This window comes from Panthera uncia, chromosome D1, assembly GCF_023721935.1.
Source record: "Panthera uncia isolate 11264 chromosome D1, Puncia_PCG_1.0, whole genome shotgun sequence".
Taxonomy (NCBI): Eukaryota; Metazoa; Chordata; class Mammalia; order Carnivora; family Felidae; genus Panthera; species Panthera uncia.
In genome coordinates this window covers 72,033,885-72,178,063 of record NC_064808.1, presented here as the reverse complement: position 1 = coordinate 72,178,063, position 144,179 = coordinate 72,033,885, and the positions used below count along the sequence as shown (strand labels likewise).

At 39.3% G+C, this 144,179-nt stretch overlaps 1 protein-coding gene across 1 annotated transcript; it reads left to right on the top strand.

Annotated features, from left to right (window-relative positions):
• Positions 1–72,570: 72,570 nt before the first annotated feature.
• Positions 72,571–122,946, top strand: SLC36A4 (solute carrier family 36 member 4). Its single transcript, XM_049653417.1, has 11 exons — positions 72,571–72,883; positions 84,153–84,276; positions 85,434–85,524; positions 86,721–86,809; positions 87,837–87,932; positions 90,287–90,371; positions 95,558–95,785; positions 97,746–97,844; positions 104,199–104,368; positions 113,238–113,407; positions 118,574–122,946. Exons 1-11 carry the CDS (start codon positions 72,832–72,834, stop codon positions 118,879–118,881), a joined length of 1,512 nt encoding a protein of 503 aa, XP_049509374.1. The 5' UTR covers positions 72,571–72,831; the 3' UTR covers positions 118,882–122,946.
• The last annotated feature ends 21,233 nt before the right edge of the window (positions 122,947–144,179 follow it).

Sequence of the window (144,179 nt, the reverse complement as noted above, 5' to 3'; positions counted from 1 at the left end):
TCTCTCAAAAATAACTAAATGTAAAAAAAAAAAAAAAAAAAGGCAATGCCCAGAGGAGAGGACAGATTTTTGAAATCAACCACTGTTGACGTCTGATTTCTTTAATTTTTTTTGTTTTTTGAGAGAGAGAGTGTGAGCAGGGGAAGGGCAGAGAGAAAGGGAGACAGGATCTGAAGCGGGCTCCATGCTGACAGCAACGAGCCTGATGCTGGGCTCGAACTGATGAACCAGGAGATCATGATCTGAGCCTAAGTCAGACGCTCAACAGACTGAGCCACCCACGTGCCCTGGGGTCTTCTTTTGTACGAGGCACTAAGTTTCTGTTCTGAAGGAACTCACAATGAGTTGGGGGCACAGACATGTAGCCACCACAGGGGCATGGGCCAAGAGTCAAGAAGACTAGAAGACTCTGCCAGTAGAGGAGTAAGAATTGCCAACACTTAAAGTGCTGCTAATAACTTATCAGTGAGTGCTTAGTGCCTAGATCAATGGCTTGTACATTTCATTAACTATTCCTGTCTTTCATAGTGTTGTTACGTTAGCCCATAGGGGACAACTAATTCTGCTTGGGGACAAAGTGATGGTTAATTTTATGTGTCAACTTGACTGAACCACGGGTGCCCAGATATTCGGTCAAACATGATTTGGGGTGTTTCTGTGAGGGTGTTTTTTGGATAAATTTACCATTTAAATTGATAGACTGAGCCAAGTGGATTGCTTTCCTTAATGTGGATGGGCCCCCTCTAATCAATTGTAGGTCTAACTAGAACAAAAAGGTTGACCTTCCCCAGAATAAGAGGGGATTCTTCCTGCTTGACTGCCTTTGAACTCAGATATTGATTTTTTTTTTCTTGTCTTCTGGCTCACATGGTAGAGGAGGTCACTTTTCAGAGGTTTTGAAATCATTTCTAAATATTCTACTTTATAATTATAAATTATAACTTCCTCTATCATTTATTCATTCATTTCAACCTATACTTAGGGTTCAGATGAATTTAGTGAATGATTATCGTGTGAATTTAGTGAATGATTATTGTGTGGCAGGCACTTTGCTAGGCATAGAAGTGGGATTTAAGAATAAGACATCAGGGGTGTCTGGGTGGCTCAGTCGGTTAAGCGGCCGACTTTGGCTCAGGTCATGATCTCACGGTCCATGAGTTCGAGCCCCGTGTCGGGCTCTGTGCTGACAGCTCAGAGCCTGGAGCCTGTTTCAGATTCTGTGTCTCCTTCTCTCTGACCCTCCCCCGTTCATGCTCTGTCTCTCTCTGTCTCAAAAATAAGTAAACATTAAAAAAAATTTTTAAAAAGAAAAAAAAGAATAAGACATCAGCCTTGACCCTCCAGTGAGAAAGTCAGGCTTGCAGGCAAAACGCTGCAGAGCAATGTCGTATGTACGGATGATCTTTTGAAAGTGGCAGTCCCATTCCTATTAAATAAAAATGTGCTGTCTGGTTAGGATTGCCAGATAAAATATTGCATGGAATATGCAATTAATTTCTGTTTATCTGAAATTCAAAGTCGCTTGGGCATCCTGTGTTTTTAATCACTAGATCTGGCAACTCTATGTCCCTGTACATCCAGAACAGTATAGACATAGGAAGACATGGACCCCCTTAGGCTCAGAAGGGAGGATGCCCTTCTCTTCTCTTCTCTTCTTCTCTTCTCTTCTCTTCTCTTCTCTTCTCTTCTCTTCTCTTCTCATTATTCCCCTCTCCACTGGCCAGCCCCTACCCTCAGGGACTTCCACTGCAGACACTGGCTAACAGAGCAAGTCCCCTGTAGAACATTCCAGAAATGGTGTAGGGAGTCCCTGCTGGGACAGAGGGGAGCCACTTTGACTCTGCCTCTGGGGAGTGGAGGGAACCTGCTTGGCCTGACTCTAATTCTGCTTTTCCCAAAGCCCCGCCTGCCTGGATTTGCCGCTTGAGGTACTTTTAGTTAGGTAAGGCCAGGGCCAGGGAAAGACGCAAGCACTCCTCAGTGCTCTTAGAGACAAGACTAAGTGGAGGTTGAAAGCGGGGAATTTGGAATTAGCCAGCCTGCATTTGAGTCGTTGCTGTGTCACTTACTTGCTCTATGAACCTGGACAGATGACTTCACCTTCCTAAGCCTCCGTTTCTTCATTGCTAACGAGGAAGATCGCTCTTCTGCGGGGATTAAATAAAAGGACACAAGGACAGCGCCTAGCATGTGAGGATATCTGCTCCGTAAACGGTGGCTGTTACTCGTGCCTCAGAGTCTCTTTTACATCTAGTGTATTACTGGTTTTTTGTCCCAAATATGCTGCTGCAAACATTTTGTGCATTTGGCTTTTTTTGTTGTTCAAGTTTTGAATGTGTTTCTTGGAATGAATGCCTAGGAGTAGTATGATTGGGCCAAAGACTACCAGGGGCACAGAGCATACTGAGCACAGGCTCTGGAGTCAGACCAGCCAGGATGAGATGCCAGCTGCTCCACTCCCCGGCTGTATGATTCTGAGCAGATTCCCGCACTTCTCTGTGCTGTGGTTTCTAGAATTTAAATCAGTGTTGGTCGTTATGGTGAATGTGTGATTGGTCTTCGTGCGTACTGGCAGGTTACCTTCTAAAACTATGATAATTTGATTATTATATTAACTATCCCATCAGACTGAGAGCAGATCTTATTCTTCCTTGTGTCTATCATTTTTTAAAAAGTGTTTTTATATTTTCCGCTTTCTTTTACCTTATTTTTGTTTTTCATATATTTATTGTTTTTTTTTATCATATCTGTCTTTTCCATTATAAAATTGTCTGTTGCTTCAAGACTCAAAAGTTACATTCCATTTGCCTCTAAATGACTCTAACTTGGCACTTGAGGAAGCACATGGGGAAGATATTTTGGGAACAGGAAGCCTTTTTAGTACCCTTTATTTAGCACAAGTGATGAGAAATTTGAGGGGAATAGCAGGAATCAGGGACTCTGAGAATCACAGTCAGATTGGCTTCGCATCTGAGGTGGAATTATTCATGGAGTAGAGGGATAGGCGAAAAGTGGAAAGAACATCAGATCCAAAATCAGCACATCTTTTTGTTAACAGTATGATCTCTGGCAGGTGGACAGAATGTCTTCTGGTTTAGTGCAAGTGATTTTCAGACAAGCTTTTAAAATTTTGCCTGCCGACTCATAGGCTGTCATCAGATCAGGGACCTGTAGAGAAGACACCTAAAAAAGATAAGGGGTGTTATTGTAATTTGGGCGATATGGACAAACAGGAATAAGCAGAAATGGGACCAGCTGCCTAATGGCACACAGTTTCACTCCTGGCTCTAGAATACACCGTCCTTGTATTCTTATGGGCAGACATTCTTATTTTTGAGGTGAATGGAAACAGATGGCATGATCTTTCCAGGACTGGTGTCTTATACCACGAGGCACTGCAAAAGTAAGAAGGTCTGTGTCTCAGGGTATGCCCTAAGCAGGATGGATGTGACAAGAAGACTGCTGACTTTTAATGGAGCCCTCCTCCTGTGCACCCCCCAGCTACAGTCCACCGGGTTGGGGGGCTGCCCATGGGTCCCTGCCTTGCACCTCTGCAACATCCTGATTACAGGCACAAGTACACTCATTTTTTCTCCTTGGTTTATTTTCTCCTCATACCCAACCGAAGAGCAAAGGTCTGATTTTTACTGGCTCACAGTTTCTGTCGGGAAGACAAGGTGAATGAAACACATCACTTTCCTGGGCCGACTATCTGCTTCTTAATAGAGTCTTAAGCCCAAACGTACTTGCTGTCTGAATTCTAAACACGACAGCACGCATACACCCCTCTTTCTAGGGGTAATGGACAAAATAATGGTAGGAACAGGAAAATTCCCAAACGTACACTGACCTCTGTTTTACCTTTCCTCATTCTCCAGGGTTAGATGATCACAAATAAAATTTAAAGAAATCGTCTATAGAGCAAGTTTGTTAGCTTCTTGCAATCTCAATTTCCCCGTCTGTAAAACGGGAATAATATCAATGCTTATCTCTATCCACCAGGGCTGTTGTAAGTGTTAAATTAAGTAAGATAATGCAGAGAACATTGTTTTGTAAGCCACTAAAGGGCTTACAATTATTAGTTACTGTTTTTATTAGCTTCAAAATGTAAACCATAATTCCCTCAGTACTAATGGAAACAATAAAAAGACAGACATTCGGGAACGTATTAAGGATGATAACAGCCAGAGCAATTTACTAATGTTCATCAAATACAAATAAAGTGTGTATTTAATGTAAATTCTATTAATTTTTTGTGTTCTAATTCATTGATTTCTTTTAAAATTTTTATTAATTCCATCCTTATGTTTCCTTTAAGCTTGTCCTGCTGTTCTCTTCCTCTAATTTCTTGGGTTGAATGCTTAATTTACCTGTTTCCATTTATCATTACTTAACAATAAAATAATTGAAAAGCACAAATCTGCCTGTGGTGTAACTTTGGCCGTATCTCAAGTGTTTGATATACAGCATTATATCTGCTATTTTCTAAGTGGTAAGTACGGTTTGAGTTCTCCTTTGATCAAAGTTTTTGGAGAAAGTTTTAAAATTTTCAGGATGTTAGATTTTTTTGGTCCACACTTGTGTCAATAATTTCTACCTCTACGGTATGCTGATCAAAGAATATGGATGACAAATTTTCTGTTTATTTTTATTCTGGGAATTTATTAAGATTTTCTTTGTGGTTTACTAGATGATCGATTTCTGTCAATACTCTAAACACATGAAAAGGAAAAGTGTGAAATTCTAATAAATTCTACATATATTTATTAAATACTTCATTAGTTCAATTATTTAGATTTTTCAAATGGGTGATCCCTGGACTAGCTTCAGGAGATCTGTGTGTGCCTTTTTCTTTTCTCATTTTCTTTCTTTCTTTCTTCCTTTCTTTCTTCCTTTCTTTCTTTCCTTCTTTCTTTCTTTCTTCTTTCTTTCTCTTTTTATAGAGGGAAGGCTCACCATTGTTTCAGGTTCTCAAAGACTCCCCAAATATTAAGAAACTCTGCTGTATACTCTAATTGACCTGTGAAGGACTAAGAAAAGGAAGTTAAACTACTGAATATAACTTAAAATCAACATTAAAAACTATACTGAAACAAAAATTATAATTATTTTATTACTATAAAGGATTCCTGACAAACAGTCATATTGATATTTACTATTTATTTACCCTGTGAATAGTGCTAAGTGGCCTCCGCTTATTTTATTCCAGGCCTTTCTGTCATCCTATGATGGCAGAAAACGGCCAAGTCACTTAGTCAAAATTTATCAAATCTGGAACTAGTTGGTCACATATATTCTGTTTTCCCTATGAATTTTGTCCTGGGTCTCTTGCAATTTCCTCTGATGAATTCTCTGTCTCTTCTCTGAATACTTCTCCTCAGTTGATACTCTAAGGAGACAGTCCCATTTTGGAAAGCTAATCATGTCTTTAAGGTGACTCAGTTCAAAGTCACATACTTCCTCAAGTGAGGCAGGAAAATAAATGCATGAGATGAGAAGGACAACCGCTTAAAAACTGACAGCCAAATTACAGACGCATTTGGAATGGGAAGTACCGTGCATTTTCAAAAGACGTATGTGAAGAATTTAAAGTCTACCTTAAAAGGAAAACTGAAGAGGTACTAAAAGGAATAGGGAGGATCGAAATTATAACCTCTGCTCTACAAAAGTCCCTATACCTAATCCTCAAAATTATTTGGAATTCACAGGGCTGACTTATCCATTAGGTACATAGTACGTTGTTACTAGGCACAAATGGCCCATGATGCTTTCAGGGCTCATAAAGATGTCTTAATTTTAATGTCTTTTAAAATCAGGGAAAAATGATGATGATGATGATAATAATAGATATATAATAATGAATCCAGCCCAGATTATATTTGCCTTTATACCAAGGCAGTCATGATACATATATATGCATATAAAATTATACATATATGTGTGTATATATATATAAAATTATATATATATGCATATAAAATTATATATATATAATACATATATATATACATATGTATAATATATATATAATATTTTATGGAAGAAGGGACCCATGAAGGCAAAAGTACCTACAGCCCATGAAAATCATAACGGGGTTGTGTTAATTATTATCTATTTAATGTGGTGACCGGTCAGTATCCAAGCAGATGCCTTGTGCAGGTTGCCTGATGATGTGTGTTTATGCATAGTTTTGAGGCATTGTTTAGAATAGATGATATTCTCTTAGTAGAATGCAGATTGATGCTATGTTTCCTCTTCATGTCTGGGCTGCTTCTGTTTGCTTCACTCTGGCTCTTTCTACCTGTGAACTTCTTGCACATGGCCCAATAGTCTCTAGCCCCAAATATGCATCAGATTTACCACCGATGTTGGGTTTTCGTGCATCTGAATTCAAACTCTGTTGGAGCTTCCTCTAGTTAAGTGTTCAACATAGATGAAATTAGCTGTAACTAATCTTTCCCCTCTTGTTCTTCCCCCCACATTTCTGCATGCCCCTCAATACCCATTGTAGGTATGGCTGGCCCTTCTGCAAACTCAGTTGTGGCAGCTAATGAAATGTCTTCTACGATATAGTTTTAATATGGCTCAATTACACTGAGCAGAAAACAATCACAGGAAGATGAACCCCGAAGTAAGTAGTGGTCTTACTCCAATTACATTATTATAATTTCTCATGCCCTTGATTGTCATTTTGCCACGTATTCAACACATGGGGAACTGAAGGGTCCTCCCCAGGAAATGTCATTTGCTGAGACTGTCCAATCTAGGAAGGTCTCAGAGAAGAGCCACATTGCATAATGAGGCAGGACTCCTGCCTTGAGATTAAGCCATTATTTGAAGATGAACAGATACCCTGCTGAGTCTCTTTTGTTGCTGGAGAAGTGACCTAAGTATCCACATCACATACACTTCCTGTCACTTGGAGATTGTAATAAGCCTTCTTCATTAATGATTATGTATTAAGAACATCTGAGTAGATGTGACTTTAATAGCAAGTTGAATTTTATGTAATTATCATGGTGTCACACACCTTTATCCATTTGTAGAATTTCAATACTCAAGAAGCACCATATTGTTTCACTATAAAGAAGCATGATCGGTGCATAGCAATCTGGTATTACTAAGACGTATATTGTCTAGCTCCGATGAGATGAACTCTGAAATACAAAAAACCTTTATCTGTCACATTTCCCATTTATATGTATGACTCCTATTTAAAGTGAAGAACAGGAAAGGTTAGGTCTTTTTTCGTAAGAAGAAAGCTTTGAGTAAAAAAACACTAATCAGTGACAGTTGTTTCTCTTTTTTTTTTTTTAAATTTTTTTTTTAACATTTATTTATTCTTGAGACAGAGAGAGACAGAGCATGAACAGGGGAGGAGCAGAGAGAGAGGGAAACACAGAATCTGAAGCAGGCTCCAGGCTCTGAGCTGTCAGCACAGAGCCCGACGCGGGGCTCGAACTCACTGGCCGTGAGATCATGACCTGAGCCGAAGTCGGACGCTCAACCGACCGAGCCACCCAGGCGCCCCAGTTGTTTCTCTTTTAATATTATCTTACTAATAGAGAAATAGGAAAATTTCTGTTATGGATATTGTATCAGCCAGGATTAAGTTTTCTACTCTGGAACTTTAAGAGACTGGGATTTGTTAAAGGATATTTTATGGTTTATTGCACCATAGGGAGGTGAAGGATTGCCCCCTGGGCTGAACTTCCAGGAACAATCTCCCAAAACGAACTGTGAATCTGGGTCCGGGGAGCAGTTGCCTCTGCAATGGTCAAGAGGCTTCAGATTTAGGAAGCTGGCATAGCAGCTGCCTGCGTCTCTGCTAATGACAGTCTCCACACGGACCCCCAACAGTGTGACGTCTTGTCTCTCTTCCCATGTGGCTTAGTTCTAAATCAAAGCCTCATTTGCCTATACTTGATTGGTGAAGCTCTAGTGCAAGGAAGTCCAAGGATTTTAGCTTTCTGGCCTCCTCATGCTGAAAAGGGTCCAGAATGGGGTGTGATGGACCAATTTAGAGCACGTACTCTGGGAATACAGTGGAGAATATAACATACTGAAAATTGGAGTAACATTGCAGGAAGAAATCAGATACGGTCATCATCTTTTGGGTTTATCGTTTTCCCCTTTCGGGATTGCAATTGTATTAATCATAATCTTTGGTTCATGATACACTCACATCAGCGATTTACTATGGATCCCAAACTACTTAATAATATAACAACCATCAGAGACCCACTCACCACCAGCATAATCGAGGTCCATGACAACAGCCTACATCTAACCAAACGTCTCCTGACACTTCCCTATCCCAGGAACTCTTCACCTGCATTTCGTGTTTCATTGTATCTATCTGTATTCCCACAAAATACCTTTTCAAACAATGTTTTAGTAGTTTCTATACTCTTACACAATCCTATAGTTCTTCCTTTTTTCATCGAATGTTCTGTTGCCAAATTCATCCGTATATTTGCATGTCACTATAGTTCATTTCAACTGTTGTGTTCTATTGCTGGAGTGACGATATTCCATCACGTAAATATTCATCCATTTTTCTCTTAAAGGGTATTTGGGCTGCTTCAGAGTTTTGATACAGTGAAGAACGCTGCTGTAAACATTCTTTCAAATGTATAAGAGTTTTTGGGGGGTGTCTACCAAAAATAGAATTACTGGATCATGAGAATTTTTAAGTTTGGTTTGGAGTTGTATATGGTGAAGGTCATCAAAAATGTACAATTTTGGCCAAGTCTGGTTTAAAAGTAATAAGCTAGCATGATCATCACAAGCATATAAAGTATAGGACACAGGGGTTTTTCTCAAAAAGCTTTTGTTCCATTTGAAGAAATAATTAAAATTTATCTTTGGCATTTTTTAAACCTGCTTCTCTTCTGGCATACCTCTTACCTTAGGAACCCACCTCACCTTTCCGGTTGGGATTGTCAGCTAATAGAAGTTCCTTGATATTCAAGAATCATCCTTCTTAGATCACAGCTCAGGACTATGATCCCTCTAACATTTGTCCAAAACCCCTTCCTATTCACATTACAGTCTCTTAGCGTTTGAAGCACACAGCTCTTCTGCCACACTGAAGAGAAATCTCAGGGTTCCAACCACATTAGCAGGAAGTTGATAAGGACATAGAGTGTCCATTAAACCCAGCTTGATTTAGTGTAACATAATTATCAGACTGTGATCAGACATTTGATTTACATCAAGCTGCCTAAGCTGTAGAGAGAACCCTTACATTTCACATCTGTCACAGGATTGGTTCCCCTGGAAAGAGACTCTAAGATTTATGTGCATGTGGTTTACAGGGAGGACTCTCAGTTACAGCAGCTGTCAGCGAATGAGGAAAGCCGGATCAAACAAAAGGAGAGGATAAACTGTAATGCAGTTGCAACAGAGGCTTAGCTGATTATCTGGGAAGTTCTAGCACTGAGATGGCCTCTTAGAGATATCCTGTTTGAGTAAGGGGCCTAACACCTTGATTCCCCATATAGACTAGGACAAAAGCTGTCCCCAGGAAGAGGGCATAACCTTGAGTGAGACAGCTCCCTTTGACCAGAGATGATTCCTGGGGAAGGCCTTCTGGCAGTGGGCGGTGGGGGTGGTGGTGCGGGGTGGGGAATGGCTGCTCAGTACTGAAGAGGGGATGTGGGTAGCATATCACAGCATCCACACAAGTCCATCTCTTGTGCTGTATGAATCCATTTGCTTCTTATAAATTCACTCCATCTTGGAACAACAACTTGAGGATTCTAGTTGGTTTCTTCTCTTGGGGAAACTGACAAGAGGAAAGCTAGGGGGCTAAACGATAAGCCCCTGAAGCTGCAAATGGTCATAAGGCTGCTAGTAATCCTCCTCTAATGCTCATTCTAAATTCCCCACACCCTAGCTAGCACCTCTGCTGGTCTAGGAGGATGGCCTGGTGGGGTGATTCAGATTCTCATTCCTTTGGGGTTTGAATCCCCTGATCAACATGCAATTCTTCAGCCATGGCTACTGTTACAATTAAACAAGAAAATAACAAAACACTATAGTGGTTCACCTGGGTGCTAAACATATTCTTTCTTGTTCCTATTGTATAATAACAGTCCTCTCTCCTCCTAATAATAAGGGTCAATTTCCCCTGGCAGGTTGGTGACTCCTTTCCTTGCCTACTGGCCTGGGAAAAACCCCAAAGAGATTAGATAACAGTCATAGCTTAAAGTTTAATGGGACCCTTACTTGTCCCTTGATAGAAACAGTCTACACTTGGGAATCAGAACTTCTAGCCTTGCTAAGCCTTATGGAGATAGAAGCACAAATTTCCCAAGTGGGCTAATGAGGGTGATGATATGCGAGACTACCTCTACTCCCACTCCTTAGTTCCTGGACCCACATAGCTTACATATTGGGAACACGGCACCTTATAATGATCATCGCTTTAGGATATATATTGGGCTGTAAAGGATGTGCCTCATATTCATCACACATCATCTCCATTCTGGTGCCCTAATTATGCCTCCCAAGAGAAGTTACACTGCTCTATCAGGCTAACATCTTCTGGGTGGTGCAATATAAAATAGGATTAATGGCTTCTGGTATGAACCCCTTGCTGTAAGTGGGTCCCTTGGTCAACTGCAATATTATGTGGGATCCCATGTCAACAGATCAGTTATTCCATGAGCCCGCAGATAGTGTTGGATGAAGTCATGCAGGCAGGAAGCAAAAACCCATAGCCAGAATATATGTCAATTCTAGTCAAAATGAAGTGTCAGGGTCAAAGAGGTCCCATGTAGTTATTTGGCCATCAAATGGAAGGTTAGTTTCTTCTGAGAACAGTATAATATTGAGAGCTCAGTCCTCATCTCTATTGTTGGCAGATTATACACTTCACAACAACAGTAGCTCTATTGGCATTGGAGAGTGGGAACCCATGTTATAGGGCCCATGCGTAGCCTTATTCCTTGAAAGCATAGCTTCTCTGGTCATGCACCCATTGAGTTAGTATTGGGCTGGCCAAGTCATTCTGTCTACTTGGTGGTTTAGTGCCTCTTCCATGGTGAATGCTCACTCTCCGGTGTGAATTAACACATCACACAAACATCTTCACACTTTGTGCCCACTCCCTAAGACATGTATATGCCTCTTTCCCACTTCTTCTGGGCTGTGATCTTCTAATTTCTCTCCTTCCTATGTCTCTTACCAACCAACCAAGACATTTACCTTAGCCCATGAGTATGTGCACGTGCACGCACATACACACACACACACACACACACACACACATTTAATTAAGGACAATTCTCTTTCTATACTAAGTGTATGACAATGTACATTTTCTGAAACTTTGCTCTTTGGGAGAATTTCCCTTCACTGGTGTCTTTTATGGCCATTCTTGATGGGGGCTGCAGGGCAATAAGAGTCTAATTTCAGCTTCACCCATATATTGGGTTTGCTTATCAATGAACCAAGCTAATCCTATTTGTCCTTTCATCCACAGGTCATAATAGACCCACCTTGATGTAAACTAAAGGAGGGGCACCAGTGCAATAGTGGTGGATGGCATGGGAGTCTGAATGACCTGATTATTCAGTTTACTTGTGCCCACTGGCTCTGCTCATGATGGTCCCAGATATACCACTTCCATCTCTCGGAGTATTGCTTCTGGAGCTGCCACACTTCATGACTTGATGACACTGGCAGAATTCTGCTCATGATAGACAGTTTTGGTCACATCAACACTTTCATCTTATGGCCAGGCTCTATCGTGGCTCATTTTCAAATAATGTATAGTTCTCTGGCATGCCTTGCTCCAGAACCCTGGTGCTCTTTGTTGTGATTTTCCTACGGAGGCTTGTCATAAACTTCACATGGCCTCTCTATGACCAGATACATCAAAACCCCTAAGATCTGCCATGTTGTATGGCCCAAGTTGTAGGGCTTCTTGTCTCACAAACTGAACAGCTGCAAAGCCATTTCCCACTCTAGTCTCCATTCAGAACTGGCAGCCTTCCATGTTAATTGACGAATAGGTTAGAGCAATATTGTCAAGTATGGAAGCTGTTGCCTTCAGAATCTGAGGAAGTCTTCTGGGTATTGCACTTCTTTCTCAACAGTGGGAGGCACAAGAAATAATTCGTGCTTCACTTTGGAGGGGTTGTGCCAGCATGGCCCACACCACTGGACTCCTAAAAACTTGACTGATATGAGTCCTTGAATCTTTGCAGAGTTTATCTTACTCCCTGGTGAAAATATGTCTTTCTAAGTCTTCCAAAGTTTCTGATGTACCATTACTGGCTTATCTGGTTCAATAAACATGATTATCATAGATGTGGTAAAGTAATATGATGTACCATGAAACATCTAGGTCATTTTAGTCCGTTCAGACTATATTATGACTGAAGGTGGTAGAGTTAACATAGCTCTGTGGCAAGACTGTAAATGTTTAGTTATCTATCCCACCAGAATTTCAGCTGATCTTATTTCATGTTGGAGGTGGAAAAGAAAGCGTTCACTAGATCAACATCCATTTACCATGTACCTGATACCGTGTTAATCTTTTCTAGCACAGATACTATAACTAACACAGCAGCTGAAACTGGGACTACTGTTTGGTTGTGTTTGTGATAGTCCATTTTCATCCTTCAGCATCTGGTTGTTTTTTATAGGGACCAGACTAGTGAATTAAATGAATAAGGAGGGGTGTCTGGATGGCTCAGTAGGTTAAATGTCTGACTCTTGATTTCAGCTCAGGTCATGATCTTGTGGTTGTAAGATTGAGTCTTGCATCAGGCTCTGCACTGGGCATGGAGCCAGCTTGGGATTCTCTCTTTCTTCCTCTCTCTCCTCCCCCTCCCCCACTCTTTCTCTCTCAAAATAAATAAACTTAAAAAAATTTTTTTTAAATAAATGAATAAGGATACGATAGGGACTACCAGCTCTATATTCTGAAAGTCTTTAAGGGTAGTGTTAATCTCTGCCATTCCCTCCATGAAGTGATATTGTTTTGATTTTATAGTTTTGTCTGGGAAGAATGGAAGTTCCGGAGGATACCATTTGACTTTCTCCACTACAAAAGATATTACCCTAAAGGCAAAAGAACAAATATGAAGATTTAGCCGTTTACCAAGATGTCCATGAAAACTGTAACAAGGGTACTGGAGAAATGATTACGGGATTACTGGGTGGGTCCACGGAGCCACTGAACACACAATGAACTAGGACATAGATCATTACTCCATTTATTACTTGACCTCCACATAACCCCACTTCTACAAAGGGGCCATTATGACATAGTTGCAAAAAGACTTCAGTTGATCATACAGAGATCAATGTCAACTTGGAATCAGTGTCCACCAGTCCTTCAACTGTCTGGATATTCTCCTTTCAGTATATGGTAGCTTGAATAAATGGCTGTAGATCCCTTTGGGGGAAGAATCAGGGGAATCACTGCTCCCATACACTTGCCATAATGTTGCAAGTTCCTTACTTATGGGGACTTGGCCTCTCCTTTCACTGATGGCTTTTTAGACTGAAAGTTGACTCAGATAAGACAAAGGGAGAAACCTAATGGAAATTCATCATACCAGAGACCTCAGTCAACCCCAGTGGGAGCTCTGAACTGCAATGACTCATCAGAGATAATCCGAATCAAAGCAAGGAGCTGAGCCTTTGTACCTTCATATCAACTATCATCGGATGCAGGCTACCCCTCGGGAAGGGTGGTATATTTGGGTAAGACAACTTCTACCCTCATCTGAGGGCCATTTCTGGACAGGGCCTCACTTGTAAGCTCTTCACTGGCAACACTCCTCAAAGCTGAAAAAGTGAGTTCCTTGACTTCGAAGGGGACATCTGGGTGTTGTCTCATGGCACCACTACAATACTGAAAGTACCTTCTCTGAAGTTACTTAAGCGCTATCTGAAAATTCTCTCCTCTGAATCCAGGCTGGCACTTCATTAGTAAGCCCTTAGTGTATTAGTTGTCTTCTCTTACCTCAAAATGTGTTCCACAGAACACTAATATTATGAGATGCCTACCAAAAAGAATTCCATAGTCAAAGGAATCTGATGAATGTGACCTAATTTATCGCACTCTGGCAGGTTCACAAAACACATTAACATGTTAAAATTTCTGAGATGACTTAAGTGCAACAAATTGATTCCTAAACTTAGTATTTTCAAAACTTTCCTTCTTTTAACAGTTTGTGGAACTAGAATTCTAGAAAAAAAACCTTTTGCTGAAGATCTTTCAGTGCTTGAAGAAATTTCTCTTGGCTTCATTTCTCAAGGATTTTTCTTTTTCTTTCCTTATTTTTTATGTTAATTGCAGTGTAGTTAACATACAGTGTTATACTAGTTTTAGGTGTACAATATAGTGTTTCAGCAATCCATACATCACCCGGTGCTCATCACAGGTGCACTCTTTAATCCCCATCACTTATTTCACCCATCCCCCTGCCCACCTCCCCTCTGGTAACCATCTCTGTGTGTTCTCTATAGTTGAGTCTGTTTCTTGGTTTGCCTCTCTATTTATCCCCCTCTCTTTGCTCATTTAGTTTGTTTCTTTAATTCCACATGTGTGAAGTCCTGTGGTATTTGTATTTTTCTGACTGACTTATTTTGCTTTGTGTAATACTCTCAAGGATTTTTCTAATTGATTGTCCTTTAAGCAGGTAATGAATGTATGCCTTTCTTTCCATTCCCACTGCCTTAAGCTTGGCCAAAATCACTATGATCCTGCAAACCTAGACTATTGCAATCGTCTCCTACCAGTGACCTTCCCTCAAGTTTCTCTCACTTTCGATCTTTTACACAGACCTGAGCAAAATCAATGGTCTAGAACTGTACTAAGTAACCACTAGCCACGTGAGGGAGATAAAACACGCACAGATGAAGCAACTTGAATTAACTAGAAAATAATACATCAACCAAATCATGTACTTAAAATAGTCTATCAGTAGTGTGATTCAAATTGAATATAAAATGCAGATGAAAAAGAGCTCTTTGTTCTTCAGCATTGTGTACACAATTTCAAAGCTAAAGGTCAGGAGACTGTTTTATGATGATTGGGCTGCTTCGCCCAATAATTCATCCAGATAGAGGCTTAAGAAATAGCTTCTCAACTCTAAAATAGTAACATTTACAAAGCTGAATCCCATTCTCCTGATTCATCAACGGCCAAGGAATAATCAGGGGGCCAAAGTCAGATTTCTTTTAACAGAATTACCCGGAATTATAATGATCTAAATAAAGATCACATGAAGTAAACATTAAAGCTAAAAAAATTACTCTCTCAGTTTCCTTTATTTTGGGAATGTACTGACCAGACTCACATAGCTCTCTTGGCCTATGCAAAGAATAATATAAATCCCTGAAATTCATGAGAAGATGATGGTGCTATTTCTAGAAGATGCAGGTCTCAGTATAAACCATAGTGTTTGGGCTTCCCAAGAGCCAAAATTGTCATGTCACTGAAATCTGGGTAAAAGAATTCGGAAATTTAGCTTTAAGAGCAGATATTGAAGGGGAAGAGAAGGCAAAAGGCCTAGATGCAGCCTGAAGAATGAGGGACTGAGGATTGCAAATGGCTGGCCACAGTCCATTTTACTAATTTATTAATTAAACATTTAGCCCAGGAGATGCAATGTAAGATGAATATAGAGCTGCTGAGTGAGGCAGTAGAGAGTGCTGGGGCTCAGGCTAACTGTAGGTGTGTGCCCCCTCTAAGGAAGGAACCAGTCAGTTGTTGCCAGATGGGATGATTCAGGCTCTGTGTTGGGAGAGCTTCTGATTTATAAGAAAAATATTTGAAATCTGGATTTTTTTTTTATTGGAAACATACCATTTAAAAAATGTTGCAGACACCTGGGTGGCTCAGTTTGTTAAGTGTCCGAATCTTGATCTCAGTCCAGGTCTTGATCTCAGGGTTATGAGTTCAAATCCCACATCGGGTTATACTCGGCATGAAGCTTACTTAAAAAATAATGTTCTGGGGAGCAGGACAGGTGGTGGAGGTGAGGGAGAAATATAGTACATTTAACTCTAGAACTATTTTCAGAGCTCAAGCTTTGGACCTTTTTGACTTGCCAACAAAATGCTCGACTGGCTTCCTTTATCAGAGCTACTTGAAGAAACTGATGTTGTGATCAATGAAGACTATTTAAATGAGTCACACAGAAAACAAGCCTCACTATATTATCAGGCTAGATTTAAATATATAATTTGTAGGTGTAAAATCCGCACCTTTGTTATTCAGAGATGGCATCTTGAGAACAGTTTCCTCCATCAGGAGTTGCCCAGTAGTTTTCTTCATAGACTCAAGGAAAATGAGGCTCGAAACTATCTTTTCCTTTTTTCCAATGCTAGCTCCCTCAAAAATACTCCTTAAGGACACCGACTTCCATCAGTGGACTGAAAAATAATGTTGAAATAGTGGATGCCAAAAGATTCCTGGGTATACATCAAGGGAAGAAATCTTTACAGGTATAGGTTTTGTCCACCTCATGTTAAAACAACTGTTTTTAGTTAATTCAGTACAGTTCTCTGACATCACATAGGCAACATCTGCTGTTCTAAAGATTATACTATGTATGCGTAGGTGTGTATTATATTTTGGTGTGTGTATACTTCGTTGTATACGGTCATCCTATAAACACCGTAACTGCCAGCCCATCCCCCACAACACATATACATAAAGACACATCTTCAGACAGATAAATCAAAACATCATCATTGTTATTTCTGTTAAGTGTTCTTAAATTTTTCTTCTTTTCCTATATCCAAATTTTCTTTAATGATCATGTATATCTATTAAACACTTTTTAAAAATTGTACTCAGGGACTTCTCTTTCAGGCACCAAAGGGTATATCAGTTAGCTTTTTCTCTATACCAAGTCATCCTAAAGCTAATATTTGCTGCCAGTTCTGTGTGTCAACAGTTTGGACTGGGCTCAGATGAGATAACTTTCTCATTTCCACATGGCAGAGGCTGGGCTCATTCATGCAGCTGGGATCACCTATACATCTGATGAGGGCTATTTGCTAGTAGGGGTGATGGAAGGAATTCAATATCCAGCAAATCAGCTTAGGCCCATTCATATGATGGTGATCATAGATTTCCCAAGAGTGCCAAGAGAGGGCAAGTCCTTAGGCACAAGTCTTTTTCAAATCTCTTTTTGCATTCCTTTTTTTTTTTTTTTTATGTTTCATTGGCCAAAGCAAGACACACAGCCATGCCTAGATTCAATGAGAGAAGAAACAGAGTCTATCTCCTGATGGGAAAATTGACAAAGACGCATTGCAAAGGGGCTTACATATGAATGAGAGAAATTTGTGGTGATTGTAGAAATCTCTTCTACTGGATAGGTTATTCACACCAACCTACATACTGAAAACAATAGAAATGCTGGATATGGTTTTTAAATCTTGTTTAAAATAATTAAAGATCTAACAAGGCTGTATGAAATGATTAGACCAAAATCTGTGAGAAAACAAGAACCCAGACAAGTTTACAAAACACGAAAGCCACTTTTATCTTTTATTTTTATTTTTTGGAGAGGGGGGATAGGAGGGGCAGAGAAAGAGGGGAAGAGAGAATCCCAAGCAGGCTCCAGCTGTCAGCACAGAGCCCGGTGCAGGGCTCCATCTCACAAATGGTGAGATCATGACCTGAGCTGAAATCAAGAGTTGAAGTCGGACATTTTACCGACTGAGCTGCACAGGTGTCCCATGCCACTTTTATCTTAAGGACATTTGGCAATCCATGAAAACTTGAACTTCGCTTTTAATGTATCACAAAGGGGAGGGGGGTGGCAACAAAAGCCCGGAGCCTGTCCCAAGTGTGGTATCTAAAGAGACTGCTCTAATATTAAGTTAGAATCCCAAAGGGTTATACCTTCAGAATAAGGGTAAACCAGAGTAAATCCATTCTCATCACTCTTCCTACAGGACTGACGGGCAGGTTGCCTTGGTGCTGATCAGAATGTGCATGTGGGACAGGAACAGGAGAAAACGGTCTCAGATTAATGGACCTTAACATGGTTTTGCAGCCCAAATTAATTATCTCTAGGTGGCACAAAATACCCCAAGACACGAATTTGGTTTAATTTAACTCCAGGCTTGGTGCACTTGGGTGGCTCAGTTGGTTAAGCATCTGACTCTTGACTTCTGCTCAGGTCATGATCTCACAGTCATGAGACTGAGTCCTGGATAGGGCTATGCACCTGCTTAAGATTCTCTCTGTCTCTCTCTCTCTCTCTCTCTCTCTCTCTCCCCCTCCCCTGTTCACACACTTTCTCTCTCTCTCTAAAAAAAATTAATGATAAAATAAAATAAATTAAAATAAAATAATTGCAGACTGGTGCATTCCTAGGCATTATGGAAGCAAGCTCATATCTTCTCTGGTGGAAGACACTATCATTCTAGGTCTCAAAAAACCCCTACAGATAATTTTTCAAGGACAATGACCAGCATAGTGTCACAAATAATCAAACATCTAAGGAAAGAAGGCTTCTTGAGTTAGATCCAGAAAAGGGAAACAGACCACAAGGACTTCAGATATTGAAATTACAGAGATAATAGAGATAATAAAACAACTATGCTATTTTAAAAGAAATAAAAGACATGTTTACAGGTGCCTGGGTGGCTCAGTTGGCTAAGCATCTGACTTCGGCTCAGGTCATGATCTCACGGTTCATGAGTTTGAGCCCCACATCAAGCTCTGTCTTGACAGCTCAGAGCCTAGAGCTTGCTTCAGATTCTGTCTCCCTCTCTCTCGGCTCCTCCCCTGCTTGCACTCTGTTTCTCTCTCAAATGTAAATAAACATAAAAAAGAAAAAGAAATAAAAGACATACTTGAAAATATCTCCAGGGAAATGTGATCTAACATTCTTATTTGAAAAAGAACTAAATGAAACTTCTAGAAATTAATATATTATATGTAATATATAACATAATATATATAACATATAACATAATATATATACATATATATTTATACATATTATATACATACTTATATTTACATATATATATATATTTAAAGCTGGAAATCTAGGAATACACCCAGTTAGAATTTTCTTTCAAAAGTGAGGGGGAAATAAACATTTTAGTCCACGAAAACCTTATAAGATTTAATACTAACAGAACATCACTAAAGGCAATTCTAAACAATGTACTTCAGGCAGAAGAAAAGTAATCCCAGATGGAGAAGCTAGAAGAAATGAAGAGCAAAGAAAGTGATAAATAAGTGAGTTTATCTAAACAATAATACATTCCTAGGTTAATAACAACAAAAAGAGAACTAAAACTCATGCTAATAATAACGCCTAAGTTAGGTGGGTAAGAAAATTGGGTTAAAATATCCTACAGTTCTAATAATGCCTAAGGGGGGGGGGCAAAGTGTTGATTAATTTTAGTTTTATAATTTAACTATAAATTTTATAATGTTTAGGGAACCACTGAAAGAACAGAATAGCAGGTATATATTCTAAACTAGTTGTAGAAAAAATTAGAAATGATAGAAAGTAATCAAGAATACATAAAGGAGAAAATAAAGAGATCGGTGAGATCAGCAGAAGAACAAAATTAAATGGTAAATCTAAACCTGCACATATCAGCAATTCCACGAATCACAAATTAACTAAATGCTTCTGTTAAAACTGTGATAGTGGAAACTAGAAACCACTTAGATGTCAATCTACAGGATAATGGATAAACTGCAATACAGACAAACTATGGAATATGAATTGTACTGCAAAAAATAAAAAAAGAATAGTAAAGAACAAACTACAGGTGTACAAAACAGTGTGGATGAATCATACAAACTCAATACTGAGCCACAAAGCAAGAGGCAAAAGAATGCATACAATATGTTCTATTTAGGGAGTTCAGAAGTAGGCAAAATTAAGCTACTTAATTTAGGGATGCCTATATAGATTTAAAAATAATGATATCCTTATTATTAAAGCTAGGATAATGGCTGACTTTTAGGGGTAAGAAAGGGTTTGTGATCAGGATATACCTGATCACATAGGGATCATAGGGACCATATAGGGGAAGGAGCTGGAATTTTGGCAATATTCTATTTCTTATCTCACAAGTAACTAAAGGGTGTTTGTTCACTTTATAAGTGTAAAGATGTACATATATGCCCTTGTATAGGTGTGGCCTCTATTTAACAATAAAATGACATTTTAAAGTATAAATTTTAAGTGATGAGAGAAGTATTCTCATGTAGTATGATTTACTATCCACCTTGTATTTTATTCATTATATAATTTTGAGTACATACTCCACTATAGTAGAGGCACTGGGGGACAGACTTCTAACTTCAAGAAACTTATCATCTGTGTTCATATATAATGATACATTTTTAACTTAAAATAAGAATTAGGTATTAGGTATTTTAGTAGCTGGTACTTGACGATATATTAATGGGGGGAAAGAGCTTTTATTAGATCAATAAAGCCTTTTAGCGAAAATTTTTTTATTATTTTATTAATCACTACATCATCTAAAGCATTAGAATATATCTGTATGAGCCAAATTTTTCATTTGCAATTTCACTAGTAATGCTTTATGTACATATTCGTTCATTCATTCAGAAACAAAGCTTTATAGAGACCTACTTCTAGCCAGACACTATACTTGTCAGTTCGTGCATCCCAGGCAATATTTTTCAGTACCCTCAGCACAGGTCTGTGGTATTAAGGTTGAGAATCATTGATTTATATCATCTGGTCATAGCAATGTCTCTATGCTGGTCTCCACACTGAGAACTTCACACCAATAAATTAAAGGGACATAAATCTCACCACACCAGATAAAAAGGCTCGAATGCAAAGTGATCCCTATCCACACAGATACCTAGGAGGGACCAAATTCATTAGCTTTCTTTCAGGATGTTATCCCTTTTGTTTCTCTAGCAGCCATTATTTGTCTACGATTTATCACATGCACTGGGCACTGCTCTGGTTCTCAAATATAGTCCATGTCTTCATTAATTTTAAACTTATATATTTTATCAAATCCATCTCTAACTCTGCCCCTTCCTGCAGTGCAGCATAGGAGGTAATTGCATGGGCTCTCCAACACGTGAGGTATCTCACTGTTAGTGAAGATCCTTTTTGGATGCAAGCAGTAGAAACCCTAGCTGGAACTGTATTACTCATGACACTGGGAAGTCAGGATGCATCTGGTTGAGGCACAGCTCTACCTGGGATGTCATACAATACCTCTGTGTGCTGCTCTTCCCATTTCTTACCTCTGCTTTCTTTTCCCTGCCCCCAAGGGAACTTGCATTCTGGTGGGAGAAATATGGTGTGTGCCTTAGCTGGGGTGCCCAGCATCCTGCCTGTGCTGGTTCCTGCCTGGAGTTTTGTCCATGGTTTGCTCTCGTTCTGCTGTTAGGTTTGTACTTTTATGTTCCACTCTAAGCACTGCTCTGTCCCAGCCCGTGTTAGTCTCTGTTTTGTTTTGCTCTGTTTTAGTTTTTATTTTAATTCCAGTTAACATACCGTGTTATTTTAGTTTCAAGTGTACAATATAGTGACTCAACAATTCCATACAACACCCTGTGGTCATCACAGCAAGTGCACTCCTTAATTCCCATCACCTATTTAACCCATCCCCACCTACCCCTCCCCTCTGTTAACCATCAGTTTGTTCTCTATAGTTAAGAATCTGTTTCTTGATTTGTCTCTCTCTCATCTTTTCCCTTTGCTTGTTTTCTTTCTTAAATTCCACATATGAGTGAAATCATGTTACTTGTCTTTCTCTATTTTGCTTGGCATTATACTCTTCTGTTCCATGCATGTCATTGCAAATGTCAAGATTTCATTCTTTTTAATGGCTGCATAATATTCCATTGTATGTATGTGTATGTGTATATAAAGAAGATGTGATATATACATATACATATACACATATATGTCACATCTTTTTTTTTTTTTTTTTTTTTTTTTTTTGGGGACAGAGAGAGACAGAGCATGAACGGGGGAGGGGCAGAGAGAGAGGGAGACACAGAATCGGAAACAGGCTCCAGGCTCCGAGCCATCAGCCCAGAGCCTGACGTGGGGCTCGAACTCACGGACCGCGAGATCGTGACCTGGCTGAAGTCGGACGCTCAACCGACTGCGCCACCCAGGCGCCCCTGTCACATCTTCTTTATCCATTCATCAATCAGTGGACACTTAGGCTGCTTCTATAACTTGGCTATTGTGTATAATGCTGCTATAAACATAGGGGTGCATATATCCCTTTGAATTAGTGTCCTTGTATTCTTGGACTAGGTACCCAGTAGTGCGATTGCTTGATCAGGTAGTTTTATTTCTAATTTTTTGAGGAAGCTCCATACTGTTTTCCACAGTGGCTGTACCAGTTTGCATTCCCACCAACCGTGAATGAAGGTTCCTTTCTCTCTACATCCTCACGAACGCCTGGAGTTTCTTGTGTTGTGATTTGAGCTATTCTGATAGCTGTGAAATGATATCTTTTTTGATTTGCATTTCCCTGATTAGTGATGATGATCCTCTTTTCATGTGTCTGTTGGCCATTTGTATGTATTCTTTGGAGAAATATATAATCATCTCTTCTGCCCATTTTTAATTGGATTATTTGGGGTTTTTTGAATGTTGAATTTTGTAAGTTCTTTATATATTTTCGATACCAACCCTGTATCAGATATGTCATATGCAAATATCTCCTCCCATTCAGTAGGTTGCCTTTTAATTTTGTTGTTTGTTTCCTCCAATGTGTAGAAGCTTTGTATTTTGATATAATCCCAATAGTTTATTTTTGATTTTGTTTCTCTTGCCTGAGGAGACATATCTACAAAGAAACTGCTATGGCTGATGTCCAAGAAATTACTGCCTGTGTTCTCTTCTAGGATTTTTATGGTTTCAAGTCTCACATTTAGATCTTTAATCCATTTGAAATTTGTGTATGGTGTAAAAAAGTGGTCCAATTAATTTTTGCATGTTTGTGACCAGTTTTCCTATTTGTTGAACAGACTGTCTCCCACAGGATAATATTCCCTGCTTTGTTGGAGATTAACTATTTATTTGTGGGATTACTTCTGGATTTTCTATTCTGTTCTATTGAACTATGTGTCTGTTTTTGTGCAAGTATCATACTGTCTTGATCACTACAGCTTTGTAATATAACTCAAAGTCCAGAATTGTGATGCCTCCAGCTTTGCTTTCCTTTTTCAAGATTGCTTTGGCTTTTGGGATCTTTTGTGATTCCATACAAATTTTAGGATTGCTTGTTTTGGTTCTGTAAAAAGTGTTGTTGGTATTTTGATAGGGATCACATTACATGTGTAGATTACTCTGGGTAGTATAGACACTTTAACAATGTTATTCCAATCCTTGAGCATAGAATGTCTTTGTGTCATCTTCAAATTCTTGCATCAGTGGTTTATAGTTTTCAGAGTGCAGATCTTTCACTTCGTTGGTTAGGTTTATTCCTAGATATCTTATTACTTGGGATGTAATAGTAAATGGGATGGTTTCCTTAATTTCTCTTTCTGTTGCTTCATTATTGGTGTACAGAAATGCATTGATCTTGTATCCTGCAACTTTACTGAATTCATGTAATAGGTTCTAGCAGTATTTTGGTGTAGTTGTTTTGGGTTTTCTATATATAATATCATGTCATCAGCAAATAGTGAAAGTTTTACTTCTTCCCTACTGATTTGGATGCCTTTTATTTTTTTTTGTTGTCTGATTGTTGTGGTTAGGACTTCCAGTACTATGTTGAATAAAAATGGTGAGAGTGGACGTCTATGTCCTGTTCCTGACCTTAGGAGAAAAGCTCTCAGTTTTTTCCCCATTGAATATGATGTGAGCGTGGATTTTTCATATATAGCCTTTATTATGCTGAGGTATGTTCCCTCTAAACCTACTCTGTTGGGTTTTTTTTTTTTTTTGGTCATGAATGGATGTTGTACTTTGTCAAATGCTTTCAGTGTCTATTGAAATGATCATATGGTTCTTATCTTTTCTGTTATTGATGTGATATATCACACTGATTGATTTACAAATATCGAACTATCCTTGCAACCCAGGAATAAATCCCACATGTTTGTGGTGAATGATATTTCTTAATGTTAAATTCAGGGGTTCCTGGGTGGCTCAATCGTTAAGCATCTGACTTTGGCTCAGGTCATGATCTCACGGTTCATGAGTTTAGTCCATCAGGTAAGCCAGCACCAGCCTCGCTTTGGGTGAGCTTGTGCCCCATATCAGGTGAACATGAGTCCCACTTTGGGTAAACATGAGTCCTGCTTCAGGTGAGCCCCTCTGCTCTCTTTCTCCCTGCCCCTCCTTGGATTCTCTCTCTCTCTCTGCCACTCGCTCACTTGAACACTCTATCTCTCAAAAAAAATACTGTTGTTGAATTCAGTTTGCTAGTATTTTGTTGGGAATTTTTGTATCTGTGTTCATCAGAGATTTTGGACTGTAGTTCTTTTTTTTGGTGATGTCTTTATATGGTTTTTGGTATCAGGGTAATACTGGCCTCATAGAATGAATTTGGAAGTTTTCCTTCCTTTTCTAGTTTTTGGAATATTTTAAGAATAGGTATAAACTCTTCTTTAAATATTTGGTAGAATTTGCCTGTAAAGCCATATGTCTTGGACTTTTGTTTGTTGGGAGGTTTTTGATTCAATTTCTTTGCTGGTTATTAGTCTGTTAGAATTTTCCATTTCTTCCTGTTTCAGTTTTGGTAGGTTATATGTTTCTAGGAATGTATCCATTTCTTCTCGGTTGTCCAATTTATTGGCATATAGTTTTTCATAATATTCTCTTATAATCCTTTGTATTTCTGTGTTGTTGATTGTTATTTATCCTCTCTCATTTGTGATTTTATTTATTTGAGTCCTTTCTCTTTTTTTCTTTGTAAGTCTTGCTAGAGGTTTATCAATTTTATTGATTTTTTTTCAAAGAACTAGCTCCTGTTGTCATTGATATGTTTTATTGGGTTTTTTTAAGATTCTTTATTATTTATTTCTGCTCTTTTCTTTGTTATTTCCCTCTTTATGCTGGTTTTAGGTTTTGTTTCTTGTTCCTTTTCCGGCTCCTTTAGGTGCAAGGTTAGGCTGTTTATTTGAGATTTTTCTTGCTTCTTGAGATAGGCCTGCATTGCTATAAACTTCATTCTCAGAGTCACTTTTACTGCATTCCAGAGGTTTTGAACCATTGTATTTTCATTTTCATTTGTTTTCATATATTTTTTTATTTCTTCTTTTATTTCCTGGTTGACCCATTCATTGTTTAGTTGCATGTTATTTAACCTCCATATATTTGTGGTCTTTCCAGATTTTTTCTTGTGGTTGACTTCTGGTTTTATAGCATTATATCAGAAAAGATGCATGACCCCGTTCATGCTCTGTCTCTGTCTCAAAAATAAATAAACGTAAAAAAAAAAAATTAAAAAAAAAAAAGAAAAGATGCATGATTTCAATCTTCTTGAATTTGTTGAGGTTTGTTTTGTTAGCTAATACATGATCTATTTTGGAGAATGTTGCATGTACACTTGAAAGACGGTGTATTCTGTTGCTTTAGGATGGAATGTTCTAAATACATCTGTTAAAGTCCATCTGGCCCAGTGTGTCATTCAAAGCCATTATTTCCTGGTTGATTTTCTGTTAGATGATCTGTCTATTGATGTAATGGGTCCCCTACTATTATTGTATTATTATCAATTAGTTGTTTTATGTTTGTTATTAACTGTTTTATCTATTTGGGTGTTTTCATATTGGGTTCATAAGTATTTACAATTGTTATATCTTCTTCTTTTGTCTCTTGTTACAGTTTGTCTCTTTTTAAAGTCTACTTTGTCCAATGCAAGTATTGCTACTCAATAGCAAAATTCGGGCTTTCTTTTGGCATCCATTAGTGTGATAAATGTTTCTTCATCCTCTCATTTTCAACCAGCAGGTGTCTTTAGGTCTAAAATGGGTTTCTTGTAGTCATAATATAGAAGTGTCTTGTTTTTTTATCCATTCCATCATCCTAGGGCTTTTGACTGGAGGATTTAGTCCATTTACATTCAAAGTAATTATTGATAGATAGCATCTATTGCCATTTTATTACTTGTTTTATGGCTGTTTCTGAAGATTTTCTCTGATCCTTTATTGTCTTTCTTTCATGTTTTGCTGATTTTCTTAAGTGATATATTTGGATTTCTTTCTCTTTATACCTTGCACGTTTATTAGTGGATTTTGCTTTGTGGTTACCATTAGGTTTGTGTATACCCTCTCCTGCATATAGCAATCTATATTAAGTTGAGTGTTGTTTAAGTTTGAACCCATTCTTTTCTCTTCTCCTCCCACATTTTAGGTATATGTTGTTATATTTGTATCCTTTTTTGTGAGTCCCTTGACTGATTTTTTTACAGAAATATTTATTTTTACTGTTTTAGTGTTTTCTACCTCTATACTTTCACTTTTGGTCTCTCCTTCCCACTAAAAGAGTCCCTTTTAATATTTCCTGCAGAGCTGGTTTAGTGGTCATGAACTCCTTTAGTTTTTGTTTGCCTGGGAAACTCTACCTCTCCTTCTGTTCTGAATGATAGATACAGTATTCTGGGCTGCAGATTTTTCCCACTCGGCACTTTGAATATTTCATGCCATTTCCTTCTGACTTGATAAGTTTCTACTGAAAAATCTCTTGCTAGTCTTATGGGTTTTTCCTTGTAAGTTACTGACTTCTGTATTGTTGCTTTAAATTTTTTCTTTATTATTATATTTTGCCAATTTAATTACAATATGTCTTGGTGTGTATCTGCTTTTGTTGACTTTGTTGGGGGTTCTCTATAGCCTCCTGGATCTGGATATTTGTTTCCTTCCCCAGATCAGGGAAGTTTTCAGTTATTATTTCTTCAAATAAACTTTCTTCCCCCTTTCTCTCCCTTCTTCTTCTGGGACTCCCATAGTATGAATGTTATTATGTTTGATGGAGTCCTTGAATTCCCTAAGTCTATTCTCATTTTGCATAATTCTTTTCAGTCTCTTTGGTTCAGGTTGATTACTTTGTATTTCTTGGTCTTCTAGTTTGCCAATTCATGCCTCTGCTTCTTCCATCCTGCTGTTCATTCTAGAAAGTGTATTTCTCATTTTGTTTACTGTGCCCTTTATCTCTGTTATATTATTCGTTATCTCTGTGTTAAGGGTTTATTTCCCTCATGTCTTTCAGTCTTTTCTCAAGTCTTGTGATTATCCTTATGATCACTGCTTTACATTCTCTATCAGGCATATTACTTATATCTTTTTTTTTTTCTTTTTTGCTTGGATCTCTGGCTGTGGCCTTGTCCTGTTCTTTCCTTTGAGATAAATTTCTCTATCTCCTCATTTTGTCTGCCTCTCTGTGTCTGTTTCCGTGTGTTAAGGAAGTCAGCTGTGCCTTCTGCTCTTGAGAGTAGTGACTTCATGAAGAAGAGGTCCTGGAGTATCTTGCAGTGCAGTGTCTCCTGTTCACTAGAACCTGGAACTTCAGAAGAGTATCCTATTTGTGTTGCTTTCACCCCGCTGTTGTGTCTGAGAGTCATTTTTCCCTTCCGTGCCGTTGTCTTCACTGACTCTCTGCCTGTTATGAGCTGTGCTTGCTCTCTGTGGTGTTAGTGAGACCCACACAGGCCAGCTCTGAGGGGGTATGCCCACTGGGGAACTTGGGAGCGGGGTGGTGGTATCAGCAAAATGTGTGCTGGGTCACGAGTCCTACGCCGGATCCCCTGAAGCACTGTGCCAGCCGGGGGCCGTGTGCTGGGGCTGCCAGAGGCATAAGGCAGGCGTGGCACAAGACAATGGCTGGGTGTGGTTGGGCCTGGTTTTCAACAGCGGCTGGGGCCACAGCTGGGTACAGTGCAGCAGTGTAAAGGAGGCCGGGGGAATGTGGGTAGGTATGGTGCATGATGGCGGCTGGAGGCGCACCTCTGGGCACAGTGCAGTACATGTGCCCGTGGCACATGGAGGCAGCTGTGCACCCGGCAGCTGGTCAGGGCACATGCTCGGCGGGATTTGTCCTGAGGCCAGGGCTGAGGAGCAGGCTCGGAGTGGGCTAGTTCTCTGGACAACTCGGAGGCATGGTGCACTGCTAGCAGGTTAGGAAGCAAGTATCTGTGCAGCCCTGCCTCTCACAGGAATCTGTGTTTATGCTAAGGGATGAGGGAGGAAAATGGCGCCTGCCAGCTCCCTCGTTTTTGGAGAAGCCCCCCCAACATGCTCCGAAATCAGTACGAGCAGATCTGTCTCCATTTGTCCCCAGCGTTGTATAAAACCCCTGTTTATATGTTGCCTTTCTGCACTGGCTGCTGTTTACGGGCAGGGATGGCTATTGCTGGCCTTCCTGGCTCTCCCAGTACTGAGTCAGTTGACTCTTAAAACTCCCAGTTCCAGGTCCCACTGGTTTTACAAAGTCACAGATTTCATCCCCTCTGGTTTTTAAAGCCAAACGTTCTGGAGATGAGTCTTCCCCATGTGGGCTTGCTGGTGCGAGGGCCCATTTCTTTGCCCCCTCTGCACGTGCAGCTCCCTCCTTCCTGCAGGCAGCCTCCCTCTACCTCTTTGGCCTCCCTTGCCTTTCAGATACAGCTTCCTCTCTATATTTGTTGTGAAGTTTGTTCTGCCAGTCTTTGGGTCACTTTGTGGTTTGTTGACTTGGATGTGGATGATATCTAGTTGAAAACATGGGGCAGGTGAGCTCAGGGTCCTCCTATGCCACCATCTTCCCAAGCTTCCACCCATGCAAGTCTCTTTGGATGAACTGCTTCCCTGCAGTCCAGCTGGTTTTCAGGCTTTGTGGCAGAAATGTCAAGCTTCTGAACTATAATTGTACACATCCCAACCCATGTGGCTCCATTTCTCTAGTTCTAGTCCTTTTTACTATGACAGAAACCACATAATGGCAGGCTAGGATCCCTCGAGTATAAATGTACTCTGAAAAAAATTCTCTCTGCCTATGAACATCTTCTACACAAGCTCTTGTTCTCCAGGAATCATCGTTTTATAAGCTTCCTGAATCTAAATGGAAAAAAAAAAAGAATATTTCTTAGTGGCTATGGCCTGAAAATGTCCTTATGAGTCCAAAATTGTTTTTCCTATGATCTCATTGTCAAATATGTCCCATTCACTGTCCCCTGCCTCCTGGATTAAAAATTCTGCTTTTACATGAGGTGTCTGGGTAACTCAGTTGGTTAAGCAAACAACTCTTGATTTCAGCTCAGGTCACGATCTCACAGTTTGTGAGTTTGAGCCCCGTATTGGGCTCTGCGCTGACAGTGCAGAGCCTGCTTGGGATTTTCTCTCTCTCTCTCTCTCTCTCTCTGCCTCCCCCACCCCAACTTATGTGCTTGCTCTCTCGCGCGCGCGCGCTCTCTCTCTCAAAACAAACAAACAAACAAACATTGGGGCATCCGGGTGACTCAGTTGACTAAGCATCTGACTCTTGATCTCAGCTCAGGTCATGATCTCACGGTTCGTAAGACTGAGCCCCACATAGGGCTCTGTGCTGACAGCATGGTGCCTGCTTGGGATTCCCTCTCTTCCTCTCTCTCTGCTTCTCTCTCTCTCTCTCAAAATAAATAAATTTTAAAAAGAATTTTAAAGAGTTCTCCTTTTACACTCCCAGGCATAAACCCAGTGCAAATTATGCACTTGTTCACCAAAGATGTGTGCTTAAATGTATATAATAGCAGTATTCATAATATCTTCAAACTAGAAACACCCCAATGTCCATCAACAACAGAATTTACAAATAATTGTGGTATATTCCTACAATTAAATGCTATAGATCCAGGAAAGTAGACACACCATAGGTATACGAAACAACACAAATGAATCTTACAAGCTACTAATGAGCAAAAGAAGCCAGATATAAAAGAATGTGTAAAATATGATTCCATTTCTATAAAAGTCAAAACTAGTCAAAGCTAATGTAGAGTTTGAAGTGCTTCACTTTGGGGTAGGAGGGAGGGATGGTATTTGGAAGAAGGCATGAGGGGGACTCCTGGGGTCTTGGTAACATTCTATTTCTTGACCTGGTTTCATAGCTATGTTCATTGGGTGATAATTCATTAAGCTACCCGTTTATGACTTGTGTTCTTTTTTTTTAACTAAAAAAAGGTTCTTCCTAATAAAGTTTCCCACTTGCTATAATACCAAGGTATTTATTAGGTCTTACTTCCTCGGAGAGCTGTTCCATACCAGGAAAGTCTTAGGGGCCACGCTGAGCTGGGAGAGTTGTTTCCTTGAGAAGCTGGCAATCGTGTGCATGTGGGTGAGGGGGGATGAAGTTGTTCTCCAAATGGGAAACAAAACAAGGCTGGAAGAAGGCAGATAGTTTCCAAACAAGTGGGGCCATAATTAGGTGGTGACAAAGGAGGACAGAAACAGATGGGTTCAACACCCAGAAAGCATGAGAGGTTTTATAGCACAGTGGTTACACGTGAACTCTACAGCCGGAATCCTTGGATTGACAGCCCAGATCTACTAACTTCTGTTTCACATCGGGCAGGTTACTGAACCTCTCTGTGGCTCAGGGCTCTCATCCATAAATGCACATGAGAGGTCAAAGTGTGATACTTGCTAAGCATGCCTAGCGGCGCCTGTTCTGTGGTGGGGACTCAGCACATGTTGTTATGGTTACTACTACATTTGCACTAATGTTTGCTTTCACAATCCATATGCTGAAGTGTGGCTGCCCACTGCTCCCGAGTTTACAGGAAGGCAGAGAGGCCATCGTGTCTTCCCCAGGGCTAGTTCCAAAGTTCACGCATCAGATACGTCCCCCGGATATAAAAGCTATGAGAACAGGGTTCACTGTAAAAATGACCACTCAAACCAAACTATAAAAATTGGGGGTTTATACGTTCAAGAAAAGGGGGAGCTAGTCAGTTTCCAGAGAAACAGAAGCAGGGAATGGCTTGGGAGATCATGTAAGAGGAGGACAGCACGAACAACACATTGGTGGCCCATCTTTATTCAAAATTCAACGCTCTCTACACACACGGTGTCAAAGTGAACATTAACCCTGAATATTTGCCCCAGATTTGACTCTGCACTTAGCCAGGTCAAGACGGATATTTCTTCAGTTAGAGAAAAAGAAAAAAACAGATCATACCCCAAGAAATCAACACTCTTATTTTATTTTATATCTCATTGGGGTTTTATTCTGTTGCTTTTATCTCTAAGCTGTTTCTCACTGTTTTATCTCAGAGTTTTTGAATGCTCTCCTCTAACAACCAATACAAACACAATAAACAGTGTAACAGTCAAGAACCTTGATATACAAGTGGAGGCACATTAGCAGCAAGGCATCCAAGGACACCGAGATAAAACGGAGAAAAGCGTGAAGTAGCTAGTGAGCGGGGCTCTGAATGAAAATGTATAGTGGACTGTGGAGTGGGGGTAGGACCAGAAGCTAAATCCAGTATGCTAAATTTCAGGTGTCATCAGACTAGTAAACAGGTATGTTTGCAGCCAATTGTAAATATAAGAAATGCTTAGGATGGTTTCTTAAACAAAGCGCTAACTACATACTATTCCAATGAATGAATGAATGAATGAATGAGAAATCAAGTATTGGTATCATTAACATATAGAAATCATGGAATCTTAGAAGTAAAAGGGACCCGTAAAGTCCCTTTGTCTATTTCTCTCCCAAGTGGTTTCAGCCTGAGCACCTCAGAGTTGCATGTTTGAAGTAGGACCCAATGAGAAAGAACGAAACAGAAGTCAACACTGATACGTGAACCTTTTTTTTAGGGAGTACAGTATGTTCGAAAGTAATGGATAGTGGAAAGACAGTTTTTAGCAAAATAATTCTCTCCCTCCTATCAAGGGAGAATTGGAAAGGACCCCAAAGAGGTCATTTATCATGTCATCTCTCTTCTGGCTGTAAAATACATAAGTCACTTGTTAATACCAACACTATTCTGTACTTGTATAGTACTCTTACCTCCCAAAGTGTATTCAAAGACATTATCTCCATTAATCCTCGCAAGAAAATAGGTATTCTTTTCTGGGGTCCAAAGAAGTTACTAGCCCAGACATAATGGGTGCCTGTTGACTTACAGAAATTCAGTGACCTCAAGACAGAGGTATGGAATGTCCTAATGAAAGACTGCTCCACAAATACATATGTTCGTTCACGGAACGAACATATACACAGGGAGAGTTGTTGAGAATCAATCGGTACCTTGCCTTTTTGAAGCTGTAATTCATGAGTATTAATTTGGAAAGTAGGTTTCTCTCCTCCTCCAACGTGAGAGCAGGGACGGACACAAAGGTGCTTCAGGTGGTTATCCACGTGGGGAGGAGAGGGAAAGTGGAGGGTGGTTCCTCCCTGGAGCTGACTCCTCAGGGGCTGGGAAGGGGGGGTGCCTATGTGTTCTGGGCCTCGCCTTGCACCCGTACACCACGTGTAGGTAATGTTCCAGAAGGGCAGGCCTTAGATGGGGTTGCAGCTGTGAGGGGCCAGAGTGACGGCTGTGACAGGTAGAGCCCCCCGCAGAGCAGCAAGCCTAACTGACAGCGAAAGACGAGAGCTCAAGAGCCACAGTGGACAGCATAAAGGCAGGGGTGAGGGCCAGAGGGCTTTTCACCTCTGTTTCCCTCAGCTACATAACCGTCATAACTCTGGGATGTGGGTATGACCCATAGGAGATGAAAGGATATTTTTAAAAAATAATTTTAAAATATTAGACGTGTGGCTAATTTTGAGAAGTTGAGATTTGATTTGATTTAGAAATATAAAGACGTGATGTTTCTTGCACTTGAGGTGTCATGGAACAACTGTACCTGGGTTAGTCTTTATTCGATGAGCATTTGTTGTGTACCTTCTATGATAGGGATTGGGGATGTAGTAAGAAAAAAGACAGAAATTGTCCCCCTGAATAGCTTGTTACATCTATCAAGAAAGACAGGCAATTAAACAAGGAGTAACCACACGAGTGTGCTGAGTGTTACAACAGAGAAGTACAGGGATCTGACGCACCGGGGAACAGGGGTACATACCTGGTCTACGGGTCCGGGAAGGCATCCCCACAGAAGCCACATGTAAGCTGCGATCCTAAGGCTTCTGTCCTGTATCACACAGTACTTCATTTCACCGCTACTAAGTTATGCACTTAGCGCGGCTGAGCGGTTTTCACTATTGTACATTTTCTCACTCAACACTGAGCTCCTGGAGGTCTTGGACCATTGTAAGTAATTATTATTATTTTTTAAAAAATCTCTGTATCCCCAACACCCTTCACAGAACTGCTTCTACAAATAGTAGGCTTTGAACGCACAGTTGCTAGGTGAAAAAAAAAAAAAGAAAAAGAAAAAAAAGAAAAGAAAAGAAATGGAATGAATGAATGAGTAAATGAATAACCGGAGGCACGTGTGGCAGAAATGCCAGGGCTCAGCGACAAAGGGCCCAGGCTAGCGTCTAGCTAAGCGGTGCCACTGCAATGCCCTTTTCCATGCAGCCGGGTGATAAGCACCTGCTTATTGAGGCTACACTGCCCCCGTGAGGGCAGTCCTGGTAGTGCCAGGGTTGGGCGGACACGAACCCCCTGCTTCGGTGCTGGGCTTCAGTCTGGTGAACTCCCACCCTCATGGTCCCTTTACTCAGACCACCGCCAGCCCTTCTGCAAAGCAAGGGCCTGAAGTTTTCTAAAAGTGGCAGGCCAGGTAAGAAAACTGAACTTCATTTTCATGGCCCAGCTCTGGGGACACAGAGAAGTTGTGTCACATTCCCTTCCTCGTGGATAGGCTGGAGAGGAGGGCTCCATCCCTCCCATTGCCCTGGAAGAGTGTCGTGTTGACTGCTCACTCAGTCAGTGAGGGCTACTGTAACTAAATGGCACGGAGGAGGTGGCTTAAACAGCAGAAATCTACGTCTCACAGTTCTGGAGGATGAAAGTCTGGGATCAGGGTGCCAGCACGGTTCAGGTTCTGGTGAGGGCCTTCTTCCTGGGTTGCAGATGGCCATCTTCTTGCTCTGTCCTCACACGGAGAGAGGGGGAGAGAGATGCTCTCTGTTATGTGTCTTATAAGAGCACTAGGCCCACTCATGAGGGCTCCACCTTCATGACCCGATCGACCTTCCCCAGGCCCCACCCCTAATATTATCACACCGGGGATTAGGGCTCCAACATATGAATTTCAGGGCATGGGCTGGAGGACACAGACATTCAGTCTCTAGCAACCACCTTGCATGAACAGATGCACCTGTCACAGGACGTGGAATGCCTTAACAGACATTGTCCTCATCAGTGTCGCTTCATCTCTCCCCTCTAGGGGGCTTTAAACTGGTCAGCTCTGAGAAGCACCCCTGGACGGGAATAACGTGCCAGCACTCAGGGCACCTTCCTCACTGAACATCCTGGCCAAACTCCTCCAAACTTCTGTTGCGATTATTGCAGTGTGGCTTGATACACTGAGAGGAGGAAGAACTGGGTTCTAGCCCCAGTTCCCCTGAATCAATGTATCCTATGCATTAGACCTCAGGTGATTTGGTTAATCTCTTGGAACCTCAGCCTGCCTACAGAATAAATATGAAAATACCTTAACCATCTTACAGGACTGTTGAAAGAATCAAATGGTATATTGAATGTCCTTTGTAAACTTAAATTTTTTTTAATGTTTTATTATTTATTTTTGAGAGAGACAGAATGTGAGTGGGGAAGGGGCAGGGAGAGAGGGAGATATAGAATCCAAAGTAGGCTCCGGGCTCTGAGCCATTAGCACAGACGCGGGGCTCGAATTCATGGACCATGAGATCGTGACCTGAGCCGACGTCGGACGCTTAACTGACTGAGCCACCTAGGTGCCCCATTCTTCGTAAACTTTAAAGTACTATACAGCCACAAAATATTATTTTTATTAAGTGCTACATGCCAAAACATGTGTGAAATAGTGATTCCATAGAGGTGTCCTTTTATGTTGTGGAATCCTCATTGTTTCTGCTTGCTAAACCACACAGCCGGGGGGATTGCTGGCTGGTGTCTTTTTCACCTCATTCCTTCATTTCCTTCCGATTAGATCATCCAAACCTCAGTTACAAGCAAAATTTAGTCAAAACATATTTATCTAGGGCTTACCATGTGCCAAGAGTGCTCTAGGCGCTGGAGATACCAGAGATGATGGGGGCAGACAAGTCCCTGCTCTCATGCACTGGGGCTAGAGCAAGGGGGTAAAACAGGCATTCCCTGCCCACGGGGGCTTACAGTCTCATCAGGGAGGTAGGAATTAAACAACCACACAGAATTTAATTTATGTTAACAGAAAAGAAGTAAAATGTTTCATATTGTCTATAGTTGCTATCCTCCTGCCCTTACAAATCCCCAACTACTAGCCAGAGGGAACATTAACTGAATGTCTTGTTTGTTTGTTTATGTTTCTATCTATCTTTCTATCTATCTATCTATCTATCTATCTATCATCTATCTATCTATTTATTGATTGATTTTGATAGAGAGCAAGCAGCATCAGGGAAGGGGCAGAGGGACACAGAGAGAATATCCCAGTAGGCTCTGTGCTCTCAGCACCGAGCCCAACTCAGGGCTCGAATCCATGAACCGTGAGATTAAGCCCTGATCCAATAGCAAGAGTTGGATGCTTAACCAACTGAGCCACCCAGGCGCCCCAAAATGTCCAATACCTTTAAACTCCTTCCAATCCAATACTTGAAACAATTCTCCATCAGGCAATGCTCAAAGGTGGTAGAAAAATGCTCAGCTTGTCCTCTCCTCCCTCCAAAACAGATGAGGAAGTGCAGGATGTGAGGCGGAGGGGAAGAGTTGAGGTCCTCACACTGCGTGCCCTCTCCCTCTTTCAGTCTCCAGACAAACGTCTCTTGACTTCCTGTGTGCTGCTGAAGACTGGGGCTGGTGTCACCCGGACGCAGGTCTTTCTCTTGGTTCCGTCAGACCCTGGGATTAATCCCTGGCTGGCTCGGCCTCCCCGATACCTCCGCGAGCTGCATACCTTGGGTCTTTGCCACATTCCCTCTCCAGCCTGTTGGCCTGAAAATCTGCTCCCGATCTCTGCTGTGAGGGTCACCTCACCCTGCCATGGCCGACCCACCAGAAGACCCACTCGCTTTATACTTAGTGTCCATTCAACGTGGGAACTGAAAGTTCTCAGGAAAGTTAAATGTCAGGGCCTCTGCTTGACCACACCACACCATGAGATTGAAACCTGCCCCAGAGAGCTAAGTGAGAAAGGGCAGTAATACTCTAACTGACCTAGTGAGTCAGCCCAGTCCAGCCCCAAATGAGGAGTATTAGGAAGCCCACATACCATTTTCCTCTCACCCTCTACCTTTGCCTCCCCCCACCAATGCTTGCAGCTGGAAAATGGGCGGTTTGCGTTTACTTTCCATACGTGATATACGCCCAATCAAGCCACTGGTGAGTCTCGTGGCTTCGCTAAATACCCTTCAGGAGAACTTGGATACTAAGTCCTTAACTCCCGTGAATTCTCTACCCCTGCTCACGCCCTGGACTCTGCAGCCACTGGCTTCTCCGCACTGCTTTCCGCATACCTGGACCCCACCCCTCTGCCTTCCAGCCTAAAGCACCACTAACGGTGGCTACGATGTGTAGCAGAGTCTTCCTGAACGATATGGGGTGGTGGCAAGGGGGTGCGGCAAAACACAAGATGGGGGGCAACGTGAAATCAAATGGTGAAAGGCACCAACTTTAAAGACGCTCTGCTGTCCCTGCCACAACGATTATTTCACTTGTGGACATTCTCAGCTTTTTCACGAAGCCCCGGTTGCCATCATTTCCTGGACTTGTTTCACCTCCTCCTGGCCAAGCATTTCCTCTCAACTCTCTCGGTACCAGACGCGTTCATTAACTGTCCTCCAGGCAGCCAGTCGATTAGTCTGTTATGGAGAAATTTAGTTCTTTTATCTGACACTGAGCTGAGAAGTAGCACAGAGGAATGACTAAGATCATGGGTTTCAAAGGCAGTCTGCCCAGGTTTCAAATCTGGTCTTCACGGCCGACTAGCTGTGTGAACTCATTCTCTCTATACCACGGCTGCCCCACCTATAAACCTGGACTGATCACAGCCCCACTGGCTGGGACTATGTGAGGGCTGCATGAGAAATAGACGCATGTAAGATGTTCACACCCGTTCTTGGCAAAAAGTTAGCAGCCAGTGAAAGGTACATGCTGTTCTCTCAACTTTCTCCTTTTCTCTAGACTAGCCTAGAACGGTGGTTCTCAAACTTTAGCACACATAAGAATTATCTGGAGGGCTTATGAAATGACAGAGTGTTGGGACCCAATTCTAGCACTACAACCTAAGTTTTTTATTTACAAAAGTATTATTAAATTGCTTTTCTTCACACAAGAACCAACAATCGTGGCTTCCCACCCTTAGGAACAAGGAGAGGTTTCAACTCGTACTCTGTACAAAGCCTTCCTTGATCAAATTCCACAGGCGGAGAAGAACGTATTTAGTATGCTGCCTGCTCTGTAAGGAAGAATAAACGTGAATACATACACATATCTCCATTTCTTGCAAAAAAGAAACTTAGGAAGGATAAACCAGAAATTAATAGAATTGTTTACCTCAAGTGATCATTGAGAGGACAGTAGACAGAATGACATTTTCTCTGAGTGTGCTATTTTTGTGTGTAGTTTTGACTTTTGGAAGCATGCTAGTGAGGGATTTCTACTAGCCAAACCACTCACAATTTGAGCAAAATAATAATAAAGAATAACGACAGAAATGAATTATGACACTGGAGGAAAACAAACCCACAAGAATCTATGAGTCCTTAATGAACTAAAAGCGGGGGGGGGGGGGCGGTGAGGCAGAAAGAAACAAATAATAAGGATGACAGGATAGCTTTTCTTTATAATAGAATATCAACTAACAAATGTTGAAAGAATAATCACCATTCTTAATTTTTGAAAATTAATTAATTAATTTATTTTGAGAGAGAGATAGAGAGTATGAGTGGGGGAGGGGCAGAGAGAGAGGGAGAGAGAGAACCCTAAGTAGGCTCCATGCCCAACACAGAGCCTGAAGTGGGGCTCGACCTCATGACCGTGAGATCATGACCTGAGCCAAAATCAAGAGCCTGAAACTCAATCGACTGAGCCAGCCAGGGGCTCCAGAAAGTCACCATTTTTAACCATCATAGCAATATTTGGTTAAGGTAAGAATTATCAAGGAATGCTAAAACCATTAGGTGAAAGTCTGTTGGGGATAAGCATGTTTACACATCTGAAAATTTCTCCTCCTAGATTCTTAACTACAAGAGGAAAGAAAGTACTTTTACAGCAGACAACACCGTAGCTAAGTGATCACTGACAAACTGATGCCATGTTTCCTGAGAAGAAACACTGAGAAGGATATAACATCACCTAGGTAACATTCTTGCCCAAAATGTGTAACCTGAATTTATATAGTTTACAGACTGGTCTGTGCTTTTCAAAAATATCAACGTCAGAAGAGATGAGGAAAGCCTGGGGGACCATTCCAGATTAAAGGACATTAAAGAGCTAATGCAACACATGATTCTCTATTGGATGCTGAATTAGGAAAGAAAATCTCAACATGGCTATAAAAGATATTGTGACAGTGGGGGAAAAAAATTGTAAATGAACTGAATATTACCTAATACTATTGCATCACCATTATAAACATTATAATAAAGTTTATTTATTTTGAAAGAGAGATGGGGGAGGGGCAAAGACAGGGGGCAGAGAGAGAAACCCAAGCAGGATTCACACTGTCAGTGCAAATTCCAACATGAGGGTTGAACCCACGAGCTGTGAGATCATGACCTGAGCTGAAACCAAGAGTCTGACATTCAACTGACTGAGCAACTCACGCGCCCCCTGAAACAATTTTTTTTAAGTCTTTAGGTGAATTCCTCTCCCTAACTAGCCAGCATATATATATATATATATATATATATATATATATATATAATTTTCTCTTTAAACCCAGTATTTTTTTTTTACTATTACTGTTTTCTGTTAATAATAACCTTTAGTTCCCTGGCTTGGGCAGCTGGTTGAGGGATGGAGATAGGCACAATTTGAAATCAGTGCATCTGAGTTGTCCCAGGGAGGTCCCATGAGACAGGAGTTTAGAGGAGAAGTCTAGGCTAAAGAAATGGATTTGTCAGGTGGTATTACTCCTTGAGAGTTCTGGGAGGAGCTTGGAAAAAAAGAGTGACACTTATGAGGAACCCTAATAGTGAATGGTGGGAGAACCCAGGGGAGCCATGTCCCAGGGGAAGCTGGGGAGGGAGGGGCGGGACGTGGAAGGACAGAATCTCAGTATGCAAGTCAAGAATATGAAATGCCCCTAGGAGTAAAACAGACATGTGCAAAGTCCACTGGATTTGGCAACTAGGCGGTCCTTGGTGACCTGTGCAATTAGCAATTTCCACTGGGGTCAGAGATGAAACCTTGCTGCACTGCACGAAAGGGTAATTAATGGGGGGTGAAATGTGCTGACTACACTCTTCTGATAAGCCTATTTTGGAGAGTAGGAGAAAATACGACAGCATCCATAGCAACAGTTGAGTGAAGGCAGAGTTTTGGTTTTTGTTTTTAAAGCTGGAAGTGATTTGGGTCTCTCAGTTAAATATCTGACTTTGGCTCAGGTTATGGTCTCATGGTTCGTGAGTTTGAGTCCTGCGTCAAGCTCTCTACTGTCAGCATGGAGTCCACTTCAGATCCTCTGTCTGTCTGTCTCTCTCTCTGCCTCTCCCCTGCTCTCTCTCTCTCTCAAAAATAAACACTAAATTGTTTTTTTTAAAAAAGGTGAAAGTTGGGGCGCCTGGGTGGCGCAGTCGGTTAAGCGTCCGACTTCAGCCAGGTCACGATCTTGCGGTCCGTGAGTTCGAGCCCCGCGTCAGGCTCTGGGCTGATGGCTCGGAGCCTGGAGCCTGTTTCCGATTCTGTGTCTCCCTCTCTCTCTGCCCCTCCCCCGTTCATGCTCTGTCTCTCTCTGTCCCAAAAAATAAATAAAAAATGTTGAAAAAAAAAATTAAAAAAAATAAAAAAAAATAAAAAAGGTGAAAGTTAGTGGCCTGAGGAGAGGGGGAGGTTGGAAAAGCAGAAAAGGGAGATGCTTGAATTAGCAAGAGCCCAGAGGAACTAATGAGCAGGGGATCTGGACACCTTGGTGGGCCCAGCTCTGCCCCAGCAGGGGGCAGAATCTCTCCTCCTGCCCAGTGGTCTGCAGGCCCCAGAACCTTGCTTGGTGGCCCTTCCTTCCCTACACAGCTCTCCTCTCCTCTCTCAAAAACAGACCAGAGTGTTCCCGTCTTTCCTAGTATCTCCTTTGATTAGCCACCACAGGACCCTGCAAAGCATTGTACTGATGTGGGTAGAGCTCAGAATTTGGAGTCTGATGACAGCTTTGATTGTGTGTGTGTGTGTGTGTGTGTGTGTGTGTTTCATTTTTTGCTTGACTTCCTGACAGCAATTTCCTCATGTTTAAAATGGGAAGATGTGACCTATTTCACAGGCTTTTCTGACAATAAATTAAGATAATACATGAAAACACTTTTAGCAACACTAAAGGGAAGTGTGATGAGGTAGCTTTTGTTTTTTGGTGTGTGTGTGTGTGTGTGTGTGTGTGTGTGTTTTGTCTTTGTTTTTTTACTGTGAGTGGTTTTGTTTGTTTGTTTGGGTCTGTTTGTAATTACTGCGGCAAAGATTCTTTCAGCAATTATTCATCAAGGGCTTAGCATGTGCCAGACCCTCTGCTCTCCTCATCTGGCGTTGTTCCAGTGACCAGGAGGCCTGGTGGTTGCCAAGAATGTTCTCTACAGCTGCCGGTTTCTGACTAGGCAGCTACACAGGATCACGTGTTCTTTGCTGTCTGGGGTGGGAAGGTGGGGAGGCGGGGGTGGAGGAGGGTAACCAACACAGACACCCCGGACTCTGGCTGTGGTTCGGAACTGATTGTGATGAATTGTGCAACGCGAGTCAGTGGAAGTCAGCTGGCAATTATCACGATGAGGTGGTCACGGAGAACAGTTTTATCATAATCTAATTTTCCACTAGGTGACAGCAGAGCCCATAGCATTATCTTAATCGTTGTTTCCCCTTGAACAAATCGTGTTTGAGCACCTTCTAAAAGAAGATCCTGCCACTCCAGAGAGAGGAATTATTGCTAAGACTATGATACATGGCCTTGAGATGTCATTGTTGCTCTCCCGAGATAACTAAATTCCAGATTTTTAAAATGGATTTTAGTTTTTGACATACTAAGTCAGGTGAATTTATAGAAATAGCTATAATAATAAAAAGAACTAACATTTATTAAGCATTTACTGTGTTCAGGCACTGTTATAAATGTGCTGGGCCCCGAGATAGCACTTCTTAGAAGTGTCCTTCAGTGAAGAGCTAAGCCTCCCCCGGCCCAGCTCCTGTAACCATAACACTAACTACATAAATATGTGCTCACGGCTTAACTGCCCTGTACAGGAGAAGAGGAAGTTGGTAAAACATGTTCATAATTTAGTCAAGGGCCTTTTACAGGGTTTCAAAAACAATTGTCGGTTCTAATTGGCGTTTTTCAGAGCGTTTACCTTCTTTTTTTTTTACAACCTTTTTTTCTTTAGACTCATGTCAATCTTAGTTTGGGTCCCCTGTCGGTGGTCCGCTTCTCTTGGGAATGTCTGGTGAGTTTCTGAGTGACCCAGCGGAGTCTTTTCTCAGGGCTTGAGGCTGAGAAGCCAGGCAGAATGAGTTTGATCACCACAGCACAAAGACTTAACCATCAGGGGACAGTGGGAATTAGAGCAAGTGGCTGGCATACAACTCTGTCCCCAGACCCCTGAAGGCTTGCCTTGGACCTGAGCAAACCCGAGAAGTAAAATGACTGGGCTGCCTGGAACATGCTGGCGCATAAGCAGCCTTGCCGTGTTTTTTTCTATCACACTGTTACATAGAAACCAGAGAGCCATTCTAGCAGGCTCCTACACAGCTGCCATACAGCTTTTTTTTATTTTTTATTTAAAAAAAATTTTTTTTAACGTTTATTTATTTTTGAGACAGAGAGAGACAGAGCGTGAATAGGGGAGGGGCAGAGAGAGAGGGAGACACAGAATCTGAAACAGGCTCCGAGAGATCATGACCTGAGCCGAAGTCAGACGCTTAACCGACTGAGCCACCCAGGCGCCCCTGCCTATACAGCTTTTTACATTTTAAAATTATTTCTCTCCCTGAAAGAAGGCTACAAGAACATAGACAAAACTCAAAAAGGCATACGGTTAAAAAGTAAGGTTTCCCTCCCACACCTGTTCCCTATAGGAATCCACTTATCCACAGTTATAGTTTCTAGTGCTGCCCAGCTTTGATACCCTGATTGTACTCTGCTGTGCTTGCTTGAGGCTCAGTAAAGGTACTGGCTCCTGACACAGCGGCTAGGGTAACTCGGATAGCAGAGCTTGTTAAGCACATGACATCTCTTGATGCTTCTCAGGGGCTAGGAAATCATACCACGTGGGAAAATGAGCCACAGAAAATTGGAAATCAATGGCAAGGTGGCTTATTTGTACCCATAGGCCAGTGTGGCTCAGGGAAATTCAGGGTGCTATTATTAGAGACATGGCCTATGTTCTCAGATGAAAGTTTAAAAACACAGGTAAGTATATCTCCATCAGTAAGTGCATATAAATCCACACACAAGTGCATGTACTTATCTATGCCCTTCCATATACAGTAAAACCTTGGATTGCAAGTAGCTTGTTCTGTGAGTGTTCCACAAGACGAGCAAATACTTCCAATAAATTTTAACTTGGTAAACGAGCGATGCCTTGCAACATGAGTGGTATGTGATGCCCGACATCACATGATCCCAGCTGAGCCAGTGGTTCTTCACTGTCTCTCTCTCTCTCTCCCTCCCTCTCTCTCTCTCCCTTGCTGCAGAGGAGGAGGATGAATAGGGAGAGGAACCTCTCACTTCAAATGAGATTAGGGAGACGTGTAAAATGTGGGGAATAGCGCAAAATTTTGGAGAAAAGCACCACCCGAATAAGGCTGTAGCAGTGCAAGCAATGCAGCTGTTTAGCGACAGTGCAATGTCACATTTCGGTGAAATCCTCAAAAGGAGGCGAAAGTGTCATACCCAAAGGTTAAAGTTGCACAAAAAGAAAAAGATTCCATTGAGCCAATAGGTAGCAATGATTCTGTTAGTGATAGTGAAAGTCATTCTACGCAATAACCCTCCTCTCTCTTGGCTCCCTCACACCAGCCATGAAGGTGTTCAATGGTAAGTGCAGGTTAATTTGCTTCTTTTTCTTCATATTTTGTATTTTCTTTATGATTTATATTATATTACAGTACTGTAATCCTTTTATATGAATTTTTTGGATTGTGGAATGAATCAGCTGAGTTTCCATTACTTCTTATGGGAAATTTGCTTTGATATGCAAGTGCTTTGGATGACAAGCATGTTTCTGGAACAAATTATGCTTGCAAACCAGGGTTTTACTGCATACGAATATATACGTGCTACAGTTCTTCCTTGCAGTATGGAGCCCAAGCTCTAGTCTCCAAGTCTTACAGCAACCCAAGCATTGGCAAACAATATCTCCATGAGAAAGGAGCTGAGACTCCTATGGTCACTCAGAATCTTACCCCACAATGTCAGCTGGAACCACCAGAAGGAGCCACCAGAGCAGCCTTGGCAAGCACACCCTAGCCCCTAGCACCGGCCCAAGGTACATTCACAAGAGTAAGCACGTGGGTTGGTTGACCCAGGAAGTCTGAGTTGACACCTGGCATAATTATTAAGAGTCCTGTTCCAGTCTCAAGAAATGTGCCAAGTTTGTCGATAAATGGTATGATCGCGGTCAATGCAGCCCCTTTGTGCTTGATGTTTTTCAGGGTGCTGCAACAATTACAGAGCTCTGAGCTAGGGTGGGCTTTCTCCTCCCGGGTCTCCTTCTGGATCTAGCAGCCCCCTGTTTCTGGGCCACTAATTCCACCTTCAGACCAGACAACAGAACTCCCTGGCCTCCCTTCTAGGACTGGCTGCTGCCCTCAATCCCTATATTCCTTTCCTTCAAACAAGATCTGCACTCGGTCAGTGGTACAAGGGCGAGTTACCGCTGAACAAGGTAACTTCTCAGGATGATTCTTTTGGCCCCTGTCTCATCCCTATCATGTCATGTGCGACACAAGAAAAATAAGAAAATAAAACTCCCTCATGATCCCCAGTTAGAAATTCCCAGTGGTTAATGTCGTGATCGTGTATCTTCTGGATATACATGTAAAGTCTCTTATTAGAGCCGACAGTTTTCCGTCTGCTATTCATAGCTTTTCCAGATAGACCACCAGGGTTTGCAAATAGTAATTATGTTGACACTCTGCTAATATTTATTTATTTAATCTTTTAAATATTCATATTTTTGGCTCTAACACTTCTAAGCTGAAATTAAATAACGACAGTGATAATAAACTTGTCTTCTTCCTGATTCAGTGGAATGCCCTGAGTAGTTTACCATCAAAAATGATGTGCTCTGTTGATTTACGACAGGAATCTGTGTGAGGGGAGTATCCTTCTCTTCTAAGTTTACCAAAGTAATTATTTGGTTGTATTTACAGAATAAATTGTCAGTTTCTTGAAAAATCAAGATAAATGTCCAGATAAATAGCACTGGGACTAGACTTTACTCAAATATTCAACCTTTTCATCTCTTTCTCCTTTTACCTAACATAAATTATTAACTTCATAAATAATAAAAAGAATGGGCGTTGGAATCAAACATACGAGAGTGAAAGCCTGGCTGTGGGACTTCTGGATTTCTTTATCTGAAAATGGGAATAATGACATTGATTGCACAGCATTGTTGCATTAGTTTATCACATTGCCCAGAATGTAGTAATCACTCAATAAATGTGCTATTATTATAGCTGTTGTTCATAATTGTTGTTGTTGTAGTATCCTTCAGTGGATCACAAAGTAGAAACTTTCTTTAGAAAAGACTTTTGAGGGGCGCTTGGGTGGCTCAGTCAGTTAAGCGTCTGACTTCGGCTCAGGTCATGATCTCACAGTTTGTGGGTTCCAGCCCCACATCGGGCTTTCCCCTGTCAGTGTGGAGCCTGCTTCGGATCTCCTGTCCCCTGCTCTCTCAGCCCCTCCCCCACTTGAGCTCTCTGCCTGTCTCTTTCAAAATAAATAAACTTAAAAAAAAAAAGACTTTTGAGTGATTAAGGTGTTAATTCTAAGACTATCTGATGATCTTTCTAAGCTCACTGCTTTTTTCTTTAGAGGTGATGGGCGGCCTGCTGTCCCCAGTTGACCAGGATTGAGGGGTCTCAAGATAAGGAATTTCCCATACTAAAAGTGGGAAGGTTCTTGGCAAATCAAAACAAGTCAGTCACCCTAGATCATGGTGTTATTTGGTTCCTTTCCTGTTTTTCTCTGATCACCCAGGCCTCTCCAGAGGACAAAAACAGCATTCAAAGAAAATCATTAGAGCCCTGCTGACTGAACAGGTATCATCGTCATTCTATCCTCATCTCAATCAGAGTAACAATAATAATAATAAACCATATTTATAAGGGAACTACATTTCTCTAAAGCACTTTCTAGCAAATAAAAAAAAACACCACTGGGATGATTTTAAAACAGAAAAATTAGAGCACTGAGGACTAGCATCAGGAAGCTGGCTATTCCAATGAAGAAGAAGGTAGGAGAGAGAAGCTGGGCTGCTTCATACATGTCAGGTAGTAAAAACCTGGTCCTCCTGATCCCCAGAGGAGAGCGCAGAGGTGGTCAGCCCCACGTGAGGTGTGAGAGGAACAGAGAGAGGTATGCCAGTGAGGTGTTTGATTCCCTTGTGGAGGGGTTGGGGTGAGCCTCGAGGGGGTGCTGCCTTCTGGGGCTGCAGCCAAGACAGTTGCTGTCCACCTGTGCCCAGCCTGGACCCAGACAACTCATCCCCAGATGAGTCTGACAGGTGGGAGTAACCACAGCTGAAGTGATTCAGAAGGATCAGGGTCAGACCTGGATCCCTGGGCTGGGAATGGAGGGTGAGGAGCCAAGATCAGGGGCACCATAGGAAATAGAGGTCACAGCTGGGTAACTCAAAGGGCTCAAGACATAGACTCTGCACATGGCCAAGGTACCAGGAGTTTATTCTTCCTGGGTGCTAGGCAGATTGCAGCAGGAGTCAAGCAGGTAATGCAAATAAATGCATAGCATTGTTCATTGTACACAGCTAAACATGGGAGCTATCTTTAGCTTTTTCGCACCTTGAAAATTAAATAATTGATTCCCCTGGTATAGAAGCAGGAGAATAGAAGTCAAAGATTTCTCTTTAAAAAAAATTTTTTTTAATCTTTATTTTTGAGAGAGAAAGAGTGCGAGTGGGGAAGGAACAGAGAGAGAGGGAGACACAGAATCCCAAGCAGGCTCCAGGCTCCCAGCAGTCAGCACAGAGCCTGCGCTCCGACGCAGGGCTGGAACTCACAGATCGTGAGATCATGACCTGAGCTGAAGTCGGCCGCTTAACCGACTGAGCCACCCAGGCGCCCCAAAGTCAAGGATTTCTTTACTTGTGCTTGTTCCAGAATTTTCATCCATCCAAACACGCAGTATGGAAAGATAAGCATTCACGTCCACATTGGTTATCACAGAGAACAAGCAATGATGTCAAGAGCATGTCTGCCAGGAAGAGGCCACTAATGACCCTTTACAGGCCTCCCAAGGTGGGATTATGACCTCAATTTACCCACACAGATCAAGAACCCTAATTCTGTCCATTCATGGGGAGAAAGCTTATCTCTCAGGATTAGTTTCATACATGAATCAAATTTACTAGGGAGATACATAAATCAGTGTATATCTTATTTGTAGTTTTTAATTTTTATTAATTTTATTTTTATTTGTCAATGGTGTAATAAAATTAGTAAATAAAAGAGATCCAAGCATGGACCAATGGTGACAATGTGTCACTAACCGAGGATATGGCATAAGCAATTAGCAGTATCTGCCCCAACAGGGTGTTAATTAATTTCCATAAGAAATTACTATCAGTATGCTGGAGTCCTTATGATCAGTACCAAACTCCATGAAGTGTCTAATCAAAATCAGAAGCCAACTAATTCCTTCACAAGATGAAGTTACTGCAGAGGAACAGAATGCAAAGTTCCATTTGACAAAACACAGTCTTCCTTACGAGAGAAGCTTTACGGGGCTCCTGGGTGGCTCAGTCGGTTAAGCATCTGACTTCAGCTCAGGTCACGATCTCACAGCTCGTGAGTTCGAGCCCTGTGTGGGGCTCTGTGCTGACAGCTCGGAGCCTGGAGCCTGCTTCGGATTCTGGGTCTCCCTGTCTCTCTGTGCTCCTCCCTTGCTTGCACTCTGTCTCTATGTCTCTCAAAAATAAATAAAATGTTTAAAAATTTTAAAAAATAAAAGAGAGAAGCTTAACCATAATCAAAAGGTTGTTCCAAATGCAGAGCATAAGAACTAAGAGTAAAGTTGACATCAGGTCGACCACATCAGGTGAAGAGTGCCTCATTCACAGAACCAGAAATACTGGCCAGGTCACTGCCTCTCTTGTACATGCTGAGATGGGTGTTTTTAATATTGGCCTTAGTGACTTCTGTTTTTTTCTTCTACACCTTGCTAGCTCACAAAATCTCTTTCTTAACACACACTCTCTGTTTAGCCAAGTTAATGTATTCATTCCTGTTACAGACAAGTTTTGCAAGCCCACAGGTCTATTTGCTCTTGGAACAGCTGTGTTACATGGGGTTGCTTCCCTATCCTGTATTGCACCCTCTCATTTTTTGCTTAATGTAACATCTATGTCTCATATTTGCTTAGCACACCTCTCCAGCTGTTTCTGAGCACTGTAAAGAGGAAACAGTTTGCTGAGTGACAACACCAGGTATTCAACTTTTCTTCTGAATATTTAGGACCAAGCTGTTGTGCAGGGCAGAATCCATGACCATGTGTTAGCAGTACCCTTTAAAAATATAATGTACTGTTAAAACTAAAAATATCTGGATAATTTGCCATTATTATCAGTCAAGTAGCTGTCTAAATGCTCATAGAAAGAGGAGGAGTTGCAAAGAGCAGTGGCCTGGGGCCCCTGTGTGGCTCAGCTGGTTAAGTGTCCAACCCTTGATTTCGGCTCAGATCACGATCTCACAGTTCGTGAGATCAAGCCCCATATTGGGCTCTATGCTCGCAGCATGGAGCCTCCTTGGGATTCTCTATATCCCTCTCTCTCTGTCCCTCCATCTCCCCTGCACTCACACACACAATCTCTCTCAAAATAAATAAATAAAAAGAGAGTGGCCTTACCAAATCCAAACTACTCCAGAAAGTGAGGTTTCTGGCTCATGGCATTATGTCTCCATGAATAGTACCCGAGATGTGATCTGCCTTGCTGGCATAAGGGACAAGTGTGGCTTTCTGGGCACAAGCTCCCATGTTGGAAGGAAACCAGTGCTTTGAGTAGGGTAGCCACATAACCTGGGACACTTGAAACAACAGAGTCAATTGGGACTATCTCTGGCAAACTAGGGTCTCAGCTATTAGAGCATGGGTTACCCCCACTGGGAATGGAGTCAGTCACAGCCACTTCTTTCAACTCCAGATAAGTGACAAAAGAGAAGGGGTGAGTCCTGAGAGCAAGTACAGAGATACTCTGATGTGCTGAATCAATTCTGAAGTGGTTGCTTGGGATGAATCCAATAGATCCCTGCATTATGACTTCACGTAAGAGCTGGCCTCTCGGTTGAAAGAGCAAATCGTGTTTGCATTGACTGAGGAGAGTCAGGCCTCTCCTGTAAATACGGCCCTGTGACGGTGGTTAGGCATAGTTCTGCCTGAATTGAGGCTGATTCTAAACTTGGAAGTCACACTGCTGCACAAGACATCTCCTTGACTTTCCAGTCAAGTCACTGTCCCAGGGCTTCTCCAAGTCCTGCTTTATCATCAAGGCTCCTTAAGAGGTGAACTCCTCTGTGAAGCATTCACACTGTCTTCCAAATCCCATTGTTTTATCCTTCTTCAGAACTACTGCTCAGCCTTCTCTACTATAGATTTTGAGATTTGAGCTGAAATTCCTCACTATCTCTACTTATTTTTAACCCCTGTAGCATTGAGAAATCGTTCAATGCAGTTGGCCCTTGGCATATATGACCTTATGTTGTTCTTTTACAGGGATTGTTCTGTCCACCCAAATTGATTGGGCATGCAAGTCATATACTGTCTTTCCTTCCATCCACATGATTCAATTATCAGTGAATACTTAGTGATTTTTGAAAGACTTATTTTATATGTAGAACTGTTCTGGTTTTGTTCCAAAGGGAAGAGCTATTTACTTTAGCAAAACTTACCTGGTCTTTCCCTTCATTTCTGAATATATTACCCTCCCCAGGTCTATGCTAATCTGGAATTCAGATCATACTTCTTAAAAAGATAGGGGCATGCAGTCAATAGTTTAGCCCACAGGGTGATACTAGAAGCCTTAAGTATGCAGTGGAAATGGTAGAATGAGTAGAAGGTTTGAAATCTATCAAATCAAAGTTGGGGACCTGGGTCTGGTTCTTACTGACTATGGAACTTCGAGATTCATTTTCTCTCTGAGCTACAGTTTATTTGTAAAATATTGATAACAACATCTATTTCACTGGGCTGGTATGAAGATAAAATGAGATAACATATAAGAAAGCACATACCACAGGGGCGCCTGGGTGGCTCAGTCGGTTAAGTGTCTGACTTCGGCTCAGGTCATGATCTCGCGGTCTGTGAGTTCGAGCCCCGCATCGGGCTCTGTGCTGACAGCTCAGAGCCTGGAGCCTGTTTCGGATTCTCTGTCTCCCTCTCTCTCTGCCCCTCCCCTGTTCACGCGCTGTCTCTCTCTGTCTCAAAAATAAATAAACGTTAAAAAAAAAAAATTAAAAAAAAAAAAAAGAAAGCACATAGCACATAGCACAATTCTGTTCTAACAGAATAAGTGCTGAGTAAATGTTCTAACAGAATAAGTGCTGAGTAAATGTTAGATAATTCTCAAACTGAATGGGCCATTGATGTGGTTTAGGGGATGCCAAACCCTATAATTCTAGGACAGAAGGATGGTAGTAGCTGTGAGAAAAAGAGGAAAACAGGATCTTAGTGGCTCTACTTGCCAGATGCCTGGAAAGGAATGCTGTACAGAAATGATGATTCAGAAGTTTGAATTGGCTTCTCTGGAAACTTTCATGTTAAATGTAAACTTATAAACTGTATCCTTAGCCTGAAATTATTTCAGTGATTTTTAGAAATTATAGAAGAATGTTCCCCAAAGTTTGGTCCATGGAACACCTGTCCTAAGAGTTAACTCATGAAAAATGGTTCTGATGCCAAGTGAGTTTATTAAATGCTGAATTCTAAGCGGAAAAAGAAATCAAGGAACTGATCCTATATACAACTGCACCAAAAACCATAAGATACCTAGGAATAAACCTAACCAAAGAGGTAAAAGATCTGTACTCTGAAAACAATAGAACACTTAGGAAAGAAATTGAAGAGGACACAAAGAAATGGAAAATATTCCATGCTGCTGGATTGGAAGAACAAACATTGTTAAAATGTCAATATTACCCAAAGCAATCTACATATTCAATGCAATCCCTATCAAAATACAACCAGTATTTTTCACAGAGCTAGAACAAACAATCCTAAAATTTGCATGGAACCACAAGAGACCCCAAATAGCCAAAGTAATTCTGAAAAAGAAAAGCAAAGCTGGAGGCATCACCATTCTGGACTTCAAGCTGTATTGCAAAGTTGTTATCATCAAGACAGTATGGTACCGGCACAAAAACAAACACACAAATCAATGGAACAGAATAGAAAACCCAGAAATGGACCCATAACTATATGGTCAATTAATCTTTGACAAAGCAGGAAAGAATATCTAATGAAAAAAAGACACTGTCTTCAACAAATGGTGTTGGGAAAACTAGACAGCAACATGCAGAAGAATGAAACTGGACCACTTTCTTACACCAAACACAAAAATAAATTTAAAATGAATGAGAGACTTAAATACAAGACAGGAAACCATCAAAATCTTAGAGGGGAACACAGGCAGCAATCTTTTTGACCTCAGCCATAGCAACTTCTTTTTTTTTTTTTAGCCATAGCAACTTCTTACTAGACATGTCACTGGAGGCAAGGGAAAACAAAAGCAAACATGAACTACTCGGACTTCATCAAGATAAAAAGCTTATGCACAGTAAAGGAAACAATCAACAAAATTAAAAGGCAGCCTACAGAATGGGAGAAGATATTTGCAAATTACATATCTGATAAAGGGTTAGTATCCAAAATCTATAAAGAACTTATGAAACTCAACACCCCCCCCCCCCCGCCAAATAATCCAGTTAAGAAATGGCCAGAAGACACGAATAGACATTTTCCCAGAGAAGACATCCAGATGGCTAACAGACACATAAAAAGATGCTCAACATCATTCATCATCAGGGAAATACAAATCACAACCACAATGAGATACTACCTCACACCTGTCAGAATGGCTAAAATTAACAACACAAGAAAAAACAGGTGTTGGTGAGGATTCAGAGAAAGGGGAACCCTCTTGCACTGCTGGTGGGAATACAAACTGGTGCAGTCACTCTGGAAAACAGTATGGAGATTCCCCAAAAAGTTAAAAATAAACTACCCTACAATCCAGCAATTGCACTGCTAGGTATTTACCCAAAGGATGCAAAGATACAGATTTGAAGGGGTAAATGCCCCCCAATGTTTATAGCAGTAGCATCAACAAGAGTCAAACTATAGAAAGAACCCAAATGTCCACCAACTGATGAATGGATAAAGAAGATGTGGTATTATTAATATATACACAGGTGGGTGGGGTGTGGGCTAGATGGATATTGGGCATTAAGGAGGACACTTGTTATGATGAGCACTGGGTATTGTATGTAAGTGATGAATCACTGAATTCTACTCCTGAAACCAATACACACACACACACACACACACACACACACACACACACTGAAATATTATGCAGCCATCAAAATGAGTGAAATCTTGTCCTTTGCAATGGTGTGGATGGAGCTAGAGTGTATCATGCTAAGCATAATAAGCATAAGTCAGAGAGAGACAGACACTATATGATTTTACACACATGTGGAATTTAAGAAACAAAACAGATGATCATATGCAAGAGGGAAAAAAAAAAGAAAAAAAGAGAGAGGGAAACAAACCATAAGAGATCCTTAAAGATAGAGAACAAACCAAAAGTAGATGGAGAAGGTGGGTGAGGGATGAGCTAGAGAGATGATGGGCATTAAGGCGGGCACTTGTTATAACAAGCACTGGGTGTTGTATATAAGTGATGAATCACTGAATTCTACTCCTGAAACCAATATTGCATTGTATGTTAACTATTTGAATAAATATCTGAAAAGAAAAAAAATAAATGCTGCATTCTATATCTCCCTTATTAAAAAATTTTTTAAATGTTTATTTTCAAGAGAGAGAGACAGAGTGTGAGCCAAGGGAGGGGAAGAGAGAGAGGGAGACACAGAACTCGAAGCAGGCCCCAGGCTCCAAGCTATCAGCACAGAGCCTGATGTGGTGCGAGAATTCACGAACCATGAGATCATGACCTGAGCTAAAGTCAGATGCTTAACCAACTGAGCCACCCAGGTGCCCCAATATATCACCCTCTTAGAGATAGCCATACACTTTAACATGTTATAGACTGTGAGGAATTCTGGACTTTAAACTATCTAGTTTTGTTTAACTCAGTGTTTCTCAAACTTATTTGACCATGGAACTCTTTCACATAACATCTGTCTCCAGAGAACTTACTATTCCAAAAAATAAATTTCAGGCAATATTGCCTTAAAACATCTGTGTGCATCAGAATCACCCAGGAGGGCTTGTTCATATACAAATTGCTGGGACATGCCCTCAGTGTTTCTGAGTCAGTAGGTCTGCAATGGGCCCCAATCTTTCTTTTTTTTAAATTATTATATTTTAGATTGAAGTATAGTTGGCATATATATTAGCTTCAGCTGTAAAAAACAGTGATTTGACAATTATATACATTATGAAATGCTCACCATGATAAGTGTAGTTATCTTCTGCCATCATACAAAGTTATTACAATGTTATTGACTATATTCCCAGTATATATATTGTATGTTGTACTTTTAATCCTTTTGACTTATTTATTTTATAATTGGAAGTTTGTCCTCTTACTCTTCTTTACTTATTTCACCCATGCCCTCAACCTGCTCCCGTGTGGCAACCACTAATTTATTCTCTATATTTATGAATCTGTTTCAATTTTGTTGTTTGCTGTTTGTTCATTTGTTTTGTTTTTTAGAATACACACATAAGTGAAATCATATGGTTTTTATCTTCCTGTCTCTGACGTCTTTCATTCGGTAAAATACCCTCTTGGTCTATTCATGTGGTCACACATGGCAAGATTTTATTTTATTTTTTATCTGAGTAATATTCCATTGTGTATATATATACCACATCTTCTTCATCCATTCATCTATCAATGGACACTTAGGTTGCTTCCATATCTTGATGATTGTAAATAATTCTGTGATAAACACTGAGGTGCATATATCTTTTCAAATGTGTTTTCATTTTCTTTGGATTAACACCCAGAAGTAGAACTACTGGATTACATGATACTTTTATGTTTATTTTTACTTCTTTTTTTAATGTTTATTTATTTTTGAGAGACAGAGAGACAGAATGTGAGTGGGTTAGGGACAGAGAGGGATGGAGATACAGAATCTGAAGCAGGCTCCAGGCTCTGAGCTGTCAGCACAGAGCCTGACATGGGGCTCAAACTCATAAGCCGTGAGATGATGACCTGAGCTGAAGTCAGATGCTCAACCGACTGAGTCAGCCACGTGCCCCAATACTTTGATTTTTATTTTTGTGAGCAACTTCCGTAATGCTTTCCAGAATGGTTCCACCAATTTACATCCCCACCAACAGTGCACGAGGGATCCCCTTTTTCTACATCCTTGCCAACACTTATTTTTTCTCATCTTTTTGATAGTAGCCATTCTGCCTGGTGTAAGGTGATATGTTATTGTGGTTTTGATTTGGATTTCCCTGATGATGAGTAATGCTGAGCATCTTTTAATATGTCTGTTGGCCATCTGTATGTCTTCTTTGGGAAAATATCTATTCAGGTCATCTGCCCTCTTTTTAATCAGACCATTTGGGGTTTGTGTGTGTGTGTGTGTGTGTGTGTGTTGAGTTAAATGAGTTCTTTATATATTTTGGATATTAACCCCTTGCAAATATCTTCTCCCATTCAGCAGGTTGCCCTTTTGTTTTGTTGATGGTTTCCTTTGCTACGCAAAACCTTTTTGGTTTTTGTAGTCCCAACTAATTTTTTTTTATTTCATTTCCCTTGCCTGGGAGACATATACAGAAAAATATTGCTAAGGCCAATGTGTATGAGTTAACTGTATATGTTTTCTTTTAGGAGTTTTATAATTCCAGATCTTACATTTAGGTCTTTAATCCATTTTTAGTTTATTTTGTGTATAAGACAGTTGTCCACTTTTATTCTTTGGCATGTAGCCAGTTTCCCAACACCATTTATTGAAAAGACTTTTTTTTCCCATTGCATATTCTTGCCTCCTTTGTCATAGATTAATTGACCATATAAGGAAGGGTTTATTTCTAGGCTCTCAAAACTGTTTCATTAATCTATGTGTATATTTTTATGCCAATAGCATACTATTTCGATCACTATTGCTTTGTAGTATACTTTTTAATCTGCCATGTGATACCTCCAGCTTTGTTTTTCTTCCTCAAAATTGCTTTGGTTATTTGAGGCCTTTTATAGTTCCATACAAATTATAGGATTTGTTTGGTTCTAGTTATATGAAAAATACTATTGGAATGTTGATAGTGTTTGCATTGACTCTGTAGCTTGCCTTGGGTAGTATAGACATTTTAACAATATTAATTCTTCTGATCCATGAGCATGGTATGCCTTTCCATTTGTGTCATCTTCTATTTCTTTCATCCATGTCTTATAATTTTCAGAGTATAGGTCTCTCACTAAATTCTACTTGGCTAAGTTTACTCCTATGTATTTTATTCTTTTTGATACAATTGTAAATAAAATTGTATTCTTAATTTTTCTTCCTGATATTTCATTATTGGTACATGGAAACACAACAGATTTCTGTAAATTGATTTTGTATCCTGCAACTTTAGTGAATTCACTTATTAGTTCTATAGTTTTTTGGTGGGGTCTTTAGGGTTGTCTATATATAGTATCATGTCTTCTGAAAATAGTGACAGTTTTACTTCTTCCATACCAATTTGGAGTCTGTTATTCCTTTTTCTTGTCTGATTGTTGTGGTAGGACTTCCAGTACTCCATTGGATAAAAGTGGAAAGAACAGACATCCTTGTCTTGTTCCTGATATTAGAGAAAAAACCTTTAGCTTTTCATCATTGAATATGATGTTAGCTAGTGAAGAATTTGTACCACTAACAAGTTTCCAGCTGATGCTGATGCTGCTGGTCTGGGGACCACATGGTGAGCACTACTTTTATAGAATAGAAATTCCATCATGCTCTTACATGTTATCTCTTATTACAAAGATTTCCAAATATTAATGTGCACACTAATTACCTGGTGTTCTTTTTAAAATAGGAATTCAGATTCAGTAGGTATGGGGTGGAATCTGAGATTCTACAGTTTGAAAAAATGAGAATGATGTTTGTCCATGGACCTGATTTTGAGAAGTAAGTCAATAGAATGTAAAACTGCCCAAACTCTTTTGCTGTCCAAGTAATGAGGCATATATCTAGGAAGAATTCTGGTAGATATCACTGTGAATTCAGAGTTTACTAGCAGAGTAAATTTATTTCCTTTGTAGATCTGGATAAGAACATATAAAATTTCACAAAGGGTTTGTATGGAGGAAGGTTTCTGCTGACATTGCCTATTAAGGTAACACAGACTTGAGGAAGAGTCTGTAATCTTTTCTTCATATGATTTAGCCTAAACCTGTTGTAATCCAAATGAAAGTTTGTATTCATTATCTGTGTGTGACAGATCCAAAATACAATGACTTAAATAACACTTCTTTCTCACATAAAAATATACAATGATATGAGCAGCTTTACTCTAGGAAATCATCAAGGGTCCAGGTTCCTTCTGTTCTGTTGACTCACAATCCCTGGAGTGCTGCATTTATTTAATGGTACAAGGACAAGACTCATATGTTGCACATATTCTTTGATCATGTCTCATTGACCAGAGTCTAGTCATATAGCAGAAATGACTAGGCTGTCGTGTACAGCTAAAAGTTGTATTTTTTTTTTATTTTAGAGAGAAAGAGAGAGAGAGAGAGTATGTGTGTGTGTGTGAGCAGGGGGAGGGGCAGAGGGAGAGGGAAGGAGAGTGGGAGAGAAAGAGAGAGAGAGACAGACAGAGAGAGATAATCCTCAGCAGGCTCCATGCTCAGTGTGGAACCCAATGTGGGGCTTGATCCTACCACCTTAGGATCATAACCTGAGCTGAAATCAAGAGTCTGAAGCTTGACTGACTTGGCCACCCAGGCGCCCCTAAAAGTTATATGTCAATAAAAGAAGGGAAGAGACAATGAATAATCTCTGCTATAGCAGATATGATAGTAACACAAATTCCTGAAAAGAGAGGGAAAATAGGGGAATGGGGATAGCAATTTGCTTGAAGAACAATCACTTAAGGCATAAAGATACAGTTGTGTGCTACTCTTGACATGGTGGAAAGTTCTGTTGTAAAGCACCTCATTTAAATGTTTCCGATTTATATTTCTTTTTCAACAGTAACAGAAAATAGCTACAAAGACGGTAGATGTTTAAACACAGTTAAAGGTGTTTCCAGAGTCTTCTAAGGAAGAAATCAATTCCTATCTATAGCAGCAGTTAACAATGTGCTCTTCTACTGGTTTGGATCCCAGTATATAGGAGAGCAGCATTTTTTTTTAAATTCTTTGATCACTTAGTTATAACAATCTGGAATTCAGCCTAATTTTGGCTAGAAGTTTCATTTATTCCAGGACAAATCCAAAGAAATCAAGCTGTGGAACATGAGCAGCAGTTGAGTGACACTATTTAGTTCATGAGGCTGTAATTTATGGTCAACTCCAGGAAGCACCCTCTCATGTGTGGAAAACACATCCCCTATGAATGGAACATCCACTCTGTCCCATTAAATCCAGTAGATATAAGGTCAAGTAAATTTTTCCCATGGAGCTGCATATTTTAGGATCAAGTTTTGGTAATTAAGATGAAAATAAAGAGATAAATTAGAGTGTTATTTAAAAACCCTAAATGTTGTGATACAAATAACTTTGTTTTGCATTTCCTTGAAGAGCCACATTTGAATGATTTCCAGTGAAGATAAGGTCAAGCTTGTTAGATGGTAGAATGTCTCTTGATACAACTAATGGAGAGCAGAACAGACTCTCCGGAGCCAAGCAAAGAGGAGAGGCCCATGGAAGAAGGTAGGACTGGTGGGAGGGAGCGACAGGGGAGGGGGAGGCAGTCCGCCCGGCAAGGCAGAGCCCCCGAAGTCTGGCTTGCAAAAGCAGAGGGGTCAGACTCCGTGAGTTCTGACAGCCAGTGGGACTTAACATCTGGAATGTTAAAAGTCAACAGCTCTTCCCTTGCAGAGCAGGGAGGGCGAGAGGATGCCAGGAGGGAGAGTTGTTGAGCCCCGGAAGACAGAGCTCAGCTCGGTGGGGGAACAAAGGTGCTGGCAAGCGCCTTCTCCCTCTCCCATCTGCCAGCTGAAATTCCAAAGGGAACCAGTTCCCGTCACTGACCTCGCTTGCACCATGCAAACTCCCAATGCTGTGCTTCTGCGGATCCATCCCTCTGACGGCCTGCCTGCCTCCCTCCCGGTGCTGCAGGACCCCTCCCGCAGGGGACCACCGATGGCAAAGCGAGCTAAGCCCCTCCTGCCCCTGGGCAAATTGTGGATCCACCCTGGCTAATAAGCCCTTGGCCAGATCCCATCGAAGAAGCACCACAAGCCTGGCAGTGTGCAAGCAGCCCAGACAGGGGCCACACCACTCCACAGTGAGTCCTGCCCCTGGGAGAGGGGAAGATAAGGTACACACCAGTCTGATTGTGGCCCCAGAGTTGGGCTGGGGGCAGACATTGGGTCTGACTGCAGCCTTGCCCATGAAGACAGGTTTCTCTGGATAGCACAGTGGAAGTGCCCTGCAGTTTGGAGCTACCGTAGGGACTACCCAAAATGACAAAACAGAAGAATTCTCCTCAAAAGAAACTCCAGGAAGCAGTGATAGCTAATGAATTGATCAAAACAGATTTAAGCAATATAATAGGACAAGAATTTAGAATAATAGTCATAAAATTAATCGCTGGGTTTGAAAAAAGTATAGAGGACAGCAGAGAATCTCTTGCTACAGAGATCAAGGGACTAAGAAACAGTCATGAGGAGCTAAAATATGCTATAAATGAGGTGCAAAATAAAATGGAGCTGGCCATAGCACGGATTGAAGAGGCAGAGGAGAGAATAGGTGAATTAGAAGATAAAATTATGGAAAAAGAGGAAGCTAAGAAAAAGAGATAAAAAAAATCCAGGAGTATGAGGGGAGAATTAGAGAACTAAGTGATGCAATCAAATGGAACAATATCCATATCATAGGAATTCCAGAAGAAGAAGAGAGAGAGAAAGGGGCTGAAGGTGTACTTGAACAAATCATAGCTGAGAACTTCCCTGATCTGGGGAAGGAAAAAGCCATTGAAATCCAAGAGGCACAGAGAACTCCCTTCAGACGTAACTTGAATCGATCTTCTGTATGACATATCATAGTGAAACTGGCAAAATACAAGGATAAAGAGAAAATTCTGAAAGCAGCTAGGGATAAACAGGCTGTAACTTACAAAGGTAGACACATAAGAGTAGCAGCAGACCTATCTACTGAAACTTGGCAGGCCAGAAAGAAATGGCAGGAAATCTTCAAAGTGATGAACAGAAAAAATATGCAGCCGAGAATCCTTTATCCAGCAAGTCTGTCATTCAGAATAGATGAAGAGATAAAGGTCTTCCCAAACACACAAAAACAGAAGGAATTCATCATCACTAAACCATCCCTACAAGTGATCCTGGGGGGGATTCTGTGAGTGAAATGTTGCAAGGACCACAAAGTACCACAGACATCACTACAAGCATGAAAACTACAGATGTCACAATGACTCTAAACTCATATCTTTCAATAACACTGAATGTAAATGGACTAAATGCGCTAACCAAAAGACATAGGGTATCAGAATGGATAAAAAACCAAGACCCATCTATTTGCTGTCTATAAGAGACTCATTTTAGACATGAGGACACCTTCAGATGGAAAGTGAGGGGATGGAGAACTATCTATCATGCTACTGGAAGTCAAAAGAAAGCTGAAGTAGCCATACTTATATCAGACAAATTAGACTTTAACTTAAAGGCTGTAACAGGAGATGAAGAAGGGCATTATATAATAATTACAGGGTCTATCCATCAGGAAGAGCTAACAATTATAAATGTCTATGTGCCGAACATGGAAGCCCCCAAATATGTAAAACAATTAATCACAAACATAAGCAACCTTATTGATAAGAATGTGGTAATTGCAGGGACTTTAATACTCCACTTACAATAATGGATAGATCATCTAGACACAGGATCAATAAAGAAACAAGGGCCCTGAATGATACATTGGATCAGATGGACTTCACAGATATATTTAGAACTCTGCATCCCAAAGCAACATAATATACTTTCTTCTCAAGTGCACATGGAACATTCTCCAAGATAGATCACATGCTGGGTCACAAAATAGCCCTTAATAAGTATAAAAGAATTGAGATCATACCCTGCACACTTTCAGACCACAATGCTATGAAACTTGAAATCAAGCACAAGAAAAAGTGTGGAAAACCTCCAAAACGATGGAGGCTAAAGAACACCCTACTAAAGAATGAATGGGTCAACCAGGCAATTAGAGAAGAAATTAAAAAATATATGGAAACAAATGAAAATGATGATACAACAATCCAAATGCTTTGGGATGTGGCAAAGGCAGTTCTGAGAGGAAAATAGATTACAATCCAGGCCTATCTCAAGAAACAAGAAAAATCCCAAATACAAAATCTAACAGCACACCTAAGGGAACTAGAAGCAGAACAGCAAAGACACCTCAAACCCAGCAGAAGAAGAGAAATAATAAAAATCAGAGCAGAAATAAACAATATAGAATGTAAAAAAACTGTATAGCAGATCAACGAAACCAAGAGTTGTTTTTTTGAAAAAATAAATAAAATTGATAAAGCCCTAGCCAGGTTTCTCAAAAAAAAAAAAAAAAAAAAAAAGGGAGAGGACCCAAATAGATAAAATCATGAATGAAAATGGAATTATTACAACCAATCCCTCAGAACCACAAGCAATTATCAGGGAATACTATGAAAAATTATATGCCAACAAACTGGACAACCTGGAAGAAATAGACAAATTCCTAAACACCCACTCACTTCCAAAACTCAAACAGGAAGAAATAGAAAATTTGAACAGACCTATAACCAGCGAAGAAATTGAATCAGTTATCAAAAATTTCCTAGCAAATAAGAGTCCAGGACCAGATGGCTTCCCTGGGGAATTCTACCAGACATTTAATTTTTTTTTTTTAACATTTATTTTTTTTTTGAGACAGAGAGAGACAGAGCATGAACGGGGGAGGGTCAGAGAGAGGGAGACACAGAATCTGAAACAGGCTCCAGGCTCTGAGCTGTCAGCACAGAGCCCGACGCGGGGCTCGAACTCACGGACCGTGAGATCATGACCTGAGCCGAAGTCAGACGCTTAACCGACTGAGCCACCCAGGCGCCCCTCTACCAGACATTTAAAGCAGAGATAATACCTATCCTTCTCAAGCTGTTCCAAAACATAGAAAGGGAAGGAAAACTTCCTGACTCATTCTATGAAGCCAGCATTACTTTGATTCCTAAACCAGACAGAGACCCAGCAAAAAAAGAGAACTACCAGCCAACATTCCTGATGAATATGGATGCAAAAATTCTCAACAGGATACTAGCAAATTGAATTCAACAGTGTATAAAAAGAGTTATTCACCATGATCAAGTGGGATTCATTCCTGGGTTGCAGGGCTGGTTCAACATTCACAAATCAATCAATGTGATACATCACATTAATAAAAGAAAAGATAAGAACCATAGGATCCTGTCAATTGATGCAGAAAAAGCATTGACAAAATTCAGCATCCTTTCTCAATAAAAACCCTCAAGCAAGTTGGGATAGAAGGAACATACTTAAACATCATAAAAGCCACTTATTAAAAGCCCACAGCTAATATCATCCTCAAGGGGGAAAAACTGAGAGCTTTCCCCCTGAGGTCAGGAACACGACAGGGATGTCCACTCTCACTGCTGTTGTTTAACATAGCGTTGGAAGTTCTAGCATCAGCAATCAGACAACAAAAGGAAATCAAAGGCATCAAAATTGACAGAGATTAAGTCAAGCTTTCACTTTTTGCAGATGACATGATATTATACATGGAAAACCCGATAGACTCCACCAAAATCTGCTAGAACTGATACATGAATTCAGCAAAGTCGCAGGATACAAAATTAATGTACAGAAATCAGTTCCATTCTTATACACTAATAATGAAGCAACAGAAAGACAAATAAAGAAACTGACCCCATTCACAATTGCACCAAGAAGCATAAAATACCTAGGAATAAACCTAACCAAAGATGTAAAAGATCTGTATACTGAAAAGTATAGAAATCTTATGAAGGAAACTGAGGAAGATACAAAGAAATGGAAAAACATTGTGTGCTCATGGATTGGAAGAATAAATATTGTCAAAATGTCAATACTACCCAAAGCAATCACACATTCAATGCAATCCCAATCAAAATTGCACCAGCATTCTTCTCAAAACGAGAACAAGCAATCCTAAAATTTGTATGGAACCACAAAAGACCCCGAATAGCCAAAGTAATATTGAAGAAGAAGACAAGATGGGAGGCATCACAATTCCAGACTTTAGCCTGTACTACAAAGCTGTAATCATCAAGACAGCATGGTATTGGCACAAAAACAGACACATAGACCAATGGAATAGAATAGAGACTCCAGAATTGGACCCACAAAAGTATGGCCAACTAATCTTTGACAAAGCAGGAAAGAACATCCAGTGGAAAAAAGACAGTCTCTTTAACAAATGGTGCTGGGAGAACTGGACAGCAACATTCAGAAGAATGACACTAGACCACTTTCTTACACCATTCACAAAAATAAACTCAAAATGGATAAAGGACCTGAATGTGAGACAGGAAACCATCAAAACCCTAGAGGAGAAAGCAGGAAAAACCTCTCTGACCTCAGCTACAGCAATTTCTTACTTGACACATCTCCAAAGGCAAGGGAATGAATTAAAAGCAAAAATGAACTATTGGGACCTCGTGAAGATAAAAAGCTTCTACACTGCAAAGGAAACAATCAACAAAACTAAAAGGCAAACTGATGGAATGGGAAAAGATATTTGCAAATGACATATAGGACAAAGGGCTAGTATCCAAACTCTATAAATAACTCACCAAACTCCACACCTGAAAAACAAATAATCCAGTGAAGAAATGGGCAGAAGACATGAATAGACACTTCTCTAAAGAAGACATCCAGATGGCCAACAGGCACATAAAAAGATGCTCAACATCACTCCTCATCAGAGAAATACAAATCCAAACCACACTGAAATACCACCTCACGCCAGAGTGGTTAAAATGAACAAATCAGGAGACTGTAGATGCTGGCGAGTATGTGGAGAAACGGGAACCCTCTTGCCCTGTTGGTGGGAATGCAAACTGGTGCAGCCACTCTGGAAAACAGTGTGGAGGTTCCTCAAAAAATTAAAAATAGATCTACCCTATGGCCCAGCAATAGCACTGCTAGGAATTCACCCAAGGGATACAGGAATGCTGATGCATAGGGGCACTTGTACCCCAATGTTTATAGCAGCACTCTCAACAATAGCCAAATTATGGAAAGAACCTAAATGTCCATCAACCGCTGAATGGAGAAAGAAATTGTGGTTTATATATACAAAGGAATACTACTTAACAATGAGAAAGAATGAAATGTGGCCTTTTGTAGCAACGTGGATGGAACTGGAGAGTGTGATGCTAAGTGAAATAAGTCATACAGAGAAAGACAGATACCATATGTTTTCACTCTTATGTGGATCCTGAGAAACTTAACAGAAGACCATGGGGGAGGGGAAGGGAAAAAAAAGTTAGAGAGGGAGGGAGCCAAACCATAAGAGACTGTTAAAAACTGAGACTAAACTGAGGGTTGATGGGAGGTGGGAGGGAGGGGAAAGTGAGTGATGGGCATTGAGGAGGGCACCTGTTGGGATGAGCAATGGGTGTTGTATGGAAACCAATTTGACAATAAACTTCATATTAAAAATAATAATAATAAAACAAAAACACAAAAAAAAACTAATGGAGGTCCAAAGAGTGGACTGGAGGATGAATTAAGGAACATTTATATTATGCAGAGTGAACTATTCTTTGGTCAATTTCTCACTTCTCTGATTTAACGTAATGGCCCATCTTTAAGGAATCAATCAATGATCTAATTTATTGTAAAATGAATGCAGTCTATTGAGAAAATCAGGTCAAAGTGCTTAGCTGTTTTCATGAGAGAAAAATCAGACAAAGAACAATTATGTGTTATTATGACTGAAAAACAAAATTGACAGGAACAGTACCATATAACTAGGGCATAATGTGATTGTCTACCAGCCTGGCCTTCAAGGAGACAGGTTGGTGACATTTTCTTTTTAAAATGGTACCTTTTCCCAAGGACTTCTTGTCTTTCAAACTTCTGAGTGCATGAGCTGGGATGAAACCCTCTATCTGGAGCTGCTCTTTCCTCCTGAGTGGAACACTCTTAACTTCCATGCCACTTCTGTTTATTACCAGAAAGCAGGTTATGTGGCTTGTGTTTATTTTCTCTAATGAGGCCCACTGGGATTGGCATCTCCTAGCAGACTTCCCTAATGAGGAATCGTTCTGTTCCTTTCCAGTGAGGCTGGTATCATTCAACAGTGTTATTAAGTTGTGAGCAAGTCCCTCAAATCACCATGGAGAGTGTTCCAGATAGCAGGAATTTTAGGATTCTTCATGCATAACATGTGTCTCCAGTGACCTACGTACCATAAGCAAATCTTTCACACACTCTCTTTGAACTATGATGAAAAGTAGGCTACACAAAAGCCAACAGGTACAGCCTGTCAAATTAAACCCCAAACCAGCCTTGATGTTAAAAGCCTGAAACAGAGGACTCACCAAGTTAAACTTACATGTGAGGATCATGAATTCTCAGCGTCCAGAGAGAGAGAGACTTTTATACTCGGCACGACCATTTTCCTCAGAAGACAAATCTAGTTGAATAATTTCCTTGTGGGTTGATGCTTAACTGATACATAATATTTAAAATGGAAAGGAGCAAATTTCTGAAAGCACTCATTTTCTTTTGAGACTTTATTAATACACTGGGGATTTACTTAAGTACAAGCTTTAAAGCCTTTTTTTTTTTTATCATTGATGTTAAATGGCAAGAGGAATAAATAACATGTGGCAAAATATGGGTGTGCTTCTTAGCACTTGCCATAACTCACTTTTTCTATTGCCCTTCAAAGAGCAATATTTTCAGAGGACAATGTTAAATATGTCAGTACTGATATTTATGTCACAGTTCAGGCCCAACAGAGAAGCCCAGATATCTGATTTCCTGATGATTTTCCTCATCTTTGATTAGCTATATGAGAATGGATCGGCAGACATGTACTGTGTTGTAGTGACTAAATCCCACCACTAGCCGGAGGTCAGCAGTGTGGAATGGCATCCACAACCTGCCAGCTCAGGAGTTCAGGCCAAGCAGTTGTGAGGCAGAGAGGTGTAGGGCGTACATTCAAGAGTGACAACTGAACTTTACTTTGGGCAAGTTGCTTAGTGTATCTAAGCCTGTTTTCACAACTAAAAAAGGAAGTCATTTGACACCTGCCTTACAGGGTTGTCGTGCAGGATTGAGGTAATGCTGAACCACATTTAGCATGGGGACTGGCTCAGCGAAAGTTAGATTTTGTTGTTACGCTGATTACTATTACTACTTTTAACAAAATTAACTGGACCACCGTGATATGAAAACTCTTATTGTCTTACCTTTTCCCTATGACTATCAAGAAAAGGTGAACAAGAATCTACTTAAGGGGACTATACTGAGCTAACCTAATTCTGCTCTTATCATTTTACCCCGTTTTTAACCCTCATCCCTGCCCCACTGCCAAGTGGCAGAAACATGGAGCCTTGATGGACAATTTTTCCCAGAGAATTTACAATCTGATGGCCCTGCCCTAAGACAGTATATCCTCAGTAGGGCCCTCCAGGGACTGGACAAGGGGAAGGGAGGATGGGAGGAGAAGGACTGCAGAAACTTCTGTTCCCAATTAGCCCTGAAGAAAAGGGAAGGGGCGGGAGATGATAGATGGCGAGGCAGAGTGAGTGAATATGACAGGGGCCCCTCTGTTGGACCTATGTACCATGCTTAATTTTTTTGGCCAGAGGCCTGAGGGTTTGGCCAAAATCAAGGCCATGGCTGCTTCAGTGACTGCTGTCTTCCTGACTGACCATTATTGGCCTGTGTAAATAATGATCCCCAACAAGTTATCAAGGTGGCAATGAAAGCCCATAAGATTCTAAGTTGTTTTTTTTTTTATTTTTTTAAAAATATTTATTTATTTTTGAGACAGGGAGAGACAGAGCATGAATGGGGGAGGGTCAGAGAGAGAGGGAGACACAGAATCTGAAACAGGCTCCAGGCTCCGAGCTGTCAGCACAGAGCCCGACATGGGGCTCGAACTCACGGACCGCGAGATCGACCTGAGCCGAAGTCGGACGCTCAACCGACTGAGCCACCCAGGTGCCCCCCATAAGATTCTAAGTTTTGAGAACTTTCTGGGATGGGGATGTGATTTTCTTTGCCTGAATAAATTTTCTCTGGAGATAGTATAATTGGATTTTCAGCAACTTGCTTAACTTCTCTTAATCTCACTTTCTTCATTTGTGAAATGGAGTTTTTTTTTTTTTTTTTAGAGAAATAAATAAGGTTATGTGTGGGCATTTACAAGGGTCCTCTAAGAAACAGATGGCACAGGGGCGCCTGGGTGGCTCAGTCGGTTGAGCGTCCGACTTCAGCTCAGGTCACGATCTCGTGGTTCGTGAGTTCGAGCCCCGCGTCGGGCTCTGGGCTGATGGCTCAGAGCCTGGAGCCTGCTTCCGATTCTGTGTCTCCCTCTCTCTCTGCCCCTCCCCCGTTCATGCTCTGTCTCTCTCTGTCCCAAAAATAAATAAACGTTAAAAAAAAAAAAAAGAAAGAAACAGATGGCACAAAGTCACACAAATTGTTAATTGAGGGAGTCAATTAAAGGAACTATTTACAAGGGGATGGGCAGACATATTTCTTGGAAAACCAACAGGGGATGATGTAGTGCCTTCAAGCAGGCAGTGGGAAGAAGTGTTCCTGCCTCTAAGCCTGGACAGGCAATGGGAAGGAGTGTTTACAGGAACCCTAGAGGGGGCTGCTCAACAGAAGGTGTGGCTTTCGTAGAGGGATGCAACCAACAGGAGGGCACCAGAGGAATGAATTTCTTACCAATTTGACCTCTTCTGATCTCCTTCCACTATATCCAATCATCAAACCTAATTGGAGACCAGAGCTCAGGAAGTGCACTGAACCATTCTCTACAGGGTAGTTTTCCAGGGCCCAGAGCAAAATGGAAAAGGAGGGAAAGTAGATCCGGAGGGTAAAATGGAAGACAACTGGAGAACATCATCAGGTACATAGTATTTTTCCTGGCACCTAGATAGGAATTATAAGTATTACAATAAAAGGAAAGAATACACAGACCGGGTTTCAAATTGTAGTTCCATCTTTGGGGGTTGGTTAGCAGATAATTTAAGAGGTCATTAAGAAATGTCCAAAGCTTTATAAATATAAACTTTTGAAACATCTCATAAATATATTTCAGTCTACTTATTGTGCAGAGGATTTTTCCAATAACACTGTCTTGTATGCTCAGCTGTACATGTTGCAAGTACAAGTTTAATGTATGGCTCCAAAATGTTGGGGAAATGAACATTAAGTATGGTAAGTCTGGGAATAAAATTAATTCTGTCTATTGGTTCTTCAGTTTGAACTTCTTTTTTCTCTGGAGTGTCACACTTCTCTAGAGAACCTTCTTCAGGTCAGTTAATGAAACAAATGACATTTCAATTCAGTGGTTTTGATAAATGCCACATTGTATGAAGAATTTAGTTTTTCCAAATCCAAATGAAAAAAAGACATAATTTATGATTGATGATGGAATTTTGCACATAAATAATTTTAAAGAGGAATGGAGTAGTGGTTGGGTAGATTAATATGTTTAAATCTATTCTTGTGGGCCAGTAATCTTTAATAAGAAGGTTCCCTCTTATTTTGACTATAAAATTTCAAAAGACTATTTAGAAAATCTGCTTTATTCAGAGTCTTTCCATTCATTAAAAATGTAGGTTCTGAAACTGCTTTCTCTAGTCATAGGGCTGATTGGCATTAAAAAGAACTACACATAGGGAAAACACAGGAATATAAAAATAGTGAACTTCACATTATAGATGACTTTTGGGATATTTGACTTAATAAAAATTAGAAATTAGCAGGGACCATGACTTTTTCTTTTTTAAATTTAGTGTTTATTTTTATTGTGTACTTAAAGAGTCAAATAAGACTTCTAACAAAAAACAAGTTCTTGCCCCTTTTTCAAGAGGCAACCACTTTGAACTTCTTTGGTAGATTCATTTGGTATTTACCTCCATGTTTCTACTTATTTCTACTTATATACTTATAGCACTATTAATGTTTCAGTTTTAGAAACTATGTTCTTGTAACTACAAAAGTGAGAATTTAGTCTTTTGCACAGATTTCATACAGAATATCTCTCCCCCACTCCAACCACACCTTCAAACAGGTTGTAATACATTCTCCCACTCTCCGTTAAAGTCATATTTTGATATTTTAGTATTGTGGCTTGCATGTATTCTTCACTGCCAAGGAAAATGATGCACTATCCCTGTATTTCTTTTGTCAATCTTGTTTGTGGATTATTCTCTCCTTGTGCCTTCCGTCCTCCAGCTACCATTTGGACCAACTGCTCTCCTTGACTTTCTGCACAACTGTGATACTGGAACTTCCCTTTGGCATCCTCTTGAGATTCTTTTCTCCCATGTTAAACTCCTGGTTTCTTGGATCCCAAGTCCTCTTATTTCTGTGTTTACTCCTTAATTTTGATAGAGCATTCCTCTACTGCTTTCTAAGAAAAGGAAGATGAAAAGTGAGTAAAACTCTGCATAGAGCTTATATAAAGCTCTTTTGAGCTCCCATATATCTTAAAATGTGTTGATTTCACCCTTTCATTTGACTGACAGTTTGGCTAGATATAAAATGTGAAGTTTGACATGTTTTCCTTCAGAAGTTGTAATGCAATGCTCCATTATCCTCTGGCTTCTGATGTTGCTGCTGAATTTCAGTATTGAATTGAATGTGAGCACCTTCCCCTTTTACTTTATTTGTTTTCATTTCAGGAAGATTTTAGGATCTTCCTATTATGCTCAGTGCTCTAAAATTTTATGATGGTATATCTTGGCATAAGTCTGTTTTCATCTAATGTATTGCTCATTCAGTGGATCCTACTGGTCAGGTAACAAATGTCCTTCAATTTTGAGAATTTGTGTTGTATTATTACTTTGATTTTTTTTCCTTCTTTCTTTTAGTCCTTGAATTTCTTCATTGAGATCTTAGATCTTCTGGGTGGATCTTTTAATTTTCTTATTTTTCTTTTTGTTTCTTTGTTCTACTTTATGTTCCCTAAACACTTCTTTTTCTAGGACATTCTATTTTTGTTTTAGGTTTACTCATGTTTATGTCATCATGTTTCCTAAGTTCATTAACAGAATAGAGAGGTCACTTAAGCAGATAGTATTTAAAAGATGGTGAGAAGTTTGTCTCTATATCCATTGAAAACATAAGAGAGGAAAACAGCCTTAAGATACATAATGAGTAATATTTTACATAGAGGGGAATCAAAGTAGGGTGGACACCTACTCAGTTTCTGAGGTCTGCTCAGCTTCTTTTGAAAACTGTTCCCTTTTCCATACTGTCATCCACATGGTTCCATCGATACCCGCCATGATGTATGACTTTCTCCACCACTCACTTGCCCAGTCTGGGGTAGGGACCTGATCCAATATGATCCCATCACAATTTTTGTCTGGGAAAATGTTAATTCGAAACTGAGAAAGAGACCAGTATTTTTCTGGACATGCAAACCACAAGCTCTAGAAATTCACAATTCTTAGGAACCATGTTTCCTGCCAGGTGAACCTGAGAAGCCAAGGAGTTCTGCGGCAAAAACTAGCACAGATGCACAAGCAGACGCACAGAGAAAAGCAACTCGTGGAGAAGGAGATAAAGTGTCAGAGGCATCGGGATCAGATGCTTCTGAGCTAAGTCACATCTCTATCCTAGGTATCTCAGTATCCTCATTAAATTCTCCTTTTGGCTCAAGCTAGTTTGAATTGGCCTCTTTCTCCATTACAACAAAGCATTCCTAACTAATAGGCTTAGTAACTATTTGATGCTTTCTACGAACTAGACAAGTATTAATGCTTTATAAACTTTTTTTTTTTTTAAAGTAGGCTTCATGCTCAGTGCAGAGTCCAATGTGGGATTTGAACTCATGATCCTGAGCTCAAGACCTGAGCTGAGATCAAGAGTCAGACACTTAATGGATTGAGTCACCCAGGCACAGTGCTTTATACACGTTATCTCACTGGATCTTCACAACAACGTGTGAGGTTGGTAAAATTATTTTACATATGAAGAAACTTTACAGATCCAACTGCTGTATAATAGACACCACTATCTAGATGTTCCTTGGTATACATCAGCATATCAAAAACACACCATTTCTCCATCTATAAAATGGGGAAAGCTGTTCTTGCTGCCTGAACGGCTCTTCTCCCTACATACCCTGAGCTGATTCCTTCTTACCATGAGGTGTCAGCTTAAATGTTCTCAGACAACACTGTCCTGCCTACACAATCTAAGGTAGGTTCCTCAACAACACCTTATTTTTTTCACCAACAATGTAATTACATAGTATTTTGCATAGTTCTTTTCTTTTGCATGCTCCTGCACTAGACGATGAACTCCATGATGGCAGGGACTATACGAGTATTGTTTGCCATTATAGCCCCTGCATCTAGTACACCCCTGGCACATGGAAATTGCTCCATAAATGTGTTTGGATACATTAACTATTTCATTTTTTTATTAACTTTTTTTAATGTTTATTTATTTTTGAGAGAGTACAAGCCAGGGAGGCGTAGAGAGAGAGGGAGACACAGAATCCAAAGCAGGTTCCAGGCTCTGAGCTGTCAGCACAGAGCCCGATGTGGGGCTCGAACTCATGAACTGCGAGATCATGACCTGAGCCAAAGTCGGATGCTCAACCGACTCAGCCACCCACGCACCCCTTAACTATTTCTAAATATTTTCTTTCACGTATCTATGAGGCTCTAGTCCACAACTTGCCACACCTAGTCCTACATGAGTAGTACACGCATGGCCCTCTGCCAGGCCCTGCTGAGAAAAAGACACAAAGATATAGCTTCTCCCCAGCAGGGGCTCACAGCATAGCATGAGACTCAAGCAATTATAATATAAGGGGAGAAGACTTACAACAGAGATATAAACAAAGTTCCATGGTTACAAAGGAGGAAATAATTGGTATATAATCCAGGAAGTTCAAAACAGGAAAGAAAGGAATTGCCAGGGTTGCCATTCAAATGGTTACATTCTTTATGTCTTTATCCTGATACAGTTTTTCCCCATAACCTCTTCCAAATTATAAGGCCTGGAGCAGAAGTGACAGCAAGTGTCTCCTCAAGTAATGTTATGTGAAAACCATAATTCTCTCGAATCTTATTATCATCCCTATCATTTGGCTTATCTCCACATCACTTTGCAAAGATACTGAGTCTGGCTGTCTGCCTCAGCCCAGGCTTTTCCAAAGAAGCCCAGGCCTGTATCACAGGTCAAGCCTTTTTTCTTTCCGCACTGCCAGATCTGCTTTCCTGATGCTGAGATTAGAGGACAATGGCTTTGATCCCTTTTAACACTCAGAGACTAATGTTCCTCTTTCACAACACTGCCCCAAGTATTCTCATTACAATGGATGGTTTTCTGGGCAATCACCAGTCTGATGCCTATTTTCTCTCCCACTGATTTCTAACCTAGTGCTCCATCAACGCAGATGAGAGACTATTCCTCTACCTATGACCTAGAATAGAATTCTTCTCTCTCTACCTTCCCATACATCTTTGTTACTTGTCAGGGACATTTCAAATCAAACCTTTCTTCGGGGTTTGCAGGCGTATGTGTGTGAGTGATTGGGGGTAGATATGTAGTAAAATAAATGGTTTTGGCAAACTGTCATTTTCACTAGTAAAACCTACAAAGGATGCAACAGGAGGAGAGATATAGATATTATGTAGCTGTGTACTTTTATAACCTCAGAATTAAAAAATTTTAACACCACCACCATGTAGTTATAACAGTGGTCCTAGAACCTAGACACCCCTCAGAAAAAGGCTTTCCTAAAAAGACCACACTGAAATGGAGAAGACCAAAAGTGTCTAGTGTCCTGAATTTAAAGAAAGATGAAATGAAAGATAATGAAAGCGATTTCAAAATTAAAATATTTTCCTTTCAAACCAAAAGCTGGCTTCATCTATTGATTGATCAAATATTAACTGGTACGCACCTGAGAGGCCAGCTTTGTATACTGGTGGAGAGCCCCAGCTCTGACTGCAGATAGAATTCCATCTTTGCCATTTATTAGTTTCCTGTCCTTGTACAAGTTACTTAGCTTTGTGGGCCTTAGTTCCCTCATCAGTAAAGCGGATATAAACATTAGAATTATCTCACAGGATTGTCATCAGAATTATGAATAGTGCTTAAGAGTGTCTGACACATCAGTACAATTATTCTTAACCTTAATTTTCTTTCAGCCGTGAGATTAACGCCAAATATTTTTGGAGGGCACTGAAAAATCCTTAAAGTGAAACTATTTGACTAAATTAAATCCTAAGATTGAGTGCATCCTGAATCTCTAAACAGGGGCATAGGAAGACGGATAACCAAGGAATAAGTCAGAACTCCAGCATGGAGAGGGGACAATCCCCTCCTACTCTGCATTCTCTCTGGTGCCTTACAGAATGCTGAAGCCTTGCAAATTAGATTGGCCCTTCAAATTTAAGTTCGTGGTCACCTTTTAAGTCCTCCAGGGAACTACAGGCCTGGGTCCCCGCCAGCTCTGAGCTCCCATGCCAGTGACCTCCAAACCGCCCCTTGTGTCCCGTTATACCGCCCTCTTCCGCCCGGTCTCCGCTCCCTCGCGTCTTCCCCCGCCAGCGCCGCTCGCCCGCAGCGCGGGGCGAGCCCCAGGACGGCCCCTAGCGCGCCAGCACCGCGGCGGGCCGGGCAGCGTCACTGCGCATGCTCCCCGCCGCGCGGGTGGGGTCCTGGGGGCCGGGAGGCGGGCGCTGGGCTTGGGTCGCGCTCGGCCGGGAAGGCCTCCGCCTGTCTCCGGCCACGCAGCGGCGGGGGAGCGGCGTCCTGGAGACCCCCGAGAGATGGAAGCGGCGGCGCCGGCGGCGGCCGAGGCGGCGGGGCGCGAGGAGCTCGGTGGGTGCTGCGTGCCGGCGGGGGCGGAGGCCGCGTGCCCTCGGGATGCGCCCGGGCTCCGGGCCGGCGCTCGGCCTCGGCCGGGGAGGCGGGAGCTGGCGCCGGGCCGCGGCTGCCGTTCATCCGCACGCGCGTGGCCCTGGAGAGTCGCGGGTGGCTTTCCTGGAATGGTCGGGGGCTCTTGGGGTCATGGGTCTGGCACGGGTATGAATTGAAAACCCGGCAGAGCAAACCTCCGTGGAACGTGGGATGAGCTGAGGCTCGGGGAGGTGACTGACCCCGGGATGGCACCGGCGCAGGAGCGGGTTGTCTGACCGGAGAGCTGGGCCGGCGAAAAGCCCGGCCTACCAAGGGTGTCAAATGGGCGTGCGTGTGTGGGTGTGGGTGTGTGTGTGTGTGTGGGTGTGTGTGCGCGCGCGCGCGCGCGTTGGGGGTGGGCTGCGTTGTGTAAACACGTCAATGGCAAGTGAGAGCCTGCGCGGTGAATCTCCGCGTCTCCCCCAGCGATGCTTTAGGGCTTTGCGATCGCAGCAGCCCGGTTCTGAGTCCTTGGTGAATCCTTAATTTGCCGGGTGCCACCGAGGAGTGGCGAGCGCGCCGAGTTCACCTAACTGGACAGGAGAGACCTGTAGCCAGCTGGATTGCCAAAGTTTGTTTTCCTGTTTTCCTCTGGTCTCTTATCTCCTTGGCGACAGGGCAAGTACAACACTGTTTATGGTTTCCTGCTGTCACAAGGAAAACAAAAGCAAGGGTCGGGGTAGTCTTGTCATGGTTTCCTGTAGTTGTACGAATTATATTTAGGAATAGTTTTAATTCGATGCTGAATGATTTTTTTTTTTTTTAAGTTGAGCTTTAAAGAAGCACTTCATTATAGTAATTAATAGGTTGGTGTTCCTGTAATAATGGGCAGGGCACTTTGCAAGTGATTTCTTTCAAGTCCTAATAATGGTAGAAATAAACTTAGCATTTTATTGATTGTTTACTTTGTGTCAAGCCGTGTGCTAAGTGCTATACATACGCACTGTTTCCTTTAATCTTCAAGACAATTGGGTGAGGTAGATGCTATTACTATCCCCATTTTATAGATACAGTAATTTTAAGTTAATTAAAGGCATAACCCAGATACAAACCCAGTTTGTCTGTTTTAAATTCACTAATAACGCCTCTTAGGATGTGGGGAAATGGGCATTCTCATGCATTGATGGTAAGAACAGTGTAATGTAATTATCGTTAAAAATGCACATATCCTTTGACCCAGCAATTTTACTTCTAGAAATATTTCCCAGAGAAATAAGTCATGTAACAAATACTTATGTCAGGAAATGTTCACTACGTTATTTATAGTTGAGAAAATCTGGTAACTATCTAAATGTCCAATTAAAGGAAATTGTTTGGGTAAATTGCGATATAGCCATATACTGAATAGGTCATTAAAAGTAATATGGGACGATGTTTGCCACATACATGTTTTAAGTGTTTATTTATTTATTTTGAGAAAGAGAAGGTGTGTGTGTGCATGGAGGAGGGGCAGAGAGAGAGGAGAGAGAGAATCCCAAGCAAGCTCCGTACTCCCAGTGTGGACGTGGGGCTTGATCTCACTCTTCTTTTCTGAAATTCAGGAAAGAGATCGATATGTCCTTTCTAGAAGTATGGTTGTAGCCGTGGGCTTGGAGAGAAATGGTTACACTCTGGATATACTCGAAAGTATAAGCAGAATGATTTCCTAACAGATTAGATGAAGGTTGAGAGTGAAACAGGAAACAGGAATGACTCCAGGGATCTGAGTATTTGGAAGAATGAAATTGCCATCAACTCAGATGTTATGGTGGTTTTATAGAATGTCTCCAGATTCTTTGATGTTTGTCTCTTCAAGAGGAGGACTTAATTTCCTTCTCTTGGAGTGTGGATTGGATTTATTAACTTGCTTCCAACGGACAGATGATGGTGGAAGTGATAATATGTGACTTCCAAGCCAGGTCTGAAAAGGCATTGTGCCTTGCTCTCTCTTTCCTGGATCATTCACTTGGGGGGAAGCCAGCTGCCATGTTGTGAGGATACTCAAGCAGATGTTAAGTAAGTAGGCAATTAGATTTATGTCTAGACCTAGTGAGAGATCTGGTCTGGAGATACAAATTTGGAAGTCATCAGCATTTAGGTGGTATTAAAAGCCATGGGACTGAAGGAGAACATACAGGAGTGACTGCATGTATTTGCACTCTAAAATGTTACGAGTGGTTGTTTCTGGCTAGTGAGGTAATTTTAATTTAAAAATATTGCTTATGTATATATTTTCTGATGTTCTACAATGACAAAATATTATTTTCTACAATGACCAGATTTTAAAAATTGGATGGCTATGTAAAAGGCACTGGTAGAGATGTTAAGACACAGATTTTCTTAAGGTATGTTAGTAGCCATTTGTACAGCTTAAGGTCTACATTTCATAGGCAATGGAGAACTCTGGAAGATTTCTTGCTGTGCATATTTTCACCACTTCAGAAATGAATAAGACAGTTACTATTCCCATATTGCATAGATAGTAGTTTATAGATTTAGAAGACCACATTATGTTATATTAAAAGAAGTTATTTCTATTTTTAGTTTGTCCATTGTCAAAATAAAAGTGATTTATTTTGCTATTATAAAAGTAATGCTAGTTTATTACTCTCTTCTTATTTTTTTTCTACATTTTCCAGAGGAAGACAGTAAAAAGTACTCATGATCCCATTGGCCATCTCTATCCTTAACTTATTCCCCATTTTTGATGTGTTTCCTTGCTTTCATTTTAAATTAACTTTTTAAAACATCATTGAATTCATACTGTGATTATCCAGCTTTTTCACACTCAGCATGATATACTTTTCCCTGTTTTACTTAGACTTCAAAACTATAATTTAATGTCAGTGTAATGCTTTATAAAGTGGAGGTCCTGTAGTTAATTTAGCAATTTCCTGATTGTTGCACATTTAGGTTGTTTCCAAATTTTCAACATAAATAATGTTTCATTCAACATCTTTGTGCAGAAATCCTTTTTTTCTATATACTGGCTTGTCAGAACTGGAATTACTAGGTGAAAGGATAAACATTTTTAAGGTTTCAAGATATATTGGTAAATTAATGTGATTTTCTTTAATTCTGACTACAACTAGAAATTTAGGTCGATTTTTAGGTTAAGAAATTGAGGTTGAAACAATTGTCTGGGCAGTATAAAAGATCATACAAGTACTGCCTAATTTAAGAATGTTCCGATTTTCTGCCCTATTCATGTATACATACGGTATGTTATGTATCGTGTATAATATTGAATGAAGCTGGTGTTTCTTATTCATGTGGTTTTTCCATTTGTAAATAGAAATAACTGTGTTTAGGTAGTTTGCTATCCATTGCTTAGTAGTGTTTTATTTTATAAGACATTTTTAACTCTTACCTAGAGTAATCACATAGCACTTTTTAGAACTGTCCAGTTCAGTACTTGGCCAAAAATTACAGCAGGACATTGGCAAATAATAGTAAATTATAATATAAATTGTAATTTTGTAACTTTTAATTATGTTGTTTGAGTGTTCTGATTTTATTCCATACCTTTCTTAACTTTGTTAAAGCGTTTACCGTGACCGTGTTAGGTTTTTAAGTACTTGTTTCTTCTGCTAGTCTCTATTTCCTTCTGGCCAGCATAACACATTTTGGCTACACACAGTTTGCACCTCATAAATGCTCAAAATTATTAATTGTTGATAGTAAATTAATTAATAAATTTCTTGTCAGAAATTTACATTTAAAATCCTGTGCAGCATTGTGTAGGAAGGGGAGGAACACTAGTGTTTACTGACTACCTCTGTGCCAAGAACTAGGCTCTGTGCTTCATAAATGTTACCTCATTTCATTATCATAAAACCCCTGTGAGGGAGAAGTTACTGCTCTCATTTTACACGTGAGAAGGTAGGCCCACAGGAACCCTGGTTAAAGTATAAATCAGATCAGGTCACTCCCCTGCACCAAACTCTGTTGCTGTGTTGTCCAGTGTGATAATCTGCAGCCGTACGTATATTTGAAATGTTGTTTGTCTAAATTAAAATATGATGTACGTGTAAAACGCACACTGGATTTCCAAGACTTAGTATGAAAAATAAAATGTAAAGTATCTTGTTAGTAATTTTTTTTGTTGATTACATTTTCAATGATAGTATTTTGAATATATTGGCTTACATAAGATGTATTATTAAAATTAATTTTGCCTGTTAGTTTCCTTTTTCAAAAACGTGAGTACTAGAACATTTAAATTATGTTTGTGGCTCATGTTATATTTCTGTTGTACAACGCTGCTTTAGGTGGCTTTCATGCCACTCAGGATGGTCTGCAAGGCTGTGTAGCATCTGTTACCTCTGTTACCTCTGATCTCGCTTACTCCCCCCTTGCTCTGCCCTCTCTGCTCACTCTGGCCTCCTTCTCCTGAACACACCAGGCTCTCTGCATCCTCAGAGCCTTTGTCTTTGCTGTTTCCACTGCCTAATTGCTCTTCCCCCAGATAACCACATTGTTCACCGCCCCATCCTCCTTCAGTTCTTCTTTAAAACCCTACTTTCTCAGTGAGGCCTAATTCGGCTGTCCTATCTAAAACCATAGACTGTCCCTCCCAATCCCTATTTTCCTTCTTAACATTTAACACTAGCATACTCTCTATTTTACTTATTTATTGTCTCTTTCCTTCACTAGAATTTGAGCTCCATGAGGGCAAGAATTTTTGTTAGTTTTAGTAATTGCTTAATTCCCAGCATCTAGTAATACCGACACATATTGGGTGTTAATATTTGTGAAACTGAATTAAAAAGGATTGCAACCTCTTTTATGAGCACATTCAATCAGAAGGCATTTTAATGTGTTCTTTAGATTCAGTAACTATCTTGTATCTTTCAAACTTCATACAAACAAATCATGATTCAAAATCATGATAATGTAATCGGCCCTAAAACCTGACTGCTTCACCTACTCTTAGTTTACTTAGTTTAACAAATACATATTTCTTACTATGTAATGTTACCTAAATAATACAGGCTAAAACTGCAGAGAAGGTCTTAGGGAGTTATATTTTTAAGCGTAGCTTTTAAAAATACGTTTAAGCATATGGTTATTTAACTAATAATATGTGTCATATTGCCTTAATGATAGATGAGAAACAATTTAGAAACGTGTACTTCTTAAATTGCTAACACTGTTAAGAATAATTTTATCTCAAATAGTTTCAGATTTAAAAAAATAGCTCTTTTTAATCTCACTGTTATTTGAGAAGCTTCCTGAGATAATTAAATTTTTATTAAGGTTTTAAAGGTGAGGGTTCAGACAAATGGATTTAAAGCAAAGAAATATATATGAAAAGTTATTTTCACAGTAACTCATATTTAATGTTTCCTAGACCACATAAAATTGAGAAATAATGAATTTAAGAATGAGGGAAAAGTTTAAACTACAAGGCATTACAGTGTTAAACAAAATTAAATAAGACAGTTGCTATGCAGTATAAATTTGTTAAGACTAATTGTGAGCCCAACTAACTTTTAGTTGGGAATTTGACTGTACATTGTAATCCTATTTTAAAAACTTGATTCTGTGAATGATAGAACTAGTAGAGTACTTATAGATTATATTAACAACTCTAGATATTCAGGTTTAACTAAAAGATACTAAAAATAAGTGATCTGATGATACCATTAAAAGTAAACTTACAAGTTGTGAGAAAACTTTTTTTTTCTGACTTTTTTTCTGACAGGCATGCTGGCTGCTATGATCTCTTGGGAGGTATGCTTCAAATAATAGATTGTTCAGTGTTTGAAATATTGGCAGTGATAACTGTCTTTATAGAGAACTTAAATAGTGTATTTAGTAATGCACAAAATGTATAGTACATCCTATGGCAGAAAGAAATTAGTTCAAATAATGACAATTTGAATAGCTGAATGAATAAAAATGCAAATGAACTTAAGAGTCAGCAAGAGCAATGGAGTAAATTTTAGAATGAAAATATTAACACGTTTCTGTTTAAAGATAATGCAGTGAATAATGATGATTGTTGTCAATTAAATTCATATATTGAAGTCCTAACCCTTTAGTACCACAGAATGTGACCTTACTTGGCAATAGGATCATTGTAAATGTAATTAGTTAAGATAAAGGCCACACTGGAGTAGGGTGGTCCACTAATCCAGTATGACTTGTATCCTTATAATAAGGGGAAATTAGGACACAGACATGCATACAGGGAAAATACCCTATGAACTTGAAGATAGCCATCTATAAGCCAAGAAGAACAGCCTGGAACAGATCCCTCTCTCCTAGCCCTCAGTAGGAACCAGCCATGCCAACACCTTGATTTCAGACTTCTAGCCTCCAGAATTGATAATAAATTTCTGTTTTTTTAAGCCACCCACTGTGTAGTACCTTGTTATAGCAGCCCTAACAAACTAATACCGTGGTTTTACAAGATAAAGTGTTAATTTACTTTGTATAGAGTATAACAGAAAAGATATAGGATCTGTTCAAACAAATGATGAACATAGTTTATAATATTAATAGATATCAGAGTAAAGTGATGTGGTAGGTATCCCAGCATTAGCTCTCTAATACTGAGAAACAATTTACTTAAATTTTCACGGTGCACAGGTTTAAGCTGAGTCACTTTTGATACTGAAGAACAAGAAACTAGGAAATCCTGCAAAATAGTCTGTGGAGAATGTCCTGAAGATTGAAGGGTTAGAAAAACTACCCAAAGGCAAAGTTAGGGAATTCCTATCATAGAAAATCCTCATTAATTTAGATTCTATGCGTTTAGAATGTTTACTAATTCATTGATCTTATTTTACACATACTAGTAACATTATTAGAGGAGGAATATTTAAATTACTGAAGAGTAGGCTATTTTCAAGCACTTTCCAATATCTTTTTTTTTAATTATGTTATATGAACATTTACCATGAGATCTGTCCTCTTAACAGATTTTTAAGTGTACAGTATAGTATTGTAATCCATAGGCACAATGTTGCATGTCAGGTCTCTAGAACTTACTTACCTTGCATAACTGAAATTTCATACATGTTGGTTAGCAACTCCCTGTTTTCCCCTCCACACTGGCTGGTAACTACCACTCTCGTCTTTGTTTCTATGAGTTCGGCTATTTTAAATTCCATAAATAGGTGGAATTGGGTGGTATTTGAACTGTGACTAGCCTATTTCATTTAGCATAATGTCTTCAAGGTCCACCCATGTTTTGCATATTAAAGAATTTCTTTCTTAAGGCTAAATAATATTCCATTGTGTGTATATATCCTATTTTCTTTATCCATTTCTCTGTCAGTGCATGTTGTTTCCACATGCTGGCTGTTGTGAGTAGCACTAACCTGAGCACGGGAGTATTAACATCTCTTCAAGCTCCTGATTTCAGTGCTTATGGGTAAATTCTCAGAAGTGGCACTGAGTCATATGGTAATTCCGTTTTTAATTTTTTGAGGAATCTCTGTACTGTTTTCCTTCACAACTATAACATTTTGCATTCCTACCAACTGTGTAGAAGGGTTGCAGTTTTGCCACATCCTCACCAATATTTGTTGCCTTTTTTTTTTTTAAGTTTATTTTGAGAGAGAGAATGAGCATGAGCAGGGAGGGCAGAGGGGGAGGGAGAGAGAGAGAGAGAGAGACAGAGAGAGCGAGAGGAAGAGAATCCCAATCAGGCTCCATGCTGTCAGCACAGAGCCCGATGTGGAGGTCAGTCCAATGAAACATGATATCATGACTTGAGCTGAAATCAAGAGTTGGACGCTTAACCTACTAAGCCATCCTGGTGCCCCACCTTTTTATTTGTTTTTATAATGACCACCCTAATAGGTGTAAAGTGACATTCATTGTGGTTTTAATTTTCATTTTTCTGATGATTAGTGACATTGAACATCTTTTCATGAATCCATTGGCCATTTGTGTATCATCTTTGTTCAAATCTTTAGCCAATTTACTAATCTGATCTCTAGGTTTTTTGCTCTTGAGTTGTAGGAGTTTCTTATATATTGTGGAAATTAGCCCTTTATCAAATATATAGTTTGCAAAGTTGGCAAATATTCTTTCCCATTCTGTAGGTTGGCTTTTCACTATGTTGACTATTTCTTTTCTTGTATAGAAGCTTTTTAATTTGATGTAGGCCCTCTTGCCTATTTTTGCTTTTGTTGCCTGTGCTTCTGGTGTCATATCCATGAAATCATTGCCAAAACCAATGTCTGAGGCTTTTTCAAGTATTTAAGTCTTTAATATATTTTAAATTGATTTTTGTGTATGGATTGAGATAAAGATCCACTTTCCTTCTTGTGCATGTGTATATTCAGTTTTCCCACGACTGTTTGTTGAAGAGATTTTCCCCATTGTGTATTCCTGGCACCATTGCCAAAGATCAGTTGACCATATATGCATAGATTTATTTCTGGGTTCTCCATTTAGTTTCAGTGGTCTATAAGCCTAGCTTTATGCCAATATCATACTATTTTCATTACAAAAAAATCCCCAATACCCAAAACAATCTTGAAAAAGAAGAACAACGTGATCATACTTCCTGATTTCAAAATGTATTACAAAAATATATATTACAAAGCTAACGCATCTTCCAGTATCTTAAAGTATAACTTTACTCTTACGAAAAACTGTTGTAATGAGTTCCATTTGGTACTGGGATAATGAAGGCTGCCTAAATCCTAGTCTCTCTACATGTCCTCCCTTAAAAACCTGTTAATTCAAAAAGGAGCACACGTAAACCATTCATGAAGTTACTCTTTTAGCATTAGTAGGAGACCAAGATACCACAAACCTCAAATTTTCTATAAGCAGAAAAATAAACAGCAGAATTCAGAGTACCTGTTGCTGCTGCAAGCAGTGAAAGTGGGGAGGGTTCTTTAGAATCTCTGGAAAAGAGGAGAGGGGATTAGGAGGTCTAGAAGTATAGTAACCTTGGCAAAACATTGCTTCTGGAGGAGAAGGAGATAAAAGGAGCAATCTAGATGTCCCTCTGATACCTGGAGGTGAAAAAAAAGAAGGAAGTAAGGGGCAGGGGGGCAGGTAGGGGACTAAATATCCTTCAGAAATGAAAGAGAACCAGAAAGATACCAGTTGCTCCCTATAACCCCAGTCAGTGAACATCATCCATTACATAAACTGAACTTCATCCTGCTAACAGAAGGCACTACTTTCAAATTAGGATCCCTGTCCATGAAATGCCTAGCAATAGGAAAAATCATAAATAAATAATAGAGTACAAGGTGTCCAAGGGAGAACATATTGAAATGAAAATTTAATAGAGTCATTGAATTTCAAAGAAGAATTTAAATGAGTTAAAGACATCAAAAGGGTCAAAGAAAAAGTGGTTGAAATGGAAGACAGGCAAAGGAGATTTGACATATAATTGGAATCTCTAAAGAAGAAAAACAAAATATTTGAACTAAACAGATATTAATCCAAGAAAAATGTCCAGAAATAAGAAAGCCAAAATCTACATAATCGAAAAAGCCCACCGTGTCCCTGGGAAAATTGACTCAAAATGCTTAGACTGAAGACATATCATAGTAAAACCATTAGATCTTAAAGGCAAAAATTCCTCAGGACCTCAAGCAAAAGGGACAAAGTATGTAATGGCTCAGAAAATTAGTTTGTCATCAGACTTCTCTAGAGTAGCCTATAAAGCAAGGCAAGAGTGGAGCAGCATTTTCAAGAAACTCAAAGATACAAAGTGTAAGCCAGAGGTGTTCTGTCAAGCTGTCCTTCATAGCAAGGCTGTGGAAAAGCAGTTTAAAGCATGCTAGAACTTAGGAAATACTGTGTCCAGGAGCTCTTCCTAGAGAATGTAGTAGAGCAGTGGTTCTCAAAGTGTGGTTCCCAGACCAGAAACTTCAGAATCACCTGGGAACTTAGAAATGCATATTCTCAGACTCACCCCAGGCCTGCTGAATCAGAAGCTTTGGGGCGAGGTACATCAATTTGTGTTTTCTCAAGTCCTACGTGTCATTGTGATACACAGTGTGATACACAAAAGAATGAACTTCTTCCAGCCAAGGAATGATTGAGAACACTTTGGCAGAGGACGGACAGCAAGCATTTAATATTACCAATTATATATATGTCTTTAAAGTATTGCACCAATATTAAACTGAGTTTAATAACTGTAATGTGAATATTCAAGAACGTCTTCTTGTTCCTAGAGAATACATGCTAACTTTAGGGTAAGGGGCTTTGATATATGTAACCTGCTCTCAGATAGTTCATAAAAAGTGATAAACATTTGAGCAACAAAAGGCAAACATGGCAAAATGTTAAAAATTGGTAAGTCTGGAAAGGATACATATGAGGGGTTTTTTTTTTGGTACCATTCTTGCAAATTTAATGTAAGTTTTAAATTATTCCAAAATAAAAAAACTTAAAAAAATTATATGACCGTCATTCCTAACTAAATTATTTATGTTACCCCAGTTCTCTGTTTCATAGGTTTATTGTGTTTATTTGAAGGAAGCAACTTTTCATTTCTTTTAACTATCCTATACTTCAGGGGCATCTGGGTGGCTCAAAGTGTCTGACTCTTGATTTCAGCTCAGGTCATAATCTCATGGTCTGTGAGTTCCAGCCCTGCGTCAGGCTCTGCGCTGACAGCATATGGAGCCTGCTTGGAATTCTCCCTCTCTCTCCCTCTCCCGCCTCTCCTGTGTGTGCATGTACATGCTGTCTTTCCCTCTCTCTCAGAATAAATAAATAAACTTTATTTAAAAAATCTTGTTCTAGAGTTGTCATCCTCAGTCATGCTAAAAACTGTTAGATATAAGAGTACATTTTGATACTAAATTTTAAAAATTGGAATGGCTTTATAACTTAAAGTATTTAAAAATATGATTGCTATTTATGATATAATATGATTTGAAGAGAAGAGACACAAAATCATTTGATTATTTACATTTTTTTTCATCTCATAGTTCTGGGATCATTTTCTATAAACCTCATGTGGACAAAGCAGAAAAAGTTTTGCATTGAATACTTAAGCTTTTCACTCTGCACTGCTTAGTCCAAACAGAATATCCAGCAAATAAGTCCAGTTGTTTTTTAAATATACTAAAACTCAAAAGTATTTATGTGAATTAAGTCAGAGTGGAAATAGTAAAGATGAGTACAAGCGGTATGTCCTTGTTTTAAAAATTGATTTATTACCACTTTAACTCAGTTTTTAAAATCATAGTGAAGCACTTTGCTTTTCTTTTTAAAGATATGGATGTAATGAGGCCCTTAATAAATGAGCAGAATTTTGATGGGACATCAGATGAAGAGCACGAGCAAGAGCTGCTGCCTGTTCAGAAGCATTACCAGCTTGATGATCAAGAGGGTATTTCGTAAGTATTACAGGTTATATGTGTCCTTTTCTTTTCATTCAGGGTCTATTTTGTAATCTATAGGTAAAGCACTTTTCTAGATACTACAGAAGACACACGGATGAGTCAGATATTGTCCCCACCCTCAAGGTGTTTATAGTCTGTTTGGGGAAGAAGAAATACATCTAAAATACAGAGCCATGTGTGGGAATTGCTGCAATTGATATGTATTGTCGCAATACTTGTTAAATGCTATGCATCCTGCAAGAAGGGAGATCTGATTGAAAGGAATAGAAATTTTAAGAGCAGTGGCTTCTGAAATAGGAGTTAGGAATTAGGCGGTTAAGGGTAGTAAACACTTTTTTTATGCTGAGTTAATGATGTGAAACAAAGTGGTGGTAAGAAAGCAGTGGAACCTTTTAGAACCCTTTTTTGTTATTTTGTCATCATTAATAGATGTAAGTTCTTACGGTAATAGTAATTTAACTGTTAAGCAAAGTTACATTTTAAGTGATCATAAAAGAACAGTATGAACTAAAAAAAAATTAGGCAAGCATGTTTGTTTTATAAGTTTAAAATTTGGGCTATTCTTCCTAGTTTATTTTTTCTTGGTCAAGAGACTTCCTTCAAATGCCTCCTGGAAACTTAGGTGAAATACCTTAGGGAGTACTCAGTGTCTAAATGTTAATTAGTATTTATCTTACCTGATGATATGCATAGTTTTAAAACTTGTGTGATTTTTCTTTTAATTAAGCCCCTGTTAGGTTGATAATCATAGATCACATATACCATGATGACAGTAGTCAGTGTCAATAAATTGCTTTGTCTTATCAGCCTAGCCATATATAATCTTCGGTATTGTTCTGAATGTCATAGCAGCAAAGAATCTTAGGAGAAAATTACCTTTTCTGTATTTCTTTAATATGTACAAAAATATTTTCACTCAAATATCTAATTTAATCTCCATAATAATTTTCCATGTTCTGCTTTTAAATGGCAAAGATAAGACTTGAACCAAATATGATCTCTGGCCAATTCAACTTCTGGTTGAGTGGAATGCTATTTGATTCTTTGCCTAGATTAATTTTCGGTTCCCTTCCAATGCTAAAACAATGATCATGTGGATTTTATTAGCTTTTTTCCTAAAATGTTTAAATCTTACAACTTTTACTTTTCAGGTTTGTGCAAACTCTTATGCATCTTCTTAAAGGAAATATTGGAACTGGCCTTTTAGGGCTTCCACTGGCAATAAAAAACGCAGGCATAGTGGTAAGACTTCTCTTCGTGACCTCTAGCTAAATTACAGTTATCAGTCTTGATTACAGCAAAATTGCAGGCTAACTTCTGGCCTGTTCACACATAATCTGTTCAGGTGACAGTGAGTTTGTATTGATAATATTGGGTGAACAATAATAGTAACATTTAATAAAAAATGAGAATTAATTACTCTTTTAATCTCTGCTTAATTATTTATTTATAGCATTTGACAGAAAGATCCTAAAATAGTATTTGATTTTTCCAAGTATGGTTATATCTTATTATTCTTTTGGATTTTTCAGAGATTTAAGCAGTGTACTCATATCAAGAGATGTATTTATAGAGTAGCTTGTTTGTATTGGTGAAATTTTACAGTTTTTAAAATGGAGAATGAAATCTAGTTTTCAGATTTAAAGAGTTAACAGTTAAGAAAAGGAATAACAATATGTTTTGAAAACAAATATGTAAAGTATTATTATAACCAATTATTGTAATTGCAGAGACTCTCAGGAAGGGAGAATTCACCTATGAAGTAATGAAATTATATTTAACCTTTTTTCAGAGTCTTAAACCCTTACCAGTTTTCTAAGAACAGTTTTAACTGCCACCTTTCCCTGCAGTTGATGTTGTCCACCCTAATTTAGAGAGACGTATAAATTTCTGATTATAAAAATAAGTTTTGACAATATTTTGTTGGGTTCTCAATAACCCAGGCAATACTTTGATTTTAGTAAACAAATACTTGTAATTTTTTATGTACCACTTTCTTAAATAATCTTTTTCTTGGCATACTTCCTCACACAAAGTAAGTGCTCAACAAGCACCATCCCAGATTGGCATAGTGCTTTCTGGTCATTCAGATAGTGATTCATAGTTGCATTTAATTATAATGGTGGGACAGATGGTCATAGACTTGCCATCTGAGGTTAACTGTGATGTATGCTATCCTAGCTTATTGCATAGCTATGCTCTGTATTCATGGGTTTGGATAGGCAAGCTGATGAGATGAAGTCCTATGTCCTTGTTGTAAGTATTGCTGAAATTCTTTCAGTATCAAGTTTATGAATTTTCCTTTATGCAAATGACTAATTATTTTGCCCAACAAAATTTGTTTCCACAAAAGAGTAGTCCATTGGCTCATTCCTTATAAGGCAATTTAATTTCTGTTAAACTTAAATATTTAAACCTTATACATTTTCCCCCCACAGCTTGGACCAATCAGCCTCGTATTTATAGGAATTATTTCTGTTCACTGTATGCACATTTTGGTACGGTGCAGTCACTTTCTGTGTCAGAGGTAAATGTAAATTTGTTAAGTATATTTTATTTATTTTAAAGCTATGTATTGATTTAAAACATTAGATAGTCTTAACTGTGCTTTACAACTAATAATTGATTTTCTCTAACCTGTTATATAGACAAGTCTAAAATAATAAATATGTAAAAAGATATTTCCTGTGATTGAAATCTGGTCAGAATATATTTATTCCTCTTAAATGATAACCTTAGTAGTGAAATGGAATGATTTCTTTTCATATGAATAAAAAAAAATCAGGAAAGACCTGGAGGAAATGGAGGCCCCGGCACTACTTTTAGTTATAGAGTAATGGTCCTTAATTTGTTTGGATTTCATTTTAGGGTATAGTGCCTTTGGTGTTCTTTGCTGATATGTGGGTTGGTAAATAGTCAATAAAATAATATTCTTTTTATTTATTTTTGTATCATGAAATGCTTCTACTGCACAGTGGACTTTTTTAAAAATAAATATTGCCTATTCTAATAAATATTCTGATTTTAACTCTTTTTGTTGTTAAATGTTCTTAAAACTTTGAGCAAGTCATTTATCATCTTTAAATAATGATACTTGAAAAAAAGTGGGAAAGAGAACATAGGGAAATAATAGCTACCTCATGGGGCTAAGTATTAGATAAGATAGTTTATGTGTAAATATGTTGTAAAGCCCTGTGCAGATGCATAAAATAATGCTCTTCTAAGAATGAATAATTTAGGCTTGAACAATGTAGTTGATGTTTTTAGGTAATTTAAATATTTAAATCAGTGAAGCACAAATATTTATGTCATATGACTTCTCCAAATTTATAAACTTTAACAGTAGATAAAAGCTAATATATTAGTAAAAAGACTTAAAATTTCATGAGACCTATCTTAGGGTGTGCAGATCTTGAAATCTCAAAAGCTCCTCTGTCAGTGTATACCCTTACATTTATTATTTTCTATGTATTTGATGTTCTTTTCAAGGGTTGGATTTACGGACCAACTTAAAATTTGCCTTTTTCATGTGCATGTACGTCCTTAAATTGCAGGTTTAAAAAGTCAACATTGGGTTATAGTGACACTGTGAGTTTTGCTATGGAAGTAAGTCCTTGGAGTTGTCTTCAGAAGCAAGCAGCATGGGGACGGTAAGCACTTACTATGTTTCTAGTATCTGGTTATCAAAATCACATTACTTTTCAAGTGTTTTAAGTTGACAGGATACGTGAATAGAAGCGTGATAAAGCTGGGGGGATAAACAATCTTTAGAGTTAGACAGGCTTGGGTTCAAATCTCAACTCTGCCATTTTTCAGTTTTATGAACTGAGTCAAATGATTTATCATTTTGTTTTAGTTTTCACGTTATCAGATGAGTTTATGGTGATACTTCATAGGATTATCATAGTATTTAAAAATTTTTTTTTTTAATGTTTATTTATTTTTGAAGGAGAGAGACACAGAGTGTGAGCAGGGGAGGGGCAGAGAGAGAGGGAGACACAGAATCTGAAGCAGGCTCCAGGCTCTGAGCTGCCTGCGCAGAGACCAGTGAGGGGCTCGAACCCACAGCCGTGAGATCATGACCTGAGCCGAAGTCAGATGCTTAGCTGACTGAGCCACCCAGGCGCCCCAGGATTATCATAGTATTTTAAATAAAATGGTATTTATAAAGCATCTGGCTAACCTATGATCTAGTCATGTTAATATTTTTTTTTTTTTTGAGGAAAGGAGAAAAAGCAAGAAAAATGTTGCAGTCTCATTATTTTAGATAAAATTGTGGTGTTTGGCTTTCATGCTCATAGAACATTTGAAGTGTGTATTTTAGCATAATCTTATTTTGCTATCTTATCATTTAAATGTAACTTCATCATTGGTAGACATGGCTGATCAAAGCCAGCTGAAAACAGGACTGGAAAAATAGGCATAGGTAATCAACAAAATGCTGACAGTGGTACAAATGATATATGCTGTGGAAATTAAAAGAAGGAAAAGAACAGTGGAGTGCTAGTAGAGTTTATGGTTAAATATTACCTTTCTGGGAATTTGCAGGAAGTTCGATTTATTTGAGCTTCTCAGAGTTCTTGATATGCCAAGTAGAAGAAGGAGGAAAGCAGACTAAAAGCCCTAGGATTTGCCCCAGAATCCTATCTTCTTCCTTGTTCTGCCCCAGAGTAGAGACAGCTTTGTCTATTTTTTCTGTCAAGAAGAATGACTTTCAGGTAGATGTGGCTGGAATGATTGTTGGTAAGATGTAAAATCCAAGGTGGATGAAAAGATCTTAAGGGAATACTTAAACATAATTAAACGTAATTCATCAGAAAGAAGAAACTTGAATTCATTTCAGGGTAGTAAGATTCTTTACAATAAGGAGATCCCTGAAGAACCATGAGAGCTATACTTATGGCAAGAATGAAAATAAGCAAGGACCCATCCAATTTCAAATGAGAGAAGGAAGGTCTGTAGACTTGTAGACCAGATTGTTTGACAACTTGACATTGATTGTCAAGCAAACACTACAACGAATTAGTAGGTGAATGCTATTGTAGTTACTCATCATTCCCTGGACAAAATAGAGACGTATGGGCTGCATATTAATAATATGCAGGCAGATTTATAACTTGATTAAACACAATACCCAAACTATGCAAATTTAACTGGTGGCATCCCTTTCTCACTTTGTACACTATTTTATGTAGCTGGAATTCTTTCTCTCTCTCTCTCTCTCTCTCTCTCTCTCTTTTTAATGTTTGTTCATTTATTTTGAGAGAGATCATGAGTGGGAGAGGGAGAGGGACAGAGAGAATCCCAAGCAGCTTGCACCCCTGTTAGTGTGGAGCCCAATGGAGAGCTCCATCTCATGAACCCTGAGATCATGACCTGAGCCAAAATCAAGAGTCAGATGCTTAACCGACTGAGCCACCCAGGTGCCCCTGTAGCTGGAATTTTCTTAAGTTATCTCATTAAGAGATACTACTGGAGCTTACTCAGAGCTAAGCTACTGGATAAGTCTTTGGTTTATGATTTAGGTCCACACCCCCAGTCCTCTCCCATTTCATGTTCTTATTAGTGATTTGGATAGTGGAGAGCATGCTCACTCATCACATTTGCAAATGACATGAAGCCAAGAAAGCTGGGAAATACACTGGGTTAATCAGAAAAAGCTCAAGAAGTAGAGGAGATAGGCTTGATCTAAAAGATGAAATTTTTTCATGAAATCATTTTATAAGCATATAGTCAGACTGTTGAATTTCAGAAATAAATGATAGGGAAATGTTGGCCTTTTAGCTGAATGGAACATCCTTTTGGTGAGTAATACTTCACTAGTTCATATACTGATAGCAAATGTGTGGTCTTTGAGGAAGTAAATTTTATTTACTTATTTTATTTAAGGAAATGACAAGAATATAAGCTATGATAAAATGTTTTCAAATAGTTTAAAAAGAGAAAAATATATTAATATATCAGCAGCTCTTATTGATACTTATTTGTGGGTATCTCTTTTCAGGAGTGTGGTTGACTTTTTTCTGGTGATAACACAGCTGGGATTCTGTAGTGTTTATATTGTCTTCTTAGCTGAAAATGTAAAACAAGTAAGTATTTCTCTTCAGTTATGGAGATCAGTTTCTTCCCATTCCATAGTTTTGGCATCATATTTCCTTTGAGTAAACCATGCTGAATATGAAAATGTGTTGCTTTCATAAAGCATGTTCCTTTGTAAATTTTCCTTTAGTCTTCTTTTTTGTAAGTTGGATTTTCTGCTGCTGTTGTTGATTTTACTTTTCTTGCCATTGTATATCAATAATGTTTGTTATGTCAGATCAGAACTGGACATAATTTGACGGATTCTTACATACTTGAAATTTAGGTCTCAAAAGCAGATACACAGATATTTTGGAAGCATATTTTTAAATTAATTTTTTATAAGTAAACATATATGGTTTAGCCAACAACCTAAAAAGTGAAGTAAAAAGAGGGCATTACTAAAATCCAGTAATTATTGCTATTGTCTAAAAAGATACCATGTCAAAAATGTGTAGTGTTCTGTAATTCTCTCCATATTTTAAGGATTCACTTTTAAAGGAAGTGGTTTGCAGTCTTGGTAGAGACTGTCAATTTGAACAAACATGCAAAGCACTGAAATAAAGAAGCTCCCCTATCAAAACAACGCCAAAATACATTTCTTTATGCGCTTTAACTTGTAACGAGTACATTACACCCTGTTCTGCTTTAATCATTATTTTAATCAATAACATTTATTAACTATCCATATGTGCATTGTACAATAGTAGACATCTTACATAGTAAGATACAGTACTTGTAGGTATTTTAATGCAAAATGATATGAATATGTTTTCTAAAGAACCTATATGTAGATATATAAGTATGTATTTGACTCACTTTTTCAAGTATAAAGTATGCTTCATTTTATATTTAGACCAGGAATGACAAATTTTCTGGAAAGGTCCAGATAATAAGTATTTCCAGTTTTGCAGGTCATATGGTCTTCTTGACTTAGCCATAGACAATAATGATAGTAACAAATATATATGGCAATATTCCATTAAAACTTTATTTCAAGAATTTAGGTGGTAGGCTGGATCTGGTGTTTGGGCCATAATTTGCTAAAGCCCCTAGCTTAGATTTTTAATGTTGGAAAGGCTCACGGAGTCAACCCTTCCTTACAAATGGGAGAGTAGATGCTTTCATTAGCATTACTCATTAGACAGTGTGCTTTTTGACTTACAAGTATTTAATTCCACAAGTTGCATATTCTTTTGACTACTGACTCAGTCAAGAGACTATCTGTTGTCAAGAACTGATAAGACATACCATCTTACCAGTCATTTATGTAGAATACGATGAAAAATGATCCTTTTCCAGGATTATACAACATGGTAGTCATGTATCTTTTCTATTATGTTCTAAGAGAGCCACCACAAACTTGATGTGAATTTAAGAATAATGCTAACAATGCCTAATAATCTTATATTAATAAAGTATTGCATTTTTCATTTAGTTTTTCATTTAGTTTTTACCACTACTCTGTCATGTACAATGCTCATTTTTTGAATGTGTAAACTAAATCTCACAAAGCATGAGCAGTGTGCCCTAAGTCATGCAGATTAAACTGAGAACTAGGTCTATGACACACTGGTGCCATCCATTACATTAATTGTTCATCACTGGACAGGACCTTGTCTGATTTTAGTTGTGCGTGTGTGTGCACATGACATAGAGTATGTAAATGCATATAAGCTTAGGGTTGGTGACTTTCTCCTATGAAATATTATCAGTTACTTCCAAAGTTGAATGGAAGAATTTAACTCATTTGCACATGTTCTAAGAAGGCCAGGCAGAAAAAGTGACTCTCTGGGAGAAGAATGCCTGCTATAGGTGGAACATTGAAAGTCCTTTGAGTTATAAAAAGCAACATGGTAAAAGATACGCAGACTTGAGAAAAGTTGAAAGCAATGGTGAACACTTCACCTCAGCAGAGCAGACAGATGGTTATTGAAACAGTCGCATCAGAGATTTTCACTCTCTGCAGATCTGTTCTCTCACATTTTATAGCAGTCTCCAAGAGTAGACACACTGGTTGATTATACATTACCAATTACTATTGTTAGAGTTAAAAACTGTAAGTTTATTACCACATTAATCTACATAAAATCAAAGTTGCCGTATTTTATCAGATCAGAGAAGTAAGGGGTTAGTTGCCATACAGATGTGTGAACCTCCTACTCTGACTGCCACAGGACTGTTTTTGGTCCCATTAAGTCATTGTGGACAATTGGCAGGAGAAAATGAATGGATAGTACCTCCAATGATTTAATCCATCGTGGTTATTGTAGCTCCCCTCTGTTCCTACTCGAAGATACTCTAGAACATTTCAGGTAGATAAAATAGTGTTTTTGGGAATGAAGAGTGAGGAAGGGATATCAAGAGAAAAAAAGATATAGTGATACTTAAGACCGTGTATTTTAAAGACAGAATATCCACATTCAAATTGCTTCTCTCTCAGTTTTAAATCACACATTGGTCAAGATCTCCTTATCCCTGGTCAAGCCTCAGTTTCCTTATATGTAAAATGGGAATAATAACAAAATCTCCCATTGTTCCTCCTAAACTTATCATGAGGCTCAAGTGACAAAAGGTTTGTGAAAGCCTTTGCAAAATGTAAAGCAGTACACAAATATAGGGTGTTAAGGCTTTTTAATTTTGTATTTATTTTAACTTTGCTGAAGAACATAATCTACCTTTGGAATTTTAACCATTAAATTACTGAATCATTGAAAATTAATAAGTAGTAGATTTTAGTAAATTTAAGCTTTAAATGGAAACAACTGAATTTAGTAATTTTATTTTATAATATTTATTTCAGTGTTTTGCATTTTGGTAAACATGTGAGATCATAGGAAGTCCTATTAGATAGCCAATATCTGTCTCTAGAGGGCACCAAAGGACTCAAATGTTTACCTGAATCTTGCTCTGGGTATGTATCTACACTTTATTTTATTTTTTAATCCTGATGATTTTTATAATCATTTTTCTGGCAAAGAATACTAAATTATTATGAGATATTTGTGGTAGAATTAATTTCATGTTCCCAGCCATCTCACCATTCAAACAACCCTTTTTAAAATTGATTATATAACTGATTTTCTCTTGCCAGGTATCCTTGTTAGAGCTTAATGTTGATCATTATCTAATCTGATTATGGGTGGTACTTCTTTGATACAGAAGCATTTGGCTGTAAATAATTTTGTTACTGGGAAAATGAGTCAACAAATAAAATATGTTTTTAAAAGCCAAGTAATGTGAATTACCAATTTTGCTTCTAATTTCAGATCCTCAAATAGAAAGTTTTGGGGGCGCCTGGGTGGCTCAGTTGATTGAGCGACTGAGTTTGGGTCAGGTCGTGGTCTCATGGTCTGTGGGTTTGAGGCCCGCATCACGTTCTGTGCTGACAGCTCAGAGCCTAGAGCCTGTTTTGGGTTCTGTGTCTCCCTCTCTCTCTGCTCCTCCCCTGCTTGCGCGCACTCTCTCCCTCTCTCTCTCTCTCTCAAAAAAAAAAAAAATTAAAATACAAAGTTTTGATGGCCAATTACAAGATACATGTGAGGTATGCATTTCTTAAATGGTTCATGGTATAACCTGAGAGTTTGTTAGTCCAGTACAAGTTACAAATTGCCTATCTAACTTAAAACTAGTAAATACATTGCCTGCAGTTTAAGGTGATGTGTACATTTGTAGTGATACTAAACATTGTTTATCACAAATTAGAAGTATAGAATTATACTTCTATATAATTTTGTTTCTATATAGTATATAGGAAACAGTTGAATTGTTAATCATATTATAATTTTGTTCTAAACTTCTGACTTAATGGGCCTCTTAATACTTATTATATTTAGAGAGAGAGATGTCAAAGTAGAGGGCAGGTGGCTAGTTGAGCAAGGGGCCTCCCCTTTCCGAATTACAGTATTTTGGTCCAGTTAACATGCAGCGGTCATAAGCTAAATTCTAGTGTCTCCTGCCGGGTTTGGATCCTAGAACTACCACTTACTGGCTTGATATTATGTAAGGTTTTTTTTAAGGCCCTTCTTTAAACCTCAGTTTCCTCAACTATAAGTTGACATTAATATTACTAGCCATCTCAGACAGTTGTTTTGAGGATTAGATGAGATGTTGTATATATTTAGTTCAGTACTCAAAAAATGCTCCCTATTATTATTATAGGATCTTGTTCTTAAGAATTTAAGTATCTAGAGACTTGATAATGTCATTGTGTTCAAAGGAGGGTGTAGAGTGTTTGTGGGCAAATAGATTTTCCCTAGCATTTAAATTATAATATTATATACCTCTGCTGTGAGTTTGTAAGAGTGTTTGTAGAGTCCTGCATAATTTCATTTTTGTTTTAGTAAGTTGGATTATGTGATTAATTGAATGAGACAAGTTTTAATATGTGGAACCTATAAATTACTGTAACTCTTGAACACTGAATGTTGGTATATAGAAGTGGCTGAATTAATTTGAAGGTAAAATTGATTTATTGAAGTTTTTTGCTCTAGCAAAAATTTATCTACATCTAGCACATGGCCATGCATGTATTGATAGTGATGATTATTTATTTATTTAAAAGATTTTATTTTTAAGTAATATCTATACCCAACATGGAACCTGAACTCAACCCTAAGATCAAGAGTCATATGCTCTAACTGCCTGAGCCAGCCAGGCACCCCTTTGATAGTGATGATAATTTATAAACAGTTGTTTTATAAAACAGCTTTAAAGTTAGGCTATGATTTCTAAACTTTATCTTGACTACTGTACATTTCTAAGAGGTATATGAGCTTGTTACCTTCTCTGAAGAGAGTAAGTCAGAGTAGGATATCTGGAGTAGAATATGGTCATTCTAGGCAAGTATACATCCACTTTTGATTATCTCAGAAGCAGGTTGAGCCTTTGCTGGAATCATGAGTACAAAGCTTCAAAATAAATTGGTAAATTAATCCTCATAATTTTCTAGTGAACTTTATTTTTACAGTATGATAAAAGAAGTTGTTTTGCAAAGAAGAATTATCCTATTTTAATTATCCTTAAATTTGATAAATATGTATTTCTAGGAAGCTAGAATATCTTGAAAAAATATAAACATTTATTGTAAAGGAATTATCATAGAGTGTATAGGTAATTTCTTGATATTTTGTCACTTGTAAGTTGATGAAAGTTTTTTTCTCCCCCTCTTCCTTATTCTCCTGGTAATCCTATGTAGGTTCATGAAGGATTCCTGGAGAGTAAAGTGTTACTTTTGAATAGTACCAATTCATCAAATCCATGTGAGAGAAGAAGTATTGACCTAAGGATATATATGCTTTGCTTTCTTCCATTTATAATTCTTTTGGTCTTCATTCGTGAGCTAAAGAATCTGTTTGTGCTTTCATTCCTCGCCAACCTTTCCATGGCTGTCAGTCTTGTGATAATTTATCAGTATGTCGTTAGGGTAAGTATAACATGTTTTTAACCGTTTTTAACCTATGGTTCTTATAACTAATTCTTTGTTCACTTTGGAGGTAAAAGTAATGATGTGTGAAGACCCCTACTTCGTCATGTGGCACACAGGAGATAATCAGTAAACTTGGGGCTCCTGCTCAGCTGGCAAAGTGTGTGACACAGAGCGCAGGCTTTGTCTTCAGGCCTGGTTTTGAATCTTGGTAAATCTGTTTCTGGGCTTTGTAACGCTGCTGCAGAAGATAGTGATACCTACCCTATTGAGTTGTAAGATTTAGGAATGCCTCAGTACACTGTGTAACAGGAATCAAAGAACTCACTAGTGTTTTCTTTATTCTTGTAAGATTTGAACCAGTCTCGAGATGTAATTTTATAATTTTCTTTGACTTCTGAACCTGTTTTTGCTGCCACCACTTCCATTCACTGCCACTCTACTAATCTGTAGCCTGTCTGTCTGAAGTAGGCAGCCTCAGCTGATTTCATTGTCTGAAGTCTGGGGATCCTAACCCTACAAGGACTATTCTTAAAAAAACATCGGTTGATGGGATTCAGGGGATCTGCAAATCCCTTAAAATTATTTGCAAGATTTAGCATCTCTGTATGTATATATGCATTCTTCTGAGCAGTGTATAGCTTTCATCTCTAAGGGGCTGAGGACTCAGAAAAGGTCAAGAATGCCTGCTCTAGTCTTTCCTGAGCCAATCCATTTTGTATATTGCTGTTGCAATTGTCCTAAAACCTCCATTGGCAATTTATCACAAACTCTGTTATGATGGGTCTGTTTCATTCCCCCTGCCCTGAATTCTAAAACCTGTAGACATTTTCTTATTGTACATGAGATGGAAGGGAACAGGCAGGAACATCTCATAAGGCTTTCTGTAGTTCACGACCCCTTACCTGAACATGTAAGAATTAGTGGAGCAGAAAAGGTGGTTCCTTAGGTAGAGGGAACAGTGTGAGTCTTGAATAACAGTTAGGTATTCTCAGATGACCCAAACACTTAAATATCCCTTTCATTTTGACCATAACTTGTATTTTCCATCATGGATAACCATTATATCACACAAGTCTCCCTACGCTTCTGATATTCTAGACCTCTTTATTACCCAAATTATCCATGTGCTTTTACACTTCAGGTTATTTTTTTCATCCTCTTTTCTTGGTCTTGAATTCCACTTCCAATTAAGGAGGGCAGAGAACACAGGATGGTAAACAGAGTGGGAAGCAGACTTGGGATAGCTGGAAGATATAGTCGTTGTGGAACCAGAGATCTTGAACAAGATGTACAGTTTGTGAGTCTCCGGATGGCAAAAGTTGGAACAAGGCTGTGGGTTGGGGCTGAGTAATCAAAGCCAGGGTCAAGGAGTATGTATGAATAATAAGAGTAATGGCAACTGGCTGGTTAAAGTGTAAGACACTGCATCAAGAAGGAGACCTGTACGAGGAAGCAGCAGAGTTATGAGGTAGAAAGCCAAAATCAGGAACCAGGTGACTTGGAGATGGAAAGAGCAAAACAGAGTAGAAAATGAATTTCGCTAGACACCATGAGCGGTGGTTGATAACTGACTATATGGCACTCAGTTCAGACTGAGTATGCTTATGTTATTTCCTGTTGTGCCAGGAGCCATACCCAGTGTGAATAGCCTGGGACTTGAAGGTGGAAACAGGTAATCGGGAGCATTGAGCTCAGATGGAATGTGTGGGCATGAGGGAAACAATGGCTTTTGGCAGTGAAATTCTAACAGCTTGGCTACATTTAACATAGGTGCTTAAAGTGTTTATTGAAAGAACTATTCACTTTTATAACATACATTTGTTATTGTGAAGCTCAGAAGTATATGATGTCACGCTTTCACGTTTTACATTGTTTACATTGTCCATGATGTCACGTTTTACATTGTTTAAAATAAGTAAAGATGTAACTTCTCTTGTTTTTTTCTTTCTTTCTCCAGAATATGCCAAATCCCCACAATCTTCCAATAGTGGCTGGTTGGAAAAAATACCCACTTTTTTTTGGTACTGCTGTGTTTGCTTTTGAAGGCATAGGAGTGGTAAGGATTTGTTCTTTATTATTGTTCATAAAAATTTTAAGTTAACACAAAGATTTATGTAGTCAAACTACATTTAAAATGCACTTTTCTTTTTTGTTTCTATTTTCTTCATTACCAGAACACTATTTGCAGTTTGATAGGGTAGACTTGAATTATAGTTTAGTTTAGATGATTTTTAATGTTTTATTAAGGAAAATTTCAAGCCTGATACAAAATCTTGAGAATAGTATGATGAACTCTTGTATAAGCATCACCCAGCTTTAAAAACCAACCCATGGCTGACTTTGTTTTATCTGTATTCCATCTACTCTGCCAAGCCCAAGTTACATTCAGACAAGCCCCAAACATCATATTTTATAGACTAGATGATTTGAAGTGGATTGAAATTGTTACAAAGTTGCCATTACATAGAAGAATCAAATATAAATTCTCCCTTTAGATATGCACATGTCATATTTGTTTTGAGAAATGATAATATCATAAAGCTAATACCAAGAAATACAAGGACCCTGAGGATTCTAAGATCTTAAATATTTCCATTCAAGATGCTTCCAGTCTATTTAAAGCCTGAAATGTGTAGATTTGGGGAAAATAGAAGATTGCTTTCTGCTCTGCAGCTTATGTTCCATTGTCAGATGGTTTGGTATAGGAGCAAAACCACTTATACATCTATGCGAACTACAGATGAAATAGATCTAAAAGACAATTTTACAGCATCTTGCTTGCGTTCCTTGTCTCTCTGAATTCTCCTTTAGAGAATTCTCACATATTCTTACAGTTCCACTTATCACTGTTACAGAAATAACTGCAGGTTTTCACTTATGTCTTTAACCAGCAAGCTCTAGTTAACTATTGGACATTTCCAGTTAAGTTGTTCCTCTGACATCTTAAGTTCAGCAACTCCAGAGTACTACATAGACTGTCTTATCTAAAACCAGCTTCACTTTCTCATGTCCTGTTACTTTCAGGTTTTTTTTTTTGCAGTTGCTCAAGCTTGAAACATTGGAACAGTTCCTTTCACTTTGCCCCTGGTTCCCCCATTCCATCAGTAATGAAGGCATGTCTGTTTTTCTTTCCTGTTTCCCCATAAATGAAAATACATTTGAAACACCCAAATGCTATCTAATGTGAAGGAGCCTATCTAAATGTGAATTTCCTTCCCTTTCTCCTTTTCTAGCCACACCGGCACCATTCTTGACTGTAGCCCTTTATTTCAGGTCTGGATGATCTTTACAGCATCCAAATTATTCTCTCTTCTGTTAACCAGTTAATATTCCCATATGGACCTATCACCTCAAAAGTGGAGATATTACTAGAGTTATTATCTCATAGTGTTATTTTGAGGACCACATGAGATGCTGCATTCGAAGCATCTAGAAAAATACCTGGCAGGGGCTGGTCCAAGATGGCAGTGTAGGAAGATCCGGAACTCCCCCCTTCCCAAGGACACATCACGTCAACAGCTACATATGGAATAATCCCCCTGAAAAAGAACTGAATGCTAGCTGAAGAGTTCCTCCACAACAGAGGATAAAAGGGCCCCATCAAGACAGATGAGGGAGACAGAGATGTGGTCTCACCAAAAACCCCATCCCCAGTGCGGCAACCCAATATAGGGAGCTTTTATCTGAAGAGCAAGGGGTTTGTGACCCACATCAGGCATCCTAACCCTTCAGACCTGCACTGGAGAGACAAGTCCCCAGTGGGGCTTACATCTGTGGGATCCAAAGGACTGTAGGATCTGAGAAACTCCTTTTTAAAGGGCTCGCATATGGACTCACTTGCCCCAGAACCTAGCATAAAAGCTGCAGTTTGAAAAGTGCCTAGGCCATATGTGGAGGAGATTTCATTTGTGAATCTTAAAAGAATCTGGAGAGGCAGGGACGTGTTGGGACTTTCCCTGGGGATGGAGGCACTGGTGGGCACCATTTTGGCAGTCTCCCTCTGTGATGCTGGCATAGGAGGACACTCACAAACACAGCAGCCTCCCTCTGCCTTGCTAACAATGGTGGGTGTGCCCTGCCCCCAGTGCTATTCCCCTGCCATACTAAGGCTGTGGGCAAGTGTAGTCCACACAGGGGACACCCCTTGATCCCTGGCCCTGGTGGCTAGGAGGTTTTATGTTCCAGGGCCCCATGGGACTGTAACAATGGGAAAGACTGTTCTTGGCAGGCTCCCATGCCCAGGGTGCTGTATAGACAGTTGACTGAAATGTACTCCAGTTTGTCAGCAAAAAAGGCTTATTTACAAGTTCTGAAGCTTTAACCTGAGGGACAGGCTTCAGGTTTGCCATGCATCTTGAGGCTACCAAAGCACTCTGAAGGAACACAGGGAGACACCGTCCTGTGCTCTCCCTTGGCCTTGCTACAGCCTGGTGATACCTCCCAGAAAGGAGCTTAGAGTGTTGTCTGAAGCCTCAGTTTTTGCAACTGTTATCCAGGGGGCCCCTCCAGATCTCCTACTCTAGAGGCCAGCAGGGTTAACAATTATAGCCCTACAGACTATATATTTCCATACTTTAAATGCTGCTGCCCAGGAATCTGGCTTTCAACTGTTCTGAAATTTGGTACTGACTAAAATCCCCACACTGGAACACTGGCAGGTCTTGGCACGCCCTCAACAACTGTAACTTCTCAAGATTAAATCAGTCTGCTTAGACAGTCACAAAGGTTCAAGAGACAGCCAAGACCTAGGTCAAGGTTGAATGATGAAGTTCATCTCCTACACAAGGTCACTCCTTCAGGACTGGGAGATGTAGCTGTTTCAGTTAATACACAGAAACAAACACAAAAAGTCAGGAAAAATGAGATGGAGGAATGTGTTCCAAATGAAGGAACAAGACAGAACTTCTGAAAAAGACCTTACTGAAATAGAGATAAGTAATCTGTTAGTGGGTAAGAGTTTAAAGTCATGGTCGTAAAGATGCTGATGGAATTTGGGAGAAGAATAGATTGACACAGTGAGAACTTCAACAAAGAGAGAAAATATAAGTGCCAAACAGAAGTCACAAAGCTGAAGAATGTGCTAACTGAGCTGCAAAATATACTAGAGGGGTTTAGCAGCAGACCAGATGAAGCAGAACTCATCAGTGACCTCGAAGACAGGGCAATGCAATTCACCCAGACGGAGCAGGAAAAATAAAAAGAAAAAAAAAAAACTTTGAAAAAGTAAAGCTTAAGGAACCTGTGGGATAACATCAGGGAGAATAACATTTGCATTATAGGAATCCTCGAAGGAGGAGAGAGAAAAAAGAGGCATAAAAACTAACAAAGAAGTAACGGCTGGAAAATTCCCTAACCTGGAGAAGGAAACAGACATGTAGGTCTACAGATAGTTCCAAATAAGATGAACCCAAAGAGACCCATACAAAGACACATTGTAATTAAAATGTCAAAAGTCAAAGAGAGAATTTTTAAAGCAGCAAGAGAAAAACAACTTGTTACGTACAAGGGAACCCCCATAAGGCTGTTAGCTGATTTTTCAGCAGAAACTTTGCAGAACAGAAGGTAGTGGCATGATATATTCAGAGTGCTGAAAGGAAAAAAAACAAACAAACCAAGAACTTATAACCAGGAGTACTCTACCTGGCAGGGTTGTCTTTTGGAATTGAAGGAGCTCTTAAAGTGAACAAAAGGGTGAGCATGGCCATCCTTGACTTTTCCTGATCTTAGAAGAGAAGTTTCAGCTTTTTATTGTTGAGTTGGTACTAGCTGTGGGCCTGTCATATGTGGCCTTTATTATGTTGAGTAATGTTGCCTGTGTACATACTTTGTAGAGTGTTTTTATCATGGATGGATATTGAATTTTGTAGATGCTTTTTCTGCATCTGTGGTGATGGTCATTTGATTTTTTTCCTTCATTTTGTTAATTTGGTGTATCATGTTGATTCATTTGTAGATGCTGAATCCTCCTTGCATCCTGGGAGTAAATCCCACTTGATTGTGGTGTATGATCCTTTTAATGTATTATTGAATTTGGTTTGCTAATATTTTGTTGAGGATTTTTACATCTGTGTTCATCAGGGATATTGCTTATAATTTTCTTTCTTTTTCTTTCTTTTTTTTTTTTTTTTGGTGCCCTTGTCTAGTTTTGATATTAGGGTAATGCTGGCCTCGTAAAGTGAGTTTGGAAGTATTCCCTCCTCTTCAGTTTTCTGGAAGAAGTTGAGAAGGATAGGTATTAAATCTTATTTGAATGTTCGGTAGAATTTGCTTGTGAAGTCATCTGGTCCTGGACTTTTGTTTGTTAGAAGTTTTTTTGATTACTGATTCAGTCTCCTTACTAGTAATCTTTCTATTCAGATTTTCTATGTCTCCATGATTCAGTCTTGGAATTATATATTTCAAGGAATTTATCCTACTTCAGTTTATTGGCATATAATTGTCCATTGTAGTCTCTTATGACCCTTTGTATTTCTGTAGTATCAGTTGTAACTTCTCTTTCATTTCTGATTTTATTTAATTGTGCTCTCTCTCTTTTTTAACTGGTGAGTCTAGCTAAAGGTTTGTAAATTTTGCCTGGCAACTATAGGCAGTAATACTTTATTGCATATTTGAAAGTTGCCAAGAGAATAAATCTTTAAAGTTCTTATTATAAAAAAAATTGTAATTTTGTATGATGATGGATGATAACTAGACATGTGGTGATCACTTTGCAGTGTATACAGATGTCAAATTATTATGTTGTACATCTGAAACTAATACAGTATTCTATGCCAATTTTATCTCAATTAAAAAATGGTAAATCGTAAGTACTTGGTAAATAATTGCTGTTATTATTTCTTAGTGTCTTTTACTGTATGATCAGATCACCTGGCCGGAACCTCTGAAGAATTGCCTAAAGTAGCTTAACTCTTCAATTAGCCTTTTTTTCCTTTTTTTTTAAAGGTTTTTTTACATAATAAACATAACTTACTCATCTCACAAAATTGACACACAGTAGATACACATGGATACAGAAGCAGTTATGACATGAATATACATAGGTTAGTATGCACACATGTATTTCCTAGCACCATCAGATAAGAAGTCCTGTTAGCTGAGATACACAGTCACTACAAGCCCGCTCAGCACCCAGATCTTGATTTCTAAGTACCATTCTACAACAAAAGAACGAAATTTCTTTGGAGAAATGGCTGATTCTGGGGCTGAAACCAGGAAATTCAAGATGAGTCTGGAGCGTTTTGTAGTGCCAAAAAGTATGGAAGTGCTCAGAAAACAAAAGAACAGAGGCATGTCAAAGGACTACAAGGAATACGAGAACCTGATGGGATTCACAATGACCAAAGCTGGAACAATATGAGCAACAAAATAAATAAATGCTTTGGATTCATACCCAAAGTATAAGACAATATACATGAATGCATACTAATATAAATGAGCAATTAAGTAAATTTGTACATAGAGGGATTCCCAAATCACTTATGTAGGTATTCCTCTCCGGGAGGTGTAGCTTAATCCCCCCCAGTCCCTGAATTATGGGCCGCATTTAGTGACTTGGCTTCCAACAAGCAGAGTATGATGAGAAAGAAGAAAAGACCTTTATAAGCAGAGAAACCTGGCAAACACTGCCGTAACCAAGTGATCAAAGTGAATTTCACCGGTGATAAATCATGTTGATAGTATGTGTGATGAGAAGGGCATTTCACCTCTGTGGTATCTTATTCTAAAATCTATAATCCCAGTGTACAAACATCAGGCAACATCAGACAAGCCCCAGTAGAGAGAAATTATACCAAATATCTAATCAGTACTCCTCAAAACTGTCAAGGTGATGAACAATGATAAAGGATTGAGAATCCATCACAGTTAAGAGAAGACTAAGGAGACAGGAGATATGGTGACAAAATGCAGTGTGACATCCTGGAAGGGACCCTGGAACGGAAAAAGGACATTAGTGGAGATACTAATGAAATCCAAATAAAAATTTGGGGTTTAATAATGTACCAATGTTGGTTCTTAGTTGTAACAAATGTACTTTGGTAGTATAAAATGTTAACATGAGGGGAAACTGGTCAGGGGTGTATGGGAGTTTTTTGTTTGTCTTTGCAACTTTTCTGTAAATCTGAAGTTATTCCAAAATAAGAAGTTACTTACAAAAACCTGACAGGTTTGCTTAGTAAGAGCTGATTTCAGACCTTTTTAAGGATTTAAAAATCTGTAGTGTAAATAATATATATAACACCAAGAAAAATATTCAGTAATTTATTGTGTGTTTTTTAAAAGGAAATAAAATTTGCATATAAACTATAGAAAGATTAATTTGTGTATATGTAAGACAAGTATATATGTATACTTGTGTATATATAAGACAGATCATTTTAAATGACTTGTATTACCTACATTCTCTTTGTAGGTCCTTCCACTGGAAAATCAAATGAAAGAATCAAAACGCTTCCCCCAAGCATTGAATATTGGCATGGGAATTGTTACAACTTTGTATGTAACATTAGCTACTTTAGGATATATGTGTTTCCGTGATGAAATTAAAGGCAGCATAACTTTAAATCTTCCCCAGGATGTGTGGTAGGTGGACCTGATTTTGTTAATCCTAGCTTGTATACTCTATAAATATAGCTTACCAATGTTTGATGACAAAGATGTATTTTTGGATTTATGGTTTAAACATTTAAAATTTTTTTGTGATTCCTTATTTGTATAACCTTATTTGTGATTTCTTATTTTATTGTGATTTCATAATCTTCAGAGACCATCTAGTATTTTATAGGTCCTTTTGAGATTCTTTGAAAAGATTAAAAATTATAGGATATCCCAAATTTGAGTAAAATATCAAAGTAAAACATGGATTCTTTTAATATGGACTCACTATAATAAAAATTGTAATACATGTACTTGATGCCAACAAATCCAACACTCTGGGTTCCTGATAAAATAACCCATCACTTACGACCCTCACTATTTTACTGGTAAGCTTTCATCTTGTATGTACCCCAAGTCCTTTCAGAGCATAAGTAGGACACATTATAAAAATATAATATGGTGCATCTTAATATTATCTTAATATTAGAACCATATTTTGCAAAATTAAGAATTATATAGGATTTTTCCTTCTTCCAGAGATTGGTCCCTGGAGATTTTAAAAAGGTATTGCACCCTTATTTATAAAATGGAAGATAACTCCTTAGATTTGATAAATACAAAGACTAAATTTTAAATTGCTGATTTAATTAATGTCACACTGCTCAGGCTGCTTGGATAGAAGTCTGTGAAACCTGAAATGTTTTAAAATATTATATACTCTGGCTTTCTGTTTGTAGTTTGGGAGTTTGTCTACCATTCAGTAGACAAGTCCTGGGTTTTTATCGGAGTTGAAAATGTTGTAAGACCAAATGCATATAGGAAGCCATTTGTGGTAGAAAGAATATACCTAGAATAGTTTCCAGGCTGCACAAGGGACACACATGCAGTGTGTTTATTTTTTAAAATTATAGTTCTGCTTTAGCCATGACCCATTTTATAAATATTTCAAGATGGAAGCATGTTGTTTCAAATGTTATACGTTTGTTTCAGGCTAGAGACAGGACTACAAACAAGATATATAATTTTAAGCATTTATTTCATTAACCTACATTATAGTTGATTATATAATTTTGTTTCTTCCAAATACGCCTCTTTTTGTAACAATTTAATATGGACTAGGAGCTTAAACAGCTTAATATAAGAATCAGGCTAAAAATTATGGTATCATAGGTCCTCTTTTCAGATACCATATAATGAAAACAGTGATATCTTTCCGCACTTAGAATAATATTTAGAATAAATCTTAAGAATAATTTATACAGGGGTGCCTGGGTGGCTTAGTCAGTTAAGTGGTTGACTCATGATTTCAGCTCAGGTCATGGTCTCATGATTGAGAGTGCGAGCCTCACATCAAGCCCTGTGCTCATGGTGCAGAACCTGCTTCAGATCTTCTGTCTCCCTCTCTGTGCCTCTCCCCTGCTTATGCTTGCTCACTCTGTCTCTCTCAAAAAAAGATAAATAACTGTTAAGAATTTTTATAAATAAAATTGGCGACTTTCAATGTCAAAACTAAAATATAGGTGGAAACAATCTCAGAATTCTTCCCAGAGAGAAGGGACTGAAGTGGGAGCACGCACATCAAGTTCAGATGTTCCTGTCCCCAGAGAGTTAAGAGCATGGTGAAGGAACAGTGGGAAAGATGAGTAGGGAATGCTTCTGGTATTCACTAAATCCTGTGGGAGCGATACTGTCCCTGCAATAGTTCTACTTAATCCTTCCCTTTTTCCACATCCCCTTCCTGCTCTCACCTTATCCCTAATTGCTATGGCTTTACCCTTAGAACAGAATTAGTTGCAAGTCTTGATTAAAAAGGGACCATTGCATCATCATTTCTATTCAAGAAAGCTTAGCTAAGTCACCCACTTTTCATTTAGAAGAAAGGCTAGTTACACGTATCCTAAGAAAGATCTGGGAGAAAACAGACAGCAAGTGAAGATATGCTATTCACCTTTAGAGAACTTGTGTTAGGTAGTTCCTTCTCCTTGTGGAGATAAGCCTCGTGTGGCCTACTGTCCATTTCGTTATGGTCTCTGCAGCTGGGACAGTTAAGATAATAGCCAAGACTGAGAAAGACTGCTGAGGAGATGCTTGTCTTGTTATAGTGATAGTCTTCTGTAAAAGGAGGAGTTTGGACCGGAATGATCATGGGATTATATCTAAGATTTCTTTCTTGTTGTGCTCTGTATGAGTCTTTTCCTTTCCTTCCCTGTGCTTAGGACGATACAGGCCTAGGAAGTCCGAGAATGTGCAGTGTACTCATTACTGTCGGTATAAAAGCGGATGGCTGTCGTAAGAACCTAGGGAACCCGTAGCTGCTAGCTATGAGGAGCTGTAATGGGCTTTTGATGTCATGTGACTTACATCGTCAGAATTCATAATGGGTATTCCTACAAGAAAATATTGCATTAGAAAGCAGCCCCGGGATAAAGAAAGTATGAATTAGAGAGGCTCCAGGTTATTAACTATTTATTGTTTGAGGTGACATCTTTTAAAACTAGTTATGAGTTGTATTGTTCAGTGGATCGCATTTAGATTTTTAAGCAAAGAATGTGTCTTAAAGATGATAATTGAGCTAAAATATAAGCACTGTAAGGGCAGGAACCCTTCATCTTTTAGGCTGATGATGTATCTCCGTGATCTAGCACATTGCTCAGCATTTAAGAGGCCCTTAGTAAATGATTGCTAAATAGGAATCTAGGTTTAATAGCATTTCCCATGTTACCTGATAATATAACTAAGGCACCACTACTAGTCCTAGTCGAGTGATGTTTTAGCAGTGTTTTTCCAAGACTTCCACTAACGTCACCCAATAAACAGTGGAGAGAAAAAGACAAAAGTGTTCCCTTGGGAGTCTTGAGAATAGACTTGCCCAAGTAGCCTGCCTCAAGCATAGTATCAGCTCCTTCTCTGTTTACATAATCATAATCTTGATGTTGCTTTTTGTAAAAATAGTTTTCCCTCAAGAAAACCTTTGAAACTGGTACTTCAGGGCGACCCACTGTGTTTAACCCATCCTCTGAGAACCCCCAGCACACTGCCACCAGGAAGGAATGTGTCCTCTGAAGAGCAAAGGCACAGTGCAGTTGCAAGCAAAATAACCAAGAGGAAATAACCTTTTGATTTAAAAACACTATACAAATGAAGCCACCATGATAACATTACACAGGCCATAAAAGGATGTTTCTTTTTGTCTGGATCGATATGAAGAATTTTTCATATCACTTTATGTAGATTCTGTGCTTCACACCGTGGTCCCAGGGGTTGACATAAATTGCTATGTACTACTTTAACTTATAGACTCTTCTTACCATCAAGGAGGTCCTAGATAGGAAAAGTGTGCATGAAATTAGCCTGAAGAAAATACTGGAATGTGGAATTTGGCAGACGAACAGTATTTATGTTGGAGCATGGATGCCATATTCATTGTAAAATCTTCCTAGATTACATGTTTCTCTACCTCCTCTAATAGCAATTTCTGGAATGTAAGCCATCAGGTGAAGATTTCTAGTCAATGTTGTAAGGGAAGGTGTGGAGATTTGAGCATCAATGGTGGTAGAACAAGTTCACAAGAGGACTTAAAATAGCAGAGTATTTATGTGGGTTCTGTCTTACTGTGTCCTTCTGAGTGATGGTATATACATCATAGGAACAAACATCTTTCTTTTTGTTGTGGTTTCCTTTGTTCACTTTTGTTATGTTGCTTGCTTTTTACTAGCCTGAAACACGAGGTCTGTTCCATACCCCTTCACCTTTTCCCCAGCACAGTTACCGTGCCTTCTTATTTGGTTCCAGTTGGTGGCTTTTTAACTTTTCAAACTATAACCTATAGTAAGAAAGGAAAATGTTTTATAGAAAAACCATCATAGAAATAAGTGTATGTGCGTCTGTGTGTATATGCGTTTTTGTGGTACACACCACCCACACACATGTAAATAACTGAAATAAGTAATAAGGCTAAATAAAGACACATATATTCTGCATACAGTGTCCCCTGATATTTTCTATTCCAGTCTATATATTAGGAAAAAACCTATTCACAACTCAACTCACCCAATTGATATCATAGCCCCTTTAATGGTTCCTGATTAGAGTTTGAAAAATCCTGGCCTAGAATAAATTCACATGTTACTCATTCATTCAACACACATAGCACTTCCACTAAATATCAAGGGTGTTAGGTTTTCATACAAACAAATATTGAGAAGCAGTAAGGTGCTTCTGCTGTCCCGCATGTGGCATTCTTTCTGAAGCATGTATTGGATAGGAAAAATTCAGTTAAAAAAATAGTGAAGAATAATTGGGGCACCTGGGTGGCTCAGTAGGTTAATCATCCAACTCTTGATTTCAGCTCAGGTCATGATCTCATGGTTTGTGAGATCGAGCCCCTTATCAGGCTCTGTGCCGACAGAGTGGAACCTGCTTAGGATTCTCTCTCTCTCTTTCTCTCTGCCCTTCCCCTGTTCATGTTCTCTGTCTCTCAAAAGTAAATAAATAAACATTTTTAAAAAATACAGAAGAACCATATAAGAACAGGGAAGGCATAAGGCAGGCATTTTGATTTATTAAGATAATTGAACTGGTACTTTTCCTCCCCAAAGAGAACAAACCCCAAGTCTAAGCCCATGTTTGTAGCATACCCAAGCTATGAACATGAATATTCTGGGAAATAAAGCTGACAAGTAATGGCAGGTAATCAAGCCATGTCTTAATGGATCCTACCAGGCAATCAACGGTTTGAACTCTGAGGAGCTTGTTACCTACAGCGAAAATATTTAGGCAGGAATGGACTCACCAAAGGGCACGATAAAAAAGCAGTAAGAGAAATAAATTTAAGAAAACTGGAAAAATAAGATTCATATATCCCAGACTAATCCCTCTGTCCTCTCCCTCACAAATTCTTTTTTTTTCCCTCATTACACTTTTGTTTTAATGGGTGTCAAAATTCTGTGACAAATTTAATTATCTTTTTGCAATATTAAAGTTGCCTGTAACTGGGCATCCTGGCCTGCCCAAACTGCCTCTGACTTTCCTCATCAGAATGACTGTTATTAATAATATTAAATTCAAAATGAAGGGCATCTCACAGATACTTAATTGTATGCCTTTTATGTACTAGGTATTGTTCCAGGAACTAGTGGTGAACAGATGAAAAATCTCTTCCTCGTGATACTTAGTTTAGTGAATATGCTCTAAAAGTTGAGTGGTTTACATTATTCAATCTAGTTGTGAAGAGTAAATAACCCTTGTCTTAGTTTTCACCTTAGCATGAGGTGAGGTTCTTGGTAAGGGTTGTAGCTAGTCCTCAGACTTGTCTCTTCTTAACGGAACTAAGCTCAGATTCCTTTTTTTAAATATTTTTTAATGTTTATTTTTGAGAGACAGAGAGAGGGACAGAGCACAAGCAGGTGAAGGACAGAGAGAGAGGGAGACACAGAATCCGAAGCAGGCTCCAGACTCTGAGCTGTCAGCACAGAGCCCAACGCGGGGCTTGAACCCATGGACAGTGAGACCATGACCTGAGCCGAAGTTGGACACTCAACTGACTGAGCCACCCAGGCGCCCCAGAACTAAGCTCAGATTCTTAACCTGAGTATCACCAAGGGTCTGGGATGGCAAGTGAATTATCATAGTTATCCCAGGAGTAGCTTTGTAGTCAGCCTTGAGAGAAAGACAGTCAGTCGGCAGCTTATATCCCAGGTTGGCTTTTCAAAAATTTTAAGATATTTGTATCTGTAAATTTAGGGTGAGTTTTGATTTATTAGCCAATGTGGGGAAAAGAGTAGAAGCATTGGAAATTTTGAAATGCTGTGCTTTTAAAACTAATGTTTTCATTGGAACATTTAGTTGCCCCATAATCTGATTTCATAGATTTCATATATTGACTGCAAAGTAATTATTTAAAACACACACTTATGTTTTTTACTAAGATATTAAATTTCTTTGCTACCAGTATAGTGTTTTTTCAAGCAATAATTATTTTATTCTTTGAAGTATTTTTATTTGTGATATTGAATAAATATAGTTTCTAAGAACTACCTATCCATACCCATTTTTTATTATTAATATTTACTTAATGAGTATCTGCCACCTGCTAAGAATATACAAAGAAGAATAAAACATGGTCTCTAACTTTCAAGAACTTTGGCAGTGAGTTTCATGGTAATTTTTAATGTGCATTAAATGTTATTTAAAAGTTGTTTACATTCTTCTGTATCTTCAAAACAACTTCCTATAACTTTAAGAAAGTTTTTTGTCCTTTGGACATACAGTTTAAGAGTAGATTGTTCTTTCAACTCTTCATTTCTAAAACTTAGTACGTAGATGCCTGCTTACAACCAAATTAAGAACAAAGGTTGGTAATCCCTGTAGAAAAGATGATGAGAGAAAAAGTTTAGGGTGATTGAAAATATAGATGTCAAACAAAAACTGGTAGATTCTTAAAACAGAAAAGAAGTAAAAATGGAACAATTGATTTTAAAAGACTGCAGTGCTTTTCTTAAACACTCTTATTTCTATAATTACTCTTCTATGGTTGATAATTGGAAGTATACTAGCCTTTAAAAGGTTCATGTCATTTTATTTCCCATTTGTACTCTGTGTAATACCAAATGATAATATTTGCATATAATCAGTGTTATTGACTGGCATTAATAATAACCAGATCCTTAGCCTGTATAACTTGTTTTAAATCAATAGAAAAGTAATTATACCTATATGCATAGATGTATTTTAAAATACATTGTTAAAAACATATAAGTTAAAAGATTATTAGAACAAAAGGAATGTTCTAATAAACTGGTAAGAATATTTATTTAATTGTCTATAATTATATATCAGAGTAAATGAAGCAGGAGTCTTTATTCTGTACATTGCAGTAATTTGACCGTTTATATTTAAATCTCAAGCCTCAAGCTGAGAAATATATCCTGAAAGCATTTAATATTAAGATTTTATTGTTGCTAGCCCTAAGGAGTTCCTTCTTTCTTTAATTATGTTGTTTGCAGTATTTTCAAAGCTATTCCTACTCAGCTGTTTTTCTTTCCTCTTAACTTCCTATGATGCATATATTATAGAAGGAGACTTATGAATTCCCTCTTGCTTGGCCACAGTTTAGAGAACTGTTGATAATCTTTACTATAAGTCTTAAGACATCAGAAATAAGCTTAAAGCCTAATTAATATTTAGGACTTTCTGTACCAAAAGTGGAATATTTTATATCCCTTTAAAATGATTGTATTTTTTCTCCTAAGGAAGAAACACTCTCCCCTGTGCGTAGGCCTTGCAGGTGGGAAAGCAGAGCTCTAAAGGGAAGATCGGGGCTATCAATGATGTTTCTGCCTAAAGAGGACGTGTGTTAATGCTGCGGCACTTTCTATCCATGGTCTCCTCTCCAGTTTGTTTGTTTTCTTTAAAGAATACAAGAGCAATTGGTTTTTTTTTTTTTATTTTAATTGTTGCAAAATATTCAAAATTTCAAAAAACCACAACACATAATTTTATTATCTGTAACCTAAGAGAGTAGATTCTATAATGTTCTGAGTCCTATGATTCTAGTTTTCTCTGTGTGCCATTATCAACATTTAAAAAGTGTTCTTTGTCCAGCCAAAAGGTAGTTAACCAAAGTCTCTATAGGGATATGTATACTGATTTCGACAAGACACCATCTACAATGTAGAAATTCTAAAGATACTTATAAAACTAAAACTTGCGGTGCTGTTTTGAAGCACTGGGCATCAACCAGCCTAATAACTCTATTTCCCTATTAATGTAACTTTTATATAGGTGGAATCCCTGTGTAATCTAGAGGACTTTGCAAGTTGAAACCATTTAGATGCCCTCCTTGTGGACCTAAGAATGATGACATTTCTGCAACTAATGACATACATACCAAGATTTTTAAGCAAGGAGAAGCATAACTCAAAGTTCAATGTGAAGTTTTTCTTCTATATATAGATCAAGAAGATATCAAAGACAAACAGTATGCTCAGTTTTTAAAAGAAAGTTAAGAAAAGACATTAGCTCTTCATGAGACTCAGCCTAGCCTTTAAAACATTGGCTTAGGGGCGCCTGGGTGGCTCAGTCGATTAAGTGGCTGACTTTGGCTCAGGTCATGTTCTCACGGTTTGGGAGTTTGGGCCCCACGTCGAGCTCTATGCTGACAGCTCAGAGCCTGGAGCCTGCTTTAGATTGTGTGTCTCCCTCTCTACCTGGCCCTCCCCAGCTTGCACTCTGTCTCTTTCTCTCAAAAATAGATGTTAAAAATTTTTTTTTAAACATTGGCTTAGCCTAAAATGAAATATTTCCAGCAATATTCTGAAATCTTTGCATTGCCACATTCAAGCTCTCTAGGCTTGTCAAAATGAACTGTCCATACGTCATCTAGAAATTTAGTAGAGATCAGCTAGCTTTTTTTTTTTTTTTGATAAAAGCATTTAATTAGTAAGATACTGGCCTACGTTTGTGTTAATTTCTTACCTATCTAACATTAAAGGTAAAAGGAAGAAAGCCAGATTCCTAGGGGGTGGTGGATAGGGAAAAAGAGTCTGACAAAAGGGTACAAACTTTTACTTGTAAGATGAAGAAGTTCTAATGTATAATGTGGTAACTATAGTTGATAATACTGTAGCGTTTAACTGAAATTTGCTGAGAGTAGAACCGAAGTGTTCTCACCAAAAAGAAAGAAAAAAAGACAAACATGTGAGGTGACGGATGTGTTGATGGAACTCAATTACGGGACTCTTTTCACAATGTATACTTAAGTCATGTTTTACACTTCATTACAGTTTTGTCACTTATACGTGAGTAAATCTGAGGGGAAAAGAATCAACTGAATTTTGAAATATTCTTTTAACAGGTTATATCAATCAGTGAAAATTCTATATTCCTTTGGCATCTTTGTGACATATTCAATTCAGTTCTATGTTCCGGCAGAGATCATCATCCCTGTGATCACATCCAAATTTCATGCTAAATGGAAACAAATCTGTGAATTTGCAGTCAGGTCCCTCTTGGTTAGTATTACATGTAAGTATTACTACATATTTATATCATAATTACTCTTGTTGAATTGCTTATAATTAAGCTACTTAAGTTATATTTTTTAATATGTTAAAAACAATTCATTCACCTCGCTGAGATACTTTTTGGGTTAAAATTCTGTTGTTCTACCACTATATAAGAAAAACACAAACCAGATCCTATCATACTTAAAAGAACTACTCAAATTATTATTTTGAAAACTACATCAATGGTGATTAAAATATATCTAAATCAGATGCATAAGGGACTCCTTATATTGTTCATACACATTTTACATCGGTTTTCATTTTCCTCAGGTTTTTTGTTTCCACTAACTTTTGTGTATTTAACAGTTTGATTCTCTAAGACTGCCTATAGAAATGGGTTTTATTTTGTTTGGGTCTTTAATTATTTCAGTGGCTAATTTATATTATTTGAAGGAATATATAATCTTGTATTAAGGTTTCACAATGTAAAATGCCTCCACCAGAAAGCATTAAAAATGGAGACCTGTGGAGAAGAAACTTGATTGTGGTACAGTGATATACTAGAAATAGCATGAGTTTTGGGGTCATACTGACCTGATGGTTGAAACCTACCACTCACCTGCTGGTGTCTTTAGGCAAGTTACATAGCATCTTTAAACCCCTCTTTCCTCAACTTTGAAATGAAGATAAGATTTCCTTAATGGCATTTTTATAGAGTTCAAGGATATTAACAAAGTAGCCAGCATTTATTATTGTCACCATTATTATTGTAACCACAAATACAAGATGACCATAACACTGAACTAACTAATGGGGTTGCCTAGAGCTAGAATGACCCATTAGAAATGGGTCAGCTTTCTGTGGAAGAAAACCATCTTGGCCCATTCAAGGTGAGAGAAACGAGAGAGCTAGAAATTCGAGGCAACTCTATAAATTGCAGTGAGCAATTTGGGGTGGATCTTATGCCTAGATATAAAGAAGAAGCAAAGCTGGGAAGAAGAGATGAAACCTGTTTTCCAAAGTAATCATTTAAGTGAATTGTATCAACAGTAATCATCAGAAATCACGCTGAGGAATGAATTCAGTAAGCCCTTACTCCAATGACTAATAAAACATTCAGTAGGAAAAAATTATTTTAAGACATTTGAAATATTTCTTACACATTGTTTTTATTGATATTTTGACTACTACATAAAAAGACTGATTTCAGTAAAAGTCCTTTTAATATAGATGTAAGACTATAAGTTCTGAGAGTATATCTCCTTTTAAAATTACTGAAGTTCGGGGCGCCTGGGTGGCTCAGTTGGTTAAGCGGCCGACTTCGGCTCAGGTCATGATCTCGCGGTCCATGAGTTTGAGCCCCACGTCAGGCCCTATGCTGACAGCTCAGAGCCTGGAGCCTGTTTCGGATTCTGTGTCTCCCTCTCTCTGACCCTCCCCTGTTCATGCTCTGTCTCTCTCTGTCTAAAAAATAAATAAACGTTAAAAAAAAACTTTAAAAAAAAATTACTGAAGTTCACTTGAAGGAGCTTGAGGAAAACATTAACGGGATTTAACACTTCTGATATTTTGAGAACTCCATCCATTTCTGCACATTGGCTGCCATTGTTATGTGGAAGCTGCCTGTCTGCTGAAGCACAGAGCACACTGCATATCCGCTACCATGACTTTATTCCCAGAAGCCACGGGCTTTTTCTCAAGAGCTGAGTTCATGGCACAGAGAGTTGCCAGTTTTCTTTCCTGCTTCTGTCTTTTAGTTAAAAATAGTGAAAGCTATTGAACGGTATATGAGGGCTATATTTACAGCATGCTTTGGACAAAGAGAACACAGACCAGGCAGTGTTCCCTTCTACTTCATTGGGACACATCATTGGACGCTGAACTTCGTTTGAGTCTTGGGCACCTCCTGGTAAAGGCCAGTTGATATTCATGGCAGGACTGTTTTTCATCTGTTCTCTAGAGCACTTGACAAGCTTTTGGGGCAGGCTCCTCGCTGATGAATGTGTACACAGCTGATGGGACCTCATCGTGTCCACAGAGCAGGCTGTTCACCACTAGCAGTGAGAGTGGAGGCTCAGCTGGAGGTGCTTTGAAAATTGAATAACCTATCAGTGTTCCATAATCCTTTCCAAGTACCGAATCTGGGTTTGTAGGATTGGCCTTCAAAGTAGTGGGCTTATCAGCTTGGGTTGCATTGGTTTGTCCAAGGCTCTATTTAGCATTTGAAGCATCATTTCAAAGTATCTTCTTAGTGGAACTCAAAAGCTTGGAAAGATGGGTCAGACTCATCCTAGCTGTTGCCTGTAGACACCTTACTTGCTATAGAGGCTTCTCACAGGTGAGGGAGAAGAGTGAGTAGAAGCTGGCCAGTGGCCACCATCGACTACAACAGATACTTTTTACTTTAAGAGCACATCTCTAGAAAGAACCTGTTAAGTTTTGAATTGTAATGAACATGGAGACGAATGTTTTGATTCCATGTTTGACTTGAATCTGTAAAATATGCTAAATACTCTTTATTTTTGTTATTATCCAATTCATTGATCTTTCTACTATTTTTATTTTGGAAAGTTTTTGGCTTTGGGAGCATGCTTTCTGGTTTTAGGAGATTATGACTACAAAGCACCAAAAAATAGAAATCTTACTAATTTGTAGAATACTAGAGATACACTAAAATCTTTCATTTAAGTTAGGTGCCACTTCAGGTGAGGAAAGATACGATTTCGTAACCTCATATTCTATCTTAGAGTCAGGAGGTATCTGGGGAGTACCATTAATTATTTGTGTGATTAAAATTTATGTGCTGGAGTATTTCTTACAGTTTTGTTGTTAAATACCAAGTATTTTGTTTTTTTCTCTGATACATCTTTTTTCACCCTACAGTTGTCAAGAATGGACTTAAAATAGGATTTTTTTTTTTTATGAGAGGAAACTTTGTGCCTTAAAGATACTTTCTTTTTCTCTATACTCTAGTTTTGGCAAATAGTGAATAAGCTTAATTGGTTTTTAGTAGATCTACTCATAATACCTGTCTATAAAGGACATAGGGCAGCCTATTTACAGTAATCCTATAGTAAATATTTGTAATGAATAAATTGCCCATATTCTAGACTGTCCTTTGTTTCTGTGATTTTGAGTGTTTATATATTGATTTTGCCTAAAGTGTACATATTTATCTTCCTTGTCTACTAATAGCATTATAAAATAAAACTTCAAGCCATTTTTTACTAGCGTGTATCTACTGATTATATAACATTTATTTTAAGTTTATTTATTTTGAGAGAGAGAGGGAGGGAACAAACCAGCGGAGAGGGGCAGAGAGAAGGAGAGACAGAATCCCAAGCAGGCTCTATGCCATCAGCACAGAGCCCGATGTGGGGCTTAAACTCACCAGCTGTGAGATCATGACCTGAGCCAAGATCAAGAGTTGGACGCTTAACCGACTGTGCCACCCAGGCGCCCCAATTATATAACATTTAAAGGATGACTTCAGCTAATTGATAAATTTCATGATCAAAAGTGTTTGATAAATGTCTGAATAGATTTTAAAAACCTATAGTGTTCGTCCACATGCTTTTTCAGCCATATTTCACTTGATTTTTCCTAGTAACAGCTGGATTATTGAAAAACATTAATGAGGAAAGATGAATTCCAAAGAGAAAGCCTCTTCCGATGGCTCTGTTCTGGTCACGCTTATCCAGCCAGTCTGTTATACTCCCGTCTGCTATAAATAGGTAGAAATGTGTCTCCGTGAAACGGATGTAGTCACTGAAATTTGCGAGGTCCTAATTGTGTTTGGGAGTTATGCTTATAGTGCCCTTGAGAAAAATGTTAAGAGAATGTAGCAAGCGTCCATTCCACAAGGAATCTACTCTATGAAGCATTTCCAGTTTAGAGTTTCAGCTTCTTCCAAGTCATTTATCTTATTTAAGAAACTTTGCTACACTTCAGTCCTCTAGGTGTGAGGCTAGGTTTATAATTTCAAAATAATTTTTGGTTTTAGATTTCAAAAGAATTTAAATAGGAAATAACAGATATTTCCGAGAAACCTAGTGGTTCCAAACTAATCCCATGTCCTCCGGGAAAACATTGAGAGCCACAAAAAGAATAGGGGAAGGAAAAAAAACACCCATAACCTAAAAATTAAGAAGTGGAGAAACTAGTAGGCTGCACCCTGAAGACTTCATTGCAAAGAGCCCAAGTTAAATTATATACACACCACAGAAAGGTTGGCAGGAGACAGAGAGACTAGAAATGAGGAAAGCAAAAGTACATAAACTTAAAAATAAAGAGAGGGATAAAAAAAAATGGAGCTTTAGGAGACAAGTTAGGGAGAGCCGGCACAGACCTCGATGGGGACCTCAAAGCTGGGACTCTGGGGGTGGAGTCCTCCGTGGTGGCAGGGCTGACATGGCTGTCACGGGGTACGTGTGAGCAGACTCCATTGTCTAGCTGCTCCAGACCCTCAGCAAGCCGTTCAGTGAACCATTTTAGGACATTTTGAAGCAGGAGTAGGGGTCTTAGTTTTTACAGACCTTCTGTTGATACCTTTGTTATGATGAGGGTAAGTGAGGTCAAGAAAGTGCAAGATCAGAACTTTCAGAAATTTGCCAGTAGTTTGGAAGAAAATCCTGTCAACAGTAGTAGTAGTACATTATTTTGTTTTCATTTTTCATTTTGAAATAATTTAGAAAAGTTATAAAAGAAAGTAGAGTAGAAAAGTTCTGAAAGTTGTTTACGTAAGAAAATCTGTTGAAAAGTCACCGTTCAAGAAATGTCACTCACTGTTTTGGTTTCCTTGTGTGTTTGACAGAGTCTTCAACAGGCAGCAATTTAGTTAGTGCCTACTTGCATTAATTTTGAAGTATTGAAAATACAGTAAAACCTTGGTTTGCGAGCATAATGCATTCTGGAAACATGCTTGTCATCCAAAGCACTTGTATATCAAAGTGAATTTCAAGAACCATCGGCTCGGTTGGGATCATGTGACATTCCGTGTCATGTACTACTCGTATTGCAAGACGTCGCCCGTTTATCAAGTTAGAATTTAGTAGAAATGTTTGCTTGTCTTGCAGAACGCTCGCAGAACAAGTTACTTGCAATCCAAGGTTTTATGTATCTACATTTAGTGCTCATTTAAGCAGTATATATTTAAATAAAGAAAATACGTATTTTCATTTTCTAGGTGCTGGAGCAATTCTGATTCCTCGTTTAGACATTGTGATTTCCTTCGTTGGAGCTGTGAGCAGCAGCACATTGGCTCTGATCCTGCCACCTCTGGTTGAAATTCTTACATTTTCTAAGGAACACTACAATATATGGATGATCCTGAAAAATATTTCTATAGCATTCACTGGTGTTGTTGGTTTCTTCTTAGGTACATATGTAACAGTTGAAGAAATTATTTATCCTACTCCCAAAGTTAGAGCTGGCACTCCACAAAGTCCTCCTCTAAATTTGAATTCAACATGCTTTATGTCTGGGTTGAAATAGTGGAAGCAGAATTATGAGTCTTCTCCTTTTGTCCCAGTTCTGAAAATGATTAAAATAAGAACTGGTAGAGTCCATTGCCATATGTCTAAAGTTAGAGCCAAACTCTCTTTTCTTTTGGCACAATAATGACATTTCAGTAGTAAACTGTAATTCTTTACCAGTAGTGGTAAACTATGACAGATTCTTTGTTTTGAGTATTAATAATAATTTCAAAAAATGTTAGTTTTGAAAATACTATAAATTAAAATGTAGAAGAATTAAAGAATAAAAAGACTTCCATTATTCTTCATTCAATCAGAAATACTCTAACCAAGATTCTCTTTTACGCCCATGCTCCTCTTTCCCCACCCAGCTGAGGAGAGAACAAAGTTCCAACAATAAGAGAATCAGAGAAGGACATAGTTCACAAAAATCTTCAGACCATCTCGGTGAATGTCAAAGTGTACTTTGTGTATAATGTAAAAATATCTCAATTGTGTTTTTATTAGAAGGCCAAATACTTACGAATCGCCCTTGCAAGGATAGAAAACTCTAATGTAAGCATCAGAAATCTCTAAACCAGAATTGTTCTACACCATTCTATGATGGTGGTTGACCTGCACAATGAAAATCATGAGGTGCTGTGGAGATCCTGATTTAGTGTCTCAGTCACATTTGGAAGAGACTTTAAGGGTTATCCAACACAATTCCCTTGATGTCCAGAAAGGGTAAGTAAGTTGGTCAAGACCACTTAGCTTTGAGATCAAGCAAGAGAATCTGATCTTTTTACCCCAGTCCAAGATTTTTTATTTTTCACATCACATCCAAGAAAAATAAAGTATGTTCAGTTTAGCCTTTAGTGTTGCATCTACATAATTATATTTTAAAGCTCAGAAAGCCAGTCTTTTAGTAATATATGTGACCTGAGCATAAAATCAGAGAACTCTAAAAAGGATGCCTTACCGGTACATAAACCTAAACAAGAGAAAGAAAGTGTTTGTTTGTTTGTTTGTTTGTTTTAGAGAATAGAAAGCACTTTCTGGTTTAACTGCTGGTGAGTTGGAGGTGCCCAGCTATTCTGTCTGTGGCTGGAACTCTCATTATTTCTTCTCTTTCTAGGGATTGTAGGCACCGTTTTTCTTAATGGCAGAAAATAGGTATCTGACAAAATACAGGATTTGTGTATTATTTCCAGCCTGTGGCTTTCCTGATTATAGCCTTTTATCAGTCTGAATGGGCAAAATTAACAAAAAACATAAATTTATACTGAGGAAAAATCAAGGCAATAATAGACTGTCTACTAAATATTGAGATACTCCAGGTTTCTTGCAGAGAAATACCTTGTATTCATATTTGTCAAGCCCAGTTATTAATGAAAACAAGCTCAGTTGACATGGATGAAAACTTTTAAGTTTAAAACATTAGGAATCTTGATTTTTTTAAAAAAATTCATACATTAAGACATTTTTAATCAGGCTGGTAATTTGTAATACTACAAGATATCGTCAAGATCACTGTAGTATATGTATTCTATATTTTTATATGTAAATGTGAACTTAGCTCAAGTATTTTTTTGCTTTACATCATTAATGAGTCATCAAGTACAATTCTAACAAAGTCTCAGAAGCTTTATTTTTGTACAAATTCGTAAGAATCAAACTTTTTTTAAACACTTACATTAGATATCACCGATAATTTTTTGTGACACTTTTGTATCAAATCTATTACGTTGAGCTTTCAGTCACACTGAGAGAATGTGGAAGAAGTTACAGGAAAAGTAATTGTCATTGAAACTGTTACATAGTTGTGTTTCTAAGAATAAATTAGGTTTTTTTAAAAGAAATGTAGAACTTGGTATAAAATGACTTGAAAACCATTATTTAATAGAAAGCACTATTACTTTGCCAGGTATCTTCAGATATTTCTAGTCTATGCATGAAATTTTATTTTTATACTTTGACCTGTTTATTTTCCTTATTCATCAAATTCAGTGAATTTCGAATAGTTGATTATAGCAATAAATGAATTTTAGCATGAACAGAATGTTGAGTGCATTATCAGCCAGGCTTCCTTATGTAGCGAGTGCTGAATCGACATCCAGTACTTAGTTCACTAAGTGATCGACACTTTAAATATGAGAGGAAAGTCGAGATGGTGAAAGAGGGGCTAAAAAGGGAGAGACTAGTCCCAATTCTTAACAAGAAACTATTTAGATGTAAAGGATATATGCACTCTTCTTTAAGGATTTTTGATGAAGCATATTTTTTGCGAAAAAATCAGTGTCATATTTTTCCTCTGAAAATTTAGTTTTAACAAGTTACAACGTTTCAAAAGATTTTTGGAGAAGATATTTTGATTAGAACAGCTGTTGCTTTTATTTGGGGGCCTGGAAAAATGAGAGTGGTTGCACCTGTCAAATTGTGTACTTGATGTCTAGGTCCGTTACATGATGGCTAGGGCGACTTCAGCATTTCACCCGCCACTGCAGTAAAAAACCCTCCTCTCTGAAAGTGAGTCAGGTGCCTGAGAGGCCTTTCCACCACTGAGGTAGGGGAGAGAAAGGAGAGCTTTACTCACCTCTGCTGACCTCTGCTCTAAGCCAGTCATCATCAGCACCCTACGTTCGAAAGGGTGCTCCAGAGTCCACTTGTCAGAACGCTGGCTTTCAGACCTTTCGTATCGGAGGCTCTTCTTTTCCCCACATGGTCAGATTTCTGCACAATTAAATAAGAATTGGGGTTTGTTTTCCCTAGGTAAAGACCAGTTGGTATTATGTTATCAAATAAAAGAGTGCAATGTATTAGCAAATGCCACATCATGTTTTAATTCTGTCCTTGCTGGATTCTCCTTTATTAAAACCATTTCTGCCTCCCACCTAAGCAGTGCATTTAAATTAACATTTTTATAGGCATTTTATGCAATGTGCATGTTGTAAATTTCCTAACAGGGCCTAATTTCATTCAGTATTTTCAGAATAGTTACAGGAAAGCTGTCTGACTGCAAAGCACTATAAAAATATTAACTGGACTATTAATTAAAGTTCCGCATTAGTGCCATTTCTAGCTGTGGCGAAGTGCAGGTCTGCCTCTAGCTTACCTGGGGCACTTGGTCACTGTAGATGTCAGCCCAGCCTCTGAAGTACATTTGTGTATGATAGTATACAGCCACATTAGGTTTTCACCTCAGTTCTTTCTTTATTTAAAAAGGACAGTGTACAGAATAAAGATAATGGAAATAATAAATAATTTTAAAATCATACCCGTGGCTCAATGAATATTTTCTGTTGAGAAATAAAAAAAATCGGCAAAAATACCGTTGATCATGTAAAATGAGTTTTGTTTTTTTTTAATGAGTATTTTTTGTTCATTTTGGATTACCTAGCCTCCTGCTTCATAAGAAAATTTGAGAACTTTGATCTAAAAGGTGAAATAAGACACTTCCTAACATGACGTGGCCAACTGTAATAAGTGATGCTTTCTTATGGACTATCTTGTTTATGCCACTAGTGCTCACTGGGCTAAATGCCTTAATGAAAGTGGCTGATTTCCACCTAGAAGATAGGAAAACATGCTTAAGAAATGACTAGAAATGCTATTTATTGCCCTCTGATAAATGACAACTCTCATTCTTAAAATTTCATATTAAAATTAGCTAGTCCTTACATACACACACACACACACACACACACATACACCAGTAATCTATGTGAATTAGATACTAATATGAATATACCATTTAAATTGGGTCCAGAAAGATAATGCATTCGTTGAAAGATCACTCCAGAAATTATTCCATTAGAGTTTTCTTGATAACAGATAGGAAATTACATGCTTATATCGTGAATAAATTAAGCTGTGGATTTTTGTTTTTCAAAATGATTTTGTTAGTTTGAAAACTTATCGTTGCACTTGAGTTCTTTTTCTTTTAACTTATTTTTCTTTATTATATGAAGAAAACTGTCTTAAAGTACTGTAACTCTTCTGAATTTTCAATAAAATACAATTATTTTGCTTGCAAATGCCTTTTTAAATGAATTTGGCTTTTATAAGCTTAAGTGATATTGACAAGTGTCATAAGCTGAAAATGGCACTCATATTCTCATAATAACATTTTAATCAGTCTTTGTGGTTAAATCTTTGTCATGTGTGATCTTCGGCGTTGGAAGTTGATATCATGTGCCTCCAAGATTTGAGAGCAGAAGTTGATGAAAAATGAACACACTCAAACCATGACCTGAGCTTCCTACAGAGTGAACACAGAATGAACAGTCTGGCGATGCTGCCTCCGTGGTTTAATGTCCCATTCTCTTAGGTCAAGAATATGTATCACTCACACTTTTAATACGCTTTGCTTGCATTATGCCAACTCACCATATCAAAGATCATGAAGATAGTTATACCTTTAATAATAATCCTGCTCTTGTGAACCTAATGTAAGGGCAGGCCATAGTTCATCAGAAGAGAAACAGCAGCATTACACTTTAGTTGTGAGAACTTGGCAACAACCTAAATGTTCAACAATAAGGAAATCATAAATTGTGATATATTCACCTAGAATACAATGCAGATTGTATTAATTACACTATTGTCATACCAAAGATGAATAATTTTGGAAAGAATACATACATAAAATTAATTTTTAATTGCAGCTCTGTAAAAATAATGCTTTTGAACCGAGACGAGATACACAGAAATTGGAACCATAGTGTTAGGAAAAAGATGGGTTACTATTTTTAAATGAATAGTAAAGGAAGGACTGTGAGAGAAATAAAGAGGAATAAAGTTATAAAACCTTAGTAGGAGTACATGCTCTTAGCCAGCAACAGAAGGAATGGGAGGACAAGGACAATAAACATACAGTAGGGATAGAACAAGGTACAGATGCAACGAAAAGCCCCATGGGCTACTTGCTGAAGGAAAACATCAAATATGACCACTTTGTAAAATTAATTTCAGTTTTTTTTTTAATGCAAAAGATTTAGAATGGTGGTTCTAACATATGCAACATGGCCTCAAAATTTTGCACATAAATTGGTGTGGTTCACATGTCAAAGGACTGGTTTGATTTGAAGTTTCCTTTTAAGTGTAGATTTGTTTGAAGGCTTAAAATGGTGGGAGGGAATCAGGTCTTCTGGTCTTCAGAGTTTTCTGGTGCCATGAAGCACAGGACTCATTGGTACCAGATGACAGAATGCTCCTCAAACGAAAGCTGATACATTAGTCTCGCCAAGGAATTAGGGAGTAATTTCATTTCCCTCCCTCCTGGATCTTGATCTGGGCTAAAGGATGAGAACTGGACCCAGAACTCCCCCTGCCCCCTACACACACCCTGCCTAACTTGCACTAAGCCGAGAGGAAAGGGGGGTCGAGTGTGGATCAGGCTGAGCAGGTCTAGAGCTGAACAAGAACGCAGACAAAAAACTAAACAGTGCAGAAGGAGTGCCTTCAGATCACAGAGCCACAGGGTCTCCTGTATCTTTATAGCTCCAGCTTCTCACAGTGCTCTAAAGGGCAAAAGAATAGGTACTGGGAAATTGGATATCGCCACTCTCCTACCTTAAATCTTCTCTCCTTCCCCAATCTGAGCTATGCAAAGACCATGCTCCTCAACGTGGCTCACCGGCAGTTCTCACTCCCTGCCTCCCCTACAAGTTACAGTAACGCCCACATGCTGGTTGCCCCACAAACAGCGCATGTTCGGTTTCCACCTGCACAAGTCCATCACGTCACGCTGATATGATTTCCTTCTACTTCCACCCCTGTGTTTTTCTGGGCAACCCTTAGCTATTGGTAAGGCTCAGTTGACACATTCCTTCTATCAGCGAGCCTTCCTATCCATCCTCTCCTCTCCCCTGTTCAGAGTGAGTTGTGTCTTCTTTCACGCTAGCAAATGACCTTGGGTTTATTATCACATTTTCCACATGGTTTGACAATCCAGTTTCTGTGTCTCTCCACTACACTGGGAGTTCTACAAGGATGCTACATATGTTCATTGTTTGGCTTCTTCTCTGTCCACCCATAGAGAGGATAAGCTCCACGAAGGAGGTGATTTTGTCAGTTGTCTTCACTACTGAAAATCCAGTGCCTAGAGGAGGGCTGGGCACATCGTAGATGCCTAAAAAATATTTGTTGAATGAATGTATGAATTGAAAAAATAACAACAAAAAGCCCATATTAGAGCTCTGGCACGTAATTACATCTCCAAGCATAGGGGCAAAGTCACACTTGTTATACTGTCCCCTGTACCCCATGCCTATTTGTTTAATGACTGTCACCAACCCTCTTCTGTATGCTAACCCAGCAGGCTGCAATATTATAAGCAAAGACCCCCAATTCTGAGTGTCTTATAGAAAATCCTATGAATCTGTCAAAGCTTAACATATTCAGGACCTCCTGGTAGACCACGTGAAGTCTAATAAGAAAGAAAAAGCTGAAAACTCCTCCTCATAAGCTTTGATGTCTTCATGTTATACATAAACATATTGAGTTTTGTAGGAAAAAAACAGAGGTTACACTTTCTACCCATTGTTTAAAAAATTACATATGACCTACAATGCAAGTAGTCCATTTCTGTCTAAAAAAGTATAAAAAGAAGTATCTGTCTAACGTATGACATCTAGTCTTGATATCTGAGAGTACTTTCCTGAACTTTTGATGCCTAAAAGTTCCGTGCTTGTGGAAGAGTCATGCATGCGGTAGTTTTTGGGGATCCTCTCACAAAGGAGAGTATTCTTTGGCTATTCTGAGAAGCTACCTATTGTCAAGCGCGTCACAGTATATGCCATAAATACACCCCTGTAAAAATCAAGAATGGGAATCTACAAAGGGGTACATGCATCCCAATGTTTGTGGCAGCATTATCAACAGTAGCCAAATTATGGAGAGAGTCCAAATGTCCATTGACTGATGAATGGATAAAGAAGATGTAGCATGCATATATATATATATATATATATATATATGCATATATGACTCAGCCATCAAAATAATGAAATCTTGCCATTTGTAACAATGTGGATGGAGCTAGAGTGTATTATGCTAAGTGACATAAGTCAGTTAGCAAAGGACAAATACCATGTGATTTCACTCATGTGGAATTTAAGAAACAAAACAGATGAGCATATGGGAGGAGGGGAAAAAGAGAGAGAGAGAGAAAAACAAACCATAAGAGACTCTTAAAGATTGAGAACAAACTCAGGGTTGATGGAGAGATGTGGGTAGGGGATGGGCTAGATGGGCTATGGGCATTAAGGAGAGTGCTTGTTCTGATGAGCACTGGGTGTTGTATGTAAGTGATGAACTCCTGAATTCTACTCCTGAAACCAATATTGCACTGTATGTTAACTAACTAGAATTTAAATAAAAATTTGAAAAGAAAAGAAAAAAAAAAGAGTGGGAATCTATAAGTGTTGGGGAAAGGGACTGTTAAGACGATTGTTTTGTAGAAATAGCTAGAAATGCAAAGTGAAAATAAGAAGCAATGGATATCTGGAAATTGGAATTAACTGAAGATCCATTGTTCCATACAGTGTCTTTCATGAGACCTCACCCATGTCTATTATTTGCACAGAAAGCAGAGTGTGCTCTAGGACCACCATCAGAATTTTCAGTACAAAAGTGATGGATTTTGCCACTAGGAAAAGACAAGAGGCCTCGAGATTACTCTCATATAGTTCAGGTCGCCTTCTTTAGGATATGCTTGTATGAGTGTAGAGCCTACTTAAGATGCTCTCTCTCCCTCTGCCCCTCTCCTCCACTTGCACACTCTCTAAACAAACAGAGAAATAAATAAGTAAATAAATAAATAAGTAAATAACAAAAGTGTCGGAAATCACATAATATCAGTGGTGTATGATGTGGAAGGTCCTCATCAAACAGGTATTCCGGGAGCGATGTCACCGTTCAGCTAATGCTGTGTAGTACATATATGAAGGACGTGCTCAGTGACTTTTGGTTATTACAACACAGAAAAGCCACACGGGAGAAGGGATTTTTAAGTTATTTGGGAGCCATTATGTAGACTGGACATGTGTTGTGCTCAATTCTGACAGAGGCCCAGATTCATACAAGATTAGAAGAGTGGCCTCTAAATGCAAATCCGTACCCTTGCTTGGTTTTCAGAAGTTAATTAGCCATCTACCATAGAGCCTCCTGATTGCAATTTTATGTTTAAGAAAATAGTGACAATTATAGTATGATCAGCTTGTAGTTGTTGCCTGTGCATATTTTTAGCCCATTCTGCCAAGGAATAGATAGATTAGAGTGATTAGAAGACACTGCTTTTCCCTACTGACAAATGCTGGCTGGCAGAGGGACATGTGCTCTCAGGAGCTGTGAACTACGGGATGGGGAAATTCTTTCATGACATCGTTAATGCCAACGATGACCATTTCAATCATTTCAAATATGTGGGCTCTTTCAGCGATATCCTCCATTATCCTGACAAGCCTGAATTTATCACTGCAGGGATGAATTGTTGCCAGTTTTCAATGATGAAGATACAGTGTCAGGATTAAAACAAAACAAAACAAGCTGCGGTACAAACGTCGCGGTTGCTTTCTCACTAGAAAAAAGAAAGCGAAGAAATCTTAGGTATGTTGAAAAGCCACATCAGGATGCTGCAAGAAGACATAAAGAATTGTTCAACAGAATGCAATGCAAAGAGTAGATTAGGAATTTATTTGTCACTCCCCATAACTGGACCCAAACTGCCAGGTTTTGATCCCCCTGTGGGCGTAAGAGCTTTCAAGGCACCACTTACTAAGTCTCTCTATTAGTTCTGGGTGCATATTTGACGTGAATATCCAGAATTATCAGATGGGGCCATCACACACTTGCTGAAATTCCCCATCATCTATAATTTTAATTTTAATCCCCCAATTTAGTAGCAATGGAGAGACAGTGGAGAAACATACCTCATATAGAAGTGAATGTTTGAATTAATTGAGCCAAAGCTTAGTGAGAGGTTACCAATGAGATCATCCCTCTTCCACTGACATGAAGCAGTTATTTTTACCATTAATATTATGTTCCGCTTTTATAATTTAAATACTTCTGTGTCTTTCTATTCACTTAGAATTAGTGGCCCAAGAGTACACTGAGGAAACCATTAAGTAGTTTGGGGATAACAAAAATTTGAGAAACTCTGGTGAGAGATTGTTGGTGGAATGAGTGGCCGAGGGAATTGTCTAAGGTACGTAAAGCCTGACGGTGACAAAAGAGAATCCTCAAGGGTTTTTTTTTCTTGCCAAGGCCATGGAAAATTGGAAATAAATATTGAGAACTGGTACAAGGGAGGGAGTGTTACAAATCCTAGGATTTGAATTTGATGAAGACCAATATGGAGATGATTGGATCTTTTTTCTTTTAAGTTTACTTATGTATTTTGAGAGAGCGAAAGAGAGAGTGCACATGCAAGTGGGGGCAGGGCAGAGCCCAAGGAGGCTTTATGCCCAGCCCGAAGCCCAATAGGGGCTCGATCTCACCACCATGAAATCCCGACCTGGGCTGAAATCAAGAGTCGGACGTTTAACCAACTGAGCCCCCCAGATGCCCCTGAGGATTGAATCTTTTAAGACTCTTAAAATACAATAGTTCCCCCACTCCTTATCCATGGAAGATACATTGCAAGACCCCAATGGATGCCTGAAACCATGAAAGGTAATGAACCCTATATATACTGTTTTTTTTCTATATGTGCACATACATGATAAAGTTTAACTTATAAGATAGACACAGTAAAAGATTAACAATAGCTAATGGTAAAATAGAACAATTACAACAAAATACTGTAGGTTCTCTCTCTCAAAAGATTTTATTGTACTGTACTCACCTTTCTTGTGATGATGCCTTTGTGTTGAGATGAGGTGGGTGATGTGGGCATGGTGATGTAGTGCTAGGCTACTCTGACCTTCTGATCATATGTCAGGAGGGTCACCTGCTTCCAGATCATGCTAGATTGTGGGTAACTGAAACACTGGAAAGTGAACTCGTGAACAAGAGGGGACAAGTATATAACGTATGGAAATGATCATATTAGCATAAGATAAATTGCATCACTGGTAACCATTCTCAATAAAAACGAAGACACTAGCAGGATGACAACAGGTCAGAAACCCTTTAAATCTGCCAAATGATACACAGATTTTCCTCTTGGCAGGAAGATTTGCCTGCCAAAATTTCAACCCAAACTGGGCCCCCGATATTGCATTTTTGGACAGTATTCTGGACATCTTCTCTCATGATTACCCTAACAGAGCTCACTGAACTTTGAGGGGAAAAAAAATAAAAGGACAACTATTTTTGGTATCCACATATTTTTATGAGCCTGAGGTCTAGAAATATTATGACAGCAAGAAAGAAGAGAGAGGTGATCTAGATACTAAATCTGATAATCAGTCCGTTTCAAAATTGAGTCCATGAAACTACATCTTGATGAGTACAGCTAGTAGGAAAATATTGCTCTGATGGTGCATTAGTCAGTACAAGTAATACAGCTGCTATAACAAACTACCCCTAAGTCTTAGTGACTTCACATGATAAAAGTTTATTTCTTGCCCAAGTCACGAAGTGTTGTACATTGGGCCCCTCTCCTCCAGGTGGAGATACTGGGATCCTGGCTGATTACATCTTGTGTCACTACCATACTAAACACATAACCTCCATGGTAACCCTGGAAGGGAAAGAAAAAAGCATGGGCTACTGTGTATGGAGTTTTGTGGCCAGGCCTACAAGAGGCGTATATCACTGCCACCCACATCCCATCACCCAGAACCTAATCAATTGGCCCTATGTTACTCATTGCAAGAAAGGCTTGGAAATACAGTAAAACCTTGATTGGAGAGCATAATTCGTTCCAGAAACATGCTTGTAATCCAAAGTACTTGTGTATCAAAGTGAATTTCCCCATTAAAAAAAAAATGGAAACTCAGATGAGTCATTCCACAACCCAAAAATATTCATGTAAAAATGATTACAATACTGTAATATTAATACAAAATAATAAAGAAAATATAAAGAAAAATAAGCAAATTGACCTGCACTTACCTTTGCAAACCTTCATGGCTGGTGTGAGGGAGACCAGAGAGAGGACGGTTATTGTGTAGGACGATTTTCACTATCACTAATGGAATCGCTGTTATCTATTGGCTCATTGGAATCTCTTTCTGCATGGGGGCCATTGTACATACTCGCATAGATGTTGACTACAGTACAGTATTAATAAACTCTTGTCATATACTGTATTTAATGTAACTGGCAATAAGGCAGCAGAGGAAAAGGTCTATATCAGCAGGCAGTCTGACCTACAATAAAGCAAAGCATTCCCAAGCTTACTCTTGTACAAAAAAGCAAAGGTGTCCATAGGTGCTTTGAAGGGACAAAAAATACACTAGTGCCAGTTGTGGGCACCTTCCAGCATTCTGAAAAATTACTGATTTCTGCCAAACACCACGACCTAAGCATGAGAGATGATCACCCACAATCCCGCAGTGAGAGAGAGAGAAGAATCATTGGCTCAGTTGTGATCATGTGATGTTCAGCACCACGTACTACTCCTATCGCAAGCTATCTCTCATTTATCAAGTTTAAATTTATTAGAAATGTTTGCTGTCTTGCGGAACACTTGCAGAACAAGTTACTTTTAATCCAAGGTTTTACTGTAGAGGCATTCTGTATGCCCGGAAAGATGAAATGAGAATGGTAAGCATCTAGCAAGTCTCAGCTGGAGATGAGTAACAGAAAGTAGTATTTTACACTAACAAACAAACCAAAACAATTATGCTATAAGATCCAGAAAGCATGTGAATTTTTAAAACACAGCACAATGCATTCAAGCAATTCTGAGTTTAAGGATTTCAAATCGGGTTAAACTGCAGACACCTGAGAAAGCACAGTCACACTCTGCTGTTCTAACAGGTATCTTGGTAAAGAAGATGGAGAAGTTGGTAGCCATGTTTTTGGACTGAGCGCTCCACACATTGTCAGTTTCAGCTCGGTGATCGACATCAGAGAGAATCAGATATGCAATCTGCACATTTAGGACAAAATTTCTTCTCACACATTCCTCCCCATTCCCTTAATGGAGATAATTGACTCATATGAGACATGGAAACAGCTGGGCTGCTGATCTCATTAGCACTGCGATCAGGACTGAGGGGCCTCAACATGGGAACCTAAAAGGAGGCAATGATGGAAGATTAACTGCTGTTATAAAAAAGGTGAAAGGAATTCAGTCTGTTCAGCTTTTCCCATTCACACAAAGAGAGAAGAAACATCAGCAATGGGGAGAATATGGAATTATATTTCACTTCTGAAATTTACCATGCACCTTTTCTCTTGAAACCTTAGGGGTCAGAACCAAGCGAGCATCATCCATGGAATGCAGCCACTGAACTAATTTTAAAAGTCCCTTCTGAACACAGAAATGTAGTAAGAAACATTTGGTGAATGGCGGAGCAGAGGTAGAGAATGATACTGCAGTACTGACAACTGAATGGAACACACTATCATTTTTCATTAAAAAGATACAGTCAATAATTAAACTTGCCATTTTGAATCTCCATGCTTGCTTAAGGAGAAATAATTTCCTGAAATTACAAGAGCATTAAATATGTAATTACGATATAAGTAAATACCCAAAGCTTCATATTTTTAAGTAAAAAGCACAGTTTAGTACAGTATGAGAATAAAAGGCTCTGGAGATAATAGGTAAAAACAAAAAAACTACCAAACCAAGAAAAAAGCTAACAGAGTGCAGACCTCACCAAATCACAGATTAACCCTATGTGGTTTGCACCTATTTTTTTCCCCAGACTGTATGTTGCTTTTTCATCCTATAACAGAGTAGTATTTTGCAGAGCAGAGTTTTTATTTTGATGAAGTCCTATTTATAAATCTTTTATTTTATAGATCACGCTTCTGGTTTCAGATCCAAGAACTCCTTGCCTAGACCTAAACCCTAAGGACGTTCTCCTACTTTAAAAAAAAAGTTTTATATTTTTATATTTTACGTTTAAGTCCATGATCCATGTTGAGTTAGTTTTTGCCTAAGGTGTGACACAAAGGTCAAGGTTCCTTTCCCCCCTCCATGGATGTTCAATTGCTCTGGCACCATTTCATGAAAAGCCTATCTTTCCTCCATTGAATTGCGTTTGCACCTTTGCTAAAAATCACTTGGGGTTATCTGTAGGTGTATGTCTGGGCTCTCTATTCTGTTCCACTAATCTATGAGCCTATTCCTCCACTAACACACACATTGCCCTGACTATTGCAGCTATAGAATATATCTTGAGGGGCACCCGGGTGGCTCGGTCAGTTGAGCGTCCAACTTTGGTTCAGTTCATGATCTCGGGGTCATGAGTTCGAGCCCTACATTAGACTCGCTGCTGTCAGACTGTCAGCACAGGGCCCACTTTGGGTCCTCTGTCCTCCTCTCTCTGCCCTTGTGCTCTCTCAAAAATAAATAAATGTTAAAAAAAAAAAAAAGAATACATCTTGAAACTTGATATACTGATTTCTACAACTTTATTTCTCTTGTACAAAATTGTTTTAGCTATTTTAGTGCCTTTAATTTTCCATACAAATTTTAGAATAATCTTGTGTCCCCTAACAATCTTTTAGTAGACTTTTTAGCTTAGTTATCTGCTCACAATTGCAGGAACAACAAATGTGAGAGGTCACTGTGTGATCATTTTTTGTTTATGCCGATTATATTCCTTTATTTCTGAAAGGTTCCAGTGTCATCCTTTGGTGTCCAAGCTAGGTAGCCTAACAGAGTGGGACTAGCAGAAAGAGATGGAGAGCCTTGTTCTTGCTTTCAACAGCTTCTCACCCCTGAGAATTGGTGTCCTTTGGCAGTCTGATTATAGTGCTGTCTCATCCCTTGGATTTATATCTTGCTTGCCAGCTCTCTATGGCTACTTTGCCTCTCTACTGGACTCCATTAGTGGACGTCCAATGCAGAGAAAAACATATTCTAGAATTATTCAAATTACTTCTGATAACCATTTTGCCAATGGTAGCTGACAGTTGCCACCCCACAAGCGTCACTGTCTGAAGGTCTTTCACAGTGAGGCACAGTAAGACTTAAGGTCACTTGACTTCTGTGAAATGAGCAAAGCCAGAAGTAATTGAGAATAAAAATTGCTTAAACTTTAGAGAGACATTCAACGCATTCTCTCTGCTTCCGGATTTAAAGGAATATTTTTTAAATAAATAAATAAGCAAAATCCCCATTATTGCTTTCAAATTTGGCCATGTGGAGCAACGAGAATGACAAATTCTCTCGTAGCTAATTCATAAGGGTAATTACCAATTATACAATATTTCATTGCTCAGTTTTAATAAAATGGGTCTCCTGTAGTTAAGAAATGAAAAACACATAGTTTTGGGGTACCTTCTATGTGTGGGGCCCTTTTTATAGGCAATATGCTGTTTAAATCTCACAGCCATATAAGCGAGACAGCATTACTATCCCACGTCACAAAAGAGGAAACTGAGTCCTAAGACAGTTAAGTGAGTAACCGCAGGAGACAATGCTAGTAAGTGGTGAAGCCAGGATGAAAACCCAGGTCTGACCAACATGAAACCCCATGCTCCCAACTAATATAGTACATATTATATTTGATTGCTTCTTTGTGGAGGGAAATGACACTGAATGGTTAAGGATCAAATTAATTATCATCTTATGACATTATTCAACTTTAATGATAATAGCTTTTGGCATTTTTCAAAAGTCAGACAATGAAGTAGTAACTTCTTTAGGTAATTATGTGAATGCTTCCAGGCTGTTCTACCCTCCCTAAAAATGTCAGGAGACAAAAGAAAGGAGACAGGCTCAAAGTGGAGCAGGTCAGATGTAAAAGAGAAATTCCCAATAGTGTAATAGGTATGGAAATGTTTTACTGGGAGAGGGAATGCATAATCTTAAAATGTCCACAAAAGGTTTAAAGATTTCAGCCCAGAGCAAGAGGATTGAGTTAATTACTTCTTAAAATCTTAAAGGGTTTTCATTATTAAGGACATTCTGAACCAAAGTTCAGATCCTTGAAAACATATGCCGAAAATCTTTTTGGCTATAACAAAGGAAGACCAAACAGTCCCACATCTCCCTAAATTCGAGGATTATTTAGACAATTAAGATTTTTGTAACATTTTATTGCTAATTAAGACCTCCAGAGAAGAGTACAAAGTGAGCTTTGCAATGAGAATTTCTATGTTATTTCAATCTGGCTACCACATCTAGGATACACACACACACATACACATGCATAGACACACACACAGAAAGAAAGATAGAGAAAGAATTTTCTTAAATAAATAGAAGAAACTCCCTGGAAGGGATATTGTTGCCGCAGTCTAGTCCTCTTCATTCTGGTACTTGGTAAGCAAGCCAAATAGCCAGATTCTTTCCCAAGAACCCAAAAGTCAATCTTCTCAGGTCATTTCTCAGGTTACTGTCCTTCTCAAATGCCCTGGCCACATACACAGAGCTACCAGGAGACACTTATTAGAATAATAAGGAGACACTTATTAGAAAAATGGATCTCCTATACAATGGCAAAGAAACTCACCCCATCTACCTCCAATAATCATTCTTAAATATGAGTGGACAACCAATCATCAGACAAATGAGGAAATCATCAAGATGGAAGAGGAAGGCCAACATAAGCAAACAGGTGGGGGTGGAATGAGCCCAGAAGAAATAGACCTAATTCTGAGAACAGATTATACTTAAAAAAAATCTAGTCAGTGTTACTTAGGAAGACTTGATAAAATACTGCTGCTACAAACCGAGAATAAGGTGTTGTGAAAAATGACAAAGAATAAAATAAATTAAAAATTATTGCCGAAATAAAGTAATTCATCAGAAGGATTGCTAAAGTCAAATAAATCTCCCCGATCATGAAGCAAAAGAGTATAAGAAAATGGGAAATACAAGTGAAAAGATAAGAGATATAACAGAATTTACCCAAAGGCACTCTGCTTTCCCCACCAGGGAACCTGAGACTGAACAAGGTACAGCCAGTTAACATTCTAGATCCCTCCACCCCCACCCCCATCAGAAAGGCCCAATGGGGAGCAGAACCTCCACCCTTTGCCAAAGGCAATGAGGCAGTGAGAGTTAATGCTGCAGTTTCACCAGGAGGTATTACTGGGACCGAACAGGGAACTGAACTTCCAGCCCCATCTAGACCTGTCTGCTACACCTAAACACGATGACTGCCTGCAAAAAAGAAAAATAGGATCCAGGATCTCACAACGTAATATCCAAACTGTCTCGGATGCAACAAAAATCCCTTGTCAAACCAAGAACCATCTCAACTTGAATTAGAAAAGACAGTCAACAAATGCCACACTGAGATATTACAGATATTGGCATTAGCTAACACGGATTTTTAACCAGCTGCCATAAAATAAGCAATTATGACCATGCTTGAAACAATAGAGAAAACAGCCTCAGCAAAGAAATAGAAAGTATAGGGGAACAAAATGGAAATTTTAGAACGGAAAAACATAATAACTGACGTTTGGAAAACTCACTGGATGGACTCAATAGCAGAATGAATACGACAGAGGAAAGAATCAGGGAACGTGATGATAGAACAGAAATGACGAATCTGAACAATGGAAAGAAAAGAGATGGAAAAGAAGTGAACAGAACTTCAGAGGCTGGTGGAACAATAGATTTAACATTTGTATAACAGAGACCCAAAAGGAAAGAAGGAAGAGTGGGGCTCAGAATATTTGAAGAAATAATAATAATATCAGACTTTTTTGAGCAAGACATTCCTCTTTTAAAACTATAATGAGGCCACCTCATTACAGTCGCCATACTCTTACGTTTATCCATAGGGAAAATGCAAATAGCAAAACACTACAATAACCTCAGCACTTTTAAGCAAATTCATATCGCGTTATCACCACTACCCTGGAAATTAGCAGACATGGGTGGATGCATGAAGCACATAGCCTTCCAAACCATGGTCGATGCGTGCCATGGCTTGCAGATCTGATCATGCATGAGGCTCCGACTTCTGAGGATGGTCACCAGGTTGTTCATTTGTTCTTCATTCAATAAATACTTCCTGTTCCCTCATTCTGGCCGACGTACTGTGATGGGCTGTGTTACAGCGAGATTTCTGCATTGAACCTTGTTTGGCAACCTATCCAGTGTGCTCTACTGCTCTAGGAAATATCTCCTCTGGACACTGACCACCATCAGCTTATCAGAGTAGAGCTTGCTGTAAATCTGGTGAGAACCTGGTTAGCCTTTTGTGGTCTTTTTTTTTGAAGCACAATAAATCTTTTTGTATGGTAAAAGCCATTTTGCGATTTGCCATGAAATGTTTTTTACCCAAGCTTACCTTATAGTTGATTTTTGTCTCCCCCCCTCCCCCACCACAACGTCTTGTACTTATTTAAATACTCACTGAAGTCTCACTCACATTCGAGTGGCTTTTTGTTATGTAAACTCTTTCTAGCTCCCCGTGACAATTGCTGCCTACTTACCTGTTAACCACTCTCAACAGGCGGAACAGACAAGCCCATGAATTACTATCAAATAAATTGGAAATTTGGGTGAAAGGAACTTGTTACTACCTGGGTTGGATTTTAGGGCGGCATCTTCCAGCTTTCAAGTTCTAAATATTTCCTGCCTGTCTTGCTAGGCCAACCAAAACGGCAAAAGGTCACATTTCTATTCCACATCTTACTAATTTGCTGAATTCACAATTCAGTACAATTACTAACCAACTGAAAATTTGTGCAGATTAAATGGGACGTCAAAGGGTAATTTTCAAGAATTAATAAGAATCATGACTTTCAGAGAGAAAACGAACATGTGTCAAAGATTTTAACTCATTGTATGCACAAATTATAATGCAGCAAATAAATGTTGAAATGAATTGCAAAACTCGTTTTGCGCATACAGCAATAGTCAGTTTTATTCCAGTGGATATTTACATTAATTTACATTCTTGTAGACAGGAATTTTTGCCGTGCTGTCAGTTGGCTACTAAGTTAACTTCTACCTCTACAGAGTTGTAAAAGCCTAGATAGAGTCACCTCTATATGGAATTAATTCTGGAGCCTTCGGCCTTTCATTGAAAGGATATTCAGTAATTTCTCACTCCTTCCCAAATCTTAAGGTTTTCTATACAGTAATAAAAACTATAATGCTGCCTTGGCACAATTATGGAAGGCAGAATAAAGAACCTATTTGCTGAAAGTACACAGAAAGAAATCACATCTCTTTCTTTAATTTTAATTTTAATTCCGGTATAGGTAACACACAATATTATATTAGTTTCAGGTGTACAATTCAACGATTCTATACATCACCCAATGCTCACCAGGGCCAGTGCCCTCCTTAATCCCCATTAACTATTTCACTCATCTTTCCCCCACACTCCCCTCTGGGAAATCACATCTCTTTCATAGCTTGTATTTAAATTTTTTTTTTTAAACACATAAAACAGATACGTTTTAATAATCATGAGGATGATATTGTAAATATCACTCATTCTGGTTATCTAAGGCAACAAATAGAAATTCAGTTAACTATTAACGAAATGCAAATGTGGTAAATATGTTTTGCTTACAAAGAGCATACACTGTAGCAAATGAAAATGGGGATTTAAGATATGGATTATTCCCATCACTTATGTCCCCCTGTAATGAAAAAGCATGCTCTCCCATGTCAGTGAGTCAAGCCATAGAAGCCCAGGAAGATGACTGGGAAGGTGAGCCCAGGAAGATAAATGGGAAGGTGAGCCCAGGAAGATGACTGGGAAGGCGAGCCGGTCTGGTTTAACGCAAGTAGCGTAAGAGGATATTCAGGGGCGTCTGAGAAGCGGTTTCCTTCAACTATTGACATGCAGTTGACTTACTTGCTTTAGGAATTTATTCTTATGTCTGCAATGCAAGTCCCATGCATTTTAATTTTCTTTTCTTTTTTTTTTAATTTTTAATGTTTATTTATTTTTGAGAAGGTGGGGAGCGGGGCAGAGAGAGAGCGAGACACAGAATCTGAAGCAGGCTCTGGGCTCTGAGCTGTCAGCACAGAGCCCGATGCAGGGCTAGGACTCACGAATGGTGAGATCATGACCTGAACCAAGGTCAGACACTTAACCCACTGTGCCCCTTAACCCAGGTGCCCCTAATTTTCTTTTTTTTTTTTTTAAACATTTATTTATTTTTGAGACAGAGAGAGACAAAGCATGAACAGGGGAGGGTCAGAGAGGGAGACACAGAATCCGAAACAGGCTCCAGGCTCTGAGCCGTCAGCACAGAGCCCGACGTGGGGCTCGAACTCACAGACCTCGAGATCATGACCTGAGCTGAAGTCTGCTGCTTTACCGACTGAGCCACCCAGGTGCCCCACCCCTAATTTTCAAACAGTAACTTGCTCAGCCAGCTTTTATTTATGTCCTTACTATGTGCCCAGAACCATGCTGAGTAGCATTATCTTCTTGCATTTAATACTCTTAAAAATCCTACTGTTAAATAAGATTGTACGCAGAACTTCCTTAGACTTCACACATGAGTGGGAGGGCTGTAAGAGCTAAGATCAAGGCACAGTTTTTTAGCTCAGCTGGTGAGAAAGCCAAGTGGGGAAGGCAGAGCTGGGAAATGCTTTACTTCTTGGGCTTGGATATCCTAAAGGCATCACTATCTAAGCAGCCGCGTCTCCTGCTTTCCCGACATACAAGGTCGCAAGCTACATGAAGTTCTTTTTAGAGTTCAGACAAAAGTTTATTCGCTTTGCCACAACTGTAGAATCGTACCAAAACAGAACTCCAAACCTTGTCACCTTAATTTCCACTGCCTGAATCCCACCACTACCTTCTCTACCAGAATGATCTGTTTCGACAAGATTTGCATCTTGCCCCTACATATGCACCTATGTATATTCTTAGCGCCTAGAGCACCTTAGCGTATGGTAGGTACTCAGAATGTTTGTTGACCAAAGGGTTAAAAGAAAGGAGACATAAGAAGTTGAAAAAAAAAATAAACATTTAAGATTTTTCTGGATTGTTAAATATCCTCTCTAAAAACTCTAACTTCTTAGAGGGACTTAGAGGTGCATCAATGACTGGTAAACCAATTAATTCTTTTCTAACACCCAGGTAAAATGCAGAAGACATTGGACATTTTGATAGAAGGACATGGGGAAGGATAAAGATGTGGTTTCTGAGTCCTAGGCAGCTGTACCAAGAGATGAAACAGAGAGAGAGGTGGGAAACTTTTTTTGAGTTTATTTATTTATTTTGAGAGAGACAGAGACAGTACAAGTGGGGGTGGGACGGGGGGGGGGGGATCTCAAGCAGGCTCCACTCTGCCAGCACAGAGCCTGATGTGGGGCTTGAATCCATGAAGCCGCAAGATCATGACCTGAGCCAAAACCAAGAGTCGGACGCTTAACCGACTGAGCCACCCAGGCCCCCGGAGGTGGGAAACTTTTGAGAAACAATCTCCTTTCCTTCACAGCTCTACTACTCACCTACTTGCCAGGGAACTAATGGGGAGCCATGTCTACTTTTGGAAAACTGAGCCCAGCTGTCATGAAGAAAGCTTCACTATTACTCATCAACCCGCCATTCTCACTAGGAGGGTCAAGGAGGCCAGTAAAGACCAGGTTCTTGCAGCCTACGTGAGGAACTGATTCTCCGCACCCTCCTTCTTCCCATGGTGTCTGTCACTTGCGGGAGGCGGGGGATGGGCGGGTATGTCATCCAGCAGGAAGAGCAAGAATCAGATATACTGGAAAAGGAGCCCCCTCTCGTGTGAGCAGAACTGAACTGAATTGTCTGTTTGTGCCTCTCAGGCAGACGTGCCTCTGACTCCACCGACAGCACAGAGATACCACACGGGAACTCCCCCAGGGTCCCTCTCCCCGCTTCTCAGCGCTCCCCACAGCAGCAGCCATTGTGTTTCTTTCTCTCCTGGGTGTGCACGTACAGTTATAGACATGAAAAATGCCGAATCTTGCAACCAAGATGTCCACCAGTAGGGGAATAGATAAATAACCTGCGGAACATGCAGACAATGGGGGATTGTTTGGCACTAAAATGGGCACCTGGGTGGGTAAGTTGGTTACACGTCCAGCTCTGGGCTTAGGCTCAGGTCATGATCTCATGGTTCATGAGTTCGAGCCCTGCATTGGGAATGGGATTCTCTTGGGATTCTCTCTCTCCCTCTCTCTCTGCCCCTCCCCAACTCTCTCTCTCTCTCTCTCTCTCTCAAAATAAATAAACTTAACAACAACAACAATAACAACAAAACGAAATGAGCTGTCAAGCCATGAAAAGACATGGAGAAACTTTAAATGCATGTCACTAAGTGAAAGAAGCCAGTCTGAAAGGCTATATACTGTGGGATTTCAACCATGTGACATTCTGGAAAAGGCCAAACTATGGAGACAGTAAAAAGATCAGTGGTTGCCAGGGTCTGGGGGTTGGGGGAGAAGAATAGCAGAGCTCAGAGGATTTTTAACCTTGCATGATATCATAATGACGGATACACGTCCTTTACACAGTTGCAAAACCCACAGAACGCACAACACAGAGAGTGAGCAGTAATGTAAACATGGACTTTGTGTGATGGCGATGTGGCAACGCAGGTTCATCGATTGTTGATAATGGGGAGCCCATGCCTGTGTGGGACCCCTCTCTGCACAGAGGGCACCCTGGCAGGACAGCTCAAGCTGCAGTGGGTGTGGGCCAGGGGTTCTCAGCAGAAAGCGTGCCCTTGTGGGGTGGCTGGAACTGTGGCAGCCACCGACCAGGGTTCCTGAGGGTGCTTTGTGCAGAAGGCAGGCACCCTGTGGGGGCAGCTGGCGCCCAGGAGGTGTGGGCCTGGAGTGTGCCAGGTGCTTTGCACTTGTCACCTTGGTGCAACCGCTGGAGCTGTAGTGAGTGCTGAGCAGGGGTGTCCTGATGTACACTGTGCTGAAGTCACCTTGGTGGGATGGGGTGAGCTGGGGCAGGCCGGGGGCCTGGGGCCCACTGAGGCAGCAGGGGCTCTGATGCCTGGAACCCTGCTCCCGTCTTGCTATCCAAGTGGAGGGGGAATGTAAACCGTGGAGTTCGCCAGTGCCTCCACCCCACAGAGAGTTCTAGCTGCTCCCCAGCCGCTGGCAGGATTCTGGGGCTAGTTCCTCTATATCCTAGTTGCTTTTTCTGTGCCCCAGGGCATCAGGGCTGGTTCCGGGGTGAGGGGCCCTGGAACCCTGCTCCAATTCACGTTATTAAGGTGGAAAGGGAGCAGAAACCTCGCATTCGCCAGCCCCTCCTGCCCTATAGAGAGTTCTAGCAGGCCCCCCACTGTTAGGGGGAGCCAGTTCTTTGTATTCTAGTTGCCCTTTCAAAGCTCATCTTTTTTTGAGGATGGACGAATCTACTCCCAGACCCTCAGTACTATCCCTTTCCACTGCAGTTAGCGTGTCAGGGGCTGGTTCTCTTCCTCACCTGGCACGTCTTTCTCCCTTCTCTATGTGGTCTCCGTCTTTTGCTGTGCAGAAGCTGTTTGGTCAGTCCTCAGTTCTTCTTTGGAGTCATTGCTCTATAATAGGTGTAGACTGCTGTGTCTGTGGAGAAAATGGGTTCAGGGCTCGTCATCTTAGACCAGAACCCCTGTGGGTCCTCACATCTCCAGCTGTGGGCCAGCCGTCACGGCAGCATCGCCTGAGAGCTTACTAGAAATGCGGAATCTCAGGTTCCACCCCAGATCTACTGAATTGGAATCTTCATTTTAACAAGATTTCCACGTGAAGGGTGTGTACTTTAAAGCTGATGAAAGTGGGGCGCCTGGGTGGCTCAGGTCACGATCTCGCGGTCCGTGGGTTCGAGCCCCGCGTCGGGCTCTGTGCTGACAGCTCGGAGCCTGGAGCCTGCTTCGGATTCTGTCTCCCTCTCTCTCTGCCCCTCCCCCGCTTGTGCTCTGTCTCTCTCTGTCTCTCAAAAATGAATAAATGTAAAAAAAAAAAATTTTTTTTAGGTTGATGAAAGTTTTCAGCCAGCTTTGGTAAAATGGGATTTAAAATAAAAATTCATGTCAGTTCTGCAAACATTAAGGACGTCTTGTTCTTTGGTGCCTAAACTTTTGTTATTGTTTGTTACCATTTGTTGCTGTTTATAAAAAGTCACATATTGTATGATTCCTCTAGTATGAAGTATCCAGGACAGGCAAACTCAGAAAAGAAAGTAGCAGTTGCCCTGATTTGTGGGGATGGAGAACCCTGGGCGGGGGGAGGGGGGGGGACCATGACTAAGGTATGAGAGGTTTATTTTGGGGAAATGCAAATGCTCTAAAATTGAACGGATGGTTTCATAACTCTGTGAATATACTAACAGCCTTGGAATCGTATGCTGTCAATGGATGAAATCGATGGTATGTGAGTTATATCTGCACAAAGCCCATGGGGAAAATGCCCATGGGGAGGCCTCCTGGACACCTTCATTTTGGCCTGCGATGGCCTAGAAGTCCCAGGATGTGAGCCTTTCCAGGGAACCTGCTGGGCATCTCAGGCCCGATCCAGATGCTTGCAAGACCTGGGACAAGGTACTTCACTTCTCTGAGTATGTTTCCTCCTCTGTGATATGGCGAGTGAGATTATAACACGCGTCCTTTGCACAGTGCCTGGCAGGTGGGAAGATTCAGATACGTGTAGGCTAGCATTATTATATGTGAAATAAAGATAATGATACCCACCTCACAAAGTTGTTATGATGACAAAATGAATTAATGTAAGGAAATGACTTAACTGTGCCTGGCACAAAGACAGTGATCACTAAATGTAGGGAGGAAGAGTAGCTATCGTTAGGGTTGATCAGATTGTTAGTTTAGTGTGATTTAGGAAAAGACAGTGGGGAGAAGGAGCTTCAACACTTCGCTCCTCACACACATACACAAAATCTGTTTTAATGATCCCCGCAAGAACCCTGATTGTCTTCAGCTTTTTTGTGTGTGTTTATTTTTGAGAGAGACAGAGAGAGAGAGTGAGAGAGGGGCAGAGAGAGAGGGAGACACAGAATCCGAAGCAGGCTCCAGGTTCCGAGCTGTCAGCACAGAGCCCAACGTGGGGCTCGAACTCAAGAGTCATGAGATCATGATCTGAGCCAAAGTCAGATGCTCAACCGACTGAGACACCCAGGCGCCCCATGTCTTCAGCTTTAAATTAGGGCCCCAGCATCATCTTGCATCATCCTGCTCCCAGGGTCATGGCCTATGATAAGTCCTCCTGGCTGCTCCACGGGAAGCAGGAGGAGCCACAGTGCTGAAGGCTGCCTCCTTCTGTAGTAGTTATTGGGTGGGAGCAGGGAGGGGACCCTCATTTGGCTCCCATTGCACCAGCCAGATGATCAGAACTGTCCCTCCAGACCAAGAAGGGGTCAGAGCACCCTCAGAAGGCCCAAGAGTGGCTTTGACCTTGGCCGAGCAGTTCTTCAAGGTGACGGGCCCTCTCTTCCCCTCCTGAAGTTGTTTAGTTGTGTTGCTTTGGAGGGTGTGTTTTGGCTGTTACTCTTCCTTTCTCCGCTTACACTACTTAAAAAACGTTACGAAGGGAATTATTTATTAGAAAAAGCAAAAGATGCCTTTTCCGCCCCTGGTTGCCGAATCTTCATTTTCTCCTCTGTTTCCACTCCAGTGTCCCCAGAATAAGCAGAGTGGAAACCCTCTCCCACAGGGAGGAGGCTCACTGTGCCCCCAGGACTGCCGGAGGGCAGGGCATTGAGAACTGCCGGTGGAGCCAGAGCCCAGAGAAGTCGGGCTTCTTTTCCAGTCCGTGGTACCCGGGTTCTCCGAGCTTGCTTCCAAGACCCTCACCGAGACCTCTTGCCGCCACGGGGCACAGGCGTGGCAGGGCTGGAAGGGTCTGGAGCGGTCAGCCTCTCCTGCTTCCCAAGCAGCCCGGCTTCTCTCTTAGTTTTGTCCCATCTCCATTTCTTTTTATTTCGGCCCTCTGCTCAAGGAATATGCAGCTCCTATTAGCTCCACTTTATTTTTTAAAGATTTATTTATTTTAAGAGGGGGGGTGAGGAAGGGAAGACAGAGAGAGAGAGAGAGAGAGTGCGCACATGTGCGCAAGCCAGGAAGGGGCAGAGACAGAAGGAGAGAGAGAATCCCAAGCAAGTTCCGTGCTGTCAGCACAAAACCAGACATGGGGCTCAACTTACAAATCTTTAGATCACGATCTGAGCCGAAATCAAGAGTCAGACGCTTAACCGACTGAGCCACCCGGTCGCCCCTGTCTTGATTTAGTGTTATTTACAACACATCCTCATTTGCCCTTATGTTTATATTAATTTCTTTATGATC

Coding starts and splice junctions, on each gene's coding strand:
- SLC36A4 (XM_049653417.1), top strand. CDS start 72,832: ATGGAAGCGGCGGCGCCGGCGGCGGCCGAGGCGGCGGGGCGCGAGGAG. Junction 72,884..84,152: donor GGCGGGGCGCGAGGAGCTCG/GTGGGTGCTGCG, acceptor TTCTTTTTAAAG/ATATGGATGTAATGAGGCCC. Junction 85,525..86,720: donor TAAAAAACGCAGGCATAGTG/GTAAGACTTCTC, acceptor TTCCCCCCACAG/CTTGGACCAATCAGCCTCGT.